This window comes from Ranitomeya variabilis, chromosome 2, assembly GCF_051348905.1.
Source record: "Ranitomeya variabilis isolate aRanVar5 chromosome 2, aRanVar5.hap1, whole genome shotgun sequence".
Classification (NCBI taxonomy): Eukaryota; Metazoa; Chordata; class Amphibia; order Anura; family Dendrobatidae; genus Ranitomeya; species Ranitomeya variabilis.
Genome location: NC_135233.1, coordinates 297,735,401 through 297,879,579, shown reverse-complemented (window position 1 = coordinate 297,879,579; position 144,179 = coordinate 297,735,401). Strand labels below are relative to the sequence as shown.

Genomic DNA, 144,179 nt, shown 5'->3' with positions numbered 1-144,179 from the left:
CCGGTAGCCAGAAGACAGAGGTTGTGGGGGTAACTTCATGCCCCATGGCAGAAACTGGTGGACAGCTGATTGCAAGTTACCTATCCACCATTAACACCCAAGGACACAATAGCAAATAGAGCCCGGGTCGTGATAGAGATCCTGTAAAAAGGCTTGAGCTACCTGTGGTACGGGTTGTGTTCTACCTAAAGGGGGACAGAGAGAAAATGTGAGGACCTTGTGTGAGGCCTCAGGCAGCAAGGCACTACAACACCACAGTGCTAGAAGGAAGGCTTCCAACCTCACCTGGTTGTTAGGGGAATTCCCAATTTGCTTCCAAGCCGGCCAGACCCCACCAGCATCCGTGATCCAGTACCCTGGACTGTGGCTGCCTTGAACCAAGTAAAGAGGTAAAGACACTGCAACCCTGTGTCCTCTGTTTCTTACTACACCACCTATCACCAACTTCATCTACTACACCGGGAGCCCTGGGGATTCAGCTTCACCTCTGGGTTGCCATACCATCCCTGCTGCCATAACATCACCCCAGTGGACCCCTTTAAGCAGCGTCGGTCACCCCTGACCGAGTACCACAGGTGGCGTCACAAACTTTTATTCAACTAACCCCTTTAAAGACTGTCCCTTTAACATGGGCGCCCAGGGTCATGGACCGGGTCACCGCCGCTGTGACACATCCCTTTGAGGACCGGACCCGGTACCGAGTAACCCACGGCCTTGGTGGGCGTTCCATTTACCCATAGCCATCTTATCCAGATAGTTTTCCAAAATTGTACTGTCAAGTTCAGATTTTAGTATCCTACATAGTTTGGTGTCGGCAGAAAAGACTGACACTTTACTCTCAATCCCATTCAAAAGGTCATTAATAAAGAGTTGAAAAAGAATTGGTCATAGTACAGATCCCTATGGTCCCCACTGCTCCAGTACAAGGCTATTATGTGGAACAGTATCAAATGCCTTTGCAAAGTCCAGATAAATCACATTAGCTGCATTACCATCCAAATTTGCACTTACCTCCTCATATATACACATTTTAGTTAGACACGACATATCTTTCATGAATCCATATTCTGCAGATCATCTTATAATGCCCTCAAAGATTTTGCACACTACTGATGTCAGGCTTACCAGACAGTAGTTGCCTGGATCCATCTTCTTACCTTTCCTAAATATCGGTACCACGTGAGCCATCCTCCAATCCTGTGACACCACCCCTGTTACAAGAGAGTCTAAGAATATAAGATACAGTGGTCTATCAATTACTGAGCTCAATTCCCTCAGTATCCGTGGATAAATGCAGTCTGGGCCAGGGGATATGTACATATTTAATTTGCTGAGACACAGGTGTACTTCTTCTTGTGTTAAACAAATTATATTAACTTTGATTTTTGCGTTGTTGAACGATCCCTGGAACAGTTAGTTCACTGGTGAACATGGATGTAAAGTGCCTGTTTAAAGGGGACCTGTCACCCCCCCCAGGCGTTTGTAACTAAAAGAACCACCTTGTGCAGCACTAATGCTGCATTCTGACAAGGTGGCGCTTTCAGTTCTGGTACCTACCAACGCTGCAATAATCGCTTTTATAATGTGCCCCCTCATACCTCGAATTTGTCAGGGGGGCAGGTCTTTCCCCCCTAACACAGACGCACCACAACCGTCACTCAGGGCCTCCGTGCGCCGCCTCCTCTTCCTTCATTAGCGTCCCCAGCGCCTGTGTTGTAAGTTCGAAGGGTAATCTTTTTTTTATTGATAGATCGGGCGATTCTGAACTCGGTGATACCAAATATGTGTAGGTTTGATTTTTTTTGTTTTATTTTGATTTGGGCGAAAGGGGGGTGATTTGAACTTTTATATTTTTAAACACATTTTTTTTTTTTATTTTGCCATGCTTCAATAGTCTCCATGGGAGGCTAGAAGCAGGCATAGCCTGATCGGCTCTGCTACACAGGTGATGCACAGAGCGCCCCTATGTAGCTGAATTACAGCATTGCTATGAGCGCCGACCACAGGGTGACGCTCATAGCAATCTGCCATCAACAATCATAGAGGTCTACTTGGACCTCTGATTGTGATGGCAACGCACCGATAGCCCCCGATCACGTGACAGGGGTCAGCGGTGTGCGTACTTCCGGACATGCAGCCGGGAGCGCTTGTTAAATGCCGCTGTCAGAGTTTGACAGCGGCATTTAACCAGTTAATAGGCGCGGGTGGATCATGATTCCGCTCGCGCCCATTGCGCGCACATGTCAGCTGTTGAAAACAGCTGACATGTCGCGGCTTTTAGGTGGGCTCACCGCCGGAGCCCACCTCAAAGCGGGGGATACTGCCAGCTGACGTACTATTGCGGCAGCTGGCAGAAAGGGGTTAAGGCTACAGTCACACGTTCAGTATTCGATCAGTATTTTACCTCAGTATTTTTGAGCCAAAACTAGGAGTGGGTGATAAATACAGAAGTGGTGACGTCTTTCTCCTGATTGTTCCTCTCGTGATTTTGGCTTACAGATACTGAGGTAAAAAACTGACCAAATACTGAAGGTGTGAACGTGGCCTAACTGTGTTCAGTTTAAATGAGCACTTGCTTGACTATTAAAAATAACAGTTTAGTGAAATGTTCTCCATGTTTCTTCTGAGTGTCCTGTTCTTGGTGACATGAGCCAACTGCTCAGTTTGCCATCATTGGTTCTGGATATAGACTATTGATTGACAGTTACAATCAGCATAGGTGTGTCACATCATTCGAGGTCATCACTGCTTGTTCTGTTCAGGAGTCTAAAAAGGAAAGTTCCACTAACAGGTGGCGTGACGTTCCCCCGAGTTCAATCAACTGGTCCCCGATGGAATTGGCCTTATATGACTGCATTTATAAACATTACAGATCGGCATAACTGTTGAATCATTGGTCAAGTTTAACAAAAATATCAAGTAAGTACTCCTCAAGTATTGCTTCTAATCGAATGTCACAATTAGTCGGCATTTATACATGACAAAGGGTGATTTTGCATTTGGAGGGTTAAACCTTCATCAGAATATTTTTACTGACCGTACTTTTCCTGTAAAACAGCAGCAGCTATGTGCCGATAAAGCGCAGTGCGTACAAGTAAGCCGTCCAAGACACTAAAAACAAACAGTTTAAAGAATGTCATCATCTATTGTATTGTCAGACTATTCCATATCATGATTGTCCTTCTGGTTAGGAATGTCATACTGTCTTTATACAGGATGCTTGTAAACTGCAAACCAGCCCCCCCATTATGGACAAGGCCCCCAAACTTCCAGTGCTTCATCAGAATTGAAATTAGAACCATAGATGGACGCCATATGCTTCTGTTGTCCCCTAATTCTGAAAGATTTCTAATCATAGTCCTTGCAATGGCTGAGCTTCAGGTTTATCTTTGTAAATAATTAAAGCACCACTCCAGCAATTTTTTTTATTGGACCACTGGAGTGGTGCTTAAATGTAATTCCCCTGCCCCCTGTCTCATACTCACGTGCCACCACCTTCATCCTTTTCCAGCTTCACTCCCATCGGACTCTGGTGAAAAGTGACCTACCATCAGCTCCAGTGTTTTATGAAGCACGTCGGAGGTCACTTTTCAATACATTTCCGAGAGCCTTGTTCTGGCTCTCATATTGCATTGATCTCATATGATGTATCTTCGCACTTTCCAACAAGTCAGAAGATACAGGAACAAGATGGTGCCGCAGAGCCAGCACGGTATCGGTAAAAGGTGAAGCCACCAGGGGACTTACATTTAAAGTGCCACTCCAGCACTGAAACCCCTCTCCCCCGCTGGAGTGGTGCTTTAAATTAGCATTAAAGGGGAAGTCTCATCTGTCCCTACTCAAATAAACTTCATAACAAGTATGAGGGGACTACTATCGTGACAGCCACCATAACAGGCGTTATTGCTATGTAGTTGAACTAGCCTAGAAAAAAAACTATGACTCCAATTCATCAAAGCAATTTCACCAGAATTCTGCTGTAAATTTCTTTAAAAAGTGGCAAAATGTTGGTGCAAAAATGTTGCTTCTATTGGTCTTGAGTTGAGCTGGGGCATGACAGAGGCTTGACTCTATAACTCTAGTCATTCACCGTTATGTAAAAAAGGCAACAATAGTCAATTCAACACCGCAGTCAATGCTGACTGATCAATGTTGCTCTTTGCCCACTGGTGTCTTGTCTTCTATTTCCATTAGATAGCAATGACGCATGAACTAGTCGCGTGCAGTTAAAGCCCGTCCGTGCTAAGGGACGAAGAATTGGTCTTCGGACATACTAGTTGGAGCACCAACATTTCATTCATCGGCAATTAGCTTGATGTTGCACCCCCCTTTTATCAGAACGATTCATTACATCCCCCTCTGACCAATTTATGTCCACAGGATGTCTTTTTACTGGACGTTCCTCCTTGATCCCACCATTCTTGGCATATTTTCAGCACCATTGGATGAGAAAACCCCTATACGGGGATTGTGGTTAGGCCACCGCTGATGACCTTGCCGTGTTTAAAGTCACTCCGATTGCTGTGCTTTCTCATTCTAATGTGGGTTAATACTGAAACTAGCAAACAAGCTCACTGATTCTATGCTGCACTTTAGGATCACGAAATAGGAAGCTCTAATAGTGAAAGTGCAGGTGGTCATATAAAGTGGTCAGATATGCATACACCCATTGTTGGTCTTTTTACAAGGAAGCAGTGTAAATTCTTGCCAAAAATGTTGAGCCATAGACTTGACCCTACTGTAACAGGCTATGTAAGGAATGAATGTTACTATAATAACAGATGTAATTCTTACTACATTATTGTTTTATTCCCACAGCCTGAAGATGTGATACTGTTCGAGCAGATATAGTCCAGCTGTTTCTTATACCCATTTCAGAATGTTATCTGTTCAGAAGAATGTCTCACCCTTCTTACAGGAATATGAGGTCATCTTTAGCAAACCATCACAAGATCCATGTTCTGTAACACTCAGAGCCTATATATAGTGCATGATGTTACCGAATGAAATGATTGGACAGAAGGATAAAACTGCGAGCCCATCCCACAATACCTATAACATTCTCTTGTAATGTTGTAGTTTAATGTGACCCTCATGGTAAGTGCGCATGATGGCCTTCTTTACCACATCATATTGCCTATTACCTGGCCCCTCACCTTGCACCTAATTTAGCTGTCAACTTCTAAGACCACCCTATGCACTGTGTGAAGCTGGTGGACATCTTTGGAGAAAGAAGATGGGCCCAAGAATCACCAGGAGACAATTATTAGGTTATTGTAGGCTACACTCAGGTATACAGTATAAGGTATGGTTTGTGCTGCACACTCAACGTCCCCAAAGGCATGTGGACTTTACCTGTCAGATACTTAGGTTGCAGCCCCAGGATGGTCCCCATTAGACAGTTGGGTTAAGAGGTGGTAAGTACAAATCCAGGGCAGAAGCAGGCACATGTAACCTAAAGTCAAGCAAAATCAAGCTAAAAAGTAGTCAGAAGACTCACCACATAGTAGATAAGCAAGCACTGGAAGATTTCAGAGATCAGGGAAAGTATTGTCATATGCAGGACCAAGTCTTGAACCAATCGGAGGATTACCACAAGTGACAAGTGTCCTTTAGTAATGGTGACTCCAGCAATATACCACCATCCGGGAAGAGGAGGTGCCACAAAGGAACACAGATGATAAAGGAAGGTCCATCTGTAAGACCCTGAGTGAACAGAGGCTCCAAAAGGAGCATTTCACATTCCGCGAGAGTCCAGACAAAGACACGTATTATATGGTAGACCAAACCTATGCTCTGAAAATAGTGAAATCTGCAGCGAAAAGCAAATGGCAATTCCTCACCACAAGAGAATCTACCATGTCTGACCTGAACAAATTCAGTAGCTCCTCTTAGGATTTGTGGGTCATTGTTGGTAGATCCAATAACATAGAATTAGGGTAGGAAGGACAAGAGAAAAAATTGGCGCAGGGGGAGGTGTGCCATTTTTTATTTTATTTGTATTAAACATTATGTTCATTATTTGATTTTTTTCCTACTATTGTGGCCAAATAACAAAATGCAACTAAAATGTAACTTTACATAAGAGATTAAGTTAATAACATATGCATATATGCAATTTGTATTGCAACTTTTGGTGGCAGTTCCACTTTAATCTAATATCACAGAAAGAGAAGCAAACATTTTAACCTCGTACAATACAAACCCAATGTTCTGCTCAAAAACAAGCTACATTTACGCTATGTGGGAACATGGCCTAAGGCAACCCTAATAAAAGGTGTCCACTTATCCACCAAGAGATTAACAAAGATTTAATAAATTGGCCAAGTTGGGCGATTTTAAGAAAATAGAACTTTTTCAGATTGGGACAGACAGTAAGGGGCCAAGTAGGTCAGTGCAGGGTCACTGTGGTACCATTTCTGGAGTACAGAGGGACCCGTGCGTCTGATCAGGAGGTAGCTCAGCCAGTTATAGGGCAGCTGTATAGTTTTGGAGTATTTTGAATGTTTATGTAATTCTGATTTCAAAGACAAACATACAGCTTTCGTAGATAATGTGGTCTTCTTCATTGGATACTAAATAACCGATCTAATCTCTCCTACAAGCCAATGCCTTAGATAAGGGCAGAGCAGTGTTTTGTACAAGTACGGGCATGGCTCCCCCTTCTGGATCTTCCATTTTGTTTATATTGCTTTCCACGGACGGGTGGCGACACAGTTGGGACTCGGTCCTGCTCTGCCCCATCTATTGGATGTCTGCTGGCACATAGTGAGGTAAACTACAAGAGTTAGGTACTACCCCAACTGGGTCACCTTGTCGCGGTGGGATGGCTTTTACACTTTTTGATCAAAATGGTATTAACTAAGTACCCTATGTTATTTACATGTACTAATAATTTACTGACTACAGGGTATTTGCTCATTTTGTTTTCATCTTAGGTTCTGCATGTTACATGGGCACAGTGTGAACGCCTATTCAATGCACTTATACCAACATAGGCTTTGACTCATTTTTTGTGAAGAGTTGTATAGTAAGTTATATGGATAGAAGTCAACCCCACAGCACTTACCATAGAGTAGGTCACTAATGTAAGCTTGATGGGGGTCCGTCACATGACATCCCCAATGACCAGACATGACAAGCTTTTGCAGCATTGTCACATTGTGTAGTGGCAGCTGCCCAGTACTGCAGATTAGACCCTATCCTCTTCAGTGCTCGGCCTTGGAAACACGGCGGTGTGGTGCTCCGCTTCTTACGCTGTCTACATCTGGCCATTGCTGGAAGATATTGGCTGGCAGAGGTGAGGATCTAAGGACAGGTCATTAATATGAAAGTAGTGGGAAAACCTCTAACATCCAAGCTCTTTTAATACTACAGGGTGGGCCATTTATATGGATACACCTGGGTGGGCCATGTATATGGCTGCACCTAAATAAAATGGGAATGGTTGGTGATATCAACTTCCTGTTGTGGCACATTAGTATATGGGAGGGGGAAAACTTTTTAAGATGGGTGGTGACCCTGGCGGCCATTTTGTATGCAGCTTTATAAATGGCCCACTCATGTGTATCCATATAAATGGCCCACCCTGTATATCCACCTGCACCAAAACCGCACTGTGTGCACAACTCCTAATGCAGATTTACTCACAGTCTGGCAGATTATAGAATGTATTGTAATTCTTACAAATATGCAATCATTTTTATATTATCTTTAAGTCTTGGAGAACCAGTAAGCCTATGAGCACATTTGTATAAATGGTGTCATTTCTCGTGGTAAAGGTGTTATCACTTCTCAGAATTAGGCTCAGTATACTTACACTTAGCGTTCATCAAACACATCTTTCACATTTCATGAAAACCACTGCCTTGAAAAGAAATGACACTTTTCTTAAGGATGTGGGCATCTTGTTACATCTTCAAGAAACAATACATTACATGTCACTAATGAGAATATTACATGTGCTTTTCAGTCAGATTCTAGTATACAAAAACTTGAACTACCGTATGTTATGTAAGAAAATTATTTAGCAAGTAGTTATCGTCTATGTGTGGGATCGGCGTGCGGTGGGCTCTGTTAGAATAGAGCGGCGGTGAATTCTCAGCCTGTGCTCCATTATTTTTCTGCAGGCGCTGCACACACCTTTTCCAGCAGATCCATAGGGAATAAGTGGAGCGGCAGTCAGATCGCCTGCTCTATTTTGTAGTAGGGATAAAATTCCCCGATCTACTGAACGATGCGGGTCCAGGTAGTCAGACACTGACGAATTAGCAAATCAGCACCTATTGTATGGATAGATAATAAAAGCATTGTTCAGTGAAATCATGTTAAATAGATAAAACCAGCACAAGCATTTACATGTATGTTTTGGTTGTGTAGGGGTGCACTCTTTGCTCCTAATTGCGTCCTCCTGCTTTGATTGTTCTGGACATGTTATCCACATTGAGAACCAAGATAGATATCACACCTGCGCAGCAGCACACAGGACCGTGCATTCTGCTCTGCCCCACTGTGGGCAGAGCGTAAAACAGCACTGTGCAAGAACCTAGCGACATTATCGGCATCATTCACATAAAAGATAGGCGCTTGCACAGTGCCGTTTTATGCTTTGCTCACAATTGGGGCGGAGTGCGCCTGCGCGGTCCTGAGGCTACTGTGCAGGCGGGATAGCTCGGTTCGCAATGTGGATGACACGTCCACATCAATCAAAGCAGGAGGATGCGATTAGCAGAGAGGAGGCACAGACACCGCAGCGAGGATGCCCATCGGACTGGACCACCCTAATTTACATATAGCGTGGGGGCATATCAAGTGGTATTTTATTGGGGGTGTACAGTGGGAGTCAGGAGCTCATAAGTCATGTTTGTGGAATATAGAACAGGAGCAGTTAAGGTGGTGCCATTTGTTCATAGGCTCAAAAACTGGTGACAGGTTTCCTGTACAAATGCTTATTTCACGATTATCTATCAGTGTAAACTGGCTGCTGATCACCCGAAGAACGAGCAAAGGATGATTGTTCTCGGCCGTGCACCATCCTGTGTAAACAGAAATCTCACTGCCGAGAACAATGGCAGCCAATGTACACTGAGTGATTTATGAATCCTTTACTTTGGTCTTCCCGTGTAAACAGGTTATTAAACAACCAATCGGCGGTAACTTAGGGTACTGTCACACTCTGCAACTTTCCAACGATCACGACCAGCGATACGACCTGGCCGTGATCGTTGGAAAGTCGTTGTGTGGTCGCTGGGGAGCTGTCACACAGACCGCTCTCCAGCGACCAACGATGCCGAAGGCCCCGGGTAACCAGGGCCGCGCTTAGTAACCCGATGTTTACCCTGGTTACCATCGTAAAAGTAAAAAAAAACAAACAGTACATACTCACATTCCGGTGTCCGTCAGGTCCCTTGCCGTCTGCTTCCCGCTCTGACTGAGTGCCGCCGGAATGTGAGTATGTACTGTTTTTTTTTTTTTACTTTTACGATGGTAACCAGGGTAAACATCGGGTTACTAAGCGCGGCCCTGCGCTTAGTAACCCGATGTTTACCCTGGTTACAAGCGAACGCATCGTTGGATCGGTGTCACACACACCGATCCAACGATGACAGCGGGAGATCCAGCGACGAAAGAAAGTTCCAAACGATCTGCTACGACGTACGATTCTCAGCGGGGTCCCTGATCGCTGCTGCGTGTCAGACACAGCGATATCGTATGGATATCGCTGGAACGTCACGGATCGTACCGTCGTAGCGACAAAAGTGCCACTGTGAGACAGTACCCTTAGTGCTGCAGATTTTTCTGTGTGAATGGACCCTAAATTTACCTACACAGCAGATCATGTGCATGTATAATATGTAGATTTTGCAACCGATTTCCCAACTTAACACTAAACTGGAATGAAATTTACTGTTCACATCCACTGAAAATAAGAAAAAAAATCACACACTGTGGATTTAAGAGCAGGGCTGTAGAGTCGGAATAAAATGGACTGACTCCTAAAATATATAATAAATTGGGTACAGTAGTTCAATGCAGTTTGTAGGGAATATTTTTTTTCATAAGAATTTGGGAAAGTTATTAAGTGTCCTATAAATGTCTGTCCTATTCCTGATCTAAGGTCTAGACTTTTAGCGGAGATTAATATGTGCTGCAGTTTATGTTTATGATAAGTAGTGAAGCTCCTCCTCTACAGATCAGGGGAAAAATGACAAACACACAGGAATGGAATGCCAGCATTCATCTCAGAAGTTCTGGAGTGAACAGGAAAACAGGATTAAGGTAAGTACTTCTTAAAGCATATCTAAACTTTCAATAAACTGTGCATAAATCAATAGTCCAGTATATGCTGTCTCTGTATGCTTGATGTTTTCGTTTGTTTTTCCCTCTTAGCTCCTGTTTGGAGAAATTAGCTGCTCTGAGGACTTATACACACTATACATAGAATATAAGGGGAAAAACGGTTTTATAACATCTAAAATTCGGAAATACAGTAACAGGATCGATGAGGACATATATACACTGCTCAAAAAAATAAAGGGAACACTCAAATAACACATCCTAGATCTGAACGAATGAAATATTCTCATTGAATACTTTGTTCTGTACAAAGTTGAATGTGCCAACAACAAAATCACACAAAAATAATCAATGGAATTCAAATTTATTAACCAATGGAGGCCCGGATTTGGAACGATACTCAAAATCAAAGTGGAAAATCAAATTACAGACTGATCCAACTTCAGTGGAAATGCCTCAAAACAAGGAAATGATGCTCAGTAGTGTGTGTGTGGCCTCCACGTGCCTGTATGACATCCCTACAATGCCTGGGCATGCTCCTGATAAGGCGGCAGATGGTCTCCTGAGGGATCTCCTCCCAGACCAGGACTAAAGCATCCGCCAACTCCTGGACAGTCTGTGGTGCAATGTGACATTGGTGGATGGTGCGAGACATGATGTCCCAGATGTGTTCAATCGTATTCAGGTCTGGGGAACGGGCGGACCAGTCCATATCTTCAATGCTTTCATCGTGCAGGAACTGCTAACACACTCCAGCCACATGAGGTCTGGCATTGTCCTGCATTAAGAGGAACCCAGGGCCAACCGCACCAGCATATGGTCTCATAAGGGGTCTGAGGATCTCATCTCGGTACCTAATGGCAGTCAGGCTACCTCTGGCGACCACATGGAGGGCTGTGCGGCCCTCCAATGAAATGCCACCCCACACCATTACTGATCCACTGCCAAACCGGTCATGCTGAAGGATGTTGCAGGCAGCAGATCGCTCTCCATGGCGTCTCCAGACTGTCACATGTGCTCAGTGTGAACCTGCTTTCATCTGTGAAGAGCACAGGGCACCAGTGGCGAATTTGGCAATCCTGGTTTTCTGTGACAAATGCCAAGTGTCTTGCATGGTGTTGGGCTGTGAGCACAACCCCCATCTGTGGACGTCGGACACTCAGACCATCCTCATGGAGTCGGTTTCTAACTGTTTGTGCAGACACATGCACATTTGTGGCCTGCTGGATGTCATTTTGCAGGGCTCTGGCAGTGCTCCTCCTTGCACAAAGGCTGAGGTAGTGGTGCTGCTGCTGGGTTGTTGCTCTCCTACAGCCCCCTCCACGTCTCCTGGTGTACTGGCCTGTCTACTGGTAGCGCCTCCAGCCTCTGGACACTACACTGACAGACCCAGCAAACCTCCTTGCCACAGATTGCATTGATGTGCCATCCTGGAAAAGCTGCACTACCTGAGCCACTTGTGTGGGTTGTAGAGTCCGTCCCATGCTACCATGAGTGTGAAAGCACAACCAACATTCAAAAGTGACCAAAACATCAGCCAGAAAGCATTGGTACTGAGATGTGGTCTGTGGTCCCCACCTGCAGAACCACTCCTTTATAGGAGGTGTCTTGCTAATTGCCAATAATTTCCATCTGTTGTCTATTCCATTTGCACAACAGCATATGAAATTGATTGTCAAACAGTGTTGCTACCTAAGTGGACAGTTTGATATCACAGAAGTTTGATTTACTTGGAGTTATATTCTGCTGTTAAGTGTTCCCTTTATTTTTTTGAGCAGTATATATTTTGTGTGTGTGTGTTCTGGAATATGATTCAGCACAAACATGCTCCCTCCCTCCTCCGCTCTTCATAGACTGTGAAGAAATATGTAAAAGTTTGTAAAATATGTTGTTAGATAGCTTTACTCTGAACTTTCAATGTCAAGCTTGTCTCGGTACAGCTCACTAAATGCTTCACGAAAGAAATATATCTTGGTACCGTGTTAGCCAGTAGATAGAAAAATATTTAGAATTGAGAGTCCTCAGTGGTTGATACCTTTTAATGGCTAACTGAAAAGATGGTAACAAATTGCAAGCTTTCGAGACTACATACGTCTCTTCATCAGGCAAAGACTAAAACAAATTCTGAAGAATCACATATTTATGCACAACATAGTATAGAAGAAAAAAAAAAAAGGGAAGAGGGGGAAAAAAACCATGGATAAGCCAGGTGACATGAAGCAGAATTACCATGGGTGATAAACAGTTACGTCCATAAATATTGGGCCAATTCTTAGATAAGGATTGTTTTATTGTCCTGTGATTAGGGTCTCTGTTGTGATGACCCCACATGGTCTGATGGGCAGGTTCCTTAGTTGATGTAAACAAGACATAAATCCATGCGACACATTCATTCCACCACTAAGACAGTCAAAGGTCGTCATCAGTTTATAATCCCAGACTCTCCTGTCTTTCTGCGATTTGAAGTTACCTTTTAGTACTAGTAATTTCATGTCCATAATGTTATGATTTGGGAGACAGAAATGTATTGCCACAGGTATATCCATTCTTTTTTCTCTTATTGTATGGCGGTGAGAGTTCATCCTTGTTCTCAGTTTCTGCCCTGTCTCCCCCACATACAGACCCCCAGTTGGACATTTAGTACAAATGATTAGGTACACCACATTAGAAGTGACGCAGCTGAAAGTACCTGGTATCTTGTAGTCCTGATGTGAGTTGGGAATCTTTATCTTGTCCGTGGTCATTATAAATGGACAGATTTTACATTTTTTCTGGTTGCAAGGAAAGGTACCTGCAGCTGTTGGAGAGGACAGGGAGCTCTTGACAATGATGCTTCTTAGATTTGGGGGCTGCCTAAAACACAGTAGTGGGGGGTCTGGAAAAATGGATTGTAATCGGGCATCTTTTTGCAGTAAAGGTTGTAATTTCCGTGCAGCTCCCCTTAGCGCCTCCAGATTTGGATTGTAGGTAACTACTAGAGGTACCCGGTTATTTTCTTCTTTAGTTTTGTAATGTAGCAGGTGATTCCTTGATATTCTGGTGGCTCTTGTGATCTGATTTTCAATTGTTCTTGGATGGTAGCCCTGATTCACTTGGTTCCGAGGCGACCAAGGTGTTCATCCCTGTCCATTGGGTTGGAACATATACGATTGTATCTGATGACTTGGCTGTAGACAATGGAGTTTTTTATGTGTTTTGGATGGAAACTTTCCCATTTAAGGTATGTTGGACGGTCGATTGGCTTCTGATACAGGGATGTCTCTATTTTATTGTTCTGCAGCTTAATGCTGGTGTCCAAAAAGTTAATTTCAGTGCAGGAGTAGTTGAGTGTCAAATTGATAGTAGGATGAAATTGATTAAACTGTTCATGGAACGTCTTTAGCTGTGGCTCAGACTCCGTCCAGATGATTAAAATGTCATCAATGTAGCGGTAGTACGCCAGAGGCCTGATGGGACACGAGGACAAAAAGTCGCTTTCAAGCTTGGCCATGAAAAGATTTGCATACTGTGGGGCCATTTTGCTTCCCATTGCTGTGTCAAGAGCTCCCTGTCCTCTCCAACAGCTGCAGGTACCTTTCCTTGCAAACAGAAAAAATGTAAAACCTGTCCATTTATAATGACCATGGACAAGATAAAGATTCCCAACTCACATCAGGACTACAAGATACCAGGTACTTTCAGCTGCGTCACTTCTAATGTGGTGTACTTAATAATATGTACTAAATGTCCAACTGGGGGTCTGTATGTAGGGGAGACAGGGCAGAAACTGAGAACAAGGATGAACTCTCACCGCCATACAATAAGAGAAAAAAGAATGGATCTACCTGTGGCAATACATTTCTGTCTCCCAAATCATAACATTATGGACATGAAATTACTAGTACTAAAAGGTAACTTCAAATCTAAGAGAGACAGAAGAGTCTGGGAATATAAACTGATGACGACCTTTGACATTCTAACTGCAGGAATGAATGTGTCACACGAATTTATGTCTTTTTACATCAACTAAGGAACCTGCCCATCAGACCATGTGGGGTCATCACAACAGAGACCCTAATCACAGGACAATAAAACAATCCTTATCTAAGAATTGGCCCAATATTTATGGACGTAACTGTTTATCACCCATGGTAATTCTGCTTCATGTCACCTGGCTTATCCATGGTTTTTTTCCCCCTCTTCCCTTTTTTTTTTTTTTTCTTCTATACTATGTTGTGCATAAATATGTGATTCTTCAGAATTTGTTTTAGTCTTTGCCTGATGAAGAGACGTATGTAGTCTCGAAAGCTTGCAATTTGTTACCATCTTTTCAGTTAGCCATTAAAAGGTATCAACCACTGAGGACTCTCAATTCTAAATATTTTTCTATCTACTGGCTAACACGGTACCAAGATATATTTCTTTCGTGAAGCATTTAGTGAGCTGTACCGAGACAAGCTTGACATTGAAAGTTCAGAGTAAAGCTATCTAACAACATATTTTACAAACTTTATTCTTATCATCTGTCCTATTGATTTAGGTAAAGTTTGTTTTATTTATATCCTAAATTATACAATGCATGATTCCCCATTCTTGCAAGAATTACAATATACCTTTTTTACAGGACAAAATTTTGAGAGCAAATTTACATGGTTACAAAACCTCTAAGAAGCATCTTATGAAGTCAGCTGTATTTGAGCATTTCACAGTGACTCAAGATAAAAAAAAAACATTTTGTGTGTCAGTGAATAAGTGACCCAGATGAAAACAAATGCCGTGATGCCAAAATCAGTGCACACTCGGGCAGTGATAAAAATGCTCCTCCAAAAGCTTCCAAACTAAAAAGACATTTACAACTCTGCCAATCAGAAGTTTCAAAGCTGTGATTGAAAAAGATCACAGCAGCACCAAGAAACCAGAACTTCCCGCCAGGCAAAGGAGGAGGAAAGAGCGTCTCAAACGTCAGTTACAAGATATTTTGTGACAAAGTTACTGTAACAATGACAGCAGATGTGTTTAAAAGACATCTTATCAAGCTTGTTGTGAAGGACAGTGTACCATTATCATTATTTGCACGACCAGCTTTTACAGCTCTTAATGGAGAAATGGCCTGCAAACTTGGTGTTTCTCTGGAAAGAGAAAGTATTAGAAAATTAGTGATTGAAGAAGCCCTTAACCAAAGGGAATATCTTAAAAAGACTCTCAAGAGATGCTTTGTGTTTCTTAAAATGGATGCTTGAACACGTCACAGAGTGAACTATATTGCTCAATGTTCGATATGTTTGTGACAACAAAAATTCGTTACTAAGACGCTGGTAGTAAAAGATACTAAAAGATACTAAAGGTCATCAAAGCAGCCAGTTTCTCCAGACCTTGGTGGAAATAGTTCTGCAAGATTATGAACTCAAAAAAGAAAAGGTTTTCTATTGTAACCTATAATGCTTAAAAAATGATAAGTACAATTAAACCGATGAATGGGAATAATGAAGGTGAACAGCAGCTAGAAGAACATTTCACATTTAGTATGTTGGAGATGGAAGGCCACAGTCCTGTTCCCATAACGGAGGAACAAACAGATATTACTAAAGAAGAAAAGCAAAATGATTCTTTACAATTAGATGATCTTGTTGAAGCTGCTTCACACCTCTTTCTTATTAATCAAATGCGATGTGTTGTGCATACGCTGCAGCTGGCAATAAGAGATAGTCTGTAAGAAGGACATGCTGGGACTCTGATTAGCAAAGTGAGGAAATTGGCTACTGCTGCCAGAACCCCTAAAATTGACTCCATCTTGAAGAGGTGCTTAACCCATACTCTAGAACGCTCTACCCCAACACATCAGACTCTCGCCTGCAGGGATCCTCAACCTACTGAACCTCCACACAACCAGCTCTACCCTCTCCTAGAGTATTCTCACCCATCCCCTGCAGACTGTGAGCCCTCGCGGGCAGGGTCCTCCCTCCTTATGTACCGGTGTGCCTTTTTTTTTGCTCATGTTTATTGTACTTGTCAATATTTGCCCCTTTTTCATATGTAAAGCGCCATGGAATAAATGACGCTATAAAAAGTATAATAATAAAATAGTAATAAAAGATGTTCTGGAAAAGGGGCAATTGTGGATCAAGCCACTCGGTGGGGCAGCACCTATTTAATGAATGCGCGATTGCTTGAGCTGAAACCCTTCCTTGTAGGTATGGCCAACCCTCAGGTAACACTACATGAAGTTCAATGGACACAGATGGCTGAATTTAAGGATTTGCTTCATCACCCATTTACAGTGACTAAAAAGTTACAAGCTGAGGATTTAAATTCCATGGCATTTTTATAAAGAAGTGGAAGAACTTGTTGTTTGTCTGTCCCAAAGAGGAGGTTTTATCGCAGATGGCATTGCTGCTTCAATGAAATGGACAGAGACACTGCTATTAGAAAATAAAATTCTTCTGGCAGCTGTTTATGTGGACCCGAGTCATCGTATATTGCTGGATGATCAACAGCTTATTAAAGGAAAAGAAGCTCTGATTGAGGTAGCAGTTAGGACGAGTGGGCTACAGGCCAAGAGCAAGAGGACTCGGGTCCCGCCAGTGCTGCTGCTGCCGTTTCTTCATCCCCATCAGATGAGGAGTTTGATTTCGACAAGTATTTGGATGACATGGAGCAGGCAAAGCGTTGCTGCAGGGAAAAAGATTGCACTCCCATAGAAAACAGATTGACCATATTTCAGCAACATTTTTCACTTGCTCTCAAAGAAGAAGAGTTCAATTGTTCATCAAAACTGACTGTGCACGAGGCAATTCCTTTATACCCTGAAATTGTTAGAGATGATGCCCATGTGGTTACTGCTTTGCCACCAACCCAAGTTAGTGTAGAGAGGTTGTTCTCTAGCCTTAAAATAATTAGGTCAGATGTGAGGTCATCTATGAAGGAGGATCTGATGGAGGCGATACTATTTCTCAGAGCAAATTCAGACTACACAAATGCTATTCAGTATGTTTTTGTTGAAGACTGTTTTTTTCCACTTACTGCATAGTGTATAATAAATTGTAAATATGCTAAAGTTTTTTGTTCTAAAGTTGTATTCCAATAAATATATGTTTAATGTTCTATCTAAATGGCTTGATTAGTGTATCATAATAATGATTAAAAGCCTGATGCTACCATTTTACTACAGTAAATTTATCACTTAAAAATGAACCATGTATGAGGGAGTTGGAGTCATGGAAATTGAGGAGTCGGAGGTTTGGCTTACCGACTCTCCACAGCCCTGTTTAAAAGTTCACACTATATGCCAATTTCTGAATAGAAATTCTGCACATCATGAGCTTATCTACTTTGCTGGTAGTGAATAACTACATCGATTTTCAATGGCAAAATCCATGCAAAAACTACTGGAAATGTTTCTTGTTACACAACTTACAGTGAGCCATTGTTGCTTGATGTCACATAAGAATGGGAAAGTGCATGAAACATCGCCACCTTATGCATTTTTGCAGTATGTTCTGCGATATATGAATAATCCATCATGTAATACTTTTTCTTAGTCTACGTTAGACATTTAGGCTATGCTTCCTGTGTGCATTAGGTTACCATTTAATTTAGCGCGCACAGCTTATGTCACATGTTTAGGTCTTATAGGTGCGCTGCTTTAGTATTAAAGTAGTTCAGCATCCTTGCCACTATCGTTTCTGTACTCTGCTGTGTCAAGCTTAGCTCTGCTGCATATACCCCAAAGTGATTCTTCCTACAAACTCATCTCTACTGTTCCAAAGGTGCCAGCCTGTAAATCCTTTCACTGGCTCCCCATTACCCAAAGACTCCAGTTCAAAGCCCTAACCATGACATACAAAGCCATCCACAACCTGTCTCCTCCTTACATCTGTGACCTCATCTCCCGGTACTTACCTGCACGCAACCTCCGATCCTCACAAGATCTCCTTCTCTACTCCCCTCTTATCTCCTCTTCCCACATTCGCATACAAGATTTCTCCCGCGCATCCCCCCTACTCCGGACCCTCTACCACAACGTATCAGATTCTACCACGGAAACTTTCAAAAAGAACCTGAAGACCGAACTCTTCAGACAAGCCTACAACCTGCAGTAACCACCGATCCACCAAACCACTGCACGACCAGCTCTATCCTCACCTACTGTATCCTCACCCATCCCTTGTAGATTGTGAGCCCTCACGAGACCGCTACGTCATCACATCACAGGTCATTGCCGCAAAGCATCACTGGGAACGGGAGCATCGCAAGGAGCGGGAACGCTGCGAGGGAAGCCGGAAGGTGAGAATATATCATGATTTTTTATTTTAATTCTTTTTTTTTTAACAATTATATGGTTCCCCGGGCCTGCAGGAGTCTCCTCTCCTCCACCCTGGGTACCAACCGCACATGATTTGCTTACTTCCCGCATGGTGGGCATAGCCACATGCGGAAAGTAAGTGGATCAGTGCATTCCTATGTGTGCCGAATCCCCGCGATTCCGCACAAAGAATGAACATGCTGCATTTTTTTCCAGAATGCGATTCCGCCACGGAAAAAAATGCAACATGTGCACAAAAATTGCGGATTGCATTCTAATAATAGGATGCTTAATGTATGCAGTTTTATCGCGTTTTTATAGCGAAAAACAGTGAAAAAAATGCAAAAAAAACCTGAACGTGTGCACAGCCTAAAAGTTCATAGGGATTCATTGCTTCATAAACCCCAGAAGCAAAAACAGAAAACAAAGCTTTTAGATCAGGCAAAGTACAAATGTCCATAGCAGGGCTCTGCTCTGCAAGATCTGTGGGCACACAGGCTGGGGTAGTGTCCAGTACTCAGGCTCGGTCTGGAGCCACACACACAGGAGGCCTTCTCCCTCTCAACATACAGACCATGTGCCAAACAACAGCCTCCATTATATAGGCTGTTAGCCATACCCAGAGGTGAGGTATGTGAGTAGTCAGACCTGCCCATCTCGCATAGCTACCCGCAAACCGGTCCCAGGTGCCACAAACGAACCTCTTAGTGCTTTCATGCACTAGAAAAAATACTCCGGGTTACATCAGAGACCAGCCATCTCTGCGACACATACCTCCCAACGACTATGTGACCATTAGCCACACTGTCAACAGTGACTACATCATATAAATGGTTAAAGTATGGGGGCTTCCTATTTATTCCCATCGGCACCCTGAGATCATGATTGTGTGGTCCTGATGTTTGTCATGGCAATTCATGACCAAGTAACGGCCTAAGGCTGCTTTCACACACCAGTATTTTGCCGTCAGGCACAATCCGGTAAATTTTGAAAAAAATGGATCCGGCAAAAGTTGCCGCCGGATCCGTTTTTTTTTCTCATAGACTTGTATTAGCATCAGATTGCCTCACATTTCATCTGTTATTCGCCGGATACGTCGAAAATAGTTTATCTGGCGACCGGAGAAAATGGACATAGTAACTTTTTTGTGTCCGTTGAAAAAACGGACAGCGCTGGATCCTTCGCCGTCCGCTAGAATGGAAGCCTATGGTGCCGGATCCATCAAATGACCGAACAGGTGACGGATTCCATTTTTTTAACGGAGCATGCTCCAATTTTTTTAGGATCCAATCGGCTAGATCAGCTAGTCGGATCCGTCGAAAAAACGGATCCGTCGCATCAGTTTTTCACAATCTGTGACGGATCCATTTTTTTAAAAATAGCCGGATTATACCTGAAAGCAAAAAACTGATGTGTGAAAGAGGCCTTAGAGTCTGCCAGCTATAGTGGCCTGTTCAAAGGTCAGCGACATTTAGGTGGTAAAATACACTTTTTCATTCCTGTCATATCACTCTGCATTAATTCCTGAAAGTCACCTGAAGGGTTAATAAACTGACAGCAGTTTTCAATATGTCAAGTGGTGGTAGTTTTAAAATGGTATCACTTTTGTGAGGTTTCCAATATATGGGACCCCTAAAGTCACTTCTAACCGGGATAGGCCCCTAAAAAAATATTTTGTAAATTTCCTTGGAAAAAGGAAAAATTGCAGCTACATTTTTAAACCTCCTAAAATGCTAACAATATAAAATAACATTTTTCAAATGGTGCTTATGTAAAGCCGACATGAGGGAAATGTTATTTATTAATGGTTTGCTATGAGATGGCTCTGATATTTTTTTTTACAAATAAACACAAAACATATCAACCTAAATTTACCATTATTAGAAAGTATAATGTGTCACGAAAAAACAATCTCAAAATCACTGGAATTTGTTGAAGCATTCCAGAGTTATTACCACATAAAGTGACACTGGTCAGATTTAATAAAATTGGGCCCTGTCACTAAGGGGTTAAAGCACACAATATAATATAAAAAAAAACAAAAGAAAAACATTCAAATTACCTCTTTTCCCATTTTTCACATTAAGGCCGGAGTCAGACACAATGTATAAAAAAAATTGGTCCGATTTTGTCTGCTGAGAATCGCACAAATATTCTCCGTATGGTGATCCGTATCTCATCCGTGTGCAATGCCAGGATGTGTTTTATTCTCAAAAAAGTATCTGTGTGTCATCTGTATGGTGAGATTTTCTCACACACTTGAAAAATGAGCAAATAATGGCTGAGCCTTCCCTGTCACCTGCCCAATGCCTGAGAATTTCTCGCAAGTCACACTGATGGACCGTGTCCTGTGCGACTTTTTCTCGCAACCATAGACTTGCATTGGCGTTTTTGACACTTTTTTCCGGAGCTTCCCAATGCATTAAATAGCAGGAAAAAAGCAAAAAAATCCGCAAAATTAATGAACATGCTGCATTTTTTACCGCGGTGCGTTTTTTTTTAGCAGAAAAAAAAGCATCATGTGCACAAAAATTGCGGAATGCATTCTAAATGATGGGATGCATATCGTTTTTATAGCAAAAAAAACGCGAAAAAAAGCAATGTGTGCACACAGCCTAATACGGACGAGAAAAAACAGATGATGGGAGCTGCCCCATAGATTAACATTGGTCCGAGTGCTATGCGATTTTTTATCGCTTAGCACTCGTCCGTATTACGCTGTAGTGTGACCCCGGCCTAAGTGCTCATACTCATTTGCGAGAAAAACGAACGAGTCCAATTCGATAAAAAAAAAAAATCGGATTGCACTCTGACCAGTGTTATTCAATGGGTGACATCTCATCTGCGATTTTTTTCTCAGCTGAAATCTGAGAAAAAAAATCGTAGCATTCTGCGATTTGCTGCGTATCTAGGATGAGACTCGCCAAGGTACCGTACATACTCGAGTATAAGCCGACCCGAGTATAAGCCGACCCCCTAATTTTGCCACCAAAAAACTGGGAAATCGTAATGACTCGAGTATAAGCCTAGGGTGGGAAATGCAGCAGCTACCGGTAAATGTCAAAAATAAAAATAGATACCAATAAATGTAAAATGAATTGTAACATCAGTAGGTTAAGTGTTTTTGAATATCCATATTGAATCAGGAGCCCCATATAATGCTCCATACAGTTTATGATGGGCCCATAAGATGCTCCATATTAAAGACCGCTAAGTCTTCTGGGTAATTTCGCAATGCATCTCTGGGAACGGAAGATGGCGGCAGCCGCGTCCGGCTCAGCGGACTATGGAGGGTGGGAATAGCAGGTTTTTTGTTTTTTTATTATTTTTAACATTACATTTTTTTTTACTATTGATGCCGCATCAATAGTAAAAAGTTGGGGACACACAGGGTTAATAGCAGTGGTAACGGAGTGCGTTACCCGCGGCATAACGCGGTCTGTTACCGCTGCCATTAACCCTGTGTGAACACTGACTGGAGGGGACTCGGGAGTATGGAGCGGGTGCCGGGCACTGACTGCGGGGAATAAGGAGCAGCCATTTTGCCGCCGGACTGTGCCCGTCGCGTTTTGCCGTGACCAATCAGCGACTTGGATTTCCATGACAGACAGAGGCCGCGACCAATGAATATCAGTGACAGACAGACAGACGGAAGTGACCCTTAGACAATTATATAGTAGACTAGATGGTGGCCCGATTCTAACGCATCGGGTATTCTAGAATATGTATGTCCACGGAGTATATTGCCCAGCCACGGAGTATATTGCCCAGCCACGTAGTATATTGCCCAGCCACGTAGTATATTGCCCAGCCACGTAGTATATTGCCCAGCCACGTAGTATATTGCCCAGCCACGTAGTATATTGCCCAGCCACGTAGTATATTGCCCAGCCACGTAGTATATTGCCCAGCCACGTAGTATATTGCACAGCGACGGAGTATACAGCACAGAGCCACGTAGTATATTGCCCAGCCACGTAGTATATTGCACAGCGACGGAGTATACAGCACAGAGCCACGTAGTATACAGGCTTAAAATAAAAAAATAAGCATATATCACCTTCCGAAGGCCCCTTGAAGTCCTGGCCCTGTGTGCGGTGCACGCGGCAGCTTTCGGTCCCAGGGTTGGTATGAGCGCAGGACCTGTGATGAGGTCGTGGTCACATGACCATGATGTCATGGCAGGTCCTTCTCGCATACCATCCTTGCCACCGGAACCTGCCGCTTGCATGGAGCGGTCACCGGAGCGTCGCGAGGAGCGGGAAAGACGGCGGATGGTGAGTACAGCAGGCTTTTTTTTTTTTTTTTTTAACATGACATATTTTTACTATTGATGCTGCATAGGCAGCATCAATAATAAATATTTGGGGACACACAGGGTTAATAGCAGCGGTAACGGAGTGTGTTACACCGCGGCCCGTTACCGCTGCCATTAACCCTGTGAGCGGTGACTGGAGGGGATTATGGAGCGGGCGCCGGGCACTGACTGCAGGGGAGTAGGGGAGGGACTAATCGGACTGTGCCCGTCCCTGATTGGTCACGGCAGCCATGACAGGCAGCTGCCGAGACCAATCAGCGATGTGGGATTTCCGTGACGGAAGTTGAGGACAGAAAGACGGAAGTACCCCTTAGACATTTATATATGTAGATAAACACCAGAACCAAACACAATCCAAATTTTTTTGTTAGTTTTTTTTTTTTTTTTTAAAGCTCTGACGTAAATTATGCAGACGTGGCCTGACGGTGATCGTCCTGACGTGCACACACTTACTGCAAAAACAAAACAATGGAGCAATCTCCAGCATCACTGAACCAACATCTGTACTGTGGATTGCTCTGCAGATCAGTCTGCTGTGTGCACAAGAGTTTATTATACAGACCAGTGAACTGTACTGCTCACTCCCTCTCCAGCACAGCTCACTCCCTCTCCAGAACTAGGTAGCATACCACACTCCCTCTCCAGCACTAGGTACCACAGCTCACTCCCTCTCCAGCACTAGGTAGCACACCACATTCCCTCTCCAGAACTAGGTAGGACACCACACTCCCTCTCCAGAACTAGGTACCACACCACACTCCTTCTCAAGCACTAGGTAGCACACCACACTACCTCTCCAGCACTAGACAGCACACCACACTCCCTCTCCAGAACTAGATAGCACACCAAACTCCCTCTCCAGAACTAGGTAGCACACCACACTCCCTCTCCAGAACTAGGTAGCACACCACACTCCCTCTCCAGAACTAGGTACCACACCACACTCCCTCTCCAGAACTAGGTACCACACCACTCTCCCTCTCCAGCACACCACACTCCCTCTCCAGCACTAGGTAGAACACCACACTCACTCTCCAGAACTAGGTACCACACCACACTCCCTCTCCAGAACTAGGTACCATACCCCACTCCCTCTCCAGAACTAGGTAGCACACCACACTCCCTCTCCAACACTAGGTACCACACCACACTCCCTCTCCAGCACTAGGTACCACACCACACTCCCTCTCCAGCACTAGGTACCACAGCTCACTCACTCTCCAGCATAGCACACTCGCACTACAGCACAGTGCACTCACTCTCCAGCACAGTACGCTTGCTTTCCAGCACAGCACTCACCCTCCAGCACAGCACACACGTTCTTCAGCAATATGTAGCACACCACACACGCTCTCCAGCACTAGGAAGCACAGCATGCTCCCTCTCCAGCACTAGGCAGCACAGCACGTTCGCTCTTCAGCACTAGGCAGCACAGCACGCTCACTCTCCAGCACAGCACGCTCGCTCTCCAGCACTACGCAACACAGCATGCTCGTTTTCCAGCACAGCATTCTAGCTCTCCAGCACTAGGCAGCACAGCATGCTAGCTCTCCAGCACTAGGCAGCACAGCACTCACTCTTCAGCACTAGGTAGCACACCACATGCTCTCCAGCACTAGGCAGCACAGCATGCTCACTCTTCAGCACTAGGCAGCACAGCACACTCGCTCTCCAGCACTAGGCAGCACAGCACACTCGCTCTCCAGCACTATGTAGCACAGCATACTAGCTCTCCAGCACTAGGCAGCAGAGCACACTAGCTTTCCAGTACTAGGCAGCACAGCACGCTTGCTCTCCAGCACTAGGCAGCACAGCACACTCACTCTCAGCACATGACACTCTCCAGCACTAGGCAGCACAGCACGCTCACTCTCCAGCACAGGACACTCGCTCTCCAGCACTAGGCAGCACAGCACACTCACTCTCCAGCACAGAACACTTGCTCTCCAGCACTAGGCAGCACAGGACACTCGCTCTCCAGCACTAGGCAGCACAGCACACTCACTCTCAGCACAGGACACTCGCTCTCCAGCACTAGGCAGCACAGCACGCTCACTCTCCAGCACAGGACACTCGCTCTCCAGCACTAAGCAGCACAGCACACTCACTCTCCAGCACAGAACACTCGCTCTCCAGCACTAGGCAGCACAGGACACTCTCCAGCACTAGGCAGCACAGCACGCTCACTCTCCAGCATAGGACACTCGCTCTCCAGCACTAAGCAGCACAGCACACTCACTCTCCAGCACAGAACACTCGCTCTCCAGCACTAGGCAGCACAGGACATTCTCCAGCACTAGGCAGCACAGCACACTCACTCTCCAGCACAGAACACTCACTCTCCAGCACTAGGCAGCACAGGACACTCTCTCCAGCACTAGGCAGCACAGCTCGCTCACTCTCCAGCACAGGACACTCGCTCTCCAGCACTAGGCAGCACAGCACACTCGCTCTCCAGTACTAGGCAGCACAGCACACTCACTCTCAGCACTAGGCAGAACAGCACACTCACTCTCAGCACAGCACACTCGCTCTCCAGCACTAGGCAGCACAGCACGCTCACTCTCCAGCACAGGACACTCGCTCTCCAGCACTAGGCAGCACAGCACGCTCACTCTCCAGCACAGGACACTCGCTCTCCAGCACTAGGCAGCACAGCACACTCACTCTCCAGCACAGAACACTCGCTCTCCAGCACTAGGCAGCACAGAACACTCACTCTCCAGCACTAGGCAGCACAGCACGCTCGCTCTCCAGCACAGCATTCACTCTCCAGCACAGAACACTCGCTCTCCAGCACTAGGCAGCACAGAACACTCACTCTCCAGCACTAGGCAGCACAGCACGCTCGCTCTCCAGCACAGCACACTCACTCTCCAGCACTAGGCAGCACAGCACGCTCGCACTCCAGCACAGCACACTCACTCTCCAGCACAGCACACTCGCTCTCCAGCACTAGGCAGCACAGCACACTCACTCTCCAGCACTAGGCAGCACAGCACGCTCGCACTCCAGCACAGCACACTCACTCTCCAGCACAGCACACTCGCTCTCCAGCACTAGGCAGCACAGCACACTCCTGCTCTACAGACACAGGAAAATGACGAGTACAGAACAGAACCACATTAATACCACGTGACCAGACGCGCTGTATTCTGTATTGTCCCTCCGCAGCTCCCGTAGATCGCGGCTGTGTCTGGGATCCGAAGCGCGCTCCCGCCGTCCTCCTCCGCTCGCCCCCGTGTACTTTCCCGCCCTCTGCCTGTCACTGTCGGGGCAGTCGGTACCGTACGGCTGGGGGCGTGTTTCCCGCCACCTGATGTGACGTTATCTGTTTTACTTTATGGCGTTTTTATAGATTATCATCCCGGTAAAGTGAAGCGACAGCCCGGCGAGCAGTGATGGAGGAGATCCCTGACGAGGAGGTGCCCTCCACATCACGGGAGGACGCAGACACCACTGCCGAGGAGGTACGAGACCCGGCGGGAGGGAGGTCTCAGCCTCTGGACACATTTGTCGCTCTTTTCGTAATGCCGCGGTTCTGCGGTGACGGAAAATAGCGGCAAAAGATCCGCAAGCTGCTCCCCGTAACACCGGCACGAGTCCCGACTACTGCAACCTCCTGACAACCGGGACACGACCGCACTCAGCCCAGAGGCCGGCAGTGGCCTGCAGCACCCAATCACAGGTCGGCTTTCATGCCCTATCAAGCCATGGGAAGCTGAGAGCTGTGATGTGATTGGCTGCTGCACCTTATGCCTTCAGTGTACACTGCTGGTAACATACAGGCTAGGGGCCTTGTGACGGCCTCCTTAAAGGGGTTGTCCTGCCTTAGGCTACAAGCCTGCAGTTATTCTATAATATACGAATATTGTGCATTGTGAGAATTCTCCGGGAGAGAGGTCATATGGCCGTAAGAAGATATGCCTAATCATGGCCACAGTCTGACTAGAGGTGTCCGGCCTCACTCAGTACACTTATATTGTGAGGCCGCGCACGTCTAGTGATCGCCTGTATGTACAGCACATACTTGGGTTTCCTGGAGAATCCTGACTGTGAGCAGTGTGCGCACTGTGAGGATTCACAAGTCTGTAGTCGCAGCGCGACTGCAGACTTGTAGCCTGACAACCCCTTTAATGCAATCTTCTACTTTAAAGGGACCTTGTCATCAGATTTTTGTATCCCAAACTAATACCATCCATGTGAGGGCGCTGTAACGGGGAAGCGGGGCAGCAGAGCTGTAGGGCCAGTGTCCGCCCTCCTCACATGTGAAGGTCAGGGTGTGGTCAGCACGGTGGCGCCATTACATTGATACTATTTGGGGTAGAAAAAGAGAATGATGGGATATATAAAATAACATCCTATACTCCCCTCCTGGACCAGTGACACTCTTGCTCTTATTACTGTGTTCTTCACTTGCACTAGAGCGTCTACATTCAGAGGGAGCGTCACATGACCGCTGCAGCCAATCACTGGCTACTGACTGACCACAGCCTTTACATCCCCTCTGAGCTGACTTCTTCCACTTGCATGGAAAGTGAAGGCTGCAGCAGAGCAGACGCCACTGATTGATAGCAGTGGTACCTTGATGCTTGGAGACCGGCAGTCGACACCGCACCAAGACCAGAAAAGTGACCCCGCTCTGAAAATTGAGCTTAGCGTTTTTTAATCTCACCGTTCGTCTACTAATAAGTTTTAAAATATTGAAACACAAAGTTACCAAGTTTCCCTGAAAATAAGACAGGGAATTTTATTTATTTTTGCTATTAAAGATGGTGTTACGGCTTTTTTCCCATGGACAACAATCCACATTTCTTCTTGTACAAGAAAATCGACATTTCTTCAGATATATAATCTTGTAATCATACAAACACACTGTACACCCGTGCGGTACATACCGGCCTGTCTCAGTTCCTCTAGACTCCTGCCGTTAAAGGACCTTTTGGTGCAATTCTGGTCACATGACCGTGGTGCCACATAAGGTCCTCAAGCAGGTTTAAACTCAGAATAGAAATGCTGGGGGCTCCTAAGAGAGGAATTGCCCAGTTCTCCTCCCCCTAATGTTGGCCCTGAGTGTGAAGCTGGGGGTCGTTTTTGGAGTAGGGCTTGAAAAACCCTGCAAAAATCATGCTAGGGCTTATTTTTGGGGAAATGCGGTAGTTCTTCAGACGTCCATTTTTCTTGTACATAAAATAATCATTCTGATTGTCATTCGTATTGGGTCCATCACAATTTCTACCAGCAGGGATTTTTCTCATGCCAATAAAAACTGCACAGCTTCTCTTACCAATTGCAGTGTTTCATGCCGCCTGCACACGAGTGACGTTGTTTGCTGTCAGTGACTTTCACAGACCCATAGACTTGTATGGGTGCCTTGAAAAAAATTAACATGCTCCTGTGACTTATTTTGCGGACTTGTGAACAGCATAATAGAGTATAATGAGCAGCTGATCTATCTGTGAATAATTCAGATGGAACATATGTGTGATAAAGAGTACCTGTTACCCCACTGGGCTGCCCTGTTTAGTTAATGAGTCCCAGAATGGAGACTTTACCAAATATACATTATTGTCACAAGTGTCGCTAATGGCCCCTGAAAGGGCCTGAGATTATTGTAAAATCCCGCTCTGCATACCAGGGTCCCACAACCCTCCATGAGCGCGCAAGACCTTGTCCTTTGCAGTAATTCAGCGCTGTCATGTACTTGCTATCCTATTACCGAACCGTAATATCTTTACAGCAGTGACCATTTGATAACGGATTAGTAAAGTACACAATCGCTCACACATTACATCTGTTTTTAGAAGTGGCGCGCGCAATGTAGCATAGCAAAAAGTTGCAATTTTTAGTGTAAAATAAACAAATTGTGACTTCTTTACACCCCACAACTGTTATACGACCCTTGATAAATTCCCTCCCACCCACTAGGTATCTCTAGCTCTAAAATATGACATGAAAGCAAGTGGTCGGTCACACAACTTGTCTGCACGTTCTGCAGCACTTTTATCACAAGTTTTTTTTGCATGGATTTTGGCTAGGGAAAACATGGATGCCATACCAAATTTTGCGGAAATCAAGGTTTCCAAGCAAGTCCCTTTTTTTTTTAACAGGACATCGGTGTTGTTATTCACATTGTCATGTTTTTTTTCCCAGGACGGTTGATGAAAGGTGAACTATGGGTCACAGCAGGACATTAAAGACCCTCACACAAAACTTAAAGGGAATCTGTCAGTAGAATCAATCCCCCTAAGCATCTATATGGGCACGTGGGGCATAGGAAGCTGAATAACGTGATCACTAGATATATGCAATCGCATTTCTTATTCCAGAGAAATCCATGTTTTTCTTGTGTGTAAATGAGCTGTTCAGGACTATGGGCCGGACATAGATCTCCAGGGCTTATTTTAAATGAAAGGTGGATTTTCCAGTGTGATGGCCGCTCTCTGCTTCTCTGATCTCACTGCAGAGCTCAGTGGATAGTACTGCAGCCTTGCAGCGCTGGAGTCCTGGGTTCAAACCCCACCAAGGACAACATCTGCAAAGAGTTTGTATGTTCTCCCCATGTTTGCTTGGGTTTCCTCCGGGCTCTCCGGTTTCCTCCCACATTCCAAAGATGACATACTGATAGGGAATTTAGATTGTGAGACCCATCGGGGACAGCGATGATAATGTGTGCAAACTGTAAAGCGTTGCAGAATATGTTAGCGCTATATAAAAATAAAGGTTATTATACTTCAATCTCTCAGGCAGACAGGGCTGCAGAAAATGTTTGTAATGAGACAAACTTCAGTTCTGCTCCCCTGATTTACATGTCTCGTACTGATAAAGCCCCGTCATTTACAATAATCTCCGGAGTCAGATTCTTGTACAAATCAGTGTCCGGCCCATAGATCTTAACAGCGCATTAATATATAAGAAATATGAGGATTTCTGTGGAATAAGACATCAGATCACTGGTATCCTTTTATTCAGCTTCTTCTGACCTGCCCATGTAGACAGCTTAGGAGGGGTGATAGTACTGACAGGTTCCTTTTTTAATTTAAAGAGTGCTACAAAAAGTTTTAGTACCATAAAACACAAATCAGTATGGTCCAATCCAGGATCCAGCACTAGAAAATTATTGTGGAGAAAGCCTGATTATTATTTATTATTTTTTTTTTAAACCACTGTTAAAGGGGTTGTCCACTACTATTGGTGTCAAACACTCAGATCGATTGAACCCTTTAAAGCAGAGTTACACGACTTTCATCCCTGGGATCATCTGTGCACTGCTGGTGTCTCATAGACCACGCTTCTTTGTGTCTGGTGGCTTCTTAAATGTATTTTGAAGTCAGAGAGGAGTGGTGCATAGAAAGGGGATTGGTAAGAATTAATGGTGCAAGGTATAACCATCCTTAGCAACCAGGCAATCCCCACATGTACTTATGCTGGCTAACAGATGTAAATTATTCAGCTGCGGCAAGAAAAACTAAATCTCCGAGCACTAAAAAATACTCATAGGTCACCCGAGCATGCTCGAGTAACGAGTATATTTGCTCATCACTAGTGCACACCTTCGCTTCAGTATGGTGCCCCAGTAAGATCATTACTGACTCCGAACCCTGCAGCCTTCTGTAAGTATATGGCTGTATCAGACGGTGCAGAATCAGAATATTAGTTTCTTCCATCCACCACTCCATCACGGATCGCCTCATGAGGAAATGTTTTGTGTTCGTGTATTGTAGCCATGACGTGTGTAATCACTTGTCCCATTTATTCTGTCCTAGAAAACTGATCCTCCCTTTCAACTGAAGCTTCCTCCAAAAGCTCAGCGTCCTGAAAAGGAAGTGGATCCAGAGTATGAAGAAAAGATGGTAAGCAGTGCGCTGCCAGGATAACAGACGTGTAGTGCGCCGCTGAGTAAAGGCCTAAAGTCACACAATGGCAGGATGTTACCAGGGAAGTGAGCGATGGAGCTGTCATCTGCTCCATGTGTATCCCCGCAGGCTGCCACCCCTCCTACTGCTGCCAGTGGGGTAAATGTTGGGCCGGTAATATTGTGAAGAATATTAGAGGAGAGCATTAGGAATGAAGCCTGACCCCAGCACCACAGTATAACCATACTGATAGCAGTAAATCACAGCACGCCCTTCATAGACTGTAGTCAGACGTGATGTAGGGTTGTCACCTAGGAAAAGTAGACTAGTAACAGGGAGCGAAACCTTGAGGACAACGTGGGGGGTTATAAGTTTGTGAAGAACACTAATTGGAGATGCTGTAATACATGGAGCAGAGCGTGGCACGGCGTCGTGGAGGAAGGCATGACACGGATCGCACTGAATAACGCCGAGTACAAAGCGCCGGTGTCTTGTGTGGCACTAAATGGTCGCTTGTGGTGTATTGCTATGTATTATACATTTGCTTCAGTCTCTTGTGCCATTTGTGCATTTTTATTACATTTGTGACAATCCAGATGACGTCTTCTGTTGAGTTGAAGGGCTTCAACCCCCCAAAAAAAACAATGTAGCACTGTGTATAAATAAAGCTGTTGTAACGTTCTGTGTCTTTACTTTTATTACTATGGTGGTCAGTATGTGTGGTCAATATTCTCTTATTGGGGGAGGAAAAAGTGTTCCATGACGTGCAGCGTGTATTTTGGACACTTTTATGCCTTCTCAGTGTGAGGTTGTGTCCTCACCGTAAGATGGAGTGGTTTAGCCAAAAGAAAACAAAAAAAATGAGACCTAAGGCTGCAGTCACATATGTGACACGTCCAAATGCTTCCTGTGGCATCCATTTTTCACTGTGATAAATGTGAATAAAAATGAGGACTTCCAGGGACCTGTGTCTTGACTTGGAAGCAAGCAGATGTGGAGATTCTGCAGGTTAAAAAACACATGTAATCCGCACATGACTGAATCAAGAGTTTTGTCAAAGCCAAAGAACAGGAATTATAAAAAACAAAGCAAATTTATTTAAAACATGGCACACCAACAAGTGACAAACAGCAGCATTATAAACACAACCTAATTTACCTAAGGCCACGTGCACACCTTCAGTATCTGTCAGCCCAAACAGGAGTGGGGGATAAATCCAGAAGTGGGGACGTGTTTCTATTATATCCTCCTATTGTTCCACTCCTGGTCTTGGTTTACAAATACTGATATAACGTACTGACCGTGTGAACGTGGCCTGATAGTTGCAGAAATTCTCCAGAAAATTTACAACATCAAAATCTCATTGTGGGAACGGCAGCGTATCCATAGCTTAAAATGAGAAAAATGTAGTAACAAAAGTTCTGACTATGTTTTGTCAGGTTTACATTGTATTATGTTATTTTGGTTCCCCCGCAAAAATGTATGCGAAAACTTCCATGTTTTTCTCCATTATTCTTAGTGGGTGACTGAATTGAAACTTTAAGCAGTACACTTCCGTACAACTAAATCATATGTTTTCCTGCTTGTACCATTAAAATCTAGTTAAAAAAAAGAATAATAATAAAAATATCTGGAAGTAGGTGTTTTATAACTTGAAATTCAGACAGTAGTTCGCCGTATACTTGCATATACAGCTCTGGCAAAAATGAAAGAGACCCCCACATCACAACCCTGTCATTGGCAGCCCAATCTCCAAGCCTGAACCCCATTGAAAACCTCTGGAATGTAATCAAGAGGATGATGGATAGTCACAAGCCATCAATCAAGGAAGAACTGCTTACATTTTTGCGCCAGGATATATAAAATATTGATTTCTGAACTCTTCCTGAGTTAAAACATTAGTATTGTTTCTAAATGATTATGAACTTGCTTTCTTTGCACTATTTGAGGTCTGAAAGCACTTTTTTTTAATTTTTTTTTTATTTTGACCATTTTTCTTTTTCAGAAAAAAACAAACAAAATGTATTGCTTGGAAATTCGGACATTCGTTGTCAGAAGTTTATAGAATACTAGATGGTGGCCCGATTCTAACGCATCGGGTATTCTAGAATATGTATGTAAATAGCAGCCTCATAGTATATAGCACAGGCCACGTACCAAACAGTATATAACATTGCCCACGCAGTATATAACACTGCCCACGTAGTTTAAAACACTGCCCACGCAGTATATAGCACAGCCCACGCAGTATATAGCACAGCCCACGTAGTATATTGCCCAGCCACGTAGTAAATAACAGCCATGAAGTATGTAGCACAGCCACGTAGTATATTGCCCAGCCACGTAGTATATAGCACAGCCCACGTACTATATTGGCCAGCCACGTAGTATATTGCACAGACACGTCGTATATTGCCCAGCCACATAGTATATTGCATAGACACGTAGTATATTGCACAGACACGTAGTATATAGCACAGACACGAAGTATATTGGCCAGCCAAGTAGTATATTGCACAGACATGTAGTATATTGCCCAGCCACATAATATATTGCCCAGACACGTAGTATATTGCCCAGACGCGTAGTATATTGCCCAGCCACGTAGTATATTGCCCAGCGACGTAGTATATAGCACAGACACATAGTATATAGCACAGACACGTATATTGCACAGCCACGTAGTATATAGCACAGCCACGTAGTACGTGGTAGCACAGCCACGTAGTATATTGCACAGCCACGTAGTATATTGCACAGACACGTAGTATATAGCACAGACACGTATATAGCACAGACACATAGTATATTGCCCAGCCATGTAGTATATAGCACAGCCACGTAGTATATAGCACAGAGGCGTAGTATATAACACTGCCCATGCAGTATACAACACAGGTCACGTAGTATAGAGCACAGCGATGTAGTATATTGCCCAGCCACGTAATATATACCACAGCCACGTAGTGTATAGCACAGCCCATATAGTATATAGCACAGAGACGCAGTATATAACAAAGCCCACGCAGTATCTAACATAGCCCACGTAGTATATAGCAATGTGGGCACCATATCCCTGTTAAAAAAAATTAAAATAAAAAATAGTGATATACTCACCCTCTGTCGGCCCCCGGATCCAGCCGAGGCGTTTACCGATGCTCCTCGCGACGCTCCGGTCCCAAGAGTGCATTGTGGTCTCGCGAGATGACGTAGCGGTCTTGCGAGACCGCTACGTCATCATTTTGCGAGACCGCAATGCATGGACCGGTCACCGGAGCGTCGCGAGGAGCGGGAAAGGCCTCGGCTGGATCCGGGGGCCCAAGGAAGGTGAGTATATAATGATTTTTTATATTTTTAACATTAGATCTTTTTACTATTGATGCCGCATAGGCCGCATCAATAGTAAAAGGTTGGTCACACAGGGTTAATAGCAGCGTTAACGGAGTGCGTTACCCGTGGCATAACGCAGTCCGTTAACGCCATTAACCCTGTGTGAGCGCTGACTGGGGGGGGGGAGAGTATGGAGCGGGTACTGATGGCAGGGGAGTAGGGAGGGACTAATTCTCGGCCGGACTGTGCCCGTCGCTGATTGGTCGCGGCCTGATGGCCGTGACCAATCAGCGACGCGGGGTTTCCGGGACAGACAGACGGAAGTGACCCTTAGGCAATTATATAGTAGAAAAGAACAATTTACATTTTACTCAAAAATATACCTATAAAATCAGACAAACTGAACATTTTGCAATGGTCTCTTAATTTTTGCCAGAGCTGTATGTTTTTGGTGTGTTGGTCTTATGCAGATGTACAGATATAATCACGCCTGCTAGTTACAAAGATGGCCATGTAGGAACACAGAACTCTAATTAAATACTTTGTCACTCGCTCTGTCTGTTGAGCCGGATATCATCCTGTGCCCCACAATGTATGTTTCTTTATTCATAAGGATGATGCATAAGGAACAGATTCATGCCTCGTCCACGTGATGGCGCCATACTGCACAGCGCTGTACTGGGTGCCATTAATCACAGTCTATCCTGCCGCATAGGTTCCTTCATATGTTCCATCCGGTGAACCCTACATAAAACTTTTGCTCTATACAACAGTACAGTATAGTATATACAACATTTTTACCACCAAAATTTAGTTTTGGCTCCAGATTCAACAAGTAAAAATGGCACCACAATTTGTCCTACAATTTTTTTCCGAACTTGGCAATACCCCATTTGTGACTACAGTACTGCTTAGCCACATGGTGAGACTCGGCAGGGATGGAGCGCCATTTGCCTCTGGGAGCTCAGATTTTCCTAGAACAGTTTGCGGACTCCATATACAGTGCCCATAAGTTCTAGAAGAGCAGAATCCCTCCTCAACTGACCCCATTTTGGAAACTATATCCCTATTGGGAATTTATCTACAGGTGTAGTGACGATTTTGACTCCATGGGTGTTTTCCAGAGACAAGCAGCAACGAATGTTGCTGAGTGAAAAATTCAAACTGCTATTGTAGGGACCAGTACTCTGTAGTGACCAGTACGCTATGCCCAGCTTATGCTTCTGGAGACATGCCCCCGTAAATTAGGCAGGCTCTCATTGCTTCAGAAATGCCAAACATGTGGACGATCTAAGTGGTTTAGGTAGGCTGTGGGGCTCAGAAGGGAGGGGGCATTTGCTGAATTTCTTTTGGTGGGTGAGGAGCCATTTTGCTTTTCCAGAGCCTTTGTGCTATCAGTAACGTGGAAGTCCCTATATTTCCGTTAACAGATGATGGACCTGAGTGAGGGCTTGCTTTTTTTTGTGGAGTAGAAGCTTTTGTTAGGAACAGTTTACATAATGTTTAGGATCACATGTATCCGTCACACTATGCTGAGCACTTTGGGGTTTCTATCTAAATCTCTGAGTGGCGTGGTTCAGATGAAACAATCAAAGGATTCATTCACTATAATGAGGCAGAAGAATTACTCTGGACTCGTCTGGCCTCTGTTCAGCGGTGTACTTCTTTTCAGAAGTGCACAAAACTGTGGCCGACCGCACATTTATGAACTGAAAAGAGACACTGTCGGATCACAGGTCCTATGGCGTCCACAGTACCTCCATCTGCCTCATTATAGGAAATCTTCCGCCGACTGTTACGTCTCAATCACTTATATCAGAAATGTACGCGGAAACTGTGATTTAAGCGCTCAGCACTGAGTGCAGGATGAATGTGAGCCAAGCTTTACTTCGATTTTTGGGAGGCAGAATGAACAAATCAACAGCAGGTGAAGAATTGGTTTTATTTATTTTTTATGCTATTCCCCGCCCTGTGCAAGTGACTAGACAGCCTTATTCTTTGGATTGGTGCGATACCAGATTTATACTGTTTTTTGTGTTTGGCTGCTGTCACGCTCTAAAAGACGCTTTTTATTGCTTAGCATCACCATATTTTGAGAGCTATAATTTATCCATATTTTGGCCGACGGAGTCATGTGTTGGCTTGTTTTTTGCTGTAAGAGTTGATGTTTTTATTGGTATCATTTTCAGATGCATGATTTTTTTATTGCTTTCTATTCCAATTTTTGGGAGGCAGAATTAACAAAAAAAAGCAATTCAGGATTTTTTTAATGTAGTTCGGCGTGTGGTAAAATTGATAAGGCAGCTTTATTCTTCGGGTCAGTATGATTACAGCGATACCACATTTATATTTTTTTACTGTTTTGGTGCTTTTACACAAAAACTTTTATTTTTGCATCCCTTTATTCTGAGCGATATAAGGGTATGTGAACAAGTTGCGGATTCCATTGCGGAGTTTTCTGCAGAATCTGCAGATAAAATGACCTGCATTTTACTTGCGGATTTCCTGAGGGTTTTCTGTGGATTTTGTGCCGATTTTGCCTACGTTTTTACACCTGCGGATTCCGATAATGGAATAGGTGTAAAACGCTGTGGATTCCGCACAAAGAATTGACATGCTGTGGAAAATAAACCGCTGCGTTTCTGTGCGGAATTTTTTTCAGCATGTGCACTGCGGGTTTAGTTTTCCATAGGTTTACATGGTACTGTACACCGCATGGAAAACTGCTGCGGATCTGCAGCCAAATCCGCAACGTGTGCACATAGCCTGTTTTATTTTGCCGCTGATGGAGCTGTATGGTGGCTTGCTTTTTTGTGGGACAAGATGACGTTTTCAGTGGTACCACGTTTATTTATATTCGTCTTTTTGATCGCGTTTTATTCTACTTTTTGTTCAGCGGTATGATTTTAAAGCATTGTTTTTCATTTTTATTTTTATAGTGTTCACTAAAGGGATTAACTAGTGGGACAGTTTTAGAGCTCATTTCCACTTGCGAGAGAAAAAACGGTCCGATTTACCGAAAAAACGGAGGTAAATCATGCGATTGTCATGCGAGTGTCATGCAATTTTTTATCGCAACATCCATATGACATCCGTATTGCTGTCCGATTTTTACGCACCGGTGTCCTTTGAAAAGCCGGCAAATCAGTGCTGTGTACAGTAAAATCACACTGACAGGTTAGAATAGAAAAGATAGAATAGATATATACACATAGAATCGGTATAAATACATATATATGTCAGTGACAGACACACACACACACATATATATATATATATATATATATATATATATATATATATATATATATATATTTGTCTAAGGGTTTTTCTGTCTGTCTGTCCCGTTTATTCATTTGCTGATTGGTCGAGGCCGCCTGGGCCTCGACCAATCAGCGACGGGCACAGTATCGACGTAGAAATCTCGCGTCTCTGATTGGTCGAGGCCTGGCGGCCTCGACCAATCAGCGATGGGCATAGCATGGCGACGATGATGTCATAATGGAAATCCCGCGTCTCTGATTGGTCGAGGCCGCCAGGCCTCGACCAATCCGCGACGGGCACAGTATCGACGTAGATGTCATAATGGTTGCCATGGCGACGATGATGTCAAAAAGGTTGCCTCGACCAATCAGCGACGGGCACAGTCGGAATCATCATTGTCCATATACTACGGGGGCATGCATATTCTAGAATACCCGATGCGTTAGAATCGGGCCACAATCTAGTATATATATATATATATATATATATATCAAAAAAGAGGCAGCACTCCATTGTTCAAGTGAAACATGTGGTAGGTTTAATCGACCCACATTGCCCGGCTATGTGGGTTGATTAAACCTACCACATGTTTCACTTGAACAATGGAGTGCTGCCTCTTTTTTGAGTCTCTGTGAACCTGGTGCAATCGTTGGACTGTTTGCCTGGGGCCTTGCACCCGAAGATAAGTACAAGTGTAGTGCTGTTCCTTTTTCTTTTTACTATATATATATATATATATATATATATATATATATATATATATATATAATGCAGCACTAGATAGCAGAAAAGCCGGCAATTGAATTACCGGCTTTTCTGCTATCTAGCGCTGCATTTTTTCCGTGATTTAACCCTTTATTTTAACAGCTAGAGCCCCCAAATTTAGCACACAGAAACTTCTAACAGTAGTGTGGAATATGTAAAAAAATAAGGGATATGAAATGGTTTACTGTATGTAAACCATGTGTCATATCATGTCGAGTTTGGGAAGGAGATAGCAAAAGTCGGCAATTGAATTACCAGCTTTTCTGCTATCTAGCGCTATATGAAATGTAAATATATGTATCTACTATATAATTGTCTAAGGGTCACTTCCGTCTTTCTGTCCTTCTGTCTGTCACGGATATTCATTGGTCGCAGCCTCTGTCTGTCATGGAAATCCAAGTCGCTGATTGGGCAAAACGCCCACGACCATTGCCACGACCAATCAGCGACGGCCGTAGTCTGGCAGCGAAATGGCCGCTGCTTTACTGCCCTGCAGTCAGCACTGAGCGCTCACACAGGGTTAATGCCAGCGTTAACGGACCGCGGTAACGCACTCCGTTAACGCAGCTATTAACCCTGTGTGACCAACTTTTTACTATTGATACTGCATATACAGCATCAATAGTAAGAAGATCTAATGTTACAAATAATAATAATAATAAAAAAGGTTATTCTCACCTTTTGACGTCGCGCGCTGTCCTCGGCAGTGCAAGCCGTAGGTTCCGGTGCCAAGGATGCTATGCGAGAAGGACCTTCCATGACGTCACAGTCATGTGACCGCGACGTCATCACAGGTCCTGCGCTCATACCAACCCTGGGACCGGAAGCTGCCGCGTGCACCGCACACAGGCGCCAGGACTTCAAGGGGCCTTCGGAAGGTGAGTATATGTTTATTTTTTATTTTAAGTCTTTTTTAACCACGCATATAGTGCCCATATTGCTATATACTACGTGGGCTGTGTTACATACTGCGTGGGCTCTGTTATATACTACATCTCTGTGCTATATACTATGTAGCTGGGCAATATACATTGTGACTGCAATATACTATGTGGCTGTGCAATATACTACGTGCTCTGTGTTATATACTACGTAGCTGTACAATATACTATGTGGCTGTGTCAATTCTGTTATATACTGTGTCGACTGCAATATACTACGTGGCTCTGTTATATACTGCGTGGCTGCAATATACTACATAGCTATGCAATATACTACGTGGCTATGTTATATACTACGTGGCTCTGCTATATACTACGTCGCTGACCAATATACTACATAGCTGTGCAGTACACTACGTAGCTGTGCAATACACTACGTGGCTGTGCAATATACTACGTGGCTGTGCAATATACTACGTGCCTGTGCAATATACTACGTGGCTCTACAATATACTACGTGGCTATGTTATATACTACGTGGCTCTGCTATATACTACGTGGCTCTGCTATATACTACGTGGCTGACCAATATACTACATACCTGTGCAATACACTACGTGGCTGTTATATACTACGTGGCTGTGTTATATACTACATAGCTCTGCTATATACTACGTACTCTGTGTTACATACTACGTAGCTCTGTTATATACTATGTAGCTATGTTATATACTACGTCGGTTGTGTTATATACTACGTCACTGTGCAGTATAGTACGTCGCTTGTGCTATATACTACCTACATATTCTAGAATACCCGATGTTAGAATTGGGCCACCATCTAGTATGTATGTATATATATATATATATATATATATATATATATATATATATATATATATATATATATATATACACTCACCGGCCACTTTATCAGGTACACCATGCTAGTAACGGGTTGGACCCCCTTTTGCCTTCAGAACTGCCTCAATTCTTCGTGGCATAGATTCAACAAGGTGCTGGAAGCATTCCTCAGAGATTTTGGTCCATATTGACATGATGGCATCACACAGTTGCCGCAGATTTCTCGGCTGCACATCCCAAAGATGCTCCATACAAGGCAGGATGGATCCATGCTTTCATGTTGTTTACGCCAAATTCTGACCCTACCATCCGAATGTCGCAGCAGAAATCGAGACTCATCAGACCAAGCAACGGTTTTCCAATCTTCTACTGTCCAATTTCGATGAGCTTGTGCAAATTGTAGCCTCAGTTTCCTGTTCTTAGCTGAAAGGAGTGGTACCCGGTGTGGTCTTCTGCTGCTGTAGCCCATCTGCCTCAAAGTTCGACGCACTGTGCGTTCAGAGATGCTCTTAGGCCTACCTTGGTTGTAACGGGTGGCGATTTGAGTCACTGTTGCCTTTCTATCAGCTCGAACCAGTCTGCCCATTCTCCTCTGACCTCTGGCATCAACAAGGCATTTCCGCCCACAGAACTGCTGCTCACTGGATTTTTTTTCTTTTTCGGACCATTCTCTGTAAACCCTAGAGATGGTTGTGCGTGAAAATCCCAGTAGATCAGCAGTTTCTGAAATACTCAGACCAGCCCTTCTGGCACCAACAACCATGCCACGTTCAAAGGCACTCAAATCACCTTTCTTCCCCATACTGATGCTCGGTTTGAACTGCAGGAGATTGTCTTGACCATGTCTACACGCCTAAATGCACTGAGTTGCCGCCATGTGATTGGCTGATTAGAAATTAAGTGTTAACAAGAAGTTGGACAGGTGTACCTAATAAAGTGGCCGGTGAGTGTATATGTATATATATATATATATATATATATATATATATATATATATATATATATATATATATATATATATATATATATATATATATATATATATATATATATATATATATATATATATATGTGTCTCGCTGTTATAAATATATAGATGGAGATATATATATATAATATAGACTGTATATATGTTTTTACGAATATTTGAGGCCATGGATTCATTCTATGTCGATTTTGCAAGCCGGCGAAAAAATCTCGCCGTACGGATGCCACACGGATAATTTTTGGAGAAAAAAATCGCATCCTCGCATTGAATACGGATCACTGTTCAGGAAATTTTCTGCGTATCTCGGCCATCAAAAACGGACCGTATTTTTATACGTTGTGTGTGACTCCGGCCTTAGAGGAAAAGTATAATAGAAACATGTGCACCACTTCTGCATTTATCACCCACTCCTGGTTTTGGCTTACAAATACTGATGTAAAATACTGACCAAATGCTGCTAGTGTGACGGCAGCCTAAGAGAAATAGATCAGCAATTGGACTTCATGAAATGAGTAAAAATAGGCCTGTCCACATGGGACCTACATTCAGAAAAACAAATCATTTCCCAGTGTGAGATCAGGTAGATTTCTTCATCTGATGTTTTTAACTACAATGCTATGCATAAGCAAGCATATTAATATTAATACTACTACTACCACTAATAATATATTAAGGTGAATAAAAGTCAGATCTAGCAATTGAAAGATGAGATGGTGTAGCGATACCCCATGGCTGCTCTCCTTTCTCTATGCTGGGTTAAACATATGCGACAAGGGAAGATGTCCGGGTTTTAGATTAATACACGTAATTATATTAATAATTTGTCCATTTATAGTAATGAGAAAAAAACCCCAGGAGATCAGACTGTATTAAGTGAACTGTCGGTGTACAATATCAAGAAAGCAGGGAGGGGAAAGAACCGACCAAAGATAGTCCCCGAACACAAAGTAATAGTAACAAAAAAGTAATTTATTAGGAACAGGTAGTAACATGGGTATCAAACCAATGTTGGGAGCTATCTGTAAAATGTACACACATGTATACACTAAGATGAGCACGGTCTCAAAAAACTCCCTTGCTTACCTATATTATGATATGTCACCTTTCTTCTTAACAAAATAAGGAATTGACTTACGGCACTTGCACTTTATATTCCTCCATAGATAATATATATGTTTTTTTTAGTATTGATGCATTTTTTCATATGTCTATGGTAACACATATTATATGATATTACTGATGACTATCCTTCCATAAGGGTAATTGTACCGGGTGCAGCGTCCGTGATTTTGTATGTGTAATCTTGGCGGATAGCTCCCAACATTGGTTTGATACCCATGTTACTACCTGTTCCTAATAAATTACTTTTTTGTTACTATTACTTTGTATTTGGGGACTATTTTTGGTCGGTTCTTTCCCCTCCCTGCTTTCTCTATGCTGGGCTGTATATAATGGCCAATCTAATAAGGCGACCATTATAAAATGGGAAAGATACCGCATGCTGTGCCAGGTGAGACGATGTGTAGTATGTGCTGCCCTCTGGTGGTACAAAGCAAAACTTCCAAAAAAGAGATCTAAAAACCCTGCCTAATTATATTCATTGATGGCATGTTTAGCAGATATGTCATCAATATATGAATGATGGGTACCTTCAATAATGTCTCAAACAAAGGAGCAACGTCCCCAAAAAGTTGGTCTTAATGACATTGCATTAAGGACTGTTCGTTCTGCTGTGTTCTTTCTTATAGGGGTCATTGTCTGGATCGAAAAAAAAGACGTGGGCTGGTGGGCACATAAGGGTCTGTTCATACTGCTCATAGGTCAACCGGGTCTGTAGACTTCTTTAGTCCTGACAAGTGTTATTTTTTTTAATTTTCTTTTCTTTGGGCTTGTTTATATTCCTTTTGTTCCAGCGAACAGCGATGCTGTTTGAGCAGTATCCACGTTTGTACTTAGGAGGCATCCATCACACATATACTTGGAGCATTTCCCAACACATAGACAAGCAGACACCCTACATGCAGTGTGAATGTCTCAGCTTTCCTGACTTGTCCGGTTTAGTAAATCCTTGTATCCTTTGTTGTATGACAATCCTAGGCCATATGTTCTTGGAACCCTGCAATGTTATGTTCCTCTGTTATTCCTCCTAGAAATGTATGAATTAATCGACAACAAGGTGTTACCAATTTGAGGGTGGGTGGGCGTACCAGCACAATATGACTGTACATTCAATTCTCACTGTTATAATGGACACAACCATTTGACAAGCAGCATCAAATTGTCAATTTATTTATAATTGTCCAGGAGGAATAACTGGATCGTCGCAAAAAAAAAATCTTTAAAAAAAATAAAAAAAGCTGCTCCAGAATTGTTATATTATAGGGAATAGAATTATTGATAAAATCAGGCATCAGTGATGGAGCCTGGTGCTTTTTTTAATCATATTTTCATTCATATTCTGTTGCTATAAATAAGTTGTATATATGAAATAATTAATGATTTGGTAACATCCTGTCATGTGATGATCTTAGCAACTCGGTGCAAGTAACATAAGATGATGTATATACAGTCATGGCTTAAAGTTTTGGCACCCCTGAAATTGTTCCAGAAAATGAAGTATTTCTCATACCACACGTTTATTTCCTTTGTGTGTATTGGAACAACACAAAAAAGCAGCGAAAAAAGGCAAATTGGACTTAACCGCTTTCTGACCTCGGACGGGATAGTACGTCCGAGGTCAGATCCCCCTCTTTGATGCAGGGCTCCGGCGGGGAGCCCGCATCAAAGCCGGGACATGTCAGCTGTTTTGAACAGCTGACATGTGCCCACAATAGTAAAATGCAGAGCGGCATTTAACTGGCGCTTCTGGCCGGGCGGCCGGAAATGAGCGCATCGCTGACCCCTGTCACATGATCGGGGGTCGGCGATGCTTCTGTATTGTAACCATAGAAGTCCTTGAGACCTCTATGGTTACTGATCCCCGGTAGCTGTGAGCGCCACCATATGGTCGGCGCTCATAGCACACCTGCATTTCTGCTGCATAGCAGCGATCTGATGATCGCTGCTATGTAGCAGGGACGATCGTGTTGTGCCAGCTTCTAGCCTCCTATGGAGGCTATTGAAGCATGACAAAAGTAAAAAAAAAAAAAAAAAAATGTGAAAAAAATAAAAAAAAGATAAAAGTTTAAATCACCCCCCTTTCGCCCCAATCAAAATAAATCAATAAAAAATCAAACCTATACATATTTGGTATCGTCACGTTCAGAATCGCCTGATCTATCAATAAAAAAAAAGCATTAACCTGATCGCTAAACAGCGTAGCGAGAAAAAATTTTGAAACGCCAGAATTACGTTTTTTTGGTCGCCGCGACATTGCATTAAAATGCAATAACGGGCGATCAAAAGAACGTATCTGAAAATCACACCTCTAACCAGATAAAAAGGGGAGAAGTTCACCTTTGCATTCTGTGTTTGTTTGAACAATATCAACAATCTTAAGTTTACAAGTCCAGGGATATTGATGTTCCTTTGTACATGCTGTGCAACATAATCAAGAAGTTTATAACCCATGGCATTGTAGCACTGTGGCAGAAAAAAATTGCTGAAAGTTTGCAATGCAGGATTGTGCAGAAATTCAAGCTGTCCTGCAGGCTCAGGGTGCATCATTGTCGGCCTGAACTATCAGTCGACATTTGAATGAAATGAAATGCTGTGATAAAAGACCCAGGAGAACCCCACTGCTGACACAGAGACATAAAAAGCTAGACTGCAGTTTGCCAAAATGTATGTGAGTAAGCCAAAATCCTTCTGGGAAAGCATCTTGTGGACAGATGAGACCAAGATAAAGCTTTTTGGTAAAGCACATCATTCTACTGTCTACCGAAAATGCAATGAGGCCTACAAAGAAAATAACACAGTACCTACAGTCAAATATGGTGGAAGGTCAAAGGTATTTTGCTGCCTCTGATACCGGGTGCCCTGACTGTGTGCAAGGCATCATAAAATCTGAAAATTACCAAAGGGTTTTGGGTCACAATGTAGTGCCCAGTGTTAGAAAGCTAGGTTTGCATTATGGGTCTTCCAGCAGGAAAATGACCCCAAACATACTTAAAGAATCACCCAGAAATGGATGGAAACAAAGAACTGGAGAGTTCTGAAGTGGCCAGCAATGGGTCCGGATCTAAATCACATTGATTACTTGTGGAGAGATCTTGAAGATGCTGTTGGGAGAAGGTGCCTTCAAATATGAGAGACCTGCAGCAGATTGCAAAAGAAGAGTGGTCCAAATTCCAGTTGAGAGGCGTAAGAACCTTGTTGATGGTTATAGGAAGTGACAGATTGCAGATATTTATTCCAAAGGCTCTGCAACCAAATATTAAGTTGAGGGTGTCAACAATTTTATCCAGCCCATTTTGGGGGTTTTCTGTGAAATTATGTCCAATTTGCCTTTTTTTCTCTTGTTTTTTATTGTGTTGTTCCAATACGCACAAAGGAAATAAAAGTGTATAACAAAACATGTTTAATTGCAATAATTTTATGGGAGAAATACTTCATTTTCTGCAGCAATTTGTAGGGTGCCAACACTTTCGGCGGTGACTATAGATGTGCACATTGGGCAGCCGCCTGTAATTCACTGGATGTAGAAGTACATACGTATAGAGCGTTACTTTGATGTATTTGCATTCTTTTCATATTCCAGAAAACAGATCGTTCGAAAAGATTTGAGTTTCTCCTGAAGCAGACGGAGCTGTTTGCGCATTTTATTCAGCCCGCTTCCCAAAAGTCTCCAACGTCTCCTCTCAAAGTGAAATTAGGACGCCCCAGGATAAAGAAAGATGAAAAACAAAGTTTGTTGTCGGTTGGAGAGTATGTAAATGGCTTCTCGCCTTCTTTCACATTTCACAAATGCAATTAAACAGACTGTGCACAGTTTTCTAATTTAAAAGCCAAATATCAGTGATGATTATTAATGGCATCAAATAGAAAAAAAAGCATGTGTATTGTCGCATTGAAGGAAGAAGGCTTTCTGTTTACATACGGTGCTTTTTATGCTGCAAGTCCCCACTAGTTATGCTTTTCTTTGACATTGTTTAAAGTCCCGAGCTTCAGGTGAGACCTTCAGCCTTGGCCAGCAGTGCCAGCAGGTTTCCATCTGTCAGTCACTTTTAGCAGATCTGAATCACTCTGTTATTCCTGCAGGAAATGTTACCATTCCTCTTATGGAAGGTTTATGTCCATTTCACCTCTTGAAATTGACGATGCCATGCTGTATCGTTCACAGCCTCTTGTTAGTTTTATCCTGCATTTCCAGAAAGTATAACAGCACAATAGCATAATACATAGTTGTATCAAAAGATGCCCAGGTTTAGGGTATGTATGGTTATATGCACTGCATGTGGGGATACAGTGACATCATTAATGATACAATTATTCTTTGTATATTTTCTTAATGAAGCAATCGACATCGGCGGACGGAGCAAGAAGAAGATGAGGAGTTACTGTCTGAAAGCCGCAAAACCTCCAATGTCTGCGTGCGATTCGAAGAATCACCGTCTTGTATGTCGTAACTTTATCTGCTAAATGATTCTCGTATCATGTACTAAGGCTAAACTGCACTGATGTTCTTTCAATTTACCGATTAACATGCCCATGTGATACCTCATAAGACCATATCACACGTCCTTTGTAGACGTCCGTGTTCCATTAAGTCTCATTGACTCATACAGGAAAGATGTATATCTTGGTACCGTATCAACCACTGAGGACTCTCAATTCTAAATATTGATTCATACACCCGTCCATTGTAATAAACTGATTCATGGCTCTGGTCCGTCATACTCAGATCGGGTCCTATTCTCATCCTTTTTGTGTATCAGACTCGCTGTTATTAAATACTTAGGGGATACTTTATATACAGATGAAAATTAGACATTAGTGATGAGTGGACGTGCTCAGGTGCTTACAGAGTGACTTCAACGTGCTCGTAAAATAAGTTTGAGTCTCCGCACCTGCATGTTTTGCGGCTATACGACAGATGCAACACGTGCAGGGATTGGCTAGCAAGCAGGCAGTTCCTCCATGTGTTGCGGCTGTCCAACAGCTGCAGGGACTCAAACATATTATTAGTAATGGACAGCACACCGATAGTACACTGGCGCCATCCATGTGCTGTTTGGAATTTTGTTCTGTGGCTCAGATCAAAAACGTAAATATCAACAATGATTTTTTGTATACACACGGTCCAAAAAATACCACGGACATGTGAACAGCCCCATATACTGTCAAGGGTACATGTCTCTGTGAAAACCACTATTAGGCCACATACGTGACCAACAAACATCTGAATAAAGTGTTAATATGTACTTGTGTGACTTTTCACCCAGTTCTGCCCATTTTCAGAATCAGGTCTTAGTGTAGCAGGTAGATTTGGCTGTTCAGTGGGTGGCCATGCTTTTTCAAGGGATAGCATTCTTTTAAGACTAATTTTTCCTATAGATATTTTGTTTTAATCTACTTCAATTGTATAATAAACGTTCAATGCAAATCTGCTAACACACAAGCCAATGCACGGATGTATAATATCTAGTGATGAGCGATTGTGCCTGGATAAGGTGTTATCTGAGTATGCTCGTGTGCTAATAGAGTATCTTCACCGTGCTGGAATACTATGTTCCAGTCGCCGCAGCTGCATGTCTCACGGCTGTTCGACAGCTGCAACACATACAGAGATTGCCTAACAAACAGGCAGTCCATGCATGTCTCATGTCTGTCGAACAGCCGCGACACATGCAGCTGCGGCGACTGGAACATAGTATTCGAGCACACCGAACATACTCTGTGAGCACACGAGCATGCTCAGATAACACCTTATCCCAGCACGCTCGCTCATCACTAGTGACAACTTCCATTTGTTGGAGTGGGCTGTCTGAGACCTATAGTGTTGAATGCGCTTTGTGTTAGATACATATCTGGGATATTCATACTTTTAAAGGAGTTATGCCGGACAACTACAATGATGCCTACTCCTGCAGATCAGCTGACCAAAGGGCCCATGGTTCCCCTTCATTTATTTACAGGCACTTGAATGGAACTGAGCTGTTGTAACCTGCAGCCCTCGGCACAGCCACTACCTGAAGTATCGCTGAGTCTTGTAAACCGAGGAGGCGATACCTGCGGTGCTGGTGGAAGCGGCGGGACACCTTGTGTTAGATGAACAGCTGGGAATCCATTTGATATTGTTGCAATATTGGGGTCCTGGATAACCCCTTTTAGATAAAGTTAGCAGTAGTTTTTCATTAAATTGCACATATGATGGTTACTATATTCACTTGGAAAGAAAATTGCAGCTTCTTATTGGGGAAAACTTCACAGTTCTCTCCTTTGTAATCTTTCTGCTATAAAGATGGGTTTTGTAAGGCAAAACACTTGTAATTGTATTTGTGATATTACATCGGTGTCTTATTTAGGTTTCAATCAGATCTCACTTTTAAATATTTGTCCCGCAGATGTGAAATCAGGAAAATTGCGAGATTATCAAGTCCGAGGCCTCAACTGGATGATCTCTTTGTATGAAAATGGAATTAATGGCATATTGGCAGATGAAATGGTAAAGTCGATGTATTCTGTTCTACATATGTGTCTATTACATATAACTATAGATATATACAGTACAGACCAAAAGTTTGGACACACCTTCTCATTTAAAGATTTTTCTGTATTTACATGACTATGCAAATTTGTACATTCACACTGAAGGCATCAAAAAAATGAATTAACACATGTGGAATTACATACTTAACAAAAAAGTGTGAAACAACTGAAATTATGTCTTATATTCTAGGTTCTTCAATGTAGCCACCTTTTGCTTTGATGACTGCTTTGCACGCTCTTGGCATTCTCTTGATGAGCTTCAAGAGATAGTCACCGGGAATGGTTTTCACTTAACAGGTGTGCCCTGTCAGGTTTAATAAGTGGGATTTCTTGCCTTATAAATGGTGTTGGGACCATCAGTTGTGTTGTGCAGAAGTCTGGTGGATACACAGGTGATAGTCCTACTGAATAGACTGTTAGAATTTATATTATGGCAAGAAAAAAGCAGCTAAGTAAAGAAAAACGAGTGGCCATCATTACTTTAAGAAATGAAGGTCAGTTAGTCTGAAAAATTGGGAAAACTTTGAAAGTGTCCCCAAGTGCAGTGGCAAAAACCAAGCGCTACAAAGAAACTGGCTCACATGAGGACCGCCCCAGGAAAGGAAGAACAAGAGTCACCTCTGCTTCTGAGGATAAGTTTATCCGAGTCACCAGCCTCAGAAATCGCAGGTTAACAGCAGCTCAGATTAGAGACCAGGTCAATGCCACACAGAGTTCTAGCAGCAGACACATCTCTACAACAACTGTTAAGAGGAGACTTTGTGCAGCAGGCCTTCATCGTAAAATAGCTGCTAGGAAACCACTGCTAAGGACAGGCAACAAACAGAAGAGACTTGATTGGGCTAAAGAACACAAGGAATGGACATTAGACCAGTGGAAATCTGTGCTTTGGTCTGATGAGTCCAAATTTGAGATCTTTGGTTCCAACCACCGTGTCTTTGTGTGACGCAAAAAAGGTGAATGGATGGACTCTACATGCCTGGCTCCCACCGTGAAGCATGGAGGAGGAGGTGTGATGGTGTGGGGGTGCTTTGCTGGTGACACTGTTGGGGATTTATTCAAAATTGAAGGCATACTGAACCAGCATGGCTACCACAGCATCTTGCAGCGGCATGCTATTCCATCCGGTTTGCGTTTAGTTGGACCATCATTTATTTTTCAACAGGACAATGACCCCAAACACACCTCCAGGCTGTGTAAGGGCTATTTGACCAAGAAGGAGAGTGATGGGGTGCTACGCCAGATGACCTAGCCTCCACAGTCACCAGACCAGAACCCAATCGAGATGGTTTGGGGTGAGCTGGACCGCAGAGTGAAGGCAAAAGGGCCAACAAGTGCTAAGCATCTCTGGGAACTCCTTCAAGATTGTTGGAAGACCATTCCCGGTGACTACCTCTTGAAGCTCTTCAAGAGAATGCCAAGAGTGTGCAAAGCAGTCATCAAAGCAAAAGGTGGCTACTTTGAAGAACCGAGAATATAAGACATAATTTCAGTTTCACACTTTTTTGTTAAGTATATAATTCCACATGTATTAATTCATAGTTTTGATGCCATCAGTGTGAATGTACAATTTTCATAGTTATGAAAATACAGAAAAATCTTTAACTGAGAAGGTGTGTCCAAACTTTTGGTCTGTACTATATATATTCAGATAAATAGAACTATGCACTTAGGCTACGTTCACATTTGCGTTGTGCGCCGCAGCGTCGGCGCCGCAGCGCACAACGCAAACAAAAACGCGGCAAAACGCACGCTAAAACGCTGCGTTTTGCGCGGCATGCCTCCTTTTTGACCGAAAGTTGGACGCAAAAAAAATGCAACTTTATGCGTTTCTTGCGTCCAACGCTTGCGGCCATGCGGCGCAAAACGCAGCACAACGCATGTCCATGCGCCCCCATGTTAAATATAGGGGCGCATGACGCATGCGGCGACGCTGCGGCGCCCGACGCTGCGGCGCTGACCGCAAATGTGAACGTAGCCTAATATTGCCCCAGATCAGCCTTTAGGATTAGATGTACTGCATTATTCAGTGTCCTATATGAACATTTCCCGTGATGACTCCATTTATAATAAAACATTGTATTAGGGTGGTTCTTGGGGCAATTTATTGGTTTGTCCGGGGTGCTGCATTGCTCTTTAGCAGTTGGTTTATATATAACTGATAGTTATGTATTTGCAGAGCAGAATTTGTGTTATTTTACATGGTTTTTATCTTTGTTTTTAGGGATTAGGCAAGACATTGCAAACAATTGCTTTGTTGGGCTACCTTAAGCACTACAGGAACACTCCAGGTCCACATATGGTGTTGGTACCAAAATCCACTCTGCACAACTGGATGAATGAGTTTAAACGCTGGGTCCCATCACTTTCTGCTGTCTGTCTTATTGGTGACAAAGATGCACGGGTAAGTATTGCTATTGTGAGAGCAGGTAATCACAGATAGACTTTATACAAATGTGTAGAGGGGCATTTACATTGCCAGATAATTGTGATTGAGTGTTGCTAAGAACGTTTGTTTCATGATCACCTTGCTGTGTAAACAGGCTGTCGATCACATGATGAATGAACAAAACTCTTGTTCATTGGGTGAAATGATCTTTAGTGCAGAACAAAACATCACCATCCTTGTTGGTGCATGGTATAAACATGACTCACACTGTAGAGAACATTTACAGCCTATGTGCACTGAGTGATCCAGTACAGATTGCTCGGTGCGCTACATCTTCTTGTGTGTAAACAGCCATTTAAATGACCGCCGATTGGGAAAAAGTTGTAGCGTGCTGCCGGTATTTCCATGAAAACAGACTTTAAGTGAGTCGTTTAACTTTACAATAATTTATCACCTACACACGGGATTCATAATTTGCAGATCGTGGGGAAACAGACTGATTGGAGTCCATGGGACAGACTGAGACAGTGCCCTACTCAGCTGTTGCCTGCAAGCTCTCATTTTAATGTTTTCCCCATTTTTTTACTAGTTCTCCAACAGGACTTACATCTTCAATCTCTTGATTACGTCTACAATACACTGCTATACTGTATACCTGATAGCAGCATTTAAGAAATCAAACTGATGTGATTGGTGTTAGCTTGGATCGCAGTAGTTACTCTCGGGTGCCGGTACCTCCTGAGTTCAGTTTATGTACAGCAGCCATCACTAATGGGATTAAAGCAACGTATTATTCTCTCTCGCTTTTTTTTTTTTCATTTTAATGGACAGCGGATTACACACTATATGTACTATGTGTTCACTGGTGACAGGTCGATTATAACAATAAATCCCAACTAGGCATTTTTTCTATTCTAACGTGTCGTTTCCTCAGTTCATGTTCAATGTTTTTTTATTTCATATGTAAACTAGGCAGCCTTCATACGAGATGTCATGATGCCCGGAGAGTGGGATGTTTGTGTTACCTCCTACGAAATGGTCATAAGGGAAAAATCTGTTTTTAAGAAATTCAACTGGAGATACCTTGTTATTGACGAGGCACACAGAATAAAGAATGAAAAATCTAAGGTCAGTTGCGTAATTAAGAACGATAGTTGAAATATGCCTTCAGTAACTGTCTAGAAGTGTCCTTTAAAAGGATCAAGAGATAACTTTACGATCGTGGGTGGTCCGACTGCTGTGGTCCCCATCGATGTTGAGTGAATGGAGCAGAGATCGATCATGCACACCACCGCTCCATTAATTTTTAATGGGAGCGCCAGAGATTACTGAGCGGAGGCTCTGCTGATCTTCGGCACTCCCATTAGAATGAATGAAGCGGTGGTGTTCATGATGAACATTTGCTCCATTCAGCAGGTGCTCTTCAGAGTCCCGGTTCCCATGATCAGTGAGGGCCACAGTAGTTGGACCCAGAGATCAGAAAGTTATCTCCTATCTTTAAGATAGGAATTAACTCCCAAACTTGAGAAAACCCCTTTAAGTGTTAACGTTTTGTGCTGCACACATCTCCTTCGTAATTCAGGAGCATACACTTTTTATCATTGTATGTAATGTTTCAGATATATTGGACTGCAATCCAGTCACCAGTACTTTACTCTCCATACTCTTTCCCCTTCCATCCATTAGCAGAGAGAGAAAACCTGCTTGAATCAATTCCATGATATAATAAAAATAGGACTTTATTATGTTACAAGTTCTCTGTGAAGACGCTCCGACCTCCTGTAAGACATAAGCAGGGAGGAAGTAAAGGGCTGCAGTAATCGGTCTCTCCCTACTCCCTCCTTACGTTAATACATATATCAGACAGACATCTCCTCTAAGACATAAGCAGGGAGGAAGTAAAGGGCTGCAGTAATCGGTCTCTCCCTACTCCCTCCCAATGTTGATACATATATAAGACATCTCCTGTAAGACATAAGCAGGGAGGAAGTAAAGGGCTGCAGTAATCGGTCTCTCCCTACTCCCTCCCAATGTTGATACATATATCAGACATCTCCTGTAAGACATAAGCAGGGAGGAAGTAAAGGGCTGCAGTAATCGGTCTCTCCCTACTCCCTCCCAATGTTGATACATATATCAGACATCTCCTGTAAGACATAAGCAGGGAGGAAGTAAAGGGCTGCAGTAATCGGTCTCTCCCTACTCCCTCCCTATGTTAATACATATATCAGACAGACATCTCCTCTAAGACATAAGCAGGGAGGAAGTAAAGGGCTGCAGTAATCGGTCTCTCCCTACTTCCTCCCAATGTTGATACATATATCAGACATCTCCTGTAAGACATAAGCAGGGAGGAAGTAAAGGGCTGCAGTAATCGGTCTCTTCCTACTCTCTCCCAATGGTGACACATATATCAGACAGACATCTCCTGTAACTATGACAGATTTACGTGTGCACAACCTGAGAAGGTGCACGGGTAGGTTCCCAAGCCGTAATCACCAGTAATACAAAAACCCGGCACTCAACTTTGTAATGTGAATGAATGGATAATTTATTGTATCCCAAAATCAAACGTTTCAGTCACTTATGGGGACCTTCATCAGTGACATAGATTGGGATAAGGAGTGGATACGAGTGGCTATAAAGCCTGCCAGAATTGCCTCCAGTGTCACACTGGATACTACCGAAGAGAGATAGCAGCCTGTCAGGTGGCTGTCATAGCGGTGTCCACTGCTATAATGGTGGACACCGCAATGACAGCCACCTGACAGGCTGCTATCTCTCTTCGGTAGTATCCAGTGTGACACTGGAGGCAATTCTGGCAGGCTTTATAGCCACTCGTATCCACTCCTTATCCCAATCTATGTCACTGATGAAGGTCCCCATAAGTGACCGAAACGTTTGATTTTGGGATACAATAAATTATCCATTCATTCACATGAGTGCCGGGTTTTTGTATTACTAGACATCTCCTGTAAGGCATAAGTAGGGAGGAAGTAAGGGGCTGCAGTAATCGGTCTCTTCCTACTCCCTCCCAATGTTGATACATAAAGTGTATGCTTCCTGTAGGTGAGGAAAGCCAGCAGACATTATATTTTGTAAATGACTCACGGAGGTAGATATCAGAGGAGGTTTTCTATGGATCATTGGAGACATGCTTGAAAATCTTTCTTATCACTTTGCAGATATGCATATTTGTTGGTAAGCAACAAATGTCGTATCTGTATTATTGAATCTCTGGATCCCTGCAGGGGAATTAAGCCCAACTAAAGGATCAATGTAGGATTGGATTGTGAGTGAATCTTCGCCACAGAACATTGGTTGATTTCTGCATCTCGTATTCTAAATGTACAAATAATAATGAAAGCTCCAGAATCTTCCGCTCAGTCTGGTTATATCTGTTTGTTTGGTCTGTCCTTTAGCTTTCTGAGATTGTCCGAGAGTTCAAGACCACCAACCGTTTGCTATTGACGGGCACTCCACTTCAGAATAACCTCCATGAATTGTGGGCATTACTCAACTTCCTTCTACCTGATGTGTTCAACTCTGCGGACGTAAGTCGTCATTTCTTACTATCATTCAATCCTCACCAGTCACAACAATGTAACATCGCCCTCAACTAACACCAGTGATTTATACAGTATTACTCCAGTCATATGGGGCACATGGACCTTTTTGATGGTCTCACACCAAAGGACTCTGTACGACTGCTACCTCCTCCCCTGTACAGAGCCCATGATGTCGGGCTTTCCTCCGGTAGCACCAGGGGAATGTCTGAATTTTACAGATATTTCACTTTAGAATGAATGCTGTTGTAAATCACCTTTTCTTCATGCTTTTTGTTGCTGCGTATGTAATGTCGTATCTGACCACATCATTTATCGGGATGCATTTTACTTTACAGGATTTTGACTCTTGGTTCGACACTAACAATTGTCTTGGAGATCAGAAGCTTGTTGAAAGACTTCATGCAGTAAGTGCTGCTTTATTTGTAGATGGCCACTTTATTTATTTCTTGATTTTGAACATAATTTTAACTCCATCTTTATGTATTTTACCAGGTTTTAAAGCCATTTCTTTTGCGTCGTATAAAAGCTGAAGTTGAAAAAAGCCTCCCTCCAAAGAAGGAAGTCAAAATTTATCTGGGGCTCAGTAAAATGCAGAGAGAATGGTAAGAGCCATTTATGCTTCACTCTGATGAATGCAATTATGTGTGGTGCTGTGCTGGTGCCTGTGTGTAGGAGCAGGAATCGGAATGTGGATCCGCAGCGGTTTCCCATGCATTTACAGTACCATGTAAACCTATGGGAAATGAAATCCGCAGTGCACATGCTGCGGAAAAAACTGCGAGGAAACGCAGCGATTTATTTTCCGCAGCATGTCAATTCTTTGTGCGGAATCCGCAGCGGTTTTACACCTGCTCAAATAGAAAACTGCAGGTGTAAAACCGCAGCGGAAACCGCGATAAATCCGCAGGAAAAACTGCAGCGGTTTTGCACTGCGGATTTATCAAATCCGCTGTGGAAAATTCCGCAATGGAATCCGCAGCGTGTGCATAAGCCCGAAAGGTTTTCAGTATTACTTTAGAAATGCTTTCGAGTTGCGTACACTTGTAGCTGCATTGCTGTACTTGTATAATCCTGATTTACAGCCTGTCCTATAATCCAGAGCTACGTTCGCAACACTGCAGAGCTACGTTCACAACGCTGCAGAGCTACATTCACAAGACTGCAGACCAACATTCACAAGACTGCAGAGCAACATTCACAACACTGCAGCACTACATTCACAACGCTGCGCGGACCTTGCTTTGATGATTTACTTAAGGGTGAAGTCTGTGCACCAGGCACTTTATAGAAACGTGATTTTAGAGAGTCTGTTGCTTCACTTTCATTATGTGTGTTTAGATAAAATGTTAGACATGTGTCCATCAGGAGCCTTGTACAGTAGTAAGCAGCAGATTAAAGGAAATAGGAGTCACAATGTATGCTCCCATTGAAGATTACAAGCACGGATGGTTTTGGAGGTGTAATGGAGCAGTGATGGTGGAGCTTACCTCTGCTCTAGGCTTTCATGAATGAGGCTGTGGTCACACATAGAGCTCAGCACACCTATATCTAATGCATCTGAGTTGCATCTGCCAAGAAATGTCTTCCTAAATATCACAGCTGCATTTTAGCTGCATCATCAGATATTAATTACTGATGGCTTATCTATTGTTCATGGCTGCACATTTTCTCAAATAGTAGATTCAAATGTCCAGGAGTTTTGATTCCAGTAGACGCAATATTTCGGCTACATGCCTTTGTCAAGATGCCCCTGACAGTTCGGCATGTTTTTCTCTTGATAAGGCCTTTGATGCTTTTATGGTAATGAAGCTAAAGGTACTGTTACACTAAGCGACGCTCCAGCGATACAGACAACAATCCGACCTAAACTAGATTGCTGGAGCGTCGCTGTTAGGTCGCTGTAGAGACGTCAAACACAGCAGCTCCAGAACGATGCAGGAGCGATCCAGTGACGTAACGGCGACTCACTTATCGTTCACGCTCCATGTAAAAACATTGCTGACATCATTGCTTTTGATGTCAAACATGACGATACACGCTGATCTAGCGACCAAATAAAGTTCCAGATTTCTAGCTCCGACCAGCGATATAACAGCGGGATCCAGATCGCTGCTGCGTGTCAAACTCAACGAGATCGCTATCCAGGACGCTGCAACGTCACGGATCGTTGTCCTCGTTGGAAAGTTGTTTAGTGTGAAGGTACCTTTAGAGTTTTCCAGCATTTACATCTTTAGAATAAGCCACTAATCTATAATCTGAAATACGTCTGGAAGTAGCACCACAGTGGAGATGCCACAGAGCTCCAGCAAATCCTGGGGTCTGTGTTCTACTGACCAGGAGCGGTATCGGACCAGACCCTTACCCATCACACATTGAAATCGGACCAGACCCTTACCCATCACACATTGGAATCGGACCAGACCCTTACCCATCACACACTGGAATCGGACCAGACCCTTACCCATCACACATTGGAATCGGACCAGACCCTTACCCATCACACATTGGAATCGGACCAGACCCTTACTCATCACACATTGAAATCGGACCAGACCCTTACCCATCACACATTGGAATCGGACCAGACCCTTACCCATCACACATTGCAGTTGGGTCAGACTCTTACCGATCACACATTGCAGTTGGGTCAGACTCTTACCCATCACACATTGCAGTTGGGTCAGAGTCTTACCGATCACACATTGCAGTTGGGTCAGAGTCTTACCGATCACACATTGCAGTTGGGTCAGACCCTTACCCATCACACATTGCAGTTGGGTCAGACCCTTACCCATCACACATTCCAGTTGGGTCAGACCCTTACCGATCACACATTGCAGTTGGGTCAGACCCTTACCCATCACACATTGCAGTTGGGTCAGACCCTTACCCATCACACATTGCAGTTGGGTCAGACCCTTACCCATCACACATTGCAGTTGGGTCAGACCCTTACCCATCACACATTGCAGTTGGGTCAGACTCTTACCCATCACACATTGCAGTTGGGTCAGAGTCTTACCGATCACACATTGCAGTTGGGTCAGACCCTTACCCATCACACATTGCAGTTGGGTCAGACCCTTACCCATCACACATTGCAGTTGGGTCAGACTCTTACCCATCACACATTGCAGTTGGGTCAGAGTCTTACCGATCACACATTGCAGTTGGGTCAGACCCTTACCCATCACACATTGCAGTTGGGTCAGACCCTTACCCATCACACATTGCAGTTGGGTCAGACTCTTACCCATCACACATTGCAGTTGGGTCAGAGTCTTACCGATCACACATTGCAGTTGGGTCAGACCCTTACCCATCACACATTGCAGTTGGGTCAGACTCTTACCGATCACACATTGCAGTTGGGTAAGAGTCTTACCGATCACACATTGCAGTTGGGTCAGACTCTTACCGATCACACATTGCAGTTGGGTCAGACTCTTACCCATCACACATTGCAGTTGGGTCAGACTCTTACCGATCACACATTGCAGTTGGGTCAGAGTCTTACCGATCACACATTGCAGTTGGGTCAGACTCTTACCGATCACACATTGCAGTTGGGTCAGACTCTTACCCATCACACATTGCAGTTGGGTCAGACTCTTACCCATCACACATTGCAGTTGGGTCAGACCCTTACCGATCACACATAGGAGTTGGGTCAGACCCTTACCGATCACACATAGAAGTTGGGTCAGACCCTTACCGATCACACATTGCAGTTGGGTCAGACCCTTAACGATCACACATAGGAGTTGGGTCAGACCCTTACCGATCACACATTGCAGTTGGGTCAGACTCTTACCCATCACACATTGCAGTTGGGTCAGAGTCTTACCGATCACACATTGCAGTTGGGTCAGACTCTTACCGATCACACATTGCAGTTGGGTCAGACTCTTACCCATCACACATTGCAGTTGGGTCAGACCCTTACCGATCACACATTGCAGTTGGGTCAGACTCTTACCGATCACACATTGCAGTTGGGTCAGACCCTTACCCATCACACATTGCAGTTGGGTCAGACTCTTACCCATCACACATTGCAGTTGGGTCAGACTCTTACCGATCACACATAGGAGTTGGGTCAAACCCTTACCGAGTACAGGCTGCCTTAAACAGTGCTTGTAGTTAGAGCAGATCCCAGGCTTATAGTTGGGGAGGATTTCTGCAGCTTTGATCACAAGACAGTTTTTGTTAAATTAATAATAAAAAAAACATAAAAACCCCAGAAAAAAGGAAACAAACTTTCACGAGCAAATACCCCCTAACGTTATATTTGGGGATTACTGTATTTGTTAGTGCTTTACCATTAAGCCTCCATTTACAAGCCTTATAGCAGCGGGTTCTCTAGACCTCATACTTGCAGGTGTGGGGAGCTGGTACCAGCCCAGAGTACACTAAACTGCTATGTGGGTTGTTAAGAGACATTCTGAATGTGCTGTTGTGCTATTTGTGCTTTCAGTGTTAGGCTGCTTTCACACTAGCGTCGGACGTGTGGCACTGCGTCGCAATGCGTCGGTAATGCTAGTCTATGGGGAAAAAACGCATCCTGCAGACAACTTTGCAGGATGCGTTTTTTCTCCTAAACGACGCATTGCGACTTGCAGCCAAAAACGCTAGTGTGAAAGTAGCCTTAATCTGACTTTTTACAACTCTTTAGGTACACAAAAATTTTAATGAAAGATATCGACATCCTAAATTCTGCTGGGAAAATGGACAAGATGCGTCTGCTAAACATACTGATGCAGCTGCGCAAATGTTGCAACCATCCGTACCTGTTTGATGGAGCTGAGCCAGGTCCCCCGTACACCACCGACACTCATCTGGTGTTCAACAGTGGTAAGATGGTGGCTTTGGACAAACTGCTTAGAAAGCTGAAAGAACAAGGTAGGTAATTCCCTGCGCTGCTGTACGGTTTACCCATGAGGCTGGTACAGCTTCACTTAGAATGCAGATTCACCAAACACTGCTAGGGAATGACTTCTGGCATTAACTCTAGAAAATATGAGTGTTAAGCACACAAATGCATACCCAGTATGGTCCTTGGATAAGCTCATTAAAGGGGTTCTCCGGCCATGTAACATTGATCACCAATCCTTGGGGCTTGTGCAGACAGCTGTGTATTCTCTCATCCGAGAGAATCAGGCCCATTATGCAAAGGACACTGATCAAACTCCGATCAGTGTCAGCATAGTGTGATCGCAAGGTGTCCGATATGACAATGAGAGCACTGAGGAGAAGATGGAGAACAAAATTTTCCATCTTCTCCATTGAGTCGGTGGTCGAAAAATGGCCTGCACACAGATGACATCCGACTGCAGCTTGATGATTTCCACGCACTCATTGACTTGCGTGGCCGAGTGCGATCTGAATATCAGATGTAAATCGGGCATGTAATTAAGTTTTCCTCGGACAGACTCTGTCTGAGGAAAAAAATAACGTGTGCACGGCCCCAAAGAATAACATTGGTCAGGCTGCGATCTATTGTGTTTTCAGATCACACTCGGACCGATAATTCGGCCGTCTGCCCCTCCTCTTAGAATAAGTCATCAATGTCAGATTGGTGGGAGGTCTCACACGCAACACCGCACCAAACGGTACCTGTGGCGGCAGCCAGTTATAAATCATTTCATGTGAAGTATAGCTGCTGCAACAAAATGGAGAAACCCAATAAATCTGTAGGAGAAGCATTACCCAACCTTGGTACTTGTATGCCATCACTTTATGAGTAGGGAGCACCCCATTAATATAAAACCAGCTCAGTGCACAGTGTAAAGGATCACTTTTTAACCCCTTGGTGACATCTGTTGTACATACTGTATATAGCAGATGTGCGCATTATCACATTATGGAACAGGCTCAGTAGCTGAGGCCGCCCCGTACTGTGCAAGCACCAGCTGAGTTACATCCTCACCACTTGTGACTATCTGTTGCTACTGGAGCCATCTCTGTTTAATCTCTCAGAAGCGGCCGACTGCCATGATGACGATCGCAGGATGCTGTTGGCATTGTTATAGCAGAACCTACCGAAGACCCCTGTGGCTGCCATGTTTGTACGTCTGTGAAGCTCTGCGTGTGGCTGAGCTTCATAAGAGATGGGAAATTTCACAATAGACTGCAATACTACTTTACAGAATTCTATAAGCCATGAAGCAATTTCAGCTTTAATGGGACTAAGGAAAAATGAGTGTACTTCAGTCTACTTTTCCTGAAACATAAATAGCATAATTGAAAAATAAAGCAATACATTTCATATTGCAGCATGCATAATTGTCCAAACTAACAAGATATCAAAACATTACTTCCCTATGATAAATGCCCAAAAGGAAAAAAAATTGCTTAATTTCCCCCCAAAGAATGAATAAACCGGTCAGAAAATCATAAAGACTGACCGGTAAATAAAAAAGTTCTTGTAATATAGTAACTAAAACCAATTTTTTAGAAGTATTAAAATACTATATAAATCTAGGGACACCATAACTGTACTAACCCCAAAGAACATAGCCACCGGGTCATTGTACCACAAAGGAATAAAACAAAACACTATATTGGAATTTGTGTTTTTTATTTCACCCCACGTTAGAATTGTTGTTTCCTGTTTTTCACCACGTAATATGGTAAATTGTGCCATTCAAAACTAACACATCTTGCAAAATATAAAGTCCTTATATAGCTTTGTTGAAGTAAAAATGCAAAGATATGGATTTTAGATGGCAAAGTGGAAGAATGAAGTATTTCTCACAGAAAATTATTGCAGGTACACATGTTTTGTTATACACATTTATTTCCTTTATGTGTATTGGAGCAACACAAAACACAGAGAAAAAATAGGCAAACTGGACATAATTTCACATAAAAGTCCAAAAATTGTTGCCACCTTTCTAAAATTGTGGGTAAACAACTTTGCTTCATGCTTGTGATGCTTGTTCAGACTCACCAATGGCAAGTAACAGGTGTGGGCAATGTGAAAATCACACCTGAAACCAGATGAAAAGGGCGGAAATGTATTCAATCTTTGCATTGTGTGTCTGTGTGTGCCACACTAAGCATGGAGAACAGAAAGAGGAGAAGAGAACTGTCTGAGAACATGACAACCACCATTCTTTTACATATACCAGCATTCTCAAGGTTACAAGTCCATCTCAAGAGATCTTGATGTTCCTTTGTCCACAGTGCACAACATAATCAAGAAGGTTACAACCCATGGCACTGTAGGTAATCTCCCTGAACTTGGATGGCAGAGAGTAGCTGATGACAGGTTACACAATCTTTGCATTGTGTGTCGGTATGTGCCACAATAAGTAAGGAGAACAGAAAGAGGAGCTACTCCGGATAGTGGATAAGTAGCCCGAATCAAGTTCCAAAGAAATTCCAGCTGTCCTGCAGGTTCAGGGTGCATCAGTGTCAGCCCGAACTGTCCATCGACATCTGAAGGAAATGAAATGCTACGGCAGGAAACCCAGGAGGACCCCACTGCTAAAGGATTTTGGGTTGCAACATAGTGCCTAGTGTCAGAAAGCTGGGTTTGCGTCCTAGGTCATGGGTCTTCCAGCAGGACAATGACCCAGACATACTTCAAGAAGCACCCAGAAATGGATGGAAACAAAGAGCTGGAGAGTGCTGATGTGCCCAGCAATGGGTCCGGATCTAAATCCCATTGATCACCTGTGGAAAGATCATAAAACTGCTGTTGGGAAAAGGCGCCTTCAGATATGAGAGACCTGGAGCAGTTTGCAAAAGAAGAGTGGTCCAAAATTCCAGTTTTTGTGGGTTTTGTGTGAAGTTATGCCCAATTTGCTTTTTCATTTCTCCGTTTTGTTTGTATATTTCCAATACAAAGGAAATAAACATGTGTATAACAAAACATGTGTAATTGCAATAATTTTCTGGGAGAAATACTTCATTTTCTGGATCAATTTGAAGGGTGCCAACACTTTCGGCCATGACTGTAGGTAGTGGCAATTGTCAGCTTGCTTAGAGCTGATCCTATTATCTTCCCATAAAGATGGGCTTTACTGGTGGCAGAGATAACGTCCGCCTCTCTTTCTATGGGAAATAGTGAATGTGTGCGGGATGAACCATGAAGCGTACCGCTCTGATGCCTTCCATGGGATTGAGCGCTTGATAATGAAATCTAGAACTGATTCACAGTTTGCTGCAGTTTTTCTCTTTAAAAACAAAAAGGTTTTTTGTAAAAATGGATTCAATTGTCCAGAGGCTGAAGCAGACCTTCACAATACGAAGTGTGAAGTGCAGGCTGTTCTGTGGTTTGTGGAGGAGAGAATGAAGCCCCATTAGCACCAGAGCGGCCTATTCCTGCCGTACATGTGACTTTGCTGCAGCCGTTTCCATGATTAAAGCTTTTCTGGCTACTATTCCTATTCTGCTCTTTAATGAAATAAAGCCCCAAAATGCCAAGCTTAGGACTTGCCCTGGTGATGCTAAAAACGCAGCAGGGCCTCGAAATCACATTGTTAAATAAAATTATGTGAAAATGGAATTAATAGATTGCCATTTACTTGCAGGTAATAGCTGGTGCTGTTTTTTTTTTTTTAACTTGCAAAAGGAAACACAGTGGAAAAACCCTACAAAAACTAGATAAGATGATTTTACACTGCTAGGGATTTTAGTTCCACTAGATGGTGATGTGGCCGCACAGTCTTTTCGTTACTTTAGCGGTGAGACAATGACTCCCGGCCCTTCTCTGCCTGGATCACGCGTTACGCTGATTTATTCTATACATTACAGGATATATAGGAAGCCATTTCTTGTCTGATGTAACATTTAACAATGCCATTATATTCTGGAGAATAACAAACCATACGTTAACACCAGAATCCATTAATGTGATTGCTTGAATGCTTGCCTGGTATTTCTGTACGCCGTATGCTGATGAACAGTGCACCACTGTAGCTGTGAATATACTTTCTTTCTGTAGGATCTAGGGTGCTGATATTCAGTCAGATGACCCGGCTGCTCGACATTCTGGAAGATTACTGCATGTGGCGCGGCTATGAGTACTGTCGCCTTGATGGACAGACACCACATGAAAAAAGAGAGGTAATGTCAGATAGCTTTCATCTGAAGACACGCAGAGCTCACTGGAAGATTTTACAGTCCTGGATCTTCCCCGCTGAGGACTTTGTAGGTCACGAGGCCTAATGGACCTGCTTATCAGCAAAGCTAGGCTTTCAAGAGAAGAGATTTTTTATTAGATCTTACTTAGAAATATAAATGCATATAGTAAAGTTTATATTCAATAATGACAAACTTTGCCCAGCAAAATCCAACTCTTTATGGACTGTTTTTTTATGCCTTCTTGTTATCCACTTAGTGGGTTTGTCCCACGAAGTACATTTTAATTAATGTATATTGGTATAGTAATATGGTGCATGATTGGATGTTAAAAAAATGTTACTGTGCTGAGATAATGAACTGGAGCAGCTCTGCTTGGTTAGGCACAGCCACTACACAGTACACAGCAGGGGCACATTTATACGATTATCTCAGCACAGGAACATTTTTTTTTCACCACATCCGATTGTGAAACTTATTATTGTAAGGTAATTATTTGTGGGAAAACCCCTTTAAGGATTTAGGAAGCCCCCATAACTGTCTATGACATTTAGATGGGACAGTCATTATTTAATCATGCTGTAGAAGATAACCTCATGGGCAATCATAGTGGGAAGTGTTAAACCCCCATACACCTATTATGGCTTTGGGATAATCGTTCGTACAGCACCTGTTTGACTGTCTCTCCATACACAGGAGCTCTCACACATCTGGGTTCTCTATGAGAGAGATGCTGTCAGACACGCTTAAATCCCCTATCACTCATCCGTTTGGGGCTCCCATGCACATTAGATTGTCGACTGAGCTTGTTGATACTGGTGGGTTTGACTGACGTTAATCCAATGTGAATGGGGGGCTTTAGGCTAGCTTTCCACATCTAGCTTTCATGGTCTGAGTACGGACTGGAAATGGGTCCCCTGGGCTGAACTCAGCAGTCTCATTGACATATACGAGACCGTAGAATTTGGGTTAGGAAACCCGCAGCCAGTCCTGATATCATGGTTCTTTCACAATCCCAGAATGTCAGATGTGTGAATCCGGCCTTAGTGCAGGGCTGTGGTCACACTCTGTCTCCCGCTGTATACTTCAGCATTAGACCATCATTCCCTGAACAGAGCACAGAAGAGTGTTATTTGGACTTCTGTCTGTCTGCAACTGCACCCCATTTATTTAGCTGTATAGGAGCTCTTTCCTTTATGGCTACTGCAAATAAATACCCCATGCTACACAGCACATACATATTTTTTTACAGTGATGCCCCTATAGTGCTGTCGGAGCTATACGTAATGAGTGTATAACACAAGGTGCATTCTGTCTTTAGTTTCTGCTATTTCATTGTAGTAAGAGCAGTGTAATATAGGGGGCAGTATAATTTGTTTTAGAAAATGGAAACTAGTGGAGTGTGCAAGATGAAGGCTTACTGGGCACCATCGCTAGAGGATGCTTACCAGACCAGCTTGGGGACAGAACAGTCTACTTATTTGTTTAGAAGTACATGAGGAGGGATCGTCTGTTTCCAAAATACATAGCAATAATTACACAGAAAAAATTAAAGTCTTAAGGAGGAGAACATAGATGGCGTGGACAATACAGGTTTTTATTCGGACAACGCTTTACGGGGCCGCTCTGGTTCCTTCATCAGTTACATCTGATGTAAGCCAAAACCTGGAATGGAACAATCAGAGGAAAAGTATAATAGAAACACGTCAGCACTTCTGTATTTATCACCCACTCCTGGTTTTGGCTTATAAATACTGACCAAATGCTGAAGGTGTGAACGTGTCCTTATCACTCTCGTAGCAGGTTGTGGTCACAAATGAAAGCTGTTCCTCATCCACAGAAGTGTAGGCCTTTCTCTCCAGCGTCCATTAGCATCTAGATGAGCAGTATAAAGTGATTATGTTCCATTTTCAGGCTTCTATTACCTGTACACATTCCTGCCAGCTTTACATGCGGTATTTATGGCTGCTTTTATGATTACATTCAATAAAGCAATATGAAGAGTGACAAACCTGCAGTAAACAGCAGTACTTTTCTTTAGAATCGTACTCATTGATGTTTCCTGGAACTGTTAGTGTAATGGCTGCCTTCAGTGCTCCAGCCGTCCCTTCTCCCACACAACATCTTGTTTACCAGATTATTATTATTATTTATTATTATAGCGCCATTTATTCCATGGCGCTTTACATGTGAGGAGGGGTATACATAATAAAAACAGGTACAATAGTCTTGAACAATACAAGTCATAACTGGTACAGTAGGAGAGAGGACCCTGCCCGCGAGGGCTCACAATCTACAAGGGATGGGTGAGGATACAGTAGGTGAGGATAGAGCTGGTCGTGCAGCGGTTTGGTCGATCGGTGATTACTGCAGATTGTAGGCTTGCCGGAAGAGGTAGTTCTTCAGGTTCTTTTTAAAGGTTTCAATGGTAGGTGAGAGTCTGATATGTTGTGGTAGAGCGTTCCAGAGTAGGGGTAATGCCCGAGAGAAATCTCGTATGCGATTGTGGGAAGAGGAGATAAGAGGGGAGTAGAGAAGGAGATCTTGTGAGGATCGGAGGTTGCATGCAGGAAAGTACCGGGAGACGAGGTCACAGATGTATGAAGGAGACAGGTTGTGGATGGCTTTGTACGTCATGGTTAGGGTTTTGTAATGGAGTCTCTGGGTAAAGGGGAGCCAGTGAAGGGATTGACAGAGGGGAGAGGCTGGGGAATAGCGGGGGACAGGTGGATTAGTCGGGCAGCAGAGTTTAGAATAGATTGGAGTAGTGCGAGAGTGTTAGAGGGGAGGCCACAGAGCAGGAGGTTACAGTAGTTGAGGTGGGAGATGATGAGGGCATGGACTAGGGTTTGTGCAGATTCTTGGTTTAGGAATGTACGGATCCGTGAAATATTTTTGAGTTGAAGGCGGCAGGAAGTGGAAAGGGCTTGGATATGTGGTTTGAAGGAGAGATCAGCGTCAAGGATTACCCCGAGGCAGCGAGCTTGTGGGACTGGGGAGAGTGGGCAGCCGTTTACTGTAATGGATAGGTTCGTTGGGGGGGTCGCGTGAGATGGGGGAAAAACAATGATTTGTTTTGTCCATGTTAAGTTTTAGAAATCTAGCGGTGAAGAAGGATGAAATAGCGGATAGACATTGAGGGATTCTGGTTAGTAGGGTGGTGATATCTGGTCCAGAGATGTAGATCTGCGTGTCATCAGCATAGAGATGATACTGAAAGCCGTGAGATTCTATGAGCTGTCCCAGGCCAAAGGTGTAAATGGAGAAGAGCAGGGGCCCTAGAACTGAATCTTGTGGGACTCCGACAGATAGGGGGCGAGGTGAGGAGGTGGTGTGTGAGTGGGAGATGCTGAATGTTCGGTCAGTTAGGTATGACGAGATCCAGGATAGGGCCAAGTCTGTGATGCCAAGAGATGAGAGGGTCTGTAGTAATAGGGAATGGTCCACTGTGTCAAAGGCAGAGGACAGGTCCAGGAGAAGGAGAATAGAGTAGTGTTGCTTGCTCTGACGATCAGAGGACAGAATATGCCTGGAAATAGCTATATATCCAGGAGAAGCGTGCAATGTACATTACGCTATGTGCTCTGAGGCCACCGTATGACAAAATAAAAAGTAATATGATATACCAGGAAAATGGCAAAAATTATGTCAGTGCAGTGCAGTGGGATTGCTGCCGTCTGGGTGCACCCACATCTTCAGAACAACATAAAGGCATCTACAACGCAGCCACCTCCAGAGTTCGCACATGCCTTACTTTATGGAGCTGTTGGGCATTTTTTATGTTTTTACATTGTATTTAAGAGAATAAAATTCCCTAGTCACAGTCCTCCATCACAAATTAGAGTAGTTCATGTGCGCCGGGTAATTGTAATATGAAGATCCTGGAAGCTGATAGCAATAAGGGTATGTACAAACGTTCCGTATGGATAGTAAAGCAAAATCTGCTGAAGATACACGTGTTGACAGGAAAATTATTGCAAAAATTTTTTGCAAGCCTACACCTCACCACCCCTCCTGAAGTCACGATTACGTTAGAAAGACCACGTAGTGCAGTCTCCCCACTTTCACCCCCCTGGGGACAAGTAAGTTCAGCTTGGTACAGTTTTACATAGACACCCCCTGTCTACACAGGCCCAGGGAAGCACAGGGAGTGAGAGGATGTAGCCCATGCAGTCACTGACGTGGCATCATACTTGCCCACAACCCTGACAGGCTGAGAGGCCCCTTTCACTAGCTCCAGTGAATCAGTGCCTGGTCAGCCAGGTAGGACTGCCACCAGTTCCTCGCTAGATAGAAGCCCATTCCGTTAACGGATTTATTTCGGGCCAGAAACCAGTCCAATAGTATGGAAAGGTAAACCGAGAAATGGGCATGTGGACTACGAAACATGGTATCTATTTTGCAAGCAAGCCTTTTGTTCTGAGATTAGCTGGCTCAAAGTGTGAGATCTGTCAGTCACAGCCTTTTGAGGCTTTACCCACTGCTGAGCTAGGTGTGATTTTACAACTGCACATGGGAAGGGGATTTTATAATCCCCTGCCAAATAGGATTCAAATGATTGACATGAAATTATATCTCCAATATTGTTCACAGTGGGTGTATGCCATCTGGGCCTGTTTTGATTTGTCTACTTTACTGATTTTTTTTAGAATTTCTGGTGCCCCTGAGCATATGATCTTCCTCTTCCACTATTTCACCCAGATTATTTTTGAGGGGCCAACACTATTATTTTTAAGTTTCTTACTGTTTATGTAGTTGAATATTTTTAGTTTATTTTTTACTTTCTTTAGCAATTTGTTTCTGTCTCAATATTTTCTGTCTTGATTTGTTTTTTTTTTACACAGTTTATTTTTTCCCTACAACTATCTAAAGGGAGCTTGCCATGTCCCCAAATGGTATAAACCTGCACATATGGGATTAATATGTAGATTAATAGTGTTCTAAAGCCGTGCTGCCGCCTCCGCTGCATTGAAGGTCCGGCTGCTAGGAGGGAATTAATTTTATTCCTACCTGCTACCTCGGCTTTCAGTTGTAGAGGTGTGGCTTCAGTCACTGCTCAGTACATAGTGGCGGCTGTAACCACACCCCCGCACTGACTGACAGCTCCCTCTGTACTGATGCACTGCTGAGCCGGCTGTCAGTCAGTGTCGGCATGTGGTTACAGCTGCCGGTGTCTATGTACTGAGCGGTGACTGAAGTCGCACCAGCTATGACTGAAAGCCAGAGGCTGCCAGGAGGATTAAAGTTCCTTTCTTTCTGGTTTCTTGGCTTAGTTGCTGCAGCCGCACAACTTTAGAACACTATTACCTTGCAGATTAACCCCTGTGGTTGGGTCCTGCCAAAGTTGTGACAGATAATTGTTTCTCATTTAACACAGCCAGGATCTTCCCCGGTTGGAGTGGGCTTAGCTCCCTGGCCTGCTCCACACAACCTAACCTGCTCCTCCACGATGGGTAGATCTGTCATTAGTTGTTAGGGGGCTAATCCTTCCCATCTGATATGGGTCCAGTAATGCAGACTACATTTCCCTTGAAGCTGCCTGGAGGGATGTGGTTAATGATGATGTGATCTTATGGGTCACAGAATGTCAGAGACTGACATTGTGACAGTACTCCATGCAGGGGACTGGTTGTCACACTAGTGGTCACATGACCCAACGTCCTATAATGAAGGTGGAGGAATGTATAGATGAAACTGAGAAGGGATGAAATAAATTAATCAGTGAGACTACTGATGGTGGGTAAGCATTATGTGTGCAGAATAGCTGGAGTGCTCCTTTAGTGTATGCATATCATGGGGATATGAGGATTTGGCAGCACGTGTGCTCGGCTCGTGCTGTACAGTGGTCGATTATTTGTTCTGTGTATGAGAACTAACCTGTCTGTAAAAACGTCTTCAATTTTCAGGAAGCCATAGAAAGATTTAATGCACCTAACAGCAGCAAATTCATCTTCATGCTGAGTACCCGCGCCGGAGGCCTTGGAATAAATTTGGCAACTGCTGATGTGGTGATTTTATACGACTCAGACTGGAACCCTCAAGTCGATTTACAAGCAATGGTTAGGAATATAAACTTCTGTGCTTGTCCTGTTACTTGTTGCTACATTTTGTGTTTTGTTTTATATTTAAGTAAGCTATTTCAAATAGGGGTAAATACTTTATATCCTGGATATTAGATTCCATATGTGAGAATTGCCGGCTAATTATGGGACTAGTCTGACATTACTGTCTACAGTTAGGGTCAGATGCTGCAGAGAAATCACCAATTTTCTGTCTGCGCAGATGACAGTATAGCACCCAGTAACTAATAGGGTAAATTGCAGACAAGCTGCACCTACAGATATAAGTAGATGTCACCCCATGGGTTTTTAGAAGTTGATTCTTCCCAGAAAGACCCCTTGGCACCCCTCACCTGGTGTATTTCCGGTTCATAACTGTTGGATTGTTATCAAGTTTCTGCACAAGAATTTGTTTTAACTTTATATTTGCAACAGGATCGAGCCCATCGCATAGGGCAGACGAAGACTGTTCGGGTATTTCGGCTCATTACCGACAATACAGTGGAAGAAAGGATTGTGGAGAGAGCGGAGCTAAAGCTTCGACTGGATTCTATAGTCATCCAGCAAGGTATCTTGCCGTCTATTTCTCTCATTCCCGTAGCGCTGGATGGCCAAGTCTGATCTGCCTTTCATGGCTGTGGTCGGAGTCGATGCCAGCCTCTTGGGTTCAGCTGTTCTCCCATAGAGATGTCTGTAAATCCCATCCACTGTGCTGGAACTGTAAGACGCTGCGTTTTGTGCGCAATGAATACACAGTGTCAGAAGCTCACCGAAAACTTATTGTGGGATCTTAACCTAAGTCTCAGCTGCCAGATGGAAGTAAAGATTGAGAGGAAATTACTGATCATTAAATCCCTGTTTTTACGCTCATAATCTCATGGTTTACTTTGTAGTTTCAGAAAATGCTGAAATACATTCAAATATATTTACAACTTTACAGAAGACAAAAAAAACCCTATTATGTAAATGAATGATAATAGAGATATTATATGGCTAAAGCCATGTCATCTTTCTGACTTTAGGACGACTTATCGATCAGCAATCAAATAAACTTGGGAAGGATGAAATGCTTCAGATGATTCGCCATGGAGCCACCCATGTGTTTGCATCCAAGGACAGTGAACTGACAGATGAGGACATTACTACGATTTTGGAAAGGGGAGAGAAGAAGGTAGCATTGCTGCTTATTTGTCATTTAATCCAGTTCCATTGATTTCGGCCAGCCATCACCAGTAGTCCCACCATTATTAAGCACACCTATTAACGATACGGTGCCCTGCTGTGCTGTGCAGACAAGGTGACCATACAAGAAATATACCCATTCATACAGGCGGATCAGATGTGCAATTATTCATTATTCTTATACCCATCTTTATCTTTAAAACCTCCATTTTCAGTGTTACTTCTGTAGATAAGGAAACCTCTTCTTTTCAGACTGCTGAAATGGCCGAGCGCATGGAGAACATGGGGGAAAGCTCGCTCAGAAACTTCTCGATGGATACAGAAACAAGTTTATATAACTTTGAAGGAGAGGATTATCGAGAAAAACAAAAGGTAACATTTTACCTGCTTTATAGATGACATATTACATCTTACTAGATATGTATCAACTATGTAACCTTACATCAAGAATTTATTGTGTCAAACTGAGAAAGAATTAAGTGGCACATTAAGCTCCTCTGTACCAATATATAATTGTACTGTAGATGGGGTCACAAACAGCCCTGATTCCCCTGTGTGGTGTATTTAGGACTTACCAGGCCTCTTTAATCAGAACTGTCTTACCTTAGCCTCCCTATATTGCCCATAGCAAACAATCAGAGCTCCACTTTCATGTGACCAGAGTGGTATAGGAGATGAATGAGGGCCATCGTGTCCTTTCCTTCTGGTAGAGTGGGATCTTTGTGGAAAGCAGTAGTATGTGTGTTCAGCCGTTCATCATGATAGTGGAGATCTATGTACGCACAGCCTCAGCCACGGTAACACAGGACTATTCTGAAGGTTAATTTCCAAACCTTGCGGTTCCAGCAAACAGTAATGTACAAGGTCTGTTGCAGAAGTGATGTAGCCATTGCATGGCTATAGGTGCACGGACTGTGAGTCCAATATTTGCTGAAATGTGCCTCTGAAAGGGGAGTTTGTCACCAGGTTGGTTTTGCTACCCCATCTAAGAACAGCATGATGAAGGGGCAGAGACTCCTGATTGCTGCATTTTTTATACAATCCCTGTTTTCTCTGCTGCAGATCTACCAGTTATCTGAAGGCTGAGCTCTATCTAACCCCGCCCCCAATAGTGATTGGCAACTTTCAATGTACACTGTGCATAGGCATAAACGTGCCAATCAGTGGTGGGGGCGGGATTACGGTATACAGAATTCATGAATATAGATGACTACATGGCACAGATTTACTAGTTCTCTAGTGATAATCTCCTGGTGATAAAACTGTGTTTTATTGATGTCCAGGTTACACCTGCTCTTTTCTAGTCATCTGTGATGGGGCGAAGCACTGAGCTGTCATGTCTTAACTTCAAGTCATGCTCACTGTTAGAATGATTGACATCCTACTTAGCCTGTGATTTTGCCGACCAATCTCTTTGAATGTGTCATATTGCAGAGAAATAGCAGCTCCATATCTGCAGGCAGTGAATGGTGCATGCTTTGTAATTTCTTCAACTGTACCTATAATGTTAATGGGAACCTGTCACTCGATTCATGCTGCCTGAACCGCATCCATCATGAATCACAGCCTGGCTGCACGATTTCAACCAGATATGTTTTTATCTGAATCGCTCTTGCGTTTCAGAGAAAATATAATTTGAGTATCCAGCCGGAGACTATAGGGAGTGACAAGACTAGTTCTGCTCTCACCCTGGCTGCCCTCTCTCCGCCCTGCTCCTGGTGATTGACAGGTCTCTACTATGTGTGTACATAGGGACAGACCTGTCAATTACCTAGAGTGGAGTAGGGAGAAGGTGCCCGGCTCTTCAGACTATGTTTTCTCTGAAACATTGGAGCCTTTTAAAGAAAAACATATCTGGCTACAATCGTGGTACCAAGTATCATGACTCTGTTATCGAGTGTCCTGGTACCAGAGGCTCCTTCCCTGTGCTTAACGCTAGTGGGCGCCCTAGCTCGCCCTGTTTCCTGGGTTACTTCTGAAGGTGAAGATGCCAGGGCCAAATACCTTTCCTTAGCTCCTGAATCTGCCCTCAGTCTGTACCCTTCCCACACCCAGGGGAGAGAAGAGTAGTAGTGTACCGTAGTACACCAACCAGACTATCCAGTTAATACGCTTAGGGGTAACAAAAATACCACACATGCAAATGTACTCACACATACAACAGAGGAATGCACCAGGGAGTTAAGGATGGGGTTAAACTAAAGTAGGAGAAGAAAAGGAATTATCACACACCCAAAACCTACCCACAGTCACAGATAAATCCACCAACCAACTGCTCAAATAACCACCAACACCTATCCTCCTATCCATGCAGCATAATAAGCTAGCTCTGACGATGGGAGTTAGTCAGGGCCCAGATTATATAGGGGACAGGAGTGGCTAGCTGTGCACAGCTGAGAGCCTTAGCTCCAGGAGCTCTCAACAGAGCACATTAACCCATGCACTGCTAAATTTACACCGTTTAATGTGAAGGTGAAGTGCTTCTATTCAGCGCAGGAGTAGGAGAACTCAGAGGCTGTGGTCTTCTGGCTCCTGTCTGTCGTGGTAACCCTGTGACAGACAGGCTCTGATTTAAGCTGCCTAGGGTTTAGGCTACATGAATTCAATGATAGTTTCCTTTTAAATGTTTTCACAATCTGCAACATGTTTTGAAGCTATGAAATTAAAAAAAATGTATATTAAACTATAAGATATAATTTCAATCCTAAATTGAAACAAAGGACAAGCTTTGGCACCATGCTCAGTGATCAAGGGCAGCAATGTACAGTCATGGATTTTTTAACTAATTTTCAATAATATGGAATGAAGCATTGAAGATTTTATTTCTTATTGCCGCTATCTGGAACCTTTCTGTCTTTGGCTCCTTGCTCTTTCTCTTTACTATATGATGATGCTGGATCGGTGATGAAAGTTTCTTTACTTGGCTGTAGCTGAGTCATCAAGTTGTTGTTTTGAAGGAAACTTAATGTAATTTCTTGCTATCCAATCCTAATTGGCCACTTAAAGCCATCATGTTGATTTGTAATTTCCCATAAAATGGATACTTTTCTAAAGTGCTTTTTTTTCTTGGTTGTACATTTAGCTAAGCATGTTGGAGTGGATCGAGCCCCCCAAACGGGAGCGCAAAGCCAATTATGCTGTGGATGCGTATTTCAGAGATGCTTTACGTGTTAGTGAGCCAAGGGCACCAAAGGTAAAGTACTACTTACATTTTCTTAGTGTAAAGCTTGCAACCCCTTTAATGTCCATGTTCCCTTTATCTAAAATTGCTCTCTCTGAATACGACCATGTATTCAATTAGGTTATTCATCTCTTTCTTTCTATACAAAAAGGCAGCGCACAAGAACGCGTCTGTAGCTCCAGCCATAGCTGTTCTTTTATAAGGACCCATACATTATGTTACAGTGGTGATTGAGTGATTTAAAGAACACCAAAGATAAAAGTCCTGCAACTCCCCTCAGGTCCTGCACTAGGTATAACATTTTATGAAGACTGGCTTATAGTTCGACAGGATAAAACTACGTGAGACGAGCAGAACTGGAATTTGGATCATGACAATGCATTTATGACACTTGTCTATTTTTTATATCACTTCTCGACTGTTAACTTTGCTCCAATATTTTGTGCCAAAATAATGACTAAGTGTGACGAAGACAATAAATCTAGTCCGTGGCATGTGCCAACTCTATCCAGGATTGTAATGATCCAGTGCAAATCTGACACAACATGAGGACAACTTTTGTGTCTCAATTATGTCCTGGAGGGGACACAGAAGTCTTCATTGCATCCTGCTGCCACATTCACTCTTATGGAGGCAAACTCCCTTGACAGACACGATGCAACAAATTAAATAACACTCTTTTAGACAGCATGCGTTAGATTAGACGGTATTACAATTCACCAGATTTCTCACAGTGACTTATACTGGATAATATAGTAATAGAACAACACGGCACTCGTAGGAGTGTATAGAGTAGATGCTCAAGTAGGGTATCCAGCCCAACAAATCCAAATCCGAAAAAACTTGGCACTCTAGATGAATAATTATCATATGCAAAAGGTTTTATTGATGTGCATCCATAAAGACTTGCCTTTATGAATGCACATCAATAAAACCTTTTGCATATGATAATTATTCATCTAGAGTGCCAAGTTTTTTCGGATTTGGATTTATACTGGATAATAGATTTGGTGCATCTTTAGACTGACTAATTTAAGTTTACATTCATTCATATGGAGCAATGTTCTTTTGTCAGACGACTCTAAGGGTACCGTCACACAGTGGCATTTTTATCGCTACGACGGCACGATTCGTGACGTTCTAGCGATATAGTTACGATATCGCAGTGTCTGACACGCAGCAGCGATCAGGGACCCTGCTGAGAATCGTACGTCGTAGCAGATCGTTTGAAACTTTCTTTCGTCGCTGGATCTCCCGCTGTCATCGCTGGATCGTTGTGTGTGACAGCGATCCAGCGATGCGTTCGCTGGTAACCAGGGTAAACATCTGGTTACTAAGCGCAGGGCCGCGCTTAGTAACCCGATGTTTACCGTGGTTACCAGCGTAAAAGTAAAAAAAAACAAACAGTACATACTCACCATCTGATGTCCGTCAGGTCCCTTGCCGTCTGCTTCCCGCTCTGACTGCCTGCCGGCCGGAAAGTGAGAGCAGATCACAGCGGTGACGTCACCGCTGCGCTCTGCTCTCACTGTACGGCCGGATCTCAGTCAGAGCAGGAAGCAGACGGCAAGGGACCTGACGGACATCAGATGGTGAGTATGTACGGTTTTTTTTTTTTACTTTTACGCTGGTAACCACGGTAAACATCGGGTTACTAAGCGCGGCCCTGCGCTTAGTAACCCGATGTTTACCCTGGTTACCAGCGAACCTCGGCATCGTTGGTCGCTGGAGAGCTGTCTGTGTGACAGCTCCCCAGCGACCACACAACGACTTACCAACGATCACGGCCAGGTCGTATCGCTGGTCGTGATCGTTGGTAAATCGTTATGTGAGACGGTACCTTAAGAAAGCGTCTTAAACATACAATAAGTGTGATGTCGGGCATCTAAGCCGGGATAGTTGGCCCATTTAGCATAATTTGTCTCCATCACTGAGTCTTTTGCAAAATGTGATTTTAAAGTGGCCATTGCCACCCAAAATACCTATGTCTGCCCATGTACTCTTTTTACCTTTCCAGCAACATGGTGGCCATTCACAGTGACATGTGGCCTGAAGCATGTAGCACCAGTCCAACGTCAAGCAGGTTCTTTGTAGGTAGAGAAGCATTTGCAGAGTTACAGGCAGCAAAAGCCGCCTCTGTTCTCCATTCAGACCCAGTTCTCTTCTCTCCATTCTGAGAAACCATCTCCAGTCAAGCAGCACGACCATTCTTCAAGCCTCACCCTTCCTATAATTTGTCACCCTACCAGGTCAACGGCGTGTCTTCTCAGATCAGACATCAGCAGGTCCCAGCTCAGTTTTTACATAAAAATCCCCAGCAGGATTGTAGTGGCTTTGGAGGCAGTCTATTGCTACCAGTACAATTATAGACCGCTCCGGAAGGCTGTTCTCATCATCAAGTGGAGCAGTTCAATGGCGTAGGTGTGCAAGCCGACTTATCAAAAGCCAGTTTATTTCTGACCAGATCATACAGACTGTCAGTCAGTGCCGGGGGAGCGGTTACAGCGCCGCTCTCTACACACTGAGCGATGACAGGATTCTACCGGCGCGGCCACTATACCTGGAAGCCGAACGCTGCTGGTGGGAATAAAGTTCACTTTAAAGTTAAATGTGTAGAGGGAAAAAAAGAGCCCATAAAGACTTATTGGTGCAAATTTTGTAAATGGGTTTTTAGCTCAAAATACAATTATTTAAGTAAAAACATGTCCCCAAAGGTGGATCATCATGACTAGGAAGCCAGCCTCTTCCTCTATCAGATCCAAATGTATTTGGAATAATTATTTTTGTTGGTGGGAGAAAAACCCGGTCTCTCTCTTAGTCTTTTTACTCCCAATTATCCCTTTTTTTTCTCCAGTATGGCCAGGATGCAGGGCTTGCTTCTAGTTCTCTGAATTGTCTGATCTCTGCCTTGTATCTCTTTTTAGATGGCTGTAAAGGGAGTCTGTCAGCAGGTTTTCCTAATGTAATCTGACAGCTGCATGAGGTATGGACAGACCCTGAATCCAGCGATGTATCACATAGTTTACAGGGTGCAGCAGTCATGACAGAGTCACAGTTTTCTCTGCTGTGGATCTAGCAGAGCTTAGTTGTTGAGCTGTGTATATCCCTGACACACCACACCTGTATATTGTATAGTGACAGCTGCTAATCAGTGCTGTGGGGTGTGGCTGGACAAGGAGGCACGACGTCAGTTGTCCTGTAGTGATAATCTCCTGCTGGTAAAACGCTGATTATATTGAAACAACAAAACACAGCCTGGGAAGTGTCATATCACTGTAATCTGGGTCTCTGCTCTTACATCATGGGGCTCTCAAATTACATTGCAAAAACAGCTGACTGATTCCTAATTCTCCTAGTCCAATATTTCAAAGTGTCGTGAATGTGTTTCCTCCAGGCAGGTAACCTGTGCTCCCATTAGACGTCAGTCTGATGCCAGATGGCCTCCAGTCTTCCCCTGATCCATGCATGTAGCCCTTCACCAGGACAAGGAACTGTACACCCAGCACCTTCTTCTTTCCGTCTAAAGGTCCCTCTCTATGAAGAGATTGTGTATATGGTCCACCTCATGAAGACATTGTCTTCTTGTACTTATCAGCCCTCTCCACGTGCTTGGCTAGTGCAATGTAGGGGTCAGTTCTTTGTGCTTTCCTTTGGCAGCTGCTCCTTTTTATCTCTTTCATAGTTCTGAGATGCAGACTGAGTGCCCCAATATGTTTGGGCTGAATAGCACCTGAATATGAAGTGGTAACTTTTTTTGTCATGGCCTCAGCCCCCTTGGGCAGTAGCCATGTTCTCAGTGTCGTCATTGTAGACCATATAAAAGAGATTTTATGGCACGTACAGAAATGCAGCATGTCCTTCTGTTGCTTAAGGCCCCGTCACACTTAGCGACGCTGCAGCGATACAGACATCGATGCCGATCTCTGCAGCATCGCTGTTTAGTCGCTGTGTGGTCGCTGGGGAGCTGTCACACAGACCGCTCTCCAGCGACCAACGATGCCGAGGTCCCCGGGTAACCAGGGTAAACATCGGGTTGCTAAGCGCAGGGCCGCGCTTAGTAACCCGATGTTTACCCTGGTTACCAGTGTAAAATGTAAAAAAACAAGCAGTACATACTCACCTTCGCGTCCCCCGGCGTCCGCTTCCTGCACTGACTGAGCGCCGGCCCTAACAGCAGAGCGGTGACGTCACCGCTGTGCTATGCTTTCACTTTACGGCCGGCAGTCAGTCAGTGCGGGAAGCAGACGGCAAGGGACCTGACGGACACCGGAATGTGAGTATGTACTGTTTGTTTTTTTTTACATTTACGATGGTAACCAGGGTAAACATTGGGTTACTAAGCGCGGCCCTGCGCTTAGTAACCCGATGTTTACCCTGGTTACCAGTGAAGACATCGCTGAATCCGTGTCACACACACCGATTCAGCGATGTCAGCGGGACCTCAACGATCAAAAAAAGGTCCAGGCCATTCCGACACGACCAGCGATCTCACAGCAGGGGCCTGGTCGCTGCTACGTGTCAAACATAGCGAGATCGCTACTGAGGTCGCTGTTGCGTCACAAAACTTGTGACTCAGCAGCGATCTCGCTAGCGACCTCGCTTAGTGTGACGGGGGCTTTACAGTGTTGTCTCCTGATCACTGCTAAATACAGCTCAATACTATATCTACAATCACACACTTGTGCTAGGATCAGAAATATTATTATTATTTTATTATGTTAATCAGATTTTACAACATTCAATTGGGCGGATAGAAGAGAATGGATATCATCTGAATGCCCAACAATGGTATTGGAAAGATATATATCTTGGTACCGTGTTAGCCAGTAGATAGAAAAATATTTAGAATTGAGAGTCCTCAGTGGTTGATACCTTTTAATGTCTAACTGAAAAGATGGTAACAAATTGCAAGCTTTCGAGACTACTCGGGCCTCTTCATCAGGCATAGACTAAAAGAAATTCTGAGGAATCACATATTTATACACAACACAACACAGAACTGTCATTATGGGAGAGTGATAAATGATAATCAGTTGTGTCCATAAATATTGGAACAGTTCCTAGATAAGGAGTGAATGGTTTATTGTCCTCTGATAGGGGACTGGTTCTGTGTTATGATGCCCCCACAAAGTCTGAGGAGCAAATTCCTTAATTGATGTAAAAAGACATAAATCCATGCGACACATTCATTCCTGCACTAAGTGTGTCAAAGATTGTCATGAGTTTATACTTCCAGATTCTCCTGTCTGAGATTTGAAGTTACCTTTCAATACAAGTAAATTCCGGTTCATGGTGCTATGATCAGGCATACAAAAATGTTTGGCCACAGGTAGATCCATTCTTTTTTCTCTTGTTGTGTGGCGGTGAGAATTTATCCTTGTTCTCAGTTTTTGCCCTGTCTCCCCAACATACAGACCACCAGCTGGACATTTGGTACATATAACTAGGTACACCTCCATTAGATTTGATGCATCTGAAAGTGCCTGATATCTTGTAGTCCTGATGTGAATTGGGGATCTTTGTCTTGTCCGCGGTCATTATAAATGGACAGGTTTTACATTTTTTCTACTTGCAAGGAGATAATGACAGTTGTGTTGTGTATAAATATGTGATTCTTCAGAATTTTTTTTAGTCGACTCCTGATGAAGGGACCTGAGTAGTCTCGAAAGCTTGCAATTTACCATCTTTTCAGTTAGCCATTAAAAGGTATCAACTACTGAGGACTCTCAATTCCAGGTATTATTCCAACAATGGTATTCACACTTGCCTTTACTCCATTTATTCACTGCAGTGACAGAAGTCCAAATGAGACACCACTGAAAAACAAGTTTCGTACAAAGTTTCATCTTTTCAACTCCTATTTACTTTATTGAAGTGAATGGATTTTCTCAAGAGCACATGTGCAAATAATATGTCATAAACAATAAATTATGCATGCTATTTTAAAATGCAAGGCTCAAACTAGGCAGGAGGTCCTTGTCCTTAACAGGTTATTGAGTCTGTAGTTTCTCTGTGTTAGCACTGGATTATTATTGTTCCTGCCATTAGTAATATATTAGGTGATTGCTTTATATTCTGTCAATGCACACAAGTGTAAGATCTATTTTGTTTCAAGACATTTAAATTAATTCAACATCCTAACCAACAGTGATGAATGCAAAAAACCTATTGACATTGGGTATAATTATTGGTCACTTCTACTTTGCAGTAGATTAATATGAACAGCAGTGTTAAAATATATATATATATTTTTTTTTATTCAGGCACCACGGCCTCCAAAACAACCCAACATTCAAGATTTTCAGTTTTTCCCTCCAAGATTGTTTGAGTTGCTGGAGAAAGAGATACTTTATTACAGAAAGACTATTGGCTATAAGGTAATGGCAAGATTATGTATTGGGGTAAGCTTGAGGCCAGCCAGATGTTTTCACTGCCTCCATGCAAATTACATAGCGGCCGCACAAATCAATGGCCGTCATTGTCATACAAGTCCGCCAGAACCAGTCACTTGTAGAGAGCTGCTCCTCATTGTAGCTCATAGAAGGGGGACCCAGAGCAACGAAGCCATCTTTAATGAAGTGCATATATGACAAAGGTGCATATGACCGTGCTTTTGTATGTCTTTTACTTACAAGATTGTGCCAGGGATGTCACCCACTTTGTCTGTAAAGTGGTGAATGTTTCACTTAAGTGTAGAAGAAAATCCAAGCCTGACTATGGGTGTGAGAGCCAGCACAAATGGCATCCTAAGGATCCTTTAAAAGGAAAGTGTCAGTACAAATTGTTATTTACGTCAGGTTTGTATTTTTTAAAACTTTTTGCTAATGGTTTGATATTTCTATATCATTATATAAAAAATCAGAAATCTTGCAATTTTCACACTGGCCACTAGGACTCATATTAGACTCATACCACTTGTTTACATGTTTTTTGCATACTTCCGATACTGAATTTTATGGTGAGAACACAGGAGAGGTTTTCTTCTGATGACTTTTTCATGAAGGCCATATTTGTGCAGGTGTCTCTGAACAGTAGAACAATGTACCACAATTCCAGTGTGTTCTAAATCTTTCTGAAGGTCTTTTGCAGTCAAGCAGGGTTTCTGATTTGCCTCTAGCAATCCTGCGAGTAGCTCTCACTGAAATTTAGCTTGGTCTTCCATGCATTATCTTGACCTCCACTGTTCCTGTTAACTGCCATTTCTTAATTATATTTTGAACTGAGGAAAGGGCAACTTGAAAATGCTCTGAAATAAATTAACTTTTTGATGATATTCTAATTTTGTGAGATGCACCTGTAAGTACCTAGACGAACTGATGCTATTTTGAAGGCAAAGGGTGGTCACAGCAAATATTGCTTTGATTTATTTTATCTTTGGTTCATTCACTCATTAATTTTTCTCCTACGCCTCATTGGGGGACACAGGGCCATGGATGTTATGCTGCTGCCACTAGGAGGACACTAAGTGAACGCAGAAAGAAACTCCTCCCCTGCAGTATACACCCTATCTCTGGCTGAAACTCAACCAGTTCTTGCTTAGTGTCTGTAGGAGGCACTTGGGTCTGTTTCAGACCCCAACGTTTTTATTTTAATTTTTTTTTCCTGTTTTTTTCTGTACATTTTTATTTTTTAACTAACGGAGTGAAGGGGGCGACGGATCCCTTTCTAGGGTCCGTTCTCCCCCGAACCATCAACAGGCGAGAACGCCGAGTATATCTCCCTGTACCCTCTCCTGCGACGACTGGGGCACGCCTAATTTCACCTTGGGGCAACGGTTCCTTTTTGGTCCCGATCTCCCCACCCTTGAAATACAGCGAGCACATGAGGTTTTCCCCCTCCATGTTCCTCTCCAGGGCCGACAAAACCCGCAGCTGGATGGACAGAGGCCCTCACCTAATGGCGTCAATACAGCCCCACGACCGCTGGAGAAGATGGACGGAGGGTACTCTCCATCCCCCGCTATAGGGAGGATGGATTGAGATCATACCCTTAGAATGACAGGAGGCGCTGCACAACTCCGGCTCTGCTACTTCACCTCTGTGAGTATGAGCCTGTTGCGCTTCCCTGCGAGACAAACGGTGCGGGTCCTGGTCCCTGGGGAGAGGAACGCTGTCTTGGTGCCTGTTATGATCTGGTAACCTTGGAGCCGCATGAGAGACTTTCTCAGGAGAAGTGGTACCTGTACTGACCGCAAACCCTAAACTAACACCGCAACTAGAAGTAGCCGTGGGATGTACCTAACACGTCCTAGACATCTCGACACAGCCGGAGGACTAAATACCCCTATAGATGGAATTGGGAATTCTATCTTGCCTCAGAGCAGAACCCCAAAGGATAGGCAGCCCCCCACAAATATTGACTGTGAGTATAAGAGGAAGGACACACGCAGGCAGAAAAACAGGATTTAGCAAAAGAGGCACTTCTAGCTAAATAGAAAAGGATAGGACAGAATTCTAAGCGGTCAGTATTAAAATCCTAAAAATATCCACAGCAGATAATACAAATATTCCACATCTAACTAAAGACATAGAAAGTATATCTGCATCTCCTGAGAATCCAGCATGACTGAAAAATCCAAACAAAGTCTAAGCTGGACAAAAACACAATAAATTGCACTGAATTGCAAAGCACACTGCATGTGTGCACAGAGACAAAAAAAACAGACACTTATCTTAGCTGAATTTGGCAGCAAGGCACGAGGAGCCAGAGAGAGATGCAATCCCTCCAAGTACAATGGACAACTGGCACAGACTCATGGATCCTGCACCCTTGTCGGGACCACACTCAGTCGGAGCAGCCTTTGGAAGTGGGGAATCACCAGAAATAATACACAAGACACGTCTCGTATAGTATATCACTGGGAAGTCTCTGAAGCACGCCTGCCTTCAAGGTGCTATCCCCTCTTTATATAGTTGTACAGGTAGTTTCAGTGGTTATACAAGTTTTGCTTGTTTAAACAAAGAGAGAAAAGAGAAGACAAAAAACAGTTTCGGCTATGTGATAGTTTCACAACAGACAAAAAAAACAGTTTCGCCTAAGTGGCAGTTTCACAAACAAAAAATAGGATTTCACACTATAGCTAAAATTGTCATGATCTCAATGGCAAGAGATCATAGCATCAGCATATATAGGAACTAGCTCTTGGAAGATGGAAACTGAGCTGACCATGAACTAAACCTAACGCACAACTAGCAGTGGCCGGGTAGCATGCCTACGTTGATTCTAGATGCCCAGCACCAGCCGGAGGACTAAATAAAGCTAGCAGAGGAAAATATTAGTCCTAGCTCACCTCTAGAGAAATACCCCGAAAGGAGACAGAGGCCCCCCACATGTATTGGCGGTGAATCAAGATGAAATAACAAACGTAGTATGAAAATAGGTTTAGCAAATTTGAGGTCCACTTACTACATAGCAGAAGACAGAAAGGACACTTTCATGGTCAGCTAAAAACCCTATCAAAACACCATCCAGAAATTACTTTAAAACTCTGGCATTAACTCATAACACCAGAGTGGCAATTCCTGTTCACAAGAGCTTTCCAGACACAGTAACGAAACTACAGCTGTGAACTGGAACAAAAATGCAAAAACAAACATGGACAAGAGTCCAACTTATCTAGTAGTTGTCTAGGAGCAGGAACAAGCACAGAGAGGCTTCTGATAACATTGTTGACCGGCAAGCAACTAACAGAGCAGCAAGGTTATATAGCGACTCCCACATCTTGATGGGAACAGGTGAACAGAGAAGATGAAGACACCAGTTCAATTCCACCAGTAGCCACCGGGGGAGCCCAGAATCCAAATTCACAACATAAAATGTCCTTGAATGGACAGGTCAATATTGATCACAAATTCTTTTTGGTTCATTGAGGTAACCATTTTTGTTCCGCTCTTCACAATCCCCCCTTTGACATATTCCATTCAAAACCTTGTCATATAGACGATTATTTTAGTCATTCTTTTTGTGATATTACAAAAACAAAAAAACTTTATATTCTCGCATCCATTACACAAAATTTATTTGTGCATACCGAGATACCCTTGAGTACAACCTTGAGTAATACATATATAATTACAATAACTATAACTGTATGTTTTAGGCTTTGCATAATCCCGGTAACCCACCCACCGATCCCCCTGAACCAATTGGCCGGGTTAAGAAAAGAAAAGGTATCTGACCACCAGCTATCCTTATTTTGGTCATTGTCTTTGTCATACTGATCCCTGAGTCGTTGTACGTCTTCTAATTTAAATCTCATACTCATAGTACTATTCGGGTCTATATAATGACAGCAGGTGGGTCCGATGATTTGACACATACCCCCTTGTGAGGCAGTTAGGTAATCCAATACCAGGGTATGTTGGTTAGTGACTATTATAAGCTGATTCTGTACAGCTATACTAGTATTTAATATGTCCAATATATCCCAAATCTGGTCATCTAGATAATCCGTGGCTCTAACTAATTTATCCCACATCTGTGTTAACATTATTAACATCAATATCATGAGTTTTATACTGCTTTTTTGCAATGGCTTGCATGTATCCATGATGCCTTTCCTTCAAGCTTGACTGCTGTTGGAGTTGTTAACAGGACTTGGAAAGGTCCGTCAAATCTCGGTTCCAGAGTCTTTCTGGTGTGTCTTTTCACGTAGATTTGATCACCAGGTTCCAACTTGTGGCCTCCTTCGAGATTTTCTGGATCTGGAAGGGAAGCAAAAACTTGCAAATGCACTTTAGTTAAACGTTTTTGTAATTCTTGTACATAAGCAGTTAAAGTCTCAGTATTCAACATCAGTTGTTGTGGAAAATAACAACCCAAATTTGCTGCTCTACCAAAAAGAATCTCATGTGGTGACAGCTTAGCCTTCCCCCTTGGGGCGTTTCGGATGGAATACAGGGCAAGTGGTAGACACTCGGTCCAAGGCTTTCCTGTTTCTGCCATGGCCTTCTGGATTTTTAATTTTATTGTTCCATTTAATCTTTCCACTTTACCTGAACTCTGTGGGTGATACGGAGTGTGAAACTGGTTTTCTACTCCCAACATTTTCATAACATTCTGGAATATTTCTCCAGTAAAATGGGTACCCCTATCTGACTCGATCACCTCAGGCATGCCGTAACGGGGTATCAGTTCATGTGCTATTTTAATGGCAGTAGTTTTTGCTGAGGCTTTACGAACTGGATAAGCCTCTGGCCACCCTGAGAACATGTCCACACACACAAGCACATATTCGTATCCATTGTACCTAGGAAGCTGGATGTAGTCGATCTGGAGTCTTTGAAAGGGATACAGTGGTCTTACATGATGCTTGGTTGGGGTTTTAATGGTCTGACCTGGATTGTGTGCCAGGCATATAGCGCATGCAGCACACATGTTCCGAGCGAAATTACCAAAGCCTGGAGCCAACCACCTTTCTTTTACCTTGAGCGTCATACCGTTTGCCGATACATGCGTAGGTAGGTGGAGGTCACTCGCCACTGCGGGGTACCAGGCTCTGGGTAAACACAACAAAGTTCCTTTTTTCCATAATCCTTGCTGATCTTCTGCCCCTTTTTTCTGCCACTGCCCTCGTTCTTCGTCGTCTACCTGTTTCTGAGCTTCCTTCAATCTCTCCTCATCATCTTCAGAGCTATCTAGTGTGTGGGCATGATGTAAGGGTTTACGTGCTGCCTGTTTTGCTGCTTTGTCGGCTTTATCGTTACCCCTGGCTTCCTCGGTGTCGAGTCTCACATGTGCAGCTACCTTTATCACCGCTATTTCTTTAGTTTCTTGTGCTGCCTCCAGAATCTGTCTAATGAGGGAGGCATGTTTAACAGGTTGGCCTGAAGCAGTCATATAACCTCTGGCTCTCCATATTACGCCAAAATCGAAAATAATGCCATGTGCATATCTAGAATCAGTGTATATGTTTGCTGTCTGATCTTTGGCTATTTTTAGAGCTTCAACTAATGCCGTAAGTTCTGCTTCTTGTGCAGACTGATTAGCAGGGAGAGGTTCTGCTTTCAGCACTTCATGCTGAGTTACTACCGCATAACCTGTATGAAATTGTCCATTCATATCTGCATATCTACTGCCATCTATGAAAAGTTCAAATGTAGCATTACAGAGTGGCTTGTCACGTACATTACGTAAGCCCTGAGTCTCTTGTTCCATTAATTGTACACAATCATGCATTGACTCTGATGGGTCAAAGGAGTTGGAGAGTGCAGTTTCCTCAGGTATGGTACCCCCCTCAGACTCTAAAGGGAGCAAAGACGCGAGATTAAGAGTCTGAACCCTGGCAAAGGAAATGTTGGGCGGCAGTAGTAGGGAACATTGGAGACGGAGGTGTCTGGCCATTGAAATATGTTTAGGTTGGACCTGGTTAAGAATGCCATGTACATCATGAGTGGTCTGAACTAGAAGTGGGTGATCAAGAACAATCTCAGAAGCTTTATCTAATAACAGTGAAATTGCGGCTACTACTCTTAGGGTACCGTCACACAGTGCCATTTTCATCGCTACGACGGCACGATTCGTGACGTTGCAGCGTCGTATAAGTATCGCTCCAGCGTCGTATACTGCGGTCACACGTTGCAATACATGGCGCTGGAGCGATAATTTCATGACGTATTTGCGATGTAGAAGCCGTTGGTTACTGTGCGCACATCGTATACAACCTGTGTCACACAATGCAATCATGCCGCCACAGCGGGACACTAGACGACGAAAGAAAGTTTCAAACGATCTGCTACGACGTACGATTCTCAGCGGGGATCCGGATCGCAGTAGCGTGTCAGACACAGCGATATCGTAAATGCATCGCTGGAACGTCACGAATCGTGCCGTTGTAGCGATCAAAATTGCACTGTGTGACGGTACCCTTACACAAGAAGGTGCGGCTCTAGCTACAGGGTCCAGATGAGCTGATATGTATGCCACAGGTCTCTGTTTGTTTCCATGTTTTTGTGTGAGCACCCCTGTAGCATGTGAGGATATCTCAGCTGCCATCAATTGAAAAGGTTTAGTGTAGTCTGGGAGTCCCAAAGCCGGAGCTGATACCAGTGCTGTTTTCAAAGAGGAAAATGACTGTTTAGCCTCTTCACTGAGTGAATATGGCGTGTTGGCAATACAGTCATATAAACACTGCATGAGTTGACTTGCATGTATGATCCACTGTCTACAGTGTGAAACAATACCCAGGAAAGCACGCAGCTGTTTGTGATTCCTGGGTTCAAGCATGTTACGTATGGCTTCCGTACGTTGAGGTGTGAGGTGTCTGATGCCCTGTGATATGCAGTGACCTAAGAACACGACTGTTTGTTGACAAGCCTGGAGTTTCTGTCTATTTACTTTACAGCCTTCTTGCGCTAGGAAAATTAAGAAATTAACAGTTGAGGTAACTGCCGTCTGCTCATCAGGGCAACAAATAAGTAAGTCATCTACATACTGTAGAATGACTACTCCTGGTTCTGGGGTGAAATTTTTCAGCACGGTCTGCATTGCTTCAGAGTACAAAGTTGGTGAGTGTACCATACCTTGTGGCAATCTTGTCCATGCTAATTGTTTACCCTTGAATGTAAAGGCAAACAAATGCCCACAGTTCTTATGTAGTGGCACAGAAAAAAAAATGCGTTTGATAAGTCAATTACCGTAAAATATGCAGCAGTGCTGGGAATTTGAGACAGTAAGGTATGAGGATTCGGTACCACAGGGGTGACCGGTGCCAAAACCTTATTGATTTCCCGTAGGTCGTGCACCATGCGATATTTCACCATAGTTTCTTTGGAGGAAACTTTCTTTTTAACAGGATATAAGGGTGTATTGGCAGGTGACCTGATTTCTACCAAAACACCTTGTAACACATAATCCTGAATTTGTTGAGAAATCGCCAGTTCTTGCTGGGCGCTGATGGGGTATTGCCTAAGCTGAGGTAAAATGGTTCCCGGGGCAGTTTCTAACAGTATAGGAGCTACTGATAAGAATCCTACATCAGTGTCTCCTTTTGCCCATAGGCTGTCAGGAACCCGAGACAAGTCAATTTTTGCTTGTTGAGTGTAAATTTCGGGAAAATCCTCCATTGCCTGTATTCTAACATATTGTTCCAGAGTTTCTGCATCTTCAGGGATGGTCAGCATAACTGTGCCATTTTCTCTAAAATGGATGTTTGCGTGCATTTTACTTAAGACATCAGTACCCAGCAAGCAGGTAGGTGCACCTTTAGCAAATAAAAATTTGGATACAAAGGTTTTAGGGCCAAAGCTCACATTTAAAGGTTTTGTAAAGGGCAACGCCTGAATTTTACCATCATACCCTTCTGCATATGTTACCTTTGAGGATATATTGTCAGGATATGGTAAAAAGTCTTGATTTAAAATGGAGGATGTTGCTCCCGTATCTATCAGAAAAGGTACATTTTTACCCTCAACCTCAACTTGTATTATTGGTCTTCTAGAAGGAAGAGAGACCTGCATAACTTTCAGTCATTCTGAGCTGTCTGTTTGATCAGGCACTGGGTTATTTATCCTATTACTCTGTCGCCTCATTGGGGGACACAGGACCATGGGTGTTATGCTGCTGTCCACTAGGAGGCGACACTATGCATAATCTGAAAAAGATTAACTGTGGCTCCTCCTGTGCAGTATACACCCCTGGACGGCATCAGCCTTCTCCAGTTTTTGCTTAGTGTCGCAAAGGAGGCACACCTAAAGATTTTTACTACGTTTTACTCCGTTTCCCGTTTTCCGACGGGATTACAGATGAAGAAAAGAGGGTCTCCTGTGAGACCCCCGGCATGGCTCCTTCCTCGGCCCCCTATTATGGGGTGCCCAGTTGAAGTTGAGATGGCTATTCCCCATGCTGCTCCTTCCCCAACCTCTCGGGTGTTGGTTCGAAGTCGAGACCCCCCTCCTTCCCCAATTCCTTTTGGTTTCTGGGTTGAGGTCGAGGCGAGGATAAAGGCCCCTGAAGGTGTGTGACAAAGCACCCTCCCTATCCCCCTCTGGGGGTATTAGGTTGAGACACCTCAGGTAAGGCCTGTACAGGCAGCATCCTACAGCTCCCAGCAATGGGCCAGCACACTGCGCCTGCATCCAGGGACCCCAGCCCAGCTGCGGGCTCCTGTTGGGGCCGGGGGGAGTGCAGGCAGGCATGGCACATACAGACACAGGGTTCCCTGCGTCCCTGTCTCTGCGGCAGCACCAGCTCTATACTGCCTCAGGGGGACCCCAGCCGGGCTCCCCCTTCCGCTTATAGCCCCACCGCCATCCTGCCTTCAAATCCGGAGGGGTCCGGTTCAGATCCGACCCCCTCCCGGACTTTCGCGCCGGCCTGGAGCCCTTCTGGGCCTCAGGCATCTAATTTAGGCCCCGGCTTCGGCCTAGCTGAAGCAGCAGCCTCCTCTCCGCCCCCCGGATGACAAATATGACACTCTACAGTGTCATACAAGGGGCGGATCGAGACAGAAAGGGCGGGTTTTTTATAGCCTTGCCGCCTTTTTCCAGCTCTCCGCCCCCTTCTCCTCCTCTCTCTTCTGTCTCTGCAGCCATTTTCGGCTGCAGATTAACCCTGCATCTCCCGGTCCTTCAGGACCAGGCAGCCAGTCTCCGGGGGGCACAGGACTGTGGATTTTCGGCGCTGGACCTAGGGGTACACTGGTGGGGTAAGATCACAGCTGGGTTATCTTTACTCAGCTGTGAATCCATATTACCTATAAGGCTCCCCTGTAGGTTCTCTACCCCTGTAAGGTCCATCTGCTGGCAGCACTTCTGCACTCTGTGCACTATGCCGGGCTCAAGGTCTAAGAGAACCAGGCAGAACTGCTATTATGCATTCTGCACAGCCTGCGGGACCGCTCTCCCCAGTAGTAGCACGTACCCGCATTGTCAGAACTGTATACAAACTACTGTGTCACAGCCTCAAGAAGCCCCTGCCAATGCCTCGGTGTCTAATGCCACGCCGGAATGGGCTACTCAGTTATCGCAATCTATGACGCAGTCTATAGATAACCTAACTTCCACATTGCTTCAGGCTCTGCAGGGTCATGCCCCGGCTATGACCGTTACCCAACAACGGGAGAGCTTGACTCAGGAACAAGATGACCCTGGCACATCCACGTCTAGGTCAGGACGCAAGTGGATCCATAGATCAAGTCCATCTGCGTCATCCCATAGCACACGGTCATCCCCCTCTAGGGAGAGACACCGTTGCTCCAGGTCATCTAGACCGTCCCATTCCAGGGACAGACAATGCAGATCTCCGCAATCCCCAACCAGAGAAGGCCTCCTCCCCAGCTCACCTAGCAGGGGACGCCTCAGTGATACACAGGATTCGGAAGGCATCTGCGACTCTGACTCAGACAGAGAAACTGAGGGGTCCCTGATCCCAATCCCTCCTAGCAATACAGCGCTAGTTGAGGACATAATATCGTCCATCCATCGGGTGCTGGACATTTCTGATCCGCCACCAGAGGCCCCAGAACATCAGATTTCCTTTGAAGGACCTCTGAAGCCGCCTAAGGTTTTTTCTAACCACCCAGAGTTTAAGGCGATCCTTAAAAAACAGCTCTCACAGCCTGAGAAAAAATTCGCTAATCGCAAATATCTGGAGGCGAGGTACCCCTTCCCACAGAAGGACACCAAGGAATGGACAGATCCACCTGAAGTGGATCCCCCAGTCTCCAGGCTAGCAGCACAGACCCTCCTTTCACTGCCAGATAGCTCAACCCTAAGGGACGCAGCAGACCGGCAGGTAGAACGCATGGCTCGTTCAATTTTCGAGGCAGCAGGGGCATCCCTGGCTCCCGCGTTCGCCTCAGTTTGGGCTGCCAAGGCCATCCTGGCCTGGGCAAAGAATTTACAAGCCTTCCAAGCATCCGCTCCTGAACTGTCGGACCAAGCGGTTCAAATTGCTGTTGTAGCAGATTACATGCTCCATGCAGCTCTGGATTCAGCAAGGGGAGTCGCGGGGATAGCATCAAACGCCATCACGATTCGGCGTATCCTCTGGCTGCGGGAATGGAAAGCGGACGCAGCCTCAAAGAAGTCCCTCACGCACCTCCCCTACCTCAGTGGGAGACTTTTCGGTGAACAGTTGGACACTATGATATCCAACGCCACAGGGGGTAAGAGTACTTCTCTTCCCCAACTGAAACCTAAACGCACTTACAAGAAGCGTAACCAAACTCGATTCCGATCCTTTCGGAATTCCTCCGGCTGGTCCGTCTCGCGTCCAGTACAAAATCGTAACCGTTCCCCACGCAGGGACAACTCACGATCGACGCAAAGGTCGGACAAGACCTGGCAGTCAAAAGCAGGCCAGTCTAAGCCCAGAGGAGGAAAATCTCAGACCTTCTCCTCCTCATGACTCACGGACTCCGGAAGACACCACACCAGTAGGCGGCCGACTTTTGCTCTTTCATCAAGTCTGGCTGCCTATTACAGAAGACAGGTGGGTCACGGAACTAGTGTCTTCCGGATACAAAATAGACTTCACCTCCAACCCACCGGACCGGTTCTTCCTCTCTGTCCCCCCAAAACCGCCAGCCAAGGCTCGAGCCTATCACCAAGCGGTCTCCTCGCTTTGTCAATCAGGAGTCATAGTACCGGTACCCACGACCGACCGCTTCCGAGGGTTCTACTCCAATCTGTTCGTAGTTCCCAAGAAATGAGGCAGTGTACGGCCCATACTAGACCTAAAACAGCTCAACAACTATGTACGGGTCCGTCATTTCCGCATGGAGTCCCTTCGGTCCATCATTGCGTCCATGGAGAAGGGAGAATATCTCGCCTCCATAGACATACAAGACGCATACCTGCATATACCCATTGCACCTGCCCATCAGAGGTTTCTCAGGTTCGCAATAGGCCAGGACCACTACCAATTCGTGGCTCTCCCCTTTGGACTCGCCACGGCTCCCAGAGTGTTCACCAAGGTCATGGCAGCCACCATGGATGTCCTGCACTCCAGAGGCATAGTAGTCGTTCCATACCTGGACGATCTACTCATCAAGGCTCCCACCTTCAAGGACTGCGAGCTCAGCGTCTCAATCACAACCGATACTCTCAGTCGCATGGGCTGGTTAATCAACCTACAAAAGTCATCACCAACCCCGAGTCAGTCCCTGACCTTCCTGGGAATGTTATTCAACACCTCCAGGGGTCTAGTGCTCCTTCCCAAGGACAAGGCACTGGCTCTCCGACTAGCAGTTCGCACCCTCCTCCGCAAACCCCCTCGATCTCTCCGGTTTGCCATGAGAGTTCTCGGCAAGATGGCAGCGGCAATAGAAGCTGTCCCATTTGCCCAGTTTCACCTCAGACCTCTCCAACTAGCCATTCTCAAGTCCTGGGACAGGAATCCCTTTTCTCTCGACAGGGAGTTCCAGCTAACGTCGTCAACCAGGAGGTCCCTGCACTGGTGGCTCAAGCCAACCTCGCTAGCAAAGGGGAAATCCTTTCTCTCAGGTCAATGGAAGGTCCTGACCACCGACGCGAGCCTGACGGGTTGGGGTGCGGTGCACCTACACCACAGGGCACAGGGCAAGTGGTCCCCAGCGGAAGCGACCATGCCCATCAACATCCTGGAAATTCGTGCCATCCTACTGGCATTGAGGGCCTTCCATCACTTACTGGCAGCCTCTCACATCAGGATACAGTCGGACAATGCCACGGCTGTGGCATATGTGAATCATCAAGGGGGGACCCGCAGTACCCAGGCGATGCGGGAAGTGTCACATATCCTCCGCTGGGCGGAGGACACAGGGTCGGTTCTTTCGGCGGTCCACATTCCGGGTGTGGACAACTGGGAAGCAGACTTCCTCAGCCGACAAGGAATAGACTCGGGAGAGTGGTCTCTCCATCCCGAAATTTTTCAACAGATCTGTCTCCGCTGGGGGACCCCGGATGTGGACCTAATGGCATCCCATTTCAATGCCAAGGTCTCCAACTTCACTGCCAGAACACACGATCCGCGGTCGCTCGGAGCAGACGCTCTGGTTCAGGACTGGACCCAGTTCCAGCTTCTGTACATTTTTCCACCTCTCCCCCTGATATCCAGAGTGGTGAGGAAGATCAAACAAGAGGGAGTTCCAACCATCCTCATTGCACCAGACTGGCCCAGACGCACATGGTACGCCGACATCGTACAACTCACAGCAGACGCTCCTTGGCGTCTCCCCGACCGCCACGATCTTCTATCACAAGGGCCGTTCTACCACCAGAACTCAGGGGCTCTCAATTTGACGGCGTGGCCCTTGAGACCTGGGTTCTAACCCAGGCAGGGCTCTCGGCAGATGTCATTGGAACCATGATCAGAGCACGGAAACCAGCCTCTGCCAAGATTTATTACCGTACCTGGAAAGCTTTCTTTACCTGGTGCGAATCTCGTGGCCAGATCCCACTCCCTTATTCTATACCCAAAGTACTTGGTTTTCTCCAATCGGGTCTGGAGGCCAGGCTGTCCTTGGGCTCGCTTAAGAGCCAGGTGTCAGCCCTCTCAGTGCTTTTCCAAAGGCGCATTGCTACCAAGCCGCAAGTAAGGACTTTCCTTCAGGGGGTTTCCCGATTGGTTCCCCCCTACAGACGACCACTAGAAACGTGGGACCTCAACCTGGTCCTGACAGCATTGCAGGAACCACCCTTCGAACCTCTTAAGGAGGTCCCGCTCCGCCTTCTTTCCCAGAAGGTGGTTTTCCTGGTGGCAATCACCTCGCTACGCAGGGTGTCTGAACTGACAGCACTCTCCTGCAGACGGCCTTTCCTGGCATTTCACCAGGACAAGGTAGTTCTTCGTACGGTCCCATCCTTCCTCCCAAAGGTTGTGTCCGACTTCCACCTCAATGAGGAAATTTCACTACCATCCCTTTGTCCGGTTCCGGTTCATAGAGTGGAGAAGGCTCTGCATACGCTTGACCTTGTCAGGGCTTTGCGTATATACGTGTCTAGGACTACGTCCTTCCGGAGGTCTGATTCCCTTTTCCTCCTTCCGGAAGGCGGCCACAAGGGTATGCCAGCTTCCAAAGCTACTCTTGCCAGGTGGATCAAATCCACCATACAAGAGGCGTATCGCCTTAAGAATTCTCCTCTTCCAGCCGGTATTACGGCACACTCTACACGGGCGGTAGGGGCCTCCTGGGCCATTCGGCACCAGGCTTCGGCACAACAAGTGTGTAAGGCGGCCACTTGGACTAGCCTACACACGTTTACTAAACACTACAGAGTTCATACCCAGTCCTCAGCGGACGCGAGCCTGGGTAGACGTGTCCTGCAGGCGGCGGTGCCCTAAGTGTACGGGCCTGTCTGCACAATATTCGTCCATTGCTTCCCACCCAGGGACTGCTTTAGGACGTCCCATGGTCCTGTGTCCCCCAATGAGGCGACAGAGTAAAGGAGATTTTTGTGTACTCACCGTAAAATCTCTTTCTCTTAGCCTCTAATTGGGGGACACAGCTCCCACCCTGTTGCCCTTTCCGGGCTGTTGTAACTGTTGAGTTCTCATATTGTTTCTTGAGCTCGTACATAGTTGCCTTCTTACAGGCATAATTATGTTATTCATGTTATGTTCCTCCTACTGCTTTTGCACAAAACTGGAGAAGGCTGATGCCGTCCAGGGGTGTATACTGCACAGGAGGAGCCACAGTTAATCTTTTTCAGATTATGCATAGTGTCGCCTCCTAGTGGACAGCAGCATAACACCCATGGTCCTGTGTCCCCCAATTAGAGGCTAAGAGAAAGAGATTTTACGGTGAGTACACAAAAATCTCCTTTTTTGGGTACAAAGGTTCCTGAATCTATATCTGCTTTTCTCTTCCTACATTCCCTTTGGAAATGTCCTGGCTTCTTACAGTAATGACAAGTAAACTTTTGATTAGCAGAGCCAGTATTAGCCTGTGCAATTCTTACTGGCTTAGAATTTTCTCTTAAGTCCATTTCTATCCCTACAGCTTTCTGTCTAGCCAGGTGTGGGTCTTCCAAGGTTCTCCAATCAGGGGTTGCGGCCTTAAGCTTTTCCTTCACTTTTGGAGACAATCCATCTATAAAGGTTTTTGTAACTAACCTCATCATTCCTGAAGCGGTTAGATCCATGCCTTCATCTCTGAAATTATTTTCTACACTTAGATAATATTCGTCTACTGATTGTCCAGATTTCTGAGCCACCACTCCCGTTGTTCCTCTCTGCCTCTGTTTTTCCCTCATGAAAACCATTAAGTGATCTACAAATTGCGTACCTGATTCTATCGTTTGTAAGGCACCATCTCCTGCCTGGGGCCTATGTACCTGTAGATTTGCTAATAGCTCCTGGAAGAGTCCAGGAGTCATTTTCATTCTACATAATTCTTCTCCATCTGCCCAAACTCCAGCGTGAGTCTGCATAATTTGCTGTATATATTGTGCAAATCTAACTGGACACTGGGTGGGATCTGGTGCGTTATGCAAGAGAGACATGCCTTCAGCGGGGGACCAAGGGAAATATTGTCGAGTTTGGTGATATCTAGTTCCCATTACTCCGTCAGCACCAGGTTCCCTAAAGGGTCTTGGTACTACCCTAACAGGGGCAAGTACAGCGCCATGTCTAGGTGTACCACAGGCTAGGCAATCATTTCTCCAGTCTGGATTTTGTTGTCCACAGTGCGGACATACCCATCCTCCTGGTCCGGCTAAACTTTGAGGTGGTGTTTGGAGAAAAGATGGGGCATGTGGGTTAAGGTATGGGGGTGGGGTGTTCTTATATTCCACATTTTGTTTTTCTCCATAGCCTGCGGGTCTAATACACCACTTTTTATTCTGTTGATTATATGTCCATCCCTCTTTTTCTGCTACCCTAGAGACATCAATCAACGCTTGGATCTGATCTATCCATTTCTTGTCTCTGATTATGCCTTTTTTTTTTTTTTTCCTGAATTCCTTCCCATTTTTTTCTACTAAAGGCTTCTGCCTTAGTAACTCCAAACTTACTAAAAATCTTTCTCAGCCCCTTAGTGGCATCTTCACCACTTCTCTCCTTTATGATAGTATAGATATCTAATTCTTCTGGTTCCGACTTTGTTTGCTTATTCCCCATTTTCTTATCCTGAGCTTTTTCTTTTCTTGCCCTAGGTGGCGTTTGGGTATGAGAATACCTCGTTACCTTCTTCCTAAGGAGCTAGGATGTTTAACGGCTTCTGCGTACCGTGTTGATGTAAGAAAATCCTGATTCCTACACCTATAGCAAACAACACAAATGCAACCAGACAGAGGATCAAAATACAACGTATCTTGTCCCAGGCTAATTTATCTGTCCTGGGCTCATACTATCATACACTTATCCGTCACCAGGTTTTCGTCAAAGACAGGATCAGAGATTGAACATAGGCGCGGAGGTCTCCCCGAAAGGACGCAACCACGTTGCCCAGTGGGACAGTCACTTCTTCTGTTTCAACACCCTGGGCGGCTTATAGGGCTATTCCCAACTTCCACACACCTTCTATTCACATTCACTCTCATTCAATGCCGTACTCCGTGAGGTGGTCAATTCCTAAGTAGTTCAAGAACCCGAGCTATAGGTATCCTCCTCTACTAGAACTACCCGCTAAAGGACACGACACAGAAAATCTTACGGACAGTGCAGGGCAGATATAAGAGATCTAACAGTGTCTCTTACCTGGCCAGGTTTTTATTCATCTGCCGTCCATTATCCCAGATTCTCTTTTCGTTCGTATTCTGCCGGTGTTCTTGAAGGAGTACACAGACCTCGAGTCCCTGTTCAGGCGCCAGGAAATGTCGGGACCACACTCAGTCGGAGCAGCCTTTGGAAGTGGGGAATCACCAGAAATAATACACAAGACACGTCTCGTATAGTATATCACTGGGAAGTCTCCTCTGAAGCAACGCCTGCCTTCAAGGTGCTATCCCCTCTTTATATAGTTGTACAGGTAGTTTCAGTGGTTATACAAGTTTTGCTTGTTTAAACAAAGAGAGAAAAGAGAAGACAAAAAAAAACAGTTTCGGCTATGTGATAGTTTCACAACAGACAAAAAAAACAGTTTCGCCTAAGTGGCAGTTTCACAAACAAAAAATAGGATTTCACACTATAGCTAAAATGTCCTTGAATGGACAGGTCAATATTGATCACAAATTCTTTTTGGTTCATTGAGGTAACCATTTTTGTTCCGCTCTTCACACCCTAAATACCTAATAGAGCTGCAATCAGCAGAAACACCTGCCCAGATTACAACCCCAAGACAACTGCACTACCAACAACAACCACCGGAGGGAGCTCAAGAGCAGAATTCACAACAGGTGCCAGCTTCAGCCGACCTGTGTTCATCGCGGCCCCCTTCTTTCTTATCTGGCACGCATCGTCGGCAGGCCACCAGAAATTTAGTCCCGCAAGGGACTAGGCCGCAATTTACATGGCACTACCCACCGCTGGAGCTCCGCCCACGTTCCTGGGGCTTCTCATCCTGAACGAGAGGCACCCTGCTAATCTTGGGGGCCATGTCTGTTCCGGCATCTGCGGTGGGATCACGCTGACTGTCCGCACCTCAACGCTACAGGACTACAGAACATCTTTCTGCGGGCTTTTCACACACCGTTTCCTCCTCTGGGGACACAGGCACAGGAACCTGGGTAAGCTGCATCAGTCTCTGGAAGAAGGCTTAACCCCTTCTCTGCACGTATAGCGCATACTCTGCCTTTAAGTCTCAGACAGCACACTATGTCTCAACCTAAGGAGACCAAACAGGTTAACAAAAAACACACTGTTTTTTACCTCATGTGCCACTTGCAATACTACTTTGCCCCGTGCCTACAATACTCCTTTATGCACGGATTGTGACCCGGCCTGTGTGCAGCCGCCTCCCGCCAACACTGCCACCGACCCTGCTGAGCCCAGTCCCCCTGAGTGGGCCGCTTCCTTGTCACGATCTATGGCTTCCCTGGCTAAGGCAATAGACTCTCTCCGGGAACCCTCCCCAAGTCAGAACGTCACTTTGTCGACCACGGTGGACTCTGTCGACGGTACGGAACCGTCCACCAGCAAGGGGCGTACTCAGTCACGGGGGGCTCAGGTCTCTAGAAAAAGGACCCATGTCGCATCCCCCGATCATGCTCGCACTTTGGCATCTGCGAGCTCAATTTCTCGCTCCCCTTTTCCTGAGGGTCGTAGCGCACATGACTCGGAATACGAGTCTGATGCGTCTTTAGTCCAGTATTCCTCGACTTGTCATGAGACACTTGATTCTCTCATTGATGCAGTCAACAAGACCCTGCTGGTGAGCAAGGAATCCATATCCACTCCGAGACATGTGGCGTCCTTTAAGAAGACTAAACGTTTCCAAAAGATATTTGCCAATCATCCTGAGTTTAAGGACATTGTCCAGAGACACAGAGACCGAGCAGATAAACGGTTGACGGGTCAAAAGCCTATTGAGTCCAACTATCCTTTTGCTCCGGATCTCATGAAGGATTGGCTACAGTCCTCTTCAGTGGATCCTGCCGTATCGCGTCTCGCATCCAAGACACTTCTATCTTTGTCTGATATTTCATCAGTTAAGAACCCCACTGACCGTCAAATTGACTACCTGGCTCACTCTGTCTTCGAGGCTTCAGGAGCGGCACTCTTTCCATCCTTCGCTGCGACTTGGGTGGCTAAGGCAATGGTCGCTTGGGAAGAGGTCTTAACCGCAACCTTCCACGACAGCAATCTCCCTCCGGAAGCGGACAACCTCGCCAGCCAGATAGCTCAAGCCGGGGACTTCATAGTTAACGCTTCGATAGATGCGGCCAATTGCGCTGCACAGGCAGCTGCAAATGCAGTCTCTATCAGAAGGGTCCTGTGGCTCAGAGATTGGCGAGCAGATTCTGCTTCCAAAAAATCGTTGACTTCTCTACCTTACCAAGCTGGTCGCTTATTTGGAGAGAAACTGGACCAAATCATTTCTGACGCTACCGGAGGAAAGAGTAAATTTCTTCCAAAAAAGGCCTACCCAGCCATTTCGGAATCAACAACAGCCTCGGTTCCGGCCTTTTTGGCAACAACTTCAGTTGGTCCTCTACTTCCTTCTCTCCTGCATCAGGACGAGCTCCGTGTGGAGACAGAGGTTCCCAGACCTCATACAGACCTAACCGTACCTGGAAATCCAGACTGAGATTGTCTGGCTCTAAGGCAACCAGATCCCTTAGATCTTCTACCCAATGATTCGTTGCATCATCCGGCGCACACCAACAAAGTAGGCGGTCGCTTACTTTCGTTCCGTCAAGCCTGGCTCTCGGTCGTGCACGACGAGTGGGTCAGAGAGCTGGTGTCCTCCGGATACAAAATAGAGTTTTCTTCCCCTCCCTCGTCATGTTTCTTCCGGTTTTCCCCTCCCAAAACAAAGACAACAGCCTTTCTTCAGGCCATACAGGCGCTACGAACGGACGGAGTCATTATTCCGGTTCCTCAGGACCAAAGGTTCAAGGGTTTTTACTTAAATCTCTTCGTGGTCCCAAAGAAGGACGGATTGCTGCGGCCTATACTGGACTTAAAGCTGTTAAACAAGTTTGTCAAGGTTCGGCACTTCAGAATGGAATCTCTCCGTTCTCTCGTCGCGTCCATGGAAAAAGGAGAGTTTCTAGCATCCATAGACATCAAGGATGCTTACCTTCACATCCCAATTTTTCCTTTCCAGCAACAGTTCCTACGCTTTGCATTCCACGAGGAACATTTCCAGTTTGTCGCCTTGCCCTTCGGCCTCGCCACCGCCCCCACAGTCTTCACCAAGGTTATGGCAGCTGTCATGGCCATTCTTCACGCTTGGGGAGTGGTGGTACTTCTGTATCTGGATGACCTACTGATCAAAGGCCCTTCCCATCTAGCCTGCGAGGAGTCCGTCGGTATCACGGTGGATACTCTTTCTTGCCTGGGCTGGAAAATAAACTTCGAAAAGTCTTCTCCGGTACCGGCTCAGTGAATCTCTTTCTTGGGAACGATCCTGGACACTTCCCGCGGGTTGGTCATTCTATAGAAAAGGCCTTGGCCTTACAACAGGGAGCACGGAGTCTTTCCCGACCAGTCCCTCATTCGTTTCAGCATGGGCATTCTCAGGAAAATGGTAGCAGCGATGGAAGCAGTTCCGCTCGCACAGTTCCATCTCCGTCCTTTACAACATGAGCTGCTGTTGGCCTGGGACAGGAACCCATTCTCCCTCGACTGTCGTTTCTGTCTGCCTCTGCGGGTCAGGCAGACCCTCAGGTGGTGGACGCTGAAGTCTTTCCTGAACCAAAGGAAGTCCTTTCTCCCGGTACGCTGGTTGGTGGTTACCACCGACCCTAGCCTTTTGGTCTGGGGTGCAGTTTTCAACCACCACACGGCACAGGGTCATTGGTCCACTCGAGAGTCGCGTCTCCCCATCAATATCTTGGAAATTCGAGCGATCAGACTTGCCTTACTCAGGTTTCACCATCTCCTCGCAGGTCGCTCCATCAGGATCCAATCCGACAACGCCACAGCGGTGACATATATCGACCGTCAAGGGGGAACCTGCAGCAGGACGGCCATGCACGAAGTGAGTCACATCCTCCGTTTGGCCGGGAGCAACCATTCCCCCATATCGGCGATCCACATCCTGGGTGTGGAGAATTGGGCGGCGGACTTCCGTCATTGGGGGACTCCAGATGTGGATCTGATGGCCTCCAGACTAAACAACAAGGTTCCCCAGTTCATTGCCCGATCACTCGATCCTCGCGCCGTTGGAGCGGATGCCTTGGTTCTGCCGTGGCATCAATTCCGGCTCCCGTACATTTTTCCCCCTCTCCCTCTGCTCCCAAGGGTTATCAAGAAAATCAGAGCAGAGGGGGTACCAGTGATCCTAGTCTCGCCGGATTGGCCGCGCCGGGCATGGTACGCGGAACTAGTTCAACTGGTTGCCGACGTCCCCTGGCGACTACCAGATCGCATGGACCTACTCTCACAGAGCCCGAGTTACCACCAGAACTCCGGGGCCCTGTCTTTGACGGCGTGGCCGTTGAATCCTGGATTTTAGCCCAAGCTGGATTCTCTCCTGAGGTGTCCTCCACCATGATTAGTGCTAGGAAGCCCGTGTCCATGCGCATTTACCATCGCACTTGAAGAGTCTCCTCTGGTGTTCTCCATTCCTTCCATATTGGAATTCCTCCAATCAGGATTAGAGTCCGGTCTCGCACTTTGTTCTCTCAAAGGACAAGTGTCAGCATTGTCAGTTCTATTCCAATGCAAAATTGCCACCAGATTGCCAGTTAAGACGTTCATTCAGGGAGTTTCCCGTGTGGCGCCTCCCTACAAGATGCCGTTGGATTCATGGGATCTTAATTTGGTTCTCGGGGTTCTTTAGAAAGCTCCTTTCGAACCACTGCAGGACGTCTCTCTCACCCTTCTTTCCTGGAAGGTGGTATTTCTAGTGGCAATTACGTCAATCAGACGAGTCTCGGAGTTGGCAGTTCTTGCCGACCCCCGTTTCTTATCTTTCATCCAGATAAGGCAGTCCTGAGGACTTCTCCCTCTTTCCTACCCAAAGTTGTTTCCTCTTTTCACCTCAATTAGGAGATTGTTTTGCCTTCATTCTGTCCGGCACCAGTCCATCGTATCGAGAAAGCTCTGCACACTCTTGATGTGGTTAGGGCTCTTCGACGGTACATCTCGCGGACGGCTTCCTTCCACAAGTCAGATGTCCTATTTGTGCTTCCGGAGGGGCATAGGAAAGGTCTAGCCGCTTCTAAGACCACACTAGCCAAGTGGATTCGCTCCGCTATTCAGGAATCCTATTGTGTCAGGAAAACTCCTGTCCCAGCAGGGATTAAGGCGCATTCTACTCGGTCAGTTGGCGCCTCTTGGGCCATTCGGCACCAGGCATCAGCACAACAGGTCTGCAAGGCTGCGACTTGGTCCAGCTTGCATACTTTTACAAAACACTACCACATTCATCCTCAATCTTCTGCAGACGCTTCCCTTGGCAGGCGCATTTTGCAATCGGCAGTACCTCAGCTGTAAGCCAATGGTACATGGGGTATTAGCAGTTGTGTTACTCTCCACCCAGGGACAGCTTTAGGACGTCCCATGGTCCTGTGTTCCCCAATGAGGCGTAGGAGAAATAGGGATTTTTGTGTACTCATTGTAAAATACTTTTCTCCAATCATTGGGGGACACAGCACCCACCCTGGTAGCTTATCGGCTTGTTGTTAGTTCCTTGGTTTTGACATAGTTTACTGTCTTTTCTTTAATGCTCCTACTGCTTTGCTACCGAACTGGTTGAGTTTCAGCCAGAGAGAGGGTGTATACTGCAGAGGAGGAGTTAATCTGTGTTCACTTAGTGTCCTCCAAGTGGCAGCAGCATAACACCTATGGTCCTGTGTCCCCCAATGATTGGCTCGGAGAAAAGGATTTTACGGTGAGTACACAAAAATCCCTATTTTCCAACTTTTGCGCAGTGCTGTATATAAAATGGATTATTAAATGTATAATACCTCCCATAATACTCTGTTGATTGAAAGAAAATAATTATTTCTTAATTTTTTTTTATTTTATGGAAAAAAAAATTGTCAACAAAAAATGATATATATATATTTTTTTTTTATGTGATATGTATAGTAATGTCAATTAGAATGCTTCCATTAAAACTACAATTCATCCCGCAAAAAACAAGCTCTTATGCAGCTGCATTGTGAGAAAAATGAAAGCAGTTTTGGCTTTTAAAAGAAAAGCTGCGTCACTAGGAACCAAACTAGGGCACATCATTAAGGGGTTAAACTGTATATATTTATTCACACACAGATTCTACACTTGCAGTGCCTTTTTTTAGGATGTGCGGCTTGTAATTAGGTTTCATCTCTTCAAATCCCAGATGTATCGTTGCTCCCAACATTGTAGCAGACATTTATATATATACCTGTTATAACATCTTTATTTGCCCTTTCCCTTTAGAGGGAACACATTTAATAAAGGCGGCAAATCTTACATAAAGTACCATAAAAGATATTATTCTGTAGTAGTAAACCTGATCTTTTTTCTATGGAACACTCACAAAAAGCCAGTGTTCTCTGTGATAGAAGCACAGGTGAGGATTACACCTTTATATTGATATACTCGTTTTATGGCATTGGAGACTTGCTAGCCATACTGCTCTGAGGGGCTAAACCGCTGCCAGCCTGTGAAAGGGTAATAAAGGAAAATCTCCGGGATCTTGGTTACCGGGGGTAGCTGAGACCCCGGAGAACATGATGAGGGCCATATTTTCTGGCGTCCAATCACAGGATCGCCGTTATTCACTGAATAATGGCAATCACAAAAAAAAGTGTGCCGGCTGTTTCAATGATTTCTCTCTCTCCTGACGTTAGAGGAGAGAGAAATTATGCTCCCTGAGTTCCCACTGTACCTCTGCCATTCCCCAGTCCTTTTTGATCTGTCCCCCAGCCCAGCGTCATCTTCCTGGGAAAAAAATTGTGGGCACATGCGCAGTGCGCCCGCCGAGATCTGCCAGCCAGTACCTGGCACCAATAGGAAATTTCTCCTATTGGTTCCTGTTGGTCACTATGATAGGGTCTATCACAGTGAACAAAATAAAAAAAAATAGTAAATCAAACCCCCCTTTGTCACCCCCTTAGTATAATTGAACAGGAAGGTTCCATAGTTTGTTTCCAGGTCCCGCTATCCTCTCGCTGTGGGCTCCGACGCTCTAGCAATACCCTGGTCACAGTTTGTTCTTCCCTATCTGTTTCCTGCCCTCCCCCTTATTCCCAGGCTGTTGAAAAAGATAAAGGCGGAAGGGGTGCTTGTCGTTCTGATTGCACCGGATTGGCGCGGAGGTCTTGGTTCGCAGGGATCCATTCCCCAATCTTCTCGCGGACGCCCCGTGGAGGCTTCCAGACAGACTGGATCTTCTGTCCCAAGGACCAATCTTCCACCAGAATTCTCGTTCGCTCGATTTAACGGTGTGGCTGTTGAAACCACGGTTCTGAGAGCGTCCGGGTTTTCAGATCGGGTGATTTAGACCATGATCCAGGCTAGGAATCCGTTGTCGTCCTGGGTCTATTATTGGACTTAGGAAGCCTACTTCATCTGGTGTGAGTCTAATCACATCCCGCCTACGTCTTTTTTTCTCTCCCTTCCATTCTGACGTTTCTCCAGGCGGGACTTGATGTTGGTCTTGCACTTAGTTTGCTAAAAATCTAGTTGTCAGTGCTTTCTATTCTTTTTCAGGAAAATGTATCCTCCCGCTCTCAGGTCAGAACTTTTCTCCCAAGGGGTAGGGCACGCTGCCCCCCTTTCCGGACACCCGTGGATTCCTGGGACCCCAATCTAGTCCTGGAGGCCCTTAGGAGTTCTCCCTTTGAACCTCTCCGAGAGGTCTCCCTGTCTATTCTGTCTTGGAAGGTGGTGTTTCTTGTGGACATCACCTCCATCAGGCGCGTCTCGGAATTGGCGCCTTATTCTCCACCAAGATAAGGTGGTTTTGCGGCCTCTATCTTTCATTCCTAAGGTGGTGTCCGCGTTTAACCTAAATGAGGATATTGTCCTCCCTTCCTTTTGCCCGGCTCCGACTCATCCTCTGGAGAGTTCTCTGAACAGGTTAGACCTGGTCAGGGTGATGTGGGTCTATCTGGCTAGGGCCGCCCCAGTGGCCTAGTGAAAGCCCCATGGGCTGCTATTTTGATGGTACTGTGAAGCTTAGCCATGTCCTGAGCTTTATAGAAGACCACGATTTGCATGAAAAACAAACAACATGGTCATGAGACTTGAGGGTTCTCATTCACTTTGCTAGCATCAGGAAACCCTTCAGGTTTTGTGACAAATCTGCGCAGAAAAAAACACACCAAATCTACAACATGTGCACAGATCCTAAGGTGGAGAAAACCTACAACATCAGAAACTCACCAAATACTCATCTTGGGAGCATAGTTTATTCCCCCCAGGAGCCACCGGCTTTCAGTCATACCATACCTCCCAACTTTTGAAGAAGAGAAAGAGGGACAAAGTTTGTGGCGCGCGCAGCGGCAAATTTTAGGCAACGCCTCTGACCACACCTATTTCACAACTAGTCACACCCATATCCACACCCCAACCACACTCATTTAGCACTGCTGATCACACTGTTTCATAAACAATAATTATAAACAAAAACATATGGCCATACAGTGCTCCATACTGTATAATGGCCACACAGTGCTCCATACTGTATAATGCTTACACATAGTGCTCCATACTGTACAATGGCCACACATGATGCTCCATACTGTGTAATGGCCACACATAATGTTCCATACTGTATAGTGGCCCTACATGATGCTCCATACTGTATAATGGCCACACAGTGCTCCATACTGTATATTGGCCACACAGTGCTCCATACTGTATAATGGCCACACATGATGCTCCATACTGTATAATGGCCACACATGATGCTCCATACTGTATAATGGCCACACATAGTGGTCCATACTGTATAATGGCCACACATGATGCTCAATACTGTATAATGGCCACAGTGCTCCATACTGTAAGTGGCCACACATGATCCTCTATACTGTATAATGGCCACACATGATGCTCAATACTGTATAATGGCCACACAGTGCTCCATACTGTATAATGGCCACCCATGATGCTCCATACTGTATAATGGCCACACATGATGCTCCATACTGTAAAATGACCACACATGATGCTCCATACTGTATAATGGCCACACAGTGCTCCATACTGTATAATGGCCACACATGATGCTCCATACTGTATAATGGCCACACATAGTGCTCCATACTGTATAATGGCCACACATGATGCTGAATACTGAATAACGCCCACACAGTGCTCCATACTGTATAATGGCCACACATGATGCTCCATACTGTATAATGGCCATACATGATTCTCCATACTGTATAATGGCCAGAAATGATTCTCCATACTGTATAATGGCCACACATAGTGGTCCATACTGTATAATGGTCACACATGATGCTCAATACTGTATAATGGCCACAGTGCTCCATACTGTATAATGGCCACACATGATGCTCAATACTGTATAATGGCCACACAGTGCTCCATACTGTATAATGGACACACATGATGCTCCATACTGTATAATGGCCACACATTAATTATGATTAAGGGAGCTTAGTCTCCAGAAACGCTTTGAGATTCGTACCCATATGGTTTGTGCTGAAGTTTGTATCCTCCATGTTTAAGTTTGTGAATAAAGAAAACTTTTTCACGGATTCTGTGAAGCTGGACATTTTTTTCTTTTGGATTCTACACGCCTGGACACAGCGGGTCCGTGCTCCTGAAACTCAGCTTATGCATCACGGGTGAGCTGGTTTATATTCCTTCTTTTCACAGTATAATCGCCCCACACGATGCTGGGTACAGTATAATGGCCCCACATGATGCTGGGTACAGTATAATGGCCCCACATGATACTGCATACAGTATAATGGCCACACATGGTTAACACACCCCCATCATTGCCCTCACACCCCCATCATTGCCTTCTCCATCACTACACACACACCTTTCAACGCGCTCCCTCTCAGCAGCCGGCAGCTTCCACTCCCGCGGCGCTGAATGATGTCATCCAGCCACGCCGCACCGCTGACTGCTCACGTCGCTGCAGCTCCGGTAAGCCACTGATAAAGACCTCTCCGTGTCTCCTGTGCCAGTCAGTGTCAGAGCGAGGAGAAATATCTGCTCCGATCTGACACAGCTAGCGTCCGCTTTGTGCACTTCGTACACACACACACGACTCCGCTCCGTACACCTTGCACACACTGCTCCGCTCCGTACACCTCATGCACATGCATCTGCGCTCCGTACACCTTGTACACACACATGTCATGATCTCTGCGGGCAGAGATCATAGCAAGCCTATAGAGGGACAAGCTCTCGGAAGATGGAACTATACTGACCATGAACTAAGCCTGCCGCGCAACTAGAAATAGCCAGGTAGCATTTCCTATTTATTGCTAGATGCCCAGCTCTGGCCTAAGACCTAAATAGCTAGCAGAGGGAAATATAAGACCTGGCTCACCTCTAGAGAAATATTCCAAAGAAGACAGTTGCCCCCCACATATAATGACGGTGAGTTCAGATGAAACAACAAACGCAGCAGGAAAATAGTCTTAGCAAATTTGAGGTCCGCTTACTAGATAGCAGAAGACAGATAGTATACTTTCATGGTCAGCAGAAAAACACTAACAAAACACCATCCAGAGATTACCTTAAACTCTGGCATTAACTCATAACGCCAGAGTAGCAATCCCTGATCAACGAGAGCTTTCCAGACACAGTAACAAAACTTCAGCTGTGAACTGGAACAAATAGGCAAAATGAAACATGGACAAAAGTCCAACTTATCTAGTAGTTGTCAGAAGCAGGAACAAGCACTGAGAGGCATCAGATAACATTGTTGACCGGCAAGAAACCACCAGAGAAATGAGCTTAAATAGCGACACCCACTACTGATGGAACCAGGTGAAACAGGAAAGAGGATGACAAGTCCAATTCCACAAGCGGCCACCGGGGGAGCCCAGAATCCAAATTCACAACAGTACCCCCCCCTCAAGGAGGGGGCACCGAACCCTCACCAGATCCACCAGGGCGACCAGGATGAGCCCTATGGAAGGCACGAACAAGATCAGAAGCATGAACATCAGATGCATTGACCCAAGAATTATCCTCCTGGCCGTAACCCTTCCAGTTGACCAGATACTGGAGTCTCCGTCTGGAAACACGAGAGTCCAAAATTTTCTCCACAACGTACTCCAACTCACCCTCAACCAACACCGGAGCAGGAGGCTCAACTGAAGGTACAACAGGTACCTCATACCTGCGCAATAACGACCGATGAAAAACGTTATGAATGGAAAAGGACGCAGGGAGGTCCAAACGGAAAGAAACAGGATTAAGAATCTCCAATATTCTATAAGGGCCGATGAACCGAGGTTTAAACTTAGGAGAAGAGACCCTCATAGGGACAAAACGAGAAGACAACCACACCAAATCTCCAACACAAAGCCGAGAACCAACACGACGATGACGGTTGGCAAAACGCTGAGTCTTCTCCTGGGACAACTTCAAATTGTCCATAACCTGCCCCCAGATGTGATGCAATCTCTCCACCACCGCATCCACTCCAGGACAATCCGAGGATTCCACCTGACCGGAGGAAAATCGAGGGTGAAACCCCGAATTACAGAAAAACGGGGACACCAAGGTGGAAGAGCTGGCCCGATTATTGAGGGCGAACTCTGCCAATGGCAAAAAAGCAACCCAATCATCCTGGTCAGCAGAGACAAAACACCTCAGATATGTCTCCAGGGTCTGATTAGTCCGCTCGGTCTGGCCATTAGTCTGAGGGTGAAAAGCAGATGAAAAAGACAAATCTATGCCCATCCTAGCACAGAATGCCCGCCAAAATCTAGACACAAATTGGGTACCTCTGTCAGAAACAATATTCTCAGGAATACCGTGCAATCGGACAACATTCTGAAAAAACAGAGGAACCAACTCAGAAGAAGAAGGCAACTTGGGCAGAGGAACCAAATGGACCATTTTAGAGAAACGGTCACAGACCACCCAGATGACAGACATCTTCTGGGAAACAGGCAGATCTGAAATAAAATCCATCGAGATGTGTGTCCAAGGCCTCTTAGGAATAGGCAAGGGCAACAGCAGTCCGCTAGCCCGAGAACTACAAGACTTGGCCCGAGCACAAATGTCACATGACTGCACAAAGACTCGCACATCTCGTGACAGGGAAGGCCACCAGAAGGATCTTGCCACCAAATCCCTGGTACCAAAAATTCCGGGATGACCTGCCAATGCAGAAGAATGTACCTCAGAGATGACTCTACTGGTCCAATCATCCGGAACAAACAGTCTATCAGGCGGACAACGATCCGGTCTATCCGCCTGAAACTCTTGCAAGGACCGCCGCAGATCAGGAGAAACGGCCGACAAAATTACTCCCTCCCTAAGGATACCTGTGGGTTCAGCATTACCAGGAGAGTCCGGGTCAAAACTCCTAGAAAGGGCATCTGCCTTAACATTCTTAGAACCCGGTAGGTATGACACCACAAAATTAAAGCGAGAAAAAAATAAAGACCAGCGCGCCTGTCTAGGATTCAGGCGCCTGGCAGTCTCAAGATAAATCAAATTTTTGTGGTCAGTCAATACCACCACCTGATGCTTAGCCCCCTCTAGCCAATGGCGCCACTCCTCAAACGCCCACTTCATGGCCAAAAGCTCCCTATTCCCAACATCATAATTCCGCTCTGCGGGCGAAAATTTGCGAGAAAAGAAAGCACAAGGCCTAATGACGGAGCAGTCGGAACCTTTCTGCGACAACACTGCCCCAGCTCCGATCTCCGAAGCGTCAACCTCAACCTGAAAAGGCAGATTCACATCAGGCTGACGTAACACAGGGGCAGAGGCAAAACGGTGCTTAAGCTCCTGAAAGGCCTCTACAGCATGAGGGGACCAATTAGCAACATCAGCGCCATGTCTGGTCAAATCAGTCAGTGGTTTAACGACATCCGAAAAACCAGCAATAAATCGGCGGTAAAAGTTGGCAAAGCCCAAAAATCTCTGAAGACCCTTAAGAGAGGAGGGCTGAGTCCAGTCGCAAATAGCTTGCACCTTGACGGGATCCATCTCAATGGAAGAGGGAGAAAAAATATACCCCAAAAAGGAAATTTTCTGGACCCCAAAAACGCACTTAGACCCCTTCACACATAAAGAATTAGACCGCAGAACCTGAAAAACTCTCCTGACCTGCTGGACATGAGAGTCCCAGTCATCAGAAAAAATCAGAATATCATCCAGATATATTATCATAAATTTATCCAGAAAATCGCGGAAAATATCATGCATAAAAGACTGGAAAACTGAAGGGGCATTAGAAAGACCAAAAGGCATGACCAAATACTCAAAGTGGCCCTCGGGCGTATTAAATGCGGTCTTCCACTCATCCCCCTGCCTGATCCGCACCAAATTATACGCCCCACGAAGATCAATTTTGGAGAACCACTTAGCACCCTCTATACGAGCAAACAAATCAGTAAGCAATGGCAATGGGTATTGGTACTTAACAGTGATCTTATTCAGAAGCCGATAATCAATACATGGTCTCAAAGAGCCGTCCTTTTTTGAGACAAAGAAAAACCCAGCTCCCAAGGGAGAAGAAGATGGACGAATATGTCCCTTTTCCAAAGACTCCTTTATATATTCCCGCATAGCAGCATGTTCCGGCACAGACAGATTAAACAAACGACCCTTTGGATATTTGCAACCCGGTATCAAATCTATGGCACAATCGCACTCACGGTGCGGAGGTAACGACCCAAGCTTGGGTTCGTCAAAGACGTCTTGATAATCAGAGAGGAACTCAGGGACTTCAGAGGGAATGGACGACGAAATAGAAACCAAAGGTAAGTCCCCATGAATACCCTTACATCCCCAGCTCAACACAGACATTGCTCTCCAGTCCAAGACTGGATTGTGAGACTGCAACCATGGCAATCCCAGTACCAAATCGTCATGTAAATTATACAGCACCAGGAAACGAATAATCTCCTGGTGATCCGGATTGATACGCATGGTTACTTGTGTCCAGTATTGTGGTTTATTATTAGCCAATGGGGTGGAGTCAATCCCCTTCAGAGGAATAAGAGTCTCCAAAGGCTCTAAATCAAAACCACAACGATTGGCAAAGGACCAATCCATAAGACTCAGAGCGGCGCCAGAGTCAACATAGGCGTCCGTGGCAATGGATGACAAAGAGCAAATCAGGGTTACAGACAAAATAAACTTAGACTGAATGGTGCCAATGGAAACAGACTTATCAAGCTTCTTTGTACGCCTAGAGCATGCTGATATAACATGAGTAGAATCCCCACAATAGAAGCACAATCCATTCTTCCGTCTAAAATTCTGTCGCTCGCTCCTGGACAGAATTCTATCACACTGCATACTTTCTGGCGTCTTTTCCATAGACACCGCCAGATGGTGCACCGGTTTGCGCTCCCGCAGACGCCTATCAATCTGAATAGCCATTGTCATGGACTCATTCAGACCTGCAGGCACAGGGAACCCCACCATAACATCCTTAACGGCATCAGAGAGACCTTCTCTGAAAGTTGCCGCCAAGGCGCACTCATTCCACTGAGTAAGCACAGACCATTTACGGAATTTTTGGCAGTAAACCTCAGCTTCGTCTTGCCCCTGAGATAGTGCCATCAAAGTCTTTTCTGCCTGAAGTTCCAAATGAGGTTCCTCATAAAGCAAGCCCAAGGCCAGAAAAAACGCATCCACATCGCGCAACGCAGGATCCCCTGCTGGCAATGAGAAGGCCCAATCTTGAGGGTCACCCCTGAGCAAGGAAATCACAATCCTAACCTGCTGAGCAGGGTCTCCAGCTGAACGAGACTTCAGGGACAAATAAAGCTTACAATTATTTCGGAAATTCTGGAAGCTAGCTCTATTCCCTGTGAAGAACTCCGGCAAAGGAATTCTCGGCTCAGATACTGGAGCATGTACCACAAAATCTTGTAAATTTTGTACTTTCGTGATGAGATTATTCAAACCCGCAGTTACACTCTGAAGATCCATTATCGTCAGGTGCACACAGAGCAATACAGAGATTAGGAGGAGAGAGAGAAAAAAGACTGCAGCAAGGCAACCTGGAGGAAAAAAAAAAAAAAAATTCCAGCAGACTTCTAATAACTCTCCTTTCTCAACCTGGGTCTTTAACACTTTATAGGCCGGTCAAACTGTCATGATCTCTGCGGGCAGAGATCATAGCAAGCCTATAGAGGGACAAGCTCTCGGAAGATGGAACTATACTGACCATGAACTAAGCCTGCCGCGCAACTAGAAATAGCCAGGTAGCATTTCCTATTTATTGCTAGATGCCCAGCTCTGGCCTAAGACCTAAATAGCTAGCAGAGGGAAATATAAGACCTGGCTCACCTCTAGAGAAATATTCCAAAGAAGACAGTTGCCCCCCACATATAATGACGGTGAGTTCAGATGAAACAACAAACGCAGCAGGAAAATAGTCTTAGCAAATTTGAGGTCCGCTTACTAGATAGCAGAAGACAGATAGTATACTTTCATGGTCAGCAGAAAAACACTAACAAAACACCATCCAGAGATTACCTTAAACTCTGGCATTAACTCATAACGCCAGAGTAGCAATCCCTGATCAACGAGAGCTTTCCAGACACAGTAACAAAACTTCAGCTGTGAACTGGAACAAATAGGCAAAATGAAACATGGACAAAAGTCCAACTTATCTAGTAGTTGTCAGAAGCAGGAACAAGCACTGAGAGGCATCAGATAACATTGTTGACCGGCAAGAAACCACCAGAGAAATGAGCTTAAATAGCGACACCCACTACTGATGGAACCAGGTGAAACAGGAAAGAGGATGACAAGTCCAATTCCACAAGCGGCCACCGGGGGAGCCCAGAATCCAAATTCACAACACACACAACTCCGCTCCATACACCTCGTACACACGCGGCTGCGCTCCGTACACCTCGTACACATGCGGCTCCGCTCCATACACTTTGCACACGCGGCTCCACTCCGTACACACGCGTCTCTGCTCTGTACACCTCGTACATGCGGCTCCAATCCGTACACCTCTTACACACGCGGCTCCGATCCGTACACCTCGTACACATGCGGATCCGATCCATACACCTTGTACACACGCGGCTCTGCTACATCCACACTGTAAACACCTCCTGACCCCGCACATAAACTTACCCTCATCCAGCACCATGACAACCAGCAGAGTCCTGCATGCATACACGGAGGCCCGATCATGTGACCACTGACTCCTCCCCTCTTGTGACCTCATCACAGGTCCTGTGCGCACAGAGCAGCCATATATGTGGTGTGCTGCTCTGCAGGTGGAGGGATGAGGCTGAGGCTGACATTGCAGTGCGGGAAAACTAATGTCCCGCCCGTGACTGCGGGGGAGACTGTCAAAATTGGGACTGCCTGCTGGATCTGGGACGGTTGGGAGGCCTGGTCATACAGACGTATCAGCTCAGCTTCAGTCTTCGTTCACAGCATTGTGAGCTGCGGCTGTAAGCACGCCCTGATTAACAGCAGAGTCTGAAAAAATATGCTGCAGAATGAGCTGTCAATTAAAGTGCCAGGGCGTGCTTACATGCGCTGCTCACTGTGCTGTGAATTGTGACTGTAACCTTTCTGTTCACACTGCAGTGACTGAAAGCCGGCGGCTCCCAGAAGGAATAGAGTTCATTTTATCACAGTAGCATTATCTGAAGTTTAAGAGCGTTTGGGAACATGACAGGTTCCCTTCAATCCCTTTGTGACCTTATAAGATAAATATACGTGATTTGGGGTCAAGATGTTCTCCAACAGCAGCAACCAGAGTTTTTTTTCGCCACTTCATCGAACTTGGATTTTTTTTTGTAATTTTTCAGTACATTATATGGTAACATGAATACTGTCATTCAGAACTATGTGAAAGAAAACAGGGGGGCGCTGAAGATAAGGCCGGGGAGGTTAGATGAATTCAATGGGCGAAAAGTCCGTAGCAGCTCCAGCCGTGAACCCGCTGGGGGAAAAACAAAAATGACAAGTGCTGAAGAACCCGGTTAAAGGAGCGCTGAGAATTAACGCAGGGGATTATTCCTTTATTCCACAACGCGTTTCCATGGTTGCAACAGTCTTCATCAGGTGGCGAAACGCGTTGTGGAATAAAGGAATAATCCCCTGCTTTAATTCTCAGCGCTCCTTTAACTGGGTTCTTCAGTATCTGCCATTCAAAACGATGTCTCGTCCCGCAATAAACAATCCCTCATAAGGGCCATGGTGAGGCACAGATGAAAAAGTTACAGCTCTTGGAACAAGAAGAAGGAAAGAATATGAACTCAATAAGGAATTGTACTATTTCCCTAGACTGATCATGTATAGTAGTTCACCTTGATAGAAGTCTAGTCATTATAGAACTAGGTAATATTTTACCACCTATGACAAATTACAGTTTTGTAAAAGTATAACTCTACATTAAGTTACACTTTCCCCGTGTAATTGGATAGTTTTCCCTATTACATGTGAAAGAAAAAGAACATGGCAGCCAGCGGAGCACCGTGTCTGCCTAATGTACTAATTAGGAAAAGCAGTAACGCCTCGACATGGGCAGAGGTAATACTCGCTGCTGCCCCACTACGAGGAGTCATTCTGCGCCATCTCTCATGTCACACCGCACAAAGCCAGGAAGGAAAACATGGCTGCTGGGCTCACAAATTAAAAGATGAAAATTTGAGAACAAAAAAGTGACATTTACTATGAGACGTAATTAGGGATTGCAGAACCTCCTTTTTCTTTCATGCTTTAATCGTCTCCTCTATTTCCAGTGTTTGTATGTGCATCAATCCGATTTCTTTCTAATTCTTGATCATGCCTTGTATCTGCCTATATCCATATCTTGCATTATCGCCTGCTTTGTTGGCACGTACATACACAAACCATTAATTACCACGAACTAATACCTGCCGACGTTTTTGCAGGCACCAAGTTACATTTTCTAATTTATGTCTAGTCCAGCTCAGTGATGTGTAAGCAATGCTGCAAAAAAAAAAGTGCAACTTATCTGCCACTGGTCCAAAATGTGCTTATTTCTAATGGCCAGTTATTAGAAGGGCTGCAGTGTTATTCCGCGTGACAAATGCTGCGCGCTGAAGTCCATCAATCCTTTTATCGGCTTTAGCCGGCTCAATTTCTGTAGCGTGTGTTGTAAAGTAAGATTGATACGAGTGTGAATGTATAATAACACTGTAGCCGCACAGCTTATTCTCATCTTGACTTCTGATTTCAGGTCCCCAGGAACTCAGACCTCCCAAACGCATCTCAGGTACAAAAAGAAGAACAGAGGAAGATTGATGAGTCCGAGCCACTTGGTGCTGCAGAGTCAGAAGAGAAGGAGACACTCCTTACCCAGGTATACAAAACGTCTCATCTCGCCATAACTGCTGTTGCTGCTTACTGATCTTCCTGATAGAAGGACGCTGGCTAGCCATAATGCAGGCGTAGATACCAACAGTATTCCGCTGGCTGGTCTAAACTAAAGCATTATGCCCATCCTATATCACTGGAAACTTCCATTGCCTTAAAGGGGTTGATCCGTCCAAATCAATAAGTCTGCAGTCACAACAGACTTACGAATCCTCCAGTGCACGCGCACATTGTGCTCTGAGGGGATTCGCCGGTTTCCTGCCCAAGACCGAAGGGTATGTATGAGTTATACATGCTCCCGGACAGTGGGCGTGTCCTAGTAGAGGGCGTGGCCTTGCACAATACAAGTGTATGGAGAGCGAGGCCACGCCCAAACAGTGGTTTACCCCCACATATGGGGTACCATCGTACTCAGGACAAACTGGGCAACAACTGTTGGGGTCCAATTTCTCCTGTTACCCTTGCAAAAATAAAAAATTACTTGCTAAAACATAATTTTTGAGGAAAGAACAATTATTTTTTATTTTCACGGCTCTGCGTTATAAACTTCTGTGAAGCACTTGGGGGTTGAAAGTGCTCACCACACATCTAGATAAGTTCCTTGGGGGGTCTAGTTTCCAAAATGGGGTCACTTGTGGGGTGTTTCTACTGTTTAGGACCATCAGGGGCTCTGCAAATGCAATGTGACGCCCGCAGACCATTCCATCAAAGTCTGCATTTCAAATGTCACTACTTCCCTTCCGAGCCCTGACGTGTGCCCAAACAGTGGTTTACCCCCACATATGGGGTATCAGCGTACTCACAACAAACTGGGCAACAAATATTGGGGTCCAATTTCTCCTGTTACCCTTGTGAAAATAAAAAATTGCTTGCTAAAACATCTTTTTTGAGGAAAGAAAAATGATTTTTTATTTTCACGGCTCTGCGTTGTAAACTTCTGTGAAGCACTTGGGGGTTGAACGTGCTCACCACACATCTAGATAAGTTCCTTGGGGGGTCTAGTTTCCAAAATGGGGTCACTTATGGGGGGTTTCTACTGTTTAGGCATATCAGGGGCTCTGCAAACGTAACATGATGCCCGCAGACCATTCCATCAAAGTCTGCATTCCAAAACGTCACTACTTCCCTTCCGAGCCCCGGCATGTGCCCAAACAGTGGTTTACCCCCACATATGGGGTATCAGCGTACTCAGGAGAAACTGGACAACAACTTTGGGGTCAAATTTCTCCTGTTACCCTTGCAAAAATAAAAAATTCTGGGCTAAAAAAATATTTTTGAGGAAAGGAAACACATTTATTATTTTCACGGCTCTGCGTTATAAACTTCTGTGAAGCACTTGGGGGTTCAAAGTGCTCACCACACATCTAGATAAGTTCCCTTGGGGGTCTAGTTTCCAAAATGGAGTCACTTGTGGGGAGTTCCTACTGTTTAGGCACATCAGGGGCTCTGCAAACGCAACCTGACGCCCGCAGAGCATTCCATCAAAGTCTGCATTTCAAAACATCACTACTTCCCTTCCTAACCCCGACGTGTGCCAAAACAGTGGTTTGCCCCCACATATGAGGTATCAGCGTACTCAGGAGAAACTGGACAACAACTTTTGGGGTCCAATTTCTCCTGTTACCCTTGGGAAAATAGAAAATTGTGGGCTAAAAAATCATTTTTGAGAAAAGAAAAATTATTTTTTATTTTCATGGCTCTGCGTTATAAACTTCTGTGAAGCACTTGGGGGTTCAAAGTGCTCACCACACATCTAGATAAGTTCCTTGGGAGGTCTAGTTTCCAAAATGGGGTCACTTGTGCGGGAGCTCCAATGTTTAGGCACACAGGGGCTCTCCAAACGCGACATGGTGTCCGCTAACGATTGGAGCTAACTTTCCATTCAAAAAGTCAAATGGCGTGCCTTCCCTTCCGAGCCCTGCCGTGCGCCCAAACAGTGGTTTACCCCCACATATGGGGTATCATCGTACTCAAGACAAACTGGACAACAACATTTGGGGTCCAATTTCTCCTATTACCCTTGGGAAAATAAAAAATTCTGGGCTAAAAATCATTTTTGAGGAAAGAAAAATTATTTTTTATTTTCACGGCTCTGCGTTATAAACTTCTGTGAAGCACCTGGGGGTTATAAGTGCTCACTATGCTTCTAGATAAGTTCCTTGGGGGGTCTAGTTTCCAAAATGGGCTCACTTGTAGGGGAGCTCCAATGTTTAGGCACACAGGGGCTCTCCAAACGCGACATGGTGTCCGCTAACGATTGGAGCTAACTTTCCATTCAAAAAGTCAAATGGCACGCCTCCCATTCTGAGCCTTGCCGTGCACCCAAACAGTGGTTTACCCCCACATATGAGGTATCGGCGTACTCAGGAGAAATTGCCCAACAAATTTTAGGATCCATTTTATCCTGTTGCCCATGTGAAAATGAAAAAATTGAGGCTAAAAGAAATTTTGTGTGAAAAAAAAGTACTTTTTCATTTTTACGGATCAATTTGTGAAGCACCTGATAGTTTAAAGTGCTCACTATGCTTCTAGATAAGTTCCTTTGGGGGGTCTAGTTTCCAAAATGGGGTCACTTGTGGGGGAGCTCCAATGTTTAGGCACACAGGGGCTCTCCAAACGTGACATGGTGTCCGCTAGCGATGGAGATAATTTTTCATTCAAAAAGTCAAATGGCGCTCCGTCCCTTCCGAGCCTTACCATGTGCCCAAACAGTGGTTTACCCCCACATGTAAGGTATCGGTGTACTCAGGAGAAATTGTCCAACAAATTTTAGGATCCATTTTATCCTGTTGCCCATGTGAAAATGAAAAAATTGAGGCTAAAAGAAATTTTGTGTGAAAAGAAAGTACTTTTTCATTTTTACGGATCAATTTGTGAAGCACCTGAGGTTTTAAAGTGCTCACTATGCTTCTAGATAAGTTCCTTGGGGGGTCTAGTTTCCAAAATGGGGTCACTTGTGGGGGAGCTCCAATGTTTAGGCACACGGGGGCTCTCCAAACGCGACATGGTGTCCGCTAAAGATTGGAGCCAATTTTTCATTGAAAAAGTCAAATGGCGCTCCTTCCCTTCCGAGCCCTGCCGTGCGCCCAAACAGTGGTTTACCCCCACATATAAGGTATCAGCGTACTCAGGACAAATTGGACAACAACGTTCGTGGTCCAGTTTCTCCTTTTACCCTTGGGAAAATAAAAAAAAATTTGCTAAAAGATCATTTTTGTGACTAAAAAGTTAAATGTTAATTTTTCCCCTCCATGTTGCTTCTGCTGCTGTGAAACACCTGAAGGGTTAATAAACTTCTTGAATGTGGTTTTGAGCACCTTGAGGGGTGCAGTTTTTAGAATGGTGTCACTTTTGGGTATTTTCAGCCATATAGAACCCTCAAACTGACTTCAAATGTGAGGTGGTCCCTAAAAAAAATGGTTTTGTAAATTTTGTTGTAAAAATGAGAAATCACTGGTCAAATTTTAACCCTTATAACTTCCTAGCAAAAAAAACATTTGTTTCCAAAATTGTGCTGATGTAAAGTAGACATGTGGGAAATGTTATTTATTAACTATTTTGTGTCACATAACTCTCTGGTTTAACAGAATAAAAATTCAAAATGTGAAAATTGCGAAATTTTCAAAATTTTCGCCAAATTTCCGTTTTTTTTTTCACAAATAAACTAAAAAATTATCGACCTAAATTTACCACTAACATGAAGCCCAATATGTCACGAAAAAACAATCTCAGAATCGCTAGGATCCGTTGAAGCGTTCCTGAGTTATTACCTCATAAAGGGACACTGGTCAGAATTTCAAAAAACGGCAAGGTCATTAAGGCCAAAATAGGCTGGGTCATGAAGGGGTTAAGGACTTTGAGAGTCCGAATTGTAACACCCCACCCCGACTTCTGAGAATCAAATATACAGTTATATGAAAAAGTTTGGGCACCCCTATTAATCTTAAGCTTAAAGGCCACCTGTCACCCCGTTTTTTCAGTATGAGATAAAAATACTGTTAAATAGGGCCTGAGCTGTGCATTACAACAGTGTATTTTGTGGACCCCGATTTCCCACCTATGCTGCCAAAATACGTTACCAAAGTAGCCGTTTTTGCCTGTCAATCAGGCTGGTCTGGTCAAAAGGGCGTGGTGTCTTCCCCCAGATCTTGCTTAGTTTCCCGTTTGTGGCGTAGTGGTTTGCGCATGCCCAAGGTCCCGAATCCACTGCACAGGGGAGTTAAAAGAGCGCGATGTGCACTATTTCATTGGTGATTGGTGGGGGCGGCCATCTTCCTTTGGCCGCGCGTGCGCAGAAGCGGTGCTCTGCTGGCCGCGGCTTCAGGAAAATGGCCGCGGGATGCCGCGCGTGCGCAGATGGAGATTGCGGCGGCCATTTTCCTGAAGCCGAGATGCGAACACCAATGCGATCACCAATGAAATAGTGCACATCGCGCTCTTTTAACTCCCCTGTGCAGTGGATTCGGGACCTTGGGCATGCGCAAACCACTACGCCACCAACGGAAAACTAAGCAAGATCTGGGGGAAGACACCACGCCCTTTTGACCAGACCAGCCTGATTGACAGGCGAAAACGGCTACTTTGGTAACGTATTTTGGCAGCATAGGTGGGGAATCGGGGTCCACAAAATACACTGTTGTAATGCACAGCTCAGGCCCTATTTAACAGTATTTTTATCTCATACTGAAAAAACGGGGTGACAGGTGCCCTTTAATGTTTTATAAAAAATTTTTTTTTTGCAACAGCTATTTCAGTTTCATATATCTAATAACTGTTGGACACAGTAATGTTTCTGCCTTGAAATGAGGTTTATTGTACTAACAGAAAATGTGCAATCTGCATTCAAACAAAATTTGACAGGTGCACAAGTATGGGCACCCTTATCATTTTCTTTTTTTAAATACTCCTACCTACTTTTTACTGACTTTCTAAAGCACTTTTTTGGTTTTGTATCCTCATTGAGCTTTGAACTTTACAGCCAGGTGTATGCAATCATGAGAAAAGCTACTTAAAGTGGCCACTTGCAAGTTGTTCTCCTGTTTGAATCTCCTCTGAAGAGTGGCATCATGGGCTCCTCAAAACAACTGTCAAATGATCTGAAAACAAAGATTATTCAACATAGTTGTTCAGGGGAAGGATACAAAAAGCTGTCTCAGAGATTTAATCTGTCAATTTCCACTGTGAGGAACATAGTAAGGAAATGGAAGAACACAGGTACAGTTCTTGTTAAGGCCAGAAGTGGCAGGCCAAGAAAAACATCAGAAAGGCAGAGAAGAAGAATGGTGAGATCAGTCAAGGACAATCCTCAGACCACCTCCAGAGAGCTGCAGCATCAACTTGCTGCAGATGGTGTCACTGTGCATCGGTCAACTATACAACGCACTTTGCACAAGGAGAAGCTGTATGGGAGAGTGATGCGAAAGAAGCCGTTTCTGCAAGCACGCCACAAACAGAGTCGGCTGAGGTATGCAAAAGCACATTTGGAGAAGCCAATTTCTTTTTGGAAGAAGGTCCTGTGGACTGATGAAACCAAGATTGAGTTGTTTGGTCATACAAAAAGGCGTTATGCATGGTGGCAAAAAAACAGTGCGTTGTATAGTTGACCGATGCACAGTGACACCATCTGCAGCAAGTTGATGCTGCAGCTCTCTGGAGGTGGTCTGAGGATTGTCCTTGACTGATCTCACCATTCTTCTTCTCTGCCTTTCTGATGTTTTTCTTGGCCTGCCACTTCTGGCCTTAACAAGAACTGTACCTGTGTTCTTCCATTTCCTTACTATGTTCCTCACAGTGGAAATTGACAGGTTAAATCTCTGAGACAGCTTTTTGTATCCTTCCCCTGAAGAGCTATGTTGAATAATCTTTGTTTTCAGATCATTTGACAGTTGTTTTGAGGAGCCCATGATGCCACTCTTCAGAGGAGATTCAAACAGGAGAACAACTTGCAAGTGGCCACTTTAAGTAGCTTTTCTCATGATTGCATATACCTGGCTATGAAGTTCAAAGCTCAATGAGGTTACAAAACCCAAAAAAGTGCTTTACTAAGTCAGTAAAAAGTAGGTAGGAGTATTTAAAACAAGAAAATAATAAGGGTGCCCATACTTATGCACCTGTCAAATTTTGTTTGAATGCAGATTGCACATTTTCTGTTAGTACAATAAACCTCATTTCAAGGCAGAAACATTACTGTGTCCAACAGTTATTAGATATATGAAACTGAAATAGCTGTTGCAAAAAAAACAATTTTTATAAAACATTAAGCTTAAGATTAATAGGGGTGCCCAAACTTTTTCATATAACTGTATGCAGAGATGACTCAGCGATGCATCCCCTTCTAAGTTTTCCCTGCACAGCTGCGAACTTGGCCACGTTTCTGCAGTTCCATGTAGTGACCCAGGCCCCAATGTGCTGGGAAAAATGAAATGAAGTATCAAAATATCGCTACTACACTCTCCTTGTCAGGTTCGGTGATGTTCCCAGAAGTCAGGCTCTCGGCGAGCACACTTTAGCCAATTAATCATTTTTAAGAAATAATTTCTTTCTTTTAAGGGTGTGTTCACACATAGCTTTTTTGATGCTTGTTTTTCTGCAGACTGTGGCCAGAAAACTACAGCAGAAATTATAATTATTTTTATCTTCTTAATGCATTTATTATCTTAATGCATTCTTTTATTTTTTATCATTGTGTTGAACTTGACCAATAGGGTGTGTGTCCAAGAGGCTTTGCACCTCTTGGATCGGTAAAGTAGATTCTAAACTGGTATGAGGTAGATGGATAGATAGATATGATAGTTACATAGATAGATACATACATACATACATAGATACAGTACAGACCAAAAGTTTGGACACACCTTATTTAAAGATTTTTCTGTATTTTCATGACTATGAAAATTGTGCATTCACACTGAAGGCATCAAAACTATGAATTAACACATATGGAATTATATACTTAACAAAAAAAGTGTGAAACAACTGAAAATATGTCTTATATTCTAGGATCTTCAAAGTAGCCACCTTTTGCTTTGATGACTGCTTTGCACACTCTTGGCATTCTCTTGTTGAGCTTCAAGAGGTAGTTACCGGGAATGGTTTTCACTTCACAGGTGTGCCCTGTCAGGTTCAATAAGTGGGATTTCTTGCCTTATAAATGGGGTTGGGACCATCAGTTGTGTTGTGCAGAAGTCTGGTGGATACACAGCTGATAGTCCTACTGAATAGACTGTTAGAATTTGTATTATGTCAAGAAAAAAGCAGCTAAGTAAAGAAAAACGAGTGGCCATCATACTTTAAGAAATTAAGGTCAGTCAGTCTGACTGAAAGTGTCCCCAAGTGCAGTGGCAAAAAACCATCAAGCGCTACAAAGAAACTGGCTCACATGAGGAACGCCCCAGGAAAGGAAGACCAAGAGTCACCTCTGCTTCTGAGGATAAGTTTATCCGAGTCACAAGCCTCAGAAATCGCAGGTTAACAGCAGCTCAGATTAGAGACCAGGTCAATGCCACACAGAGGTCTAGCAGCAGACACATCTCTACAACAACTGTTAAGAGGAGACTTTGTGCAGCAGGCCTTCATGGTAAAATAGCTGCTAGGAAACCACTGCTAAGGACCGGCAACAAGCAGAAGAGACTTGTTTGGGCTAAAGAACACAAGGAATAGACATTAGACCAGTGGAAATCTGTGCTTTGGTCTGATCCGTCCAAATTTGAGATCTTTGGTTCCAACCACCGTGTCTTTGTGCGTCGCAGAAAAGGTGAACGGATGGACTCTACATGCCTGGTTCCCACCGTGAAGCATGGAGGAGGAGGTGTGATGGTGGGGGGGGGGTGCTTTGCTGGTGACACTGTTGGGGATTTATTCAAAATTGAAGGCATACTGAACAAGCATGGCTACCACAGCATCTTGCAGCGGCATGCTATTCCATCCGGTTTGCGTTTAGTTGGACCATCATTTATTTTTCAACAGGACAATGACCCCAAACACACCTCCAGGCAGTGTAAGGGCTATTTGACCAAGAAGGAGAGTGATGGGGTGCTACGCCAGATGACCTGGCCTCCACAGTCACCAGACCTGAACCCAATCGAGATAGTTTGGGGTGAGCTGGACCGCAAAGTGAAGGCAAAAGGACCAACAAGTGCAAAGCATCTCTGGGAACTCCTTCAAGATTGTTGGAAGACCATTCCCAATGATTACCTCTTGAAGCTCATCAAGAGTATGCCAAGAGTGTGCAAAACAGTCATCAAAGCAAAAGGTGGCTACTTTGAAGAACCTAGAATATAAGACATATTTTCAGTTGTTTCACACTTTTTTGTTAAGTATATAATTCCACGTGTGTTAATTCATAGTTTTGATGCCTTCATTGTGAATGTACAATTTTCATAGTCATGAAAATACAGAAAAATCTTTAAATGAGAAGGTGTGTCCAAACTTTTGGTCTGTACTGTACATACATAGATGGATGGATAGATACATACATACATACATACATAGATGGATGGATAGATACATACATACATACATACATACATGGATGGATAGATACATGCATAGATGGATGGATAGATACATACATACATAGATGGATGGATAGATACATAGATAGATACATACATACATACATGGATGGATAGATACATAGTTACAGAGATAGATACATACATACAGAGATAGATAGATACATACATACATAGATACATACATACATAGATGGATAGATACATAGATAGATACATACATAGACGGATGGATAGATACATAGATAGATACATACATACATACATACATACATACATACATACATACATGGATGGATAGATACATACATACATACATAGATGCAGAGATAGATACATACATACAGAGATACATACATACATACATGGATGGATAGATACATATATACATAGATAGATACATACATACATACAGTAGATACAGAGAGATACATACATACATAGATGGATGATAGATACATATATACATAGATAGATACATACATACATATAGTAGATACAGAGATAGATACATACATACAGAGATACATACATAGATACAGAGATGCATACAAACATACATACATAGATGGATGGATAGATACATAGATAGATAGATACATACATACAGTAGATACAGAGATAGATACATACATAGATACAGAGATATATACATACATAAATACAGAGATACATACATACATACATATGCATACATACATACATAGATGGATGGATAGATACATACATACATAGATACATACATACATAGATGGATGGATGGATAGATACATAGATACAGAGATAGATACATACAGAGATACATAGATAGATGGATGGATAGATAGATAGATAGATACATACATAGATACAGAGATAGATACAAAGATACATACATACATACATAGATGGATAGATAGATAGATAGATACATACATACATACATACATACATACATACATACATAGATACAGAGATAGATACAGAGATAGATACATACAGAGATACATACATAGATAGATGGATAGATAGATAGATACATACATAGATACAGAGATAGATACAAAGATACATACATACATAGATGGATAGATACATACATACATACATACATACATACATAGATACATACATAGATACAGAGATAGATACATACATACATACATAGATACATACATAGATACAGAGATAGATACATACATACATAGATAGATACATACATACATACATAGATGCAGAGATAGATACATACATAGATACAGAGATATATACATACATAAATACAGAGATACATACATACATACATACATATACATACATACATACATAGATGGATGGATAGATACATACATACATAGATACATACATACATAGATGGATGGATGGATAGATACATAGATACAGAGATAGATACATACAGAGATACATAGATAGATGGATGGATAGATAGATAGATACATACATAGATACAGAGATAGATACAAAGATACATACATACATACATAGATGGATAGATAGATACATACATACATACATACATACATACATAGATACAGAGATAGATACAGAGATAGATACATACAGAGATACATACATAGATAGATGGATGGATAGATAGATACATACATAGATACAGAGATAGATACAAAGATACATACATACATAGATGGATAGATAGATACATACATACATACATAGATACATACATAGATACAGAGATAGATACATACATACATACATAGATACATACATAGATACAGAGATAGATACATACATACATAGATAGATACATACATACATACATACATACATAGATGCAGAGATAGATACATAGAAATATAGATACATCGATAGATGAAGTAAATCCTAAATTGATATGAGGTACAGTAAATGATAGATGTCTCCAACCACAGGCAGAGAAGAAATCAATATTGCAGAGGAATGAGTGAAAAGACCGAAAGCGGTGAAAATTACACTAAGGCTTCGTGGTTTTTGCATCATTATGTTTAAATTGAATCTGTCAGCAGTTTTTTTTCTGTATAATCCGAGAGCAACATGACGGGGCAGAGAGCCTGATTCCAGCGATGTGTCACATACTAGCCTGTGTTTTGCTGTTTCAATAAAATCATTGTTTTATCATCATGAGATTATCGCTACAGGAATAGGTGTCTCGTGCCACCTGGTCCAACCACACCCCAGCACGGATTAGCGGCTTTTTGTCAATACACAGTGTACACAGAAAGCTGCCAGTCAATCAGTGGTGTGGGCGGGGTTATATACAGCTCAGTGGTGTGGGCGGGGCTATATACAGCTCCGTAGTGTGGGTGTGGTTATTTACAGCTCAGGGGTGTGGGCGGGGTTCTATACAGCTCAGGGGTGTGGGCGGGGTTATATACAGCTCAGTGGTGTGGGCGGGGTTATATACAGCTCAGATGTGTGGGCGGGGCTATATACAGCTCAGTGGTGTGGGCGGGGTTATATACAGCTCAGTGGTGTGGGCGGGGCTATATACAGCTCAGTGGTGTGGGCGGGGTTATATACAGCTCAGCATTCCGATCAGACCACATTGATCCTATCAGAATGCTGTACCCAGTATAACTGGAATCAAGGTCTCTTTTCCTACATTATGCTGCTCTCAGATTACATAGCAGATTTTTGCTAACACATTCCCTTTAAGGAAATGATCTGCACTACTAAAGAGATTTATTATTTTGTTCAATTTGTGCAGACGTTTAAAGGAATAGAGTTTGTGCTGTTAAAGCTTTTTGTATGCAGTAATTGTCAATTATTATCAATTTGTACAATATATCAAACCAAAGTAGCATTACTGAGCTGTGTAGCAAATATCAAACTATAAGCTGAACTTTAGGACCACTCTATTTCAAGTTTGTTTTTTAATCAAAACATGAAGCAAGAAATTGCATTTACTGATTGAAGACGATCACCATTCAGAGTTGCATCTTAAGAAAGATGAACTTTTATATTTTCACTCCAGTACTAAGATGAAAAGATTCACCCTAATTTCATAGAACACTTAGCTAGGACACGTACATAATAATAATAATAACAACGCTTTCTGTAATGTCTATTTTAGAGAGGAGTAATTTGTGTTTCAATTCATGTAACTGGGAACTTAAAAATCTTCACAACATGAAAAAAGACAACATTTGTAGTGATATTTTTCTGTATTTTGTTGTGTCCTACATATCATTCCCAACAGAAAAAAATGCTTTTTGTGACCCGATGAGCATTCATTTTCTGGGGAAAGTAAATAGCGCACACCTGTCATTTTGGGTGACTTTTCAGAATCAGATGTCATGTTTGTGTGCATGAGGAATAGCCCTATTTCTGTCCATTATATGACTTGTACTGAGCAGTGTAGCTGTGAATCCAGCACTGATGTGAGATAACATTACTTGCTAGACGTTCCAGTATGATCTGTATGTCAGTGCCTCTCCTGGCCCCTTCCCTGCTCTTCCTAGACCTTAATGGGAGCTGCAATCCGATAATTTTATGGTAACCTGTCTTCTTTTGACCAAGTGTTAGCAGTGAATAATGAGTTCAGGAAACGGGAGAAAGGAAAGAAGTAGCTACCATTTTGTAGAACGAAGGATATTTCTATGATAGATATATTGCAAATTTTCTTATATTCACCTTTATTATTGATTTATACAAAGTTTGTTAAATGCGTTGTCCGTGCAAAAGAAAATGAACCTGACTACTGCAGCCAAACATGGACAGCAGCGGTCTCCTCTAAATTAGTCAGCTTAGACCCATGGAGTGGTCTGCTCTGGATCTTTTTGCCCGGACAACCCTTTTAGTCATTGAAAGTTGGGGAAAAGTTGCCTTTTTTTTTTTTCTTAAGTACACCTTTGGTAATTTTTGAAGGCACAGTTTACATCGAAACACTGGCGTAAACTAATTAATAAAGACCCACTGATGATGCCTGATAAGAGTTAATCGTCCAGTGGGAAAGAAACATTTCCGTTTTACAGAGTAATAAAATAAAAACTAGTTTTCAGATATGATATAGTGTCACAGTAATCAGTAGTTCCCACCATAGGAGTGAGTGAGGGTCTGGTCTCCAGAGCTTACAGTCTATAGCGGGGGTGGCACAAGTACAATGGTCCCTCCACCGGCTATAAAACATGTCACCAGCCATTATCTGTGTATGCACAGGGGGATGAACGGCTTCTGTCATTGTACGATGTTTGTAGAAATATTAATGAGGTTGGACAACCATCTTAAATCTATGTACATGCAAGGGGGACTGGAGATCCGTAACACAAAAACTAAGGGAAAGTAAAAAAAAAAACCAGATTCCGAACAGTGTTCTAGAATGAATTGTACTGCCATTTTACAACATTTTTTTTTTTAATAAAACATTTTCATTTTTTTCTTACGTTGACAATTAGGGTTTCACAAATTGGAATAAACGGGACTTCAACCAGTTTATTAAAGCTAATGAGAAATACGGCCGTGATGATATTGATAACATTGCTCGGGAAGTGGAGGGGAAGACTCCGGAAGAGGTCATTGAATACTCAGGTTTGTTAGCGCCTAAGCCCCATAAGTCACACGCAGCCTTATAGTGTTAATGTCCTATATATGTGTCATTGAGACGTGACAGCCGGCAGTGCAGGAGATGGAGCAGTGGACCATCAGTAGTCACATACTAATCCAGGCTGTAATGTAAGAAGGATTGGTAGCTGTTCAGTAAGGCCATCCAGTGCTTCCCTATATCGGTACAAGGCCACACAGTCACACGTTACACGTCTGCTTCCAGCTGTGTTCTGGGAACGTTGCAATGAGTTACAAGATATCGAAAAAATCATGGCTCAAATTGAACGAGGAGAAGCGCGCATTCAGAGGAGGATCAGCATCAAAAAAGCTTTGGATGTTAAGGTAATCAAGTCTTTTTCCTGTATGTAGACAGCCAGTAGTAAGTCACATGCTGTACAATATCTGACATGGAACATGTGGTGCATGGTAGGAGTTGTGTACAGAATAGATATTAAAATGTAACTGTTTATCAAGAAAAAATGGATTCAAATCAAGTCATTCACTAGAGGTCCAGATTCTGGAACTCCTCGGGGACAACTCATATTACTTGGGATAGTTGTAGAAGGGAAAGACGTAAAATTAAGAAGCAGACAAAAAATGGAGAACCATCTCACATAAGTGATTACCTTTAAAGGGATTTTCCAGGAGCTAGCCTTAGGATATCAGATTGGTGGTGGTCCAACACCCAGGACACCCACCGATCATCTGTTACCATTTCTGGTCGCAGTCTCATGCGCACGATGTACAGAGCCAGCACAGCGCCACACACTGTGTAGTGGCCTTTCTGGGTACTGCAGATCCGCTCTTAATCACGTCTAGGATCTGAGCTGCAGTACCCGAGAATGACCACTACACAATGTATGGAGCCAGGGGTGTCCTGGGGGGGTACAATTGCCAAGGGAGCTGATAGCAGCTGATCGGTACTGGTGCGGGGGTCTCCAATATCACAGTCCTGGACAACCACATTAATTGTGCAGCATGTCATCAGAAATAATGACAGGGCAAGTGTAAACTTTATCCTGCAAATAATACGGAAAAGGGAGCAAGAATGAAGCTCTGTGAGCTGATGTGTCTGCTTTATTCAGATTGCAAGGTACAAAGCTCCGTTTCATCAGCTGCGAATACAATATGGCACCAATAAAGGCAAAAACTACACAGAGGAAGAAGATCGGTTCCTGATATGTATGCTCCACAAAATGGGCTTTGATAAGGAAAATGTGTATGAAGAGCTGCGCCAGTGTGTCAGAAACGCCCCTCAGTTTAGGTTCGACTGGTTCATCAAGTCGAGGACTGCCATGGTAAGTGCTGCAACCACCTTACTATGGTAATGTATGCAAGAAAGTGCCTCATGATCGAGATCAGAAACACATAAGTGCGCAGGACAACCGAACATTTACTGGGTGCTGTGACTACAGGAGTGCACAAGGTAATTACGGGACCATATAGTATATTAGTGACAATAGTACCATCATGCTATTAAGTACACCAAGGAATGCTTCTAGTTATATTGTATAAAATTCTACTCTATGAAGTAAAATGTGATTAAAGGGATTTTTCCACAAAAAAGTTAATTTTAATCAATAAATCTTGGAATAATAATTTACGCCGCTGTACTAAAAGTGCAGCACTTGAGAGAAAATTAACTTTATTCCTCCTGTGAGCGACAGGCTTTCAGTCATGCAGGGAGCAGCTGTTTTCACCAGCACGCCCTCGCACCAACTGACAGCCGGCTTTCAGTCATGCAGTGAGAAGCTGCTGTCACCAGCACGCCCCCGCACTCTGATTGACAGCCGGCTTTCAGTCATGCAGTGAGCAGCTGCTGTCACCAGCACGCCCCCGCACTCTGACTGACAGCCGGCTTTCAGTCATGCAGTGAGCAGCTGTTGTCACCAGCACACCCCTGCACGCTGACTGACAGCCGGCTTTCAGTCTTGCAGTGAGCAGCTGCTGTCACCAGCACACCTCTGCACTCTGACTGACAGGCGGCTTTCAGTCATGCAGGGAGCAGCTGCTCTGACCAGCACGCCCCCGCACTCTGACTGACAGCCGGCTTTCAGTCATGTAGTGAGCAGCTGCTGTCACCAGCACACCCCTGCACTCTGACTGACAGCCGGCTTTCAGTCTTGCAGTGAGCAGCTGCTCTGACCAGCACGCCCCCGCACTCTGACTGACAGCCGGCTTTCAGTCATGCTGTAAGCAGCTGTTGTCACCAGCACGCCCCCGCACTCTGACTGACAGCCGGCTTTCAGTCATGCAGTGAGCAGCTGCTGTCACCAGCACGCCCCCGCACTCTGAATGACAGCCGGCTTTCAGTCATGCAGTGAGCAGCTGCTGTCACCAGCACGCCCCCGCACTCTGACTGACAGCCCGCTTTCAGTCATGCAGTGAGCAGCTGTTGTCACCAGCACGCCCCCGCACTCTTGACTGACAGCCGGCTTTCAGTCATGCAGTAAGCAGCTGCTGTCACCAGCACGCCCCCACACTCTGACTGACAGCCGGCTTTCAGTCATGCTGTGAGCAGCTGTTGTCACCAGCACGCCCCCGCACTCTGACTGACAGCCCGCTTTCAGTCATGCAGTGAGCAGCTGTTGTCACCAGCACGCCCCCGCACTCTTGACTGACAGCCGGCTCCACACTGATGCATTGCTGTACGAGCTGTCAGTCAGAGTGCCCAGGCGTGCTTACCGCCACTTCTCACAGTATAGCGAGTGGTGATTAGCCACCCCGTGCACACCCCCATGACTGAAAGTCGCTGGCTCCCTATAAAGCTTTTACACCGAATCTTGCGTTGTTGCAGCAGTGTCTCTTTTACTCTGAAACACTGCGGCGACTCAGAGAAAGCTTACTTTGAGAAGTGCACATAAAAATTAGAATACAAAATTACTCGATCAAAACTTGTGACACCTCATGGCCATACAATTTAAAAAAGAAGGAAAGACGTGTACAAAAGATCGGGTGCACTTCCTAATTTTAAACAATGTAAATCTTTATTAAGTAACAAACACAAAAGCCTGGACAAGGCAAATAAAAACATTAAAAATTAGTGCATATTCCACCAGAGCCTGTTTTCTAAGCCAGATATTGGCACTGGAATACAACCCTTATAACTGGCATGATAACTAATAGAGCCATGTAATATGGTGGATATCTGAGATAAGTAGGAATGGACACTACCCCTAAAGTGATGACAAGTAATATTCAGTAAGGAAAAAACGTGCAATACACATGTGCAGACAATGAATAATGCAGTATCAAAATATATAAAAGAAAGTTAGATGTTAATCTCAGAGGTGGGACTCTTATTAGGTGTTTTTGACTTATTCATAATTAAAGAAGCACTCCTCCTCCCATCAAAGATTTTATCCCCTTAATATATTGCTGTTATCACATTATACAGCACTGTGTACTTACAATTGCTTATTTTGCCTTTCTACCCTGCTAATTATTCTCTTTTCTCTGCTCAATGTAGAAACAGGAAGTCTCTGGTCCCTTTAGTTATCATTCCCCCTTCAACTCCTGACCCAAGTGCTCCTCCCATCCCCCAGCCGGGGAGCAGTGACATGACTTATGCAGGGAAAATTGACCAGCTGTTCCAACATAGGGCTAAGAAGGATTTAGCTAGTCGGTTTTTAATGACGTGATGTCATAGACCTAATGGAAAAGAGTAGAATTATCTGGGTAGAAACACAAAATGAGCAGTTGTAAGTACACAGTGCTATATAATATGAGGACTAATATGAGGATAAACATTTGGATGGGAGGAGGAGGAGGGCTTCATCTAAATGCCCCTTTAATAATTGGTTGCACAACATTTAGTGAAGGTAATTGTATCCAAGCATTTCTTACAAATTTCTGTAAGTTTTTCTCTACTTCCATAATAAGATGTGTGTCTTGAGATCTGGTCTAAAAGTAACCATTTGATCAGAATGTTCTTCTGTAAATACATTAAAAAAAATGGTGGAGATGAGCAGAGAATACAATTATATCTGCGAGGAAGGCGCCTTTGCTCCTAGGATAGATGATGGAGAGTGGTCTGCCTTTAGCAGACGCAATTGGGGCCGTATTGTATGAATTAGGCTTTAGAAATCAGCAAAAATGTAATTTTCTATGTTTTAGACTAATGCATTACTGAGAGGCTGAGTGTTTTCTACCTAAAAATCAAATAGGAACAATGAAATTACGTGATAAGAATGTCCGTCTGATATCGCGGCAGCAGTTCCCTGTTCTTTAGAGAGCTGAAAATGGCAAATGCATCAGTTCTCCGAATGGCTGGTGTATGCTAATAATGTTCCATGCATATCATGTCCGCCCCTCAGTCTGAGAGCACATCTGCTTCTGGCACTGAAATATGGACGTGAGCGGGTGACAATTCACTGTAGAAATGGAGGGTGAGGGTCGAGGTTACAGCAAAGAGCCAGATGTAGCGCAGCGCTGATCGTACGGCCGCGTCTCCCCCAACACAGAGCACAACAAATAGACCACAAGGGACTTTTTCCATGATACACATTTATGGCACATAGAAGTGGCGATCAGGCAGAGCGGTAAGCGCTGGTAGTCAGCCAGGGCGCTAGGCGAAACGTTCTGTAATGTCGATCACTAGGACGAACCGGGCTAGTGCAGCACTTGATTTATTCTTTTCGTTCACTGCATGTTCACATTGATCTTTTTACATGCAGTGCTTTTATGAGAAGCCTCTCCTTATGCTAAGGGGCTGAGGGCCTAGGTAGAACCTTTTTTTTAATAAGTCTGGATCTACAAATATCCTTATTTATTTTTTATATATTGTTTATATAGCGCCATTAATTCCACAGCGCTTTACAGACATTATCATCACTGTCTCCTTTGGGGCTCACAATCTAAAATTTCCTATCAGGAAACGCCTCTCATATGTTGTTCTTGGTGGGTTGTGACCCCAGGGCAGCAATGCTACCCACTGAGCCACCGTGCTGCCCCCTTTCCATTTTCATCAGGGTGGAAAACTGATGTAGAAACTCATGCAGTTGTTTTCAATGTCTCTTGCATCAGTTGTGCTGGATAGATGCAGGCGCTGGTCTGGTGGGCTGATCTTACCGTTTCATGTAACATTGGGGTCCGGCCTCAGACCTCCGCAGAGTCATTTTTACCATCCTTTGTGATCCGGCTGAAAAACCTGAACCTGATCCAGCAGATATATGTGGACCCAGCACTATTCACTGAATACCCAGTCTACCTCCATTTATGTGAGCCTTGGGGCATCCTTGGACAGTAGCTTAGGAAACCACCAGTGAGAAGCGACTACTTGGCTTTAACCGTTGAAAGGTCTTCTGTTTCACGGTATTAGGGAATATCCAAAAATCTTTATTCCCTCTTTTTTATGTATTTAGTGAATTTTACGGAGCTTTACTTGTTCTTGCTTTCATGGATGCTACTCCTTCTTCCACCTTTTGTGTTCAAAGCTCCCATTCTGTAGGTGTCCCTTTTTATATGCACCAAACTCATGATTAGATCCTCTGCATTTCTTTATATATACAGAGTGTTAATAAATCTTGTAGCCTAGGCTTTATGTTGTAAATGAGAACATTTACGGTATATTCGGCTGCTCTCGTCAGTATCCGGGTGGCCACAAGAGGGCGCTGTATACTAACTCATGCCACGGTTGTAAAAAACACCCCATGCCTCTGTCTACAGTCTGTGAATAGACGCGGTAAAATCAGTTTCTTTCCAGGCTAGGGAATCAAAGAAAAAGTTGTGTATGTGTATAACTAAATATATGTTTTATTAAACTATGGAGAAAATCAAGACATATTTTGTAAAATATCAATTCTTTATCATACTTGGCATGTATTCCGTATTCAGTACACCTCCAACATCAAGGAGGGTTATTTTCTATATCATTATTATTATTATATTATCATATTTGTGTTATAATTGTAGATTTCTTTGTGGCGTGTTTAGTTATGAAGTGGATTTGGGATCGGCAGGTAAATAAAGAGTAGTTGGTGGAAACTAGAAATATAGCCTTACCTGCATAGCGCAACATTTCCCAGCTGTCCATCTATAAGGATTACTAAAAAATCATAAGAAGCTTAGCTACGATACAAAGAGCCTGGAGATTGTCAGCAAGAATGAGTCCGCCTGGGGGCGATAACTGCAGGACCCCGGTGTCTGTGGCCCCCCAGTCCCTGCTTCCTTCTCTTGGAAAATGTCTGCTTTTCCTCAGTACCAAGGGAACAGCACTGAGATTTCTCTCTGACGCTTATATACCCTTCAGTGACGCAAAAAGTTTAAAAGGTCACTTTGCAATCTAACTATCGCTCTCCAGTAACTTGTATCACTGGTTGCCATGGATACATTCTGTGAGAATTCTATCTTGTTACTGAACTTACCACGTTATGTCTGTATGTTACAAAGGAGAACTTGGTAGGAGCGAGAGTGATGCCCTCCATTACTGGCTGCATTCACACAAGGGGAACATTGTAGAACAGAGTACACATTCTGTTATAATGTCAGGTCAATATAAGAACTATTGTTCAGTGCAGGATTAATGCAAAAGGTAACGCAGTCTTACACATTTCTGTCTAGATCTTCTTCCCTTGTCTAAAGAATATGGACAACTTTGCAGAAATGTTTTTATTCTTCCAAATATAAAGTTAATGGGAAGTTGAAGATTCCCCATCTAGGTAAAGATTGGACTCGCTTTTACTTATAATTAGCCCTCCGTCCATGTCACAGGTAAGACTCGGTGGCGAAAGAAGAAGAAAACATTACAGTTGCACTCTGCTTCATTCCCCAGGGAGGAGCACCACACTGAGCCGTCATGGCCGTTCTCCAGTCATGTCCACTCTTCAGCCGATTAGCATCCCCTTCTACACATTCTCAGGCCAAGTGGGACGCCTTTACATAGATAGGATATTCTGACAGGTTCCCTTTCAAGATGACCTGTCACTTGCTCAAAAAATTGAGTTTAATACCTTGTAAAAGTCCCCGAGCTCCCTTGGTTTTGCTTCTGTTTGTGTTGCTTAAATCCATTTCAGAGATATTCACATTTGTTGCTTTTGGAGTGCAGTATGTGAAATCTCTTCTTCCGCACCAACTGCGTGATTCTTCTGAGCCTTCTTTGGGGGCGTGCACGTTCATGTTCCACCAATCAGAGCTTTCAGCAGATGTAGCAGTCACACATACGGCTGAGCTGTGATTGGCAGTTTTCAGGAATGATGGGTGAAAGCGCATACCCTGAGATAGGACTCTGAGGACACGCCAAGTTGGTCTACAAGCACAGGTTTCACATACTGTGCTCGCAAAGCAACAAATTTGACTGTCTCTGCAATGGAGCGCAAAACACAAAGAAGAGGTAGAATCAGGAGAGCTCAATGATATTTACAAGGAGTTTATCTAAATTATTTTGGCGCAAGTGAGAGGTCCTCCTTTATCAGTTTTCTAAATAGTCTTCTTTCAAAATCCATCATAGTATTTCCCAACTAGTCTTTCAGCATTAGAGAGCATCAAGGAGGAGGACTGTGGTGTACAGGGGAGAGAGTATCTCGGAAAGCCCAAAAAACAGGTTCTAGAAAAGGAGGAAAGAACATGGAAAGGAAATAAGCAACATAGTTGGCAAGGCCGAAAAAAGACATTTGTCCATCCAGTTCAGCCTGTATTCCGTCAGAATAAATCCCCATATCTGCGTCCTTCTAAAGATACAATATTGTTACACTCCAGGACGACATCCAGGCCTCTCTTGAACCCCTCGACTGAGTTTGCCTCCTCAGGCAAGGAATTCCAGACTCTCACTGCCCTAACAGTAAAGAATCCTCTTCTATGTTGGTGCAGTATTGGTGCAAGAATAGGCAGTAGCATCTTGGATACACACGGAGCTCACATCCAGCCTATTACTGGGAGATAATCCTAAAATAGAAAATCTGAAATTAAGTGTAAGTCTATTACCTCCAGGTAACCACTAACAAATGTAAAATATTTTCTCCCATGTCAAAGGTGTCTATAGCTTTTAAGCCCAGTGGTGCAGCAGTGCTACATTTGTCATTTAACTGGCTAATGTCTGATACATTACTGCACTGGCTTAGGACAATACAGTGGGTTTATACTTAGAGCGCTGGTTACAGGTGGAGAGAACACTCATGGAAAGTGGTGCCAAATACCAAGCTCTGCCGCTTCTTGTACTTACAATCCAAATGTTCGTTATGTTAAGTACCATGTTCCATGTAGTATTGTGTGAGTCATTTCACAATTTGTACATATATTATTGTGGCTCGGGGATAGAAGCTCATGGTGTGTTTCCATGTTCTGCCGTGCCAGGGGTAGGGGGTCATGATCTGATTCAGCGGTGCTTTGGCATACTCATTATTAATCATCTGCATTCAGTAGCTGAGATCTCTGGAGGACACGTTTATAACATTTCCTGGCTGAAATCATTAATCTTTTCTCACACAGTGTATGGTTCAGCTTTAGTAGTACGCTGGCTCCACTTCTAGCTACAGAATTAGCACTTGGATCAATAGGCTATTGTTCTATGCTGATTAGTAGGTTAATTGGTAACCAGGTAACTGATCCATCGCTTCTGGAGTAAGCGTCCATGTCTGGCGTTGTCCTGATCTGAGGGACAGTTGCCATGAAATGGCATCTGACAAGGTGATAATCTGCTTACTACACATCCAGAAGCCCTGCAATAAATGCTCGCTGGGCTTTGCCCTATTTATGAGTGTATCTTAAATTTTGATTAGTCTTGTGCCCTTTCCAGAATACAGGAACATAGCTCACCTCTGTCTCCGGATCCTTAGTGTGTAGTCCGTTACATTCCTACTCATAGTTTAGAAGTCAAAATACGCGTTCCCCAAGCCCTGCAGGGCAGCACTGTCCTTGCCCAGACACACGATGCAAGAACAAGGAAAGGTTCATTCCCTATGCGACCACTTGTACATGCATATTTATATAAAACTGCGGATCTTTATTAGATGGCAGACGCTCACAAGATGTACGAGAATATGAACTCCTACAGATGTATTGATTTTAGGCATATATGCCCAGTAACACAGCTATAGAAATATACAGCAATACCAACAAGTGAAAGCGTGCTGTCATCTGTCAAGTAGAATATAAGGGTGCGTTCACATCTGCATATAAAGTAGCTGAGATTCTCAGCCAGAAAAGTTGGAGAGTGTCAGGACAGTGTCATGTGTTTTTTTCCTCACCTACCATCCATATGACATCCTATGCAATTCTTTTTTAACATCAGCTTTTCCATACAGTAATTGTCATTTCAAGCTAGTTTTCTAACTAATAAAACAATGTTATAGATAGATATTATACAATCAGTGCAGTGTATATAGCTTACTGTACATGTGTTTAGCTAATGATGAAATAAAAGAAATAAAATTGGTCCCCTTTAGTTTCTTAACCAGCTGAGGGAAAGCAAACAGCTGGGTGCTGATGTTTATAGTCTGGGAAGAGGGTAATAAACATGGAGCTTCCAAAAAAATGCAAATTTTTCCTTACCCCAATTCCTGGTGAAGAAAAACTGGCAGATGAGCCCTTCCTAATTGAGTAACAGTGTAGCAAGTGCAATGCAAGGTTTTTGAAAACATGCGATCAGGATAGAGCAGTACATTTGTAAATCTATGTAATTATTAAAAGGGGTTGTCTGGTCTAGAAAACTCACCTTTAAATACAAAGTTATTGAGTTATAAGAGGTGGGAGGCGGTCCATTGCTTATTACCTGGACTGGTAATTACAAAGAGCTTCTCTTACTCTGTAGCATTTCTCATGTCCCTGCATGGAGAGCCCTTAAATTTCAAAGAGAATTGTGTAATATTTCATTTGACCAGGGGTGGTATGTCAAGAAAGGTCATTTCACAAGACAAGCAGTCGCACTTCTCCATTTACCCTCCTGGACTTGACAATGATATATTAACATTAGGCAACAGATGTATTCATGTACTAGCGGTGCTCAGTACTTAATGCTTTGAAGGGAATTAGTCAGTAAGATCAATTCCCAAAACCCAATATATGGGCATACAGGTCTTCGAAATGTAAATCCAGCGACACCTTTATATTTTCTATCTGTTGCTACATTCCTGGTTAATTAGCGCTTTCATTTCTGATTTCCCTGCCTGGCTACTAATGTCACACACCCTGTGAGTTATCCATCATGCTAAAGAGGATGGTGCTGGGCGGGGAAGCAACCTCCAGTAGTAGTGGCTCCTTAAGTGCTCTGTCAGGCTAGAGCACTTAACGCATGATTTGCATATGAATGAAAAGGCAAATTACTCCAGGATGCAGCCATAAATAGACATAAAGGTGTCGATAGACATATTTCAGTGACCTGCATTCCCACACATTTGTTTTGAAGGGTTGACCTTATTGATAGATTCCCATTAAGAATTAGGTATTTTTAGACAATACATGCAAACTTTTTTTTTATTCTTAACTGTTGCATTCCAAGAACCATATTTTTGTCCGTTTTCTTTCAGCATAGCTGGATGAAGGCTTGTTTTTTTCAGGATGAGTTGTAGTTTTCAGGGGCACATTTAACATATACGGTACTTTTACTAGAAGCTTAGGAGAACTTGCTGATCTCTTGGGGTCCGTCTGCCTGGACCCATAAAGGTCCCGAAAGAGGGGGAGCTCAGTTCTGAATGGAGCAGAGTTGTGCCTGATAGACAATGAATGGAGTGGAGGTCAATGGGAAAGTCATGTACAGCACTCCAATATTTCCAGCAGGTCTATAGACAATGAATGGAGTGGAGGTCAATGGGAAAGTCATGTACAGCACTCCAATATTTCCAGCAGGTCTATAGACAATAAATGGAGTTGAGGTCGAACATGTGCATCTCCGATCCATTCAGGATGGGTCTCCAGAGCCTGATCTGTGTCCCTAAGTTTATTCATTTTCCTACTTTCCATGCATAAAAAAAGCCAAAGTGTTGTGCACTTTATCTACTGCCAACAAACCTTTGTTCTAGGGATCACATGTGTCACACAGGTTATAATGGCAAATGACATGTTATATGTTAGTAATATACCACCACTTATACTATACAAAACCTACAAGAAACAAAATGAGCAAAAATCCTGCTGTAACTAAATAAGTAAAAAGCAAAAGTGCATTTAAATAACACAGAGTTCTTAGTAATACTTCTTAGTAATACTGTTTTTGAACAAAAATAGAATAAATGCCATCCCACCTCGACAAGGTGACTCTGATTGTCCCGGTCCTACTCATTTTGTTTCTTGTAGGTTTTGTATGTTTTATGGCCAATGTGAACATGTGTTTATTTGCTGCATGTATACCAACTCCAACCAAGCTCAATTTTTGTGTTTTTTTTCACCACTTATACCAGTATGGTTGGCAGACCCCCTTTATGCCACGGTTAGTTATGAAGCTGCCTTAACACAAGACACACTAGTCATCGCAAAATCGAGGAGACATATCCAATATTGATACAAGTTTCAGATCAATATTGGAAATGCAAATATATGGGTTTGTGAATAAATCGGACAGCCAACGGATGTCATCCTAGTGCGAAGTGCTGTGCGGTTTTCGCAGATTGCTAGCTAGTAGATGGTAGAGAAGGTTTTTTTGTTTCTCATCCGAGACAAACTGAAGAAACTCAGATCAAACTAGGATGAGACTCTGAACAAAACCACTGACCGTTCATGAAAAAAACACATCTATATGAGCCTTTACATTGAGAAAGTGACCTCATGTAATACATTCTCTACACACACTAACACCTTCTTTCCCCACACATGATGGCTGATTTAATCGCCGGGCACCAATGGGCTGTCATGACGGCTGGCGTCTGGTGATAACCCCCATGCCTGTTATTATGACCCACCTGTGAAAGGCGTTCATAGGAGATCATCATTTTAATTATACATAGCAGTGCTGATGCAATGCTGTGTATAGCACAAGCGATCAGATGATCACAGCTTCAAGACCCCTAAGGGGACTAATAATACAGTAAAAAGTGGGGAAAAAAAGTTTAGAAAAAAAAACCCAAGTTCAAATCACCTCCCTTACCGCATTAATAATAAAGCATACACATATCTGACAACGCTGCATTCATAAACGTCAGATCTATCAAGACATGAAGTAAATTAATCCGATCAGTAAGAAAAAATAAAGACTACATCAGTTTTTTTTTGTTTTGTTTTTTTTGGGGGGGGGGGGGGTGGCCCACCTCAAGATTACAATAAAGGGCAATTAAAACATCATATCTACCCCAAAATGGTATCAGTAAAAATATCAGCTGAAGGAGCAAAAAATAAGCCCTCATAGCCCCAGGTAATGAAAATAGAATGCATTACTGGTCTTAGAAAATGGCGACAAAAGCAAATCTGGAATTTTGGACTTGGAATTTTATTCCTGCGTATCAGTACATGACATGATAAAATAAAGGATATCATTCTAAAAGTACGATTCCTTCCGCAAAAAAAAAACCTCATACTACTATGTTGATGGAAAAATAAAAAGGTTATGGCTCTTGACAGAAGTGGAGTGAAAAAAAAAAAAGTCAGAAAATCGCCCGGGGTTGAAGGGGTTAAGGCTTTTTAATTTATTTATTTATTTATAAGGGTCAATGTGAATCCTATAGGGATTAATTGTTCTGATCCGATATGCTGCCGAGTCATCAGCCCATCAAGAAGACCTTTACAGTAGTGCTTTTCTCCATCAGATAGTTGGAATTCTTATAATTGTGCCACAATCTTTCTAGACACCAACTTAAAGAAGCCCTCCTCCTCGCAAAGTATCCTCTTAATATATCGCAGTCACATTATGTAGCACTGTGCACTTACAATTGCTCATTGTGCCCTATGATGGGAATGCTTCTTTGTACATTGGGAACTAGGAGAACATTACTAAGAACATTGGCTATCTTGGTTGTGGAAAGCTAGTCAGTGATCCTTGAGTGCACGGTCATTTTTTTTCTTCTAACTATGACCTAATCTCCACGTGTTGGCATTTAAAAAAGTGTCACGCTGTCCTCCTAACAAGCCTGCTGCAATTCGCAGATCTCCGATAATGCTTTGTAGTTAAGAGCGCCTAGAGTAAAGCATGGATTTACACATTAGGTCACTTATTCTCTGTAGATTGCCTTTATCATTTATTAATCTCTGCAATTTCTGATTCCTTTATAAAATTTGTTAGGAGCTGCAAAGACGCTGTAATACCCTTATATCACTGATCGAAAAGGAAAACCTGGAAATTGAAGAAAAGGAAAGAGCAGAGAAAAAGAAAAAGACACCCAAGCAATCGGTAAATATAAAGGAAAATATTGTGTACCTGAGCGCTGAACACCTAAATGAAAATTCTAATTAAATGATGATTGAGAATTAGATTTTTTTTTTTTTTTTTTTTATAGAAAAGAGTCACATGCATACATACATAGAGTTCACTACTAAACTTATAAAAATGTCACTGAATAAAATAGTACTAGCAAAAATGCTTTTAAAAACACAACTGCTATTAAAACAGCATGAAACACCACCTGCAAGTCTGTGATTGAGGCTTGGGCTGGATTCAGATTTACTTTGTTTTATCCAAGCACAAGTTAAAGGGAACCTGTCACTTTGGAAAGCACTATTAGCCTGCAGATACGGGGTTAATCTGCAGGTAATTTGTGTTACAATGCTGGCCCCCTTACTGAAAGTGCGGCTACCGGGAGGAAATGAACTTGTTTCATCTCTGGAGCCACCAGCTTTCAGTCATGAAGCAGCCATAGTCATTGCACACAGCACCGCTCACTATACTGTGAGCGGCAGAAGTAAGTACACCATGGTGTTTTGATTTAAAGCTCATTCTCCACAGAGCGAGCTGTCAATCATAGTGTGGTGGCGTGCTTACATCCACAGCTAACAGTGTAGTGAGCGGTGCGTTGGGTGATGACTGTAGTCCCTCCGTGCACCCCTCGACTGAAAGCCGGTGGCTCCCGGGAGGATTAAAGCTCATTTTCTCCCAGCAGCTGCACTTTCAGGAACGTGGCCAGGAAGCATTGTAATGCTATTAATCTCCAGATTAACCCTATATTTGCAGGTAAACAGCATTTTCCGAGGTGACAGGTTTCCTTTTAATACAATGGAGAAACGTGTGTTATTATTCGCATTGATCCCTTCTAAGCTTTGGCTGAAAAAACTGTACTGAAACCTACACGTGTAGAAAATCAAAAGCAAGACACATGTAAAGCAAGTATTGGCTGATGCTCACTTGAAAGTCCGCCTCTCTGGTCTAGCTGTATGCAGTTTGACAGACAGGAGAGCAGGAGGAGACAATGAGCTGTCGCTTCACCATGTAATCCACCTCCGTGCCTCATCATCTAGAGACAGATTACACTTGACAACAGGCGGGTTACACAGGGAGGGAGACACCAAGCATCCAGAACTTTGAAGTGACTTTTCATGGATAATATAATACATTTTTTTTATAAAATGATTTAAAAATTGTCTATTTATTACATTGTCTATCAGCTGAGATGAAAGAGTGTAAGTTCAGCCACCATTTAAATGTTAAGAGATATTCTGTAAATCCCGGAGTCATATTGTTTTTTCTTTCCTCTTTTCTTTCAGTCGGGTAAAAGAAAGGCTGATGCAGACACTATGAAGAAGGATGCAAAGAAAGTCAGGTCCTAAAGTTTCCTGGAAAGTTGTGTGTAGGATACAGATAGAAGACTGCCATTTCTATATTCCTATGATATAATAATGCCTCCTGTGAAGTTAACGTTCAATGATTGCGCTTTTCCATAAGTTCCTAATCACAGTTACATGTGTAAGAATGTGTATATTTTTCATTGTCAACCTGATAAAAGACGTGTCATTATATTTTATGCTTCCCATGATATAGACATCTTCTGTAGTTTGTGATTTTCATATATATTATAGCGGTTCTTGTTTTAAGCAAGTGAAGATAGTTTTAGCTTTTCTATGTTTTATACTGTATGCAGTGGCTTTTAAATAAAATCTAAACCTAAGTAGCTTCAGACTTTACGTTTTTACTATTTTGATAGATCTGAAGACCATTAGTTAGATTGCACAGTTGAGACCATTGCTAAACTCTTTGACAATAAAATTAAAGACAATCCTGCATGAAAAATTGTCCAAAAAGTCATTTTTTTTTTTTACATAATGTGACCCAGGACCGAAGCAGCCGAATGAATTCTGAGGTATTCAGAGCCATACTGTGTGCTCAGATCCAGCCAAGTCAGTCACCTGATGTCAATTCAATTGAGCAAGCATTTCACTTGTTAAAGACTAAACTTCAAACAGAAAGGCCACAAACAAACAGCAACTGAGAACCACCGCAGTGAAGGCCTGGCAGAGCATCAAAAAGGAGGAAACACAGCATCTGGTGATGTCCATGAGTTCAAGACTTCAGGCAGTCATTGCCAACAAAGGGTTTTCAACCAAGTACAGAAAATGAACATTTTATTTAAAATTATTTAATTTGTCCAATTACTTTTGGTCCCTTTAAAAACAGGGTGGCACATGTTAAGGAGCTGAAACTCCTAAACCCTTCATCCTATTTTAATGTGGATACCCTCAAATGAAAGCTGAAAGTCTGAACTTCAACTGCATCTGAATTGTTTTGTTTAAAATTCATTGTGGTAATGTCTATAACCAAAATTAGAAAAATGTTGTCTCTGTCCTAATATATATGGACCTAACTGTACATAGGTTGAAACAGACGTAGGTCCATCAAGTTCATCCTTTCTCCACCAATTTTACATTTGTCACTAATTTAACTATAACCCACAGTGTTATGTGCACTGAGAAAATCATCCATCCCTTTTGTAAATGCTGTTATAGTGTCGGCCATTACTGCCTCCTGTGGTCAGCATTCAACAGTCTGACTGCTCGAACTGTAAAGAACCCTTTCCTATTTAGCTGCTGGAATCGCCTTTCTTTCAACTGCACTGAGTGTCCCCTGGTCCTTTGTATGGTCTTTGGAAGGAATAAGTTGTGTGCTAGTCCTTTGTACTGGCTTCGCATATATTTATACATATAAACTGAACTAACACTAATTTATGAAAATCCTTTTTAAAATGTGGAGCCCAAAACTGGATCCCATATTCTAGATGTGGCCTCACCAGTGATTTATAAAGGGGTAACAATATGTTGGGACGACAGGATTTTATCTCTCTTTTTATACATTCTAAAATCTTGTTTGCTTTTGAGGCTGCTGCTGGCATTGAGTTCTGCTGTTCAGCTTAC

At 43.9% G+C, this 144,179-nt stretch overlaps 1 protein-coding gene across 1 annotated transcript; it reads left to right on the top strand.

The window, feature by feature from the left end:
- Positions 1-26,089: 26,089 nt before the first annotated feature.
- SMARCA1 (SNF2 related chromatin remodeling ATPase 1) lies at positions 26,090-142,942 on the top strand. The gene is made up of 24 exons (XM_077285121.1): positions 26,090-26,365; positions 30,662-30,748; positions 45,542-45,708; positions 46,298-46,398; positions 48,348-48,448; positions 50,717-50,896; positions 51,854-52,009; positions 54,304-54,435; positions 54,786-54,854; positions 54,943-55,052; positions 59,126-59,352; positions 63,404-63,525; positions 69,447-69,599; positions 70,035-70,167; positions 70,622-70,770; positions 71,034-71,153; positions 73,864-73,974; positions 80,226-80,339; positions 114,791-114,913; positions 127,835-127,967; positions 128,206-128,324; positions 129,068-129,280; positions 141,124-141,231; positions 142,539-142,942. The coding sequence occupies exons 1-24, from the start codon at positions 26,297-26,299 to the stop codon at positions 142,599-142,601; spliced, it is 3,060 nt and encodes a 1,019-aa protein (XP_077141236.1). The 5' UTR covers positions 26,090-26,296; the 3' UTR covers positions 142,602-142,942.
- Positions 142,943-144,179: the final 1,237 nt, after the last annotated feature.

Bases quoted from the DNA above. Each gene is read 5' to 3' on its own strand.
- SMARCA1 (XM_077285121.1), top strand. From the start codon at position 26,297: ATGGAGGAGATCCCTGACGAGGAGGTGCCCTCCACATCACGGGAGGAC. The intron at 45,709-46,297 runs GTATGTAAATGG...TTCTTAATGAAG, and splicing joins AGTTTGTTGTCGGTTGGAGA to CAATCGACATCGGCGGACGG. The intron at 70,168-70,621 runs GTATCTTGCCGT...TTCTGACTTTAG, and splicing joins TTCTATAGTCATCCAGCAAG to GACGACTTATCGATCAGCAA.